The 106,270-nt window shown below is 40.0% G+C and overlaps 5 protein-coding genes across 6 annotated transcripts; 2 read left to right on the top strand and 3 right to left on the bottom strand.

Moving 5' to 3' along the window:
* The first annotated feature begins 5,394 nt into the window (after window positions 1-5,394).
* Window positions 5,395-11,201, top strand: ALG11 (ALG11 alpha-1,2-mannosyltransferase). The gene is made up of 4 exons (XM_075720434.1): window positions 5,395-5,447; window positions 6,531-6,764; window positions 7,475-8,406; window positions 10,930-11,201. The coding sequence occupies exons 1-4, from the start codon at window positions 5,410-5,412 to the stop codon at window positions 11,199-11,201; spliced, it is 1,476 nt and encodes a 491-aa protein (XP_075576549.1). The 5' UTR covers window positions 5,395-5,409.
* Window positions 11,202-12,774: 1,573 nt separating this feature from the next.
* Window positions 12,775-43,333, bottom strand: NEK5 (NIMA related kinase 5). The gene is made up of 22 exons (XM_075726177.1): window positions 43,217-43,333; window positions 40,284-40,380; window positions 39,150-39,247; window positions 37,154-37,237; window positions 36,976-37,046; window positions 32,506-32,592; window positions 31,332-31,386; window positions 29,630-29,830; window positions 29,462-29,534; window positions 27,764-27,900; window positions 23,631-23,830; window positions 22,255-22,321; window positions 21,786-21,905; window positions 20,459-20,542; window positions 20,250-20,354; window positions 18,470-18,550; window positions 17,576-17,644; window positions 16,633-16,777; window positions 16,309-16,440; window positions 15,077-15,214; window positions 13,433-13,547; window positions 12,775-13,027 (listed from the first exon to the last, which is right to left on the bottom strand). The coding sequence occupies exons 1-22, from the start codon at window positions 43,331-43,333 to the stop codon at window positions 12,775-12,777; spliced, it is 2,529 nt and encodes an 842-aa protein (XP_075582292.1).
* Window positions 43,334-45,911: 2,578 nt separating this feature from the next.
* NEK3 (NIMA related kinase 3) lies at window positions 45,912-58,643 on the bottom strand. Its single transcript, XM_009484464.2, has 15 exons — window positions 58,527-58,643; window positions 57,593-57,686; window positions 57,273-57,370; window positions 56,173-56,256; window positions 55,444-55,511; window positions 55,238-55,324; window positions 54,062-54,116; window positions 51,937-52,137; window positions 51,525-51,594; window positions 50,328-50,374; window positions 49,290-49,389; window positions 48,756-48,902; window positions 47,739-47,873; window positions 46,955-47,081; window positions 45,912-45,978 (listed from the first exon to the last, which is right to left on the bottom strand). Exons 1-15 carry the CDS (start codon window positions 58,641-58,643, stop codon window positions 45,912-45,914), a joined length of 1,497 nt encoding a protein of 498 aa, XP_009482739.2.
* Window positions 58,644-61,991: 3,348 nt separating this feature from the next.
* CKAP2 (cytoskeleton associated protein 2) lies at window positions 61,992-75,296 on the bottom strand. The gene is made up of 9 exons (XM_075727460.1): window positions 75,236-75,296; window positions 73,035-73,122; window positions 70,432-70,507; window positions 66,829-67,643; window positions 65,617-65,803; window positions 64,838-65,005; window positions 64,214-64,286; window positions 63,098-63,485; window positions 61,992-62,229 (listed from the first exon to the last, which is right to left on the bottom strand). Exons 1-9 carry the CDS (start codon window positions 75,294-75,296, stop codon window positions 61,992-61,994), a joined length of 2,094 nt encoding a protein of 697 aa, XP_075583575.1.
* A 351-nt stretch (window positions 75,297-75,647) lies between these two features.
* VPS36 (vacuolar protein sorting 36 homolog) lies at window positions 75,648-102,039 on the top strand. 2 transcript variants are annotated; one of them, XM_075719007.1, is made up of 14 exons: window positions 75,648-75,743; window positions 76,989-77,057; window positions 82,808-82,878; window positions 84,188-84,302; window positions 86,415-86,504; window positions 88,404-88,490; window positions 91,788-91,820; window positions 91,932-92,009; window positions 92,418-92,552; window positions 93,481-93,546; window positions 94,125-94,189; window positions 94,652-94,736; window positions 97,204-97,280; window positions 97,364-102,039. In XM_075719007.1, the coding sequence occupies exons 1-14, from the start codon at window positions 75,648-75,650 to the stop codon at window positions 97,455-97,457; spliced, it is 1,161 nt and encodes a 386-aa protein (XP_075575122.1). In that variant the 3' UTR covers window positions 97,458-102,039. The 2 variants fall into 2 exon arrangements, with proteins under 2 accessions (XP_075575122.1, XP_075575128.1); XM_075719013.1 differs by having other exon boundaries at window positions 75,648-75,716.
* The last annotated feature ends 4,231 nt before the right edge of the window (window positions 102,040-106,270 follow it).

Consider the following 106,270-nt stretch of genomic DNA (forward strand, 5'->3'; position numbering starts at 1 on the left):
GGGAGGTTAAAACACTGGGATAATCTACAGGATTAAACTCCAGCCGTGGAACTGATTTGTTTTTCTACATGGTCCTTGCCCAACTGGGACAATTTGTGTGAAAATAATCTTCTGTTAATCAAAAGCTATGGGTTCAACCTGCTTAAATTGCCTAGTGATACAAATAAACATGGTTTACAGGAGCTCTTGCAAAAATTCTGTGATCCAAGCTACTTAACTCTTCATTGCTTCTGCCAAAAAAAAGGGCAGCTTTTGCTCACAGATACATGGTGTGAGCACCCATGCCCTAAAACATCTAGCTCAGAAGTAAAGATGACAGTTATTTTTTTTTTTACTAGAATTGCTTATATTTAGCAACTTTAATATTACAACATGTCAGTAAAAACAACACCATAGTGTTTTGCCCTGGATATATTAGTGCCACAATTTGTTTCCAATACTGCTTTTTTGCTTCGCAGGTATTTAGCACACAACTGGTGCAACTTTATTTCTGCCTCCTGTTACTATGCAATGAAGAACAAATGTAATGTAACATTTAACAGCCTATCACAAGACACGTGCAAAAAGGAAAAACTTACTGTGTATATGAACGATCTAAGATTCCTTCTGCTAAAAACAGTCCCAGGCATTTTGGTAGCTAAGACAGCAGCCCTGAATGAGAGACTCAGTGCTACACAATGTATGTTTCTGAAAGAAAGTAACCAACTCTACAAGAAAGTGTAAAAGACCACATGACTGTCATACGAACATCCTTACACAATATTAATCCAGTTTCTTTGTGTTATTACTTGTCAGTGGTTTTGTCTTACCAAGTTACTCGTATATGGAGTACTCGGCAAGAATGAGAGTTACAAAAATATACTTTAAAACTGTCTCAAATGCCTTGCAGGCTTGCAGAGAACACACTGTGAGTGGATTCTGCTATTTGTTCTGAATACCCCTCACTTCAGAAGGCCTGTTTGCATGGATTTTCCTTCAGAGTAAGGACCTAAATAGGGAAAGCAATTAGAACAGGACAAAAATGCTTACAGAGGCAGCAAAAGATTAAAAACTTCATACATCTCTGGGAAGGTGAAAATAAAGCTGACTTCATGGCAAGACTAGTATAATTTTGTTGGCATGTCAGCCACATGGAATTTCTACAGACAAGATTTTTAATAGCATTCTCACTGCTGGAGTGGGAACACCACAGAGCACTCAGTGCTGCTCTTGCTGAAGTTATTGCCAATACCCTAAATGCATGCATACAATATCATCTGCTACATATGCATTAAGGTGGGTAAGTTGTTAAGTGGTGGCAACTCAATTAGTCTGTGCTGGACATTCGCATACTAAAGGTAACCACTGCAGTCTGTAAGGCTCTCAGCAACACAGTTCTCATAATGCTCAAGACAGAAGCTGAATACCCTGTGATTAAAGAAAAGTCAACAAAAGAACTTTGAAAGTATTAATACCTCTGTTTTTTAGTTACCACTAGAGGGACTAAGAAAAAATAAACCAACTAAGATGATCAAGGTACTGGAGCATCTCTCCTACGAGGAAAGGCTGAGAGAGCTGGGACTGTTCAGCCTGGAGAAGGCTTGGGTGGGATCTTACCAATGAATAGAGATACCTGAAGGGAGGGTGCAAAGAGGGCGGAGCCAGGCTCTTTTCAGTGGTGTCCAGTGACAGGACAAGAGGCAGTGGGCACAAACTGAAACACAGAAGGTTCCCTCTGAACATCAGGAAACACTTCTTTCACTGTGAAGGTGACGGAGCACTAGCACAGGTTGCCCAGAGATGTTGTGGAGTCTCCTTCCTTGGAGGTATTCAAAACTCATCTGGACATGGTGCTGGGCAACCAGCTCTAGATGACCCAGCTTGGGCAGAGGGGTTGGACAAGATGACCTCCAGAAGTCCCTGCCAACCTCAACCATTCTGTCATTCTGTGAACTATAAATTATTAGAACTAAAAAAACTATTTGATACTCCCACCATCACACAGATTTCTTCCTACAACAAACAAGTGAACACTGCCTCCAAAATAAAAATAGCCTTCCATGAAGACAGTCTGAGGTGACTACAAAACACATAGGAAGAACTGCAGAAGAAACATGGGCCATCAAACAAACCATCTTCTGAATGCAAAGTCAGCTCTGAGGAATTCATGCCAGGACTGGCAGAAGTTTCAAAATTATCATTTGAACTTGTGTGACAGTTTATGTCTGTAGCAACTCATGTAGGTTTTTTTTTTCGGGGGGTGGGTGGGGAGGAAGACACATCTAAACCAGGCAGAGAGTACAAGGAGATGCACTGCAGCTTTTCTTCACATCCTTTTCTATCTAATCTGGTTGTCTTGTGAAGAACTCTTCTTTTCCCCTGTTTAGGTAAGGATTGGGAAAAGTTATCCAGATCTAGAAAATCTGTTTGTTTATACAGATGCTTTATTACAATGTGCCTGAGCTACAACTTACAGGTCATATGCAGCCTGCAAGGACATCATATTTCTTAGCTTACTCCACTCAAGAAATGAGTGCACATGGTAAGGAAAGGGCCACAAAGCTTTAAAAAAAAAAGGAATATAAATCAGAGAGGTCTGCCCCTACCAAAACAATTCCTCTGGTCTATCTGTTGTTTGCTGTGGGAGTGAAAGCAAGACAAGAACAGTATCTATGAATTGCTCTCCCAAAAACAACTCCCCCAGTTTGCTGTCACCAGGAAGACTATGTGACTGTATATGCTGTGTAACACTAATGCTGGACAGTCAATCTGCATTCATGCAAAAGTTTCAATATTTCAGGGAATTGCCAGACCTACGTCTCACACTGGCTATGCTGTGAACATAGAGCATGTCTGGCTGTACAGCTAGTTCAATCAAGCCTGAGACTCACCCTGCCGGAAAGTTTATGCACTGCAAATACCATATGCTGCCATGAAGCAGCTGTTTCTGTTGTGACTGTGCAGATCAGTCTTTTTTTTCCAGCTGCCAAATGCACAGACATGCACATTTGTTAATAGGAGATTTGGGAAACTTCCAAGAAATCGATTAGGCAGTTTCAGGAAAAGCAAGATATTTTGCTGAGCCCAAGCTAAAACATTCTTCTGATGCTTAGGACTGAAACCCTGAAGACAGTGTAGGACTTGTGCTGGAAGCTTCATGGGTTAAATCCTGATTTCAGCACAGCTAACCTTGCAATGTGCCTTGACTGGAAAGAAAAAGTTGTACTCTTCTAGCCACATGAAGCCAAAAGCTTTTCCAAGTACTTTTGCTATATGATTTACCGAACAGAGAGCTGAATCTAAACCCAAAACACTGCATCTGCCATTAATGGCCCAGGCAACTCAAAAGCTGAGTATGGAGGTGTCTCCCTCATTAATTATTCTTCTTGCTTCCTGGAACTCTTCAGCGTTACGTAAGTCTCATCTTAATTAAGCCATGGCTAACATGTGACCCTTCAGCTTCATAAAGACACTCAATCTAAGATCCATACCTTCCAAGGGAGTGGCCATAAGCTCCTTTTCAAGTCAGTGGGGATACACACAAATTTCATCATCTAAAATAGACCGGACTTCTTGTTCCCTAGAAAAACTGTGCCTCTTCTCTGAAACCAGGCAATTATCTTCAAATGTTGACATTACAAGAGAGGTGTTTTGAGTTGAGAGATGTGAATCCAGCAAGGGTCTCTTCTGCAAACATCCCACATGCTTCTCAGGCAACTGCTCTGTTGGGGAAGAGGAAAAAGATTGAGAGAAACCAATGCCTGTGGCACCCTACTGAAGAGAGCTGTTGGTTCAGAAATGAAATGTTAGGGCATGTTTGCTGGACCTCCCAGCAGAACTCTTCCAATTTATCTGCTTACATAAAGGCAAAGATGCCCTGGTAAAATCTATAGTCAGTGGTATTTAGGACAGTGAAGATATTTAAATAAAAACACCAGTAAAATAACTAATAAAACTCTAACTTTGAGGGCCTGTCATTTCCAGTTCCATTCCCACATGGTGAGTCCTTGTAAGTGGAGGTAGGCAGGTCCATCAATCCAGGCAGGTCAGAATCAAATAACCATTACTTAAGCTGAACTCTTCTCACTCCCACTACAACAGAGACGTTGTCTCTCTGCTCTGGGCTATAGCAATGGCCAAATAAACTAATGATTCAGCATTTTCCAATCAGTGCTCTTCCAACAAAGACGACACAGGATGACCTTCATAAACATCCCTAACAGCTCTAAGACCTTAGAATGCACAGGCAGCTATGACATGAAAGAGATCATGCTGATCTCAAAGAGGGTGAAAGATCAGAGATTCTGGAAAGGTCCTGTTCAAAGAAACAGGGCTTGAAACGCCCTCAAATTTTGGACAACCTCAACTCTGCAAGAGACTGGAGACTGAGTTATCTTGATCAAGTTTGCCACATAAAGCATTTCATTATTTTTAAATGGAGAATGTGGTGGGGGAAAAAAGCACCTAGCAATGTGGCAGGCGATCAGAAATGTTTTGGCCTGTTCTGCCTAAGCCCCTCCTCACCTGCAGCCTGGTAGTTTCACTCAACACTTCCCAGCATCCGGATGAGCAGGATGAGTTTCTTACATTGGTCCAAGGGAAGCCACTTTAGAAATACAAAGTCTTGCTGTTTACTGACACGTCATTAATAGCATTTTAAAAACCAGCACTGTTCTTATCTCTACACTAATCCTCTGGTCTGCGCATTTAGTCCCCAGTCAAGACAAAGTAGGAGACAAAGTATACTAGACAGATACAGCCTGAACACCCTCCAGTGGAAATTGTCCCCAGTGAGCGCGTTCATGGGGATCCTTTTAGAGATGGCACCAGGCGCAAGGTATTTTGGACATCCTGTCCTCGCCCTCACAGAGTTAACTTGCACACATCAGCAGAGAGCAGACAGGTACCTCTCTATATGATTCACTACCAGCAGGAGATTAAGGCAGGGCTGGAAGACAGCACATCGAACACCACCCTCTTCTGGCCAAAGAGAGGGGCCAGTATTTACAGAGGCAAAATGTGCATGTGGTGGATGCAGGGGAAGAAACCCCCTGTCCCAGGGAGGCCTCTGCCTCCTCACACACCACACCGCCACCCCGTGCTGCGCCAGCGCCCGCGGGGCCCGGGCCTGGGCTCTGCCCAAAGGGACGGGCGGGAGGCGCTGACCCCTCAGGAGACCCGGTGCCCAGGAGGAGGAGGAGGAGGAGCAGGAGGAGGAGCAGGAAGAAGAGGGAGAGGAGGAGGAGGCGGCAGGAACGGCTACAGCGACGGCAGTGCCCCTCCCGCCCCCAGGTAGCCCCGCCTCTCTCCCCTCCCCTCCGTCTATCTCCCGCGCGAACCAATGAGAGGGACCCAACGCCCGGATGGTCCCGCCCCCGCCCAGCCAGGAGCCACCCCTTCCGGCGGAAACGCGTGGCGCCGTTATGCAAGATGGTGGCGGGAGGGTGGTGCCTTTGTGGGCTGATCAGGTACCGGGGCTGAGAGGGCCGTGTGTCGGGGCGGCGCGTCGCGTCCTGGCAGCGGAGAGGGAGGGGAGAAGGAGATACCGCACCTCTGTGGCCCCCTGCCAAGCCGCGGCCGCGCTCCCCCATCCCTCCCGAGCCTCCCCGGGCGTCACGGACCCGCCCCCTCCCCTCCTGAGGCGAGGAGGCCGCCGGGCAGGGCGAGGTGGGACGGGTCCCTGCCCGCCACCTCCTCCCTCTGCCTCCGGCCTCAGACGGGCTGATGTGCTTTTTCGGTTCTTCATCCCGAACATGAAAGTGTGTTCTTACCTGACGTGTCAGTCGTGACACGTGACTCGCTGTGGGCAACCCCTTTAATGTCGAGTAAACGATGTTTATTGTAACGCGTAGCGCAGCATCGGAATCCGGGCTCTGATGCCTGGCAAGCTCTGTAGGCCAAGAAGAGACTCTTGCGAGAAACCTCCCGTTCCTGGGTCAGGCGAGCTGTGCAGGGAGGCGGTGGTGAGCAAAGGGAATGCCCCTGTCAGCGTGCTGCAGACACCTGAGGAAGCAGGTTTCTCTAAACAGAGAAACTGCTCAGAGCTGTTCTGGGCAATTGGCATAGCTCTTCAAATCTCAGGGGAATGGAAAACGCAGGTTCTGGGTCATGCGCTGCAGGCTGGCCCCAGCAGTTCTGCACCCAAGCAGTTCACGCTAAGGCAGTCCAAACAGGAGCTTGGACTGAAGAAAAATTCTTACAAATCTATTTAGAAATCACTTCGCTAGTTGTGTTTTGCCAGGTTGCCAAGAGCTTGCAACCTTTATAGTGTATATAGCAGATGGAGATAGATATATGGCATGAATAAACAATAATAAATGATTGAGAGCTAACAGTAGGAAAAATGTCTTTGGCTGAACAGTGTAGAACAGTAGGGTTTTTTTTCCATAATTGTGGAAATGATACACAGATATTGATGATTTCTGAGATTAGAAGAACTCAAGAAATTTTTTAACTCCCTGAGGCTCTACCTGTGAGCCCTTCTCTCTCAATTTCATACCTAGTATTTACTTAAAGCAATTTTATATTTTAAAATTTCTGGCTTGTTTCAGATTGCTGTGCTCATTGTTAATCCCTGCATTATTTCTAAGTGGAATTTTGTGCATCTGCTTGGTGGTACTGCTGTGGGGAATACTTCTCTGGATACAACAAAGGAAAAAACAGTTGACCTCGGTGGGAAAAGATGGGAAGCGGCCATTGCTAGTTGCTTTTTTTCACCCATATTGCAATGCAGGTGGTGGAGGGGAAAGAGTCTTGTGGTGTGCCATAAGAACGCTCCAGAAAAAGTAAGCATACGATATTTGATAAACTTATATTTAATTCTCAGCTACTGATGGTATTATTTATGCACATCTTGGCATTTTACATACTTAAATGGGTATCATTAATCATCTGGTCCTGCATTTTTTTTTTAAGTCTGAGTTTCACTTGGTTGCATCATCTCTTTACCCAGATTTTCATCTGTCCTGCTGTGGCATCTCTCACTTCTTCTTTCTCTCTTTGGGAGAACCCCTCCTCCCTCATCAGTTTTCCAGTACTGGTATGGAACTTTGTATAGGCATAACTTGTCAGTAGATAACTGATAATCTCAATACTTGTCTCTTGGTGCAGGAGGCAAAACAAGTTTAAAGTGGATTTAAAATTGGCACATCCACTGGCTTGCGGAGTCTTCTGCATTTTACTCGTGCTGTGCACTAGACAGACATCTCCTAATGTAGCCCAAGGTGTTCTTAATTCTGTAGAATAATACTGAGCTCCTTTTATGTTTTACTCAAAAAAAGTATTCCCTGAGTCCTCAGCTGTATGTTTTTCTGCAGATCAGAAAAAAATGTGGAAGTATAAGGAAAAGTATAATTTAGTTAAAATCATTTCAGAACTAGGCCAGGCATTTCTTCTCACATACTTTTTGAGTAATTTTGAATAGATAATATTTTAGTTTCATGTTACAAAATTTGAAGAGGAGAATGTATAGAATTCTTTTTCTTTACTCTTGCAGGTACAGAAATATAACGTGTGTTGTTTACACTGGTGATCGAGATGCCACTGGAGAAGAAATAGTAGAAGGTGCTTTCAGAAGATTCAATATTAAATTAACTCATCCTGTGAAGTTTGTATTCCTAGAAAAACGCTACCTTGTGGAAGCTTCTCTTTACCCTCACTTCACTTTGCTGGGACAAAGTTTAGGATCAGTGTTTCTCGGCTGGGAAGCTCTTCTGAAGTGTGTTCCTGATATTTATATTGACTCAATGGGTTATGCCTTCACACTTCCCCTCTTTAAATATTTAGGAGGTTGTCGCGTTGGATGCTATGTCCATTATCCCACTATCAGCACCGATATGCTTTCTGTTGTTAGGAATCAGGATACCAGGTTTAACAATGCAGCCTTCATTACAAACAATCCTCTTTTCAGCAAATGTAAACTTGTCTACTACTACTTCTTTGCTTTCATGTACGGACTGGTTGGTTCCTGCAGTGATGTGATTATGGTTAATTCTTCTTGGACGCTAAATCACATCCTTTCTCTCTGGAGAGCTGGGGCTTGCACTAGCGTTGTGTATCCACCGTGTGATGTTCAGACCTTCCTGGATATTCCACTGGAAGAGGAAAAGAGCACTGCTGAATATTCCATTGTTTCCGTCAGCCAGTTCAGGCCTGAAAAAGATCATCCTTTGCAAATCAGAGCCTTTGCTAAATTACTGAAAGAGAAGAGACTAGGGCAGCAGCCATCGTTGAAGCTTATCTTAATTGGAGGCTGTCGTAACGGGCAAGATGAAGAACGTGTAAATAACCTTAAACATCTTTGTGAAGACCTGGGCGTTAGTAACGATGTGAAGTTCAGAATAAACATTCCCTTTGAGGAGCTAAAGAGACACCTGGCCGAGGCCACCATCGGCCTGCATACAATGTGGAATGAGCACTTCGGGATCGGTCAGTATCTTTCCTCGGTGTTCAGCCATTTCATAGAATCATAGAATCGTTTAGGTTGGAAAAGACCTTTAAGGTCATCCAGTCCAACCATTAACCTACACTACCAAGTCTACTCTAAGCCAATCAAGGGTAGACTAGACTAAACCATGTCCCAAAGTGCCACATCTACCCGTTTTTTGAACACTTCCAGGGATGGTGACTCCACCACCTCTCTGGGCAGCCTGTTCCAATTCTTGACCACCCTTTCCGTAAAGAAATTTTTCCTAATTTCCAGCCTAAGCCTCCCCTGGTGCAGCTTAAGACCATTTCCTCTCGTCCTATCACTAACTACTTGGGAGAAGAGATCAACACCCACCTCACTACAACCTCCTTTCAGGTAGTTGTAGAGAGCGATAAGGTCTCCCCTCAGCCATTTGTCGCAGCTGGGACACCATTGGGGAGGGCTTCAGTTCATGACTAAGGCTCCTCAGTGTAGGTGTCTGAGCAGAGAGGTCTGCATGCCAAGCAGGTGTCCAACTCCTGTTCTCGTCAGAGGTGATCTAGCTGAGGTAGAGCCTATGGGACCAATTCAGGTGACTAACCTCTAGGTGCTACTGTAGTGCAAGCTGAAGGGCTGTAGACATCGTAGACTATCAGTTATGGGCGTGCTGCAGTCACCCGAAGAGGCAGCTAGTGCCATCTGTGCTGCCCAAAATGTTCTGCCTGACCTCTGGCTGTTGCTCTGCGAGGTTGTGGGTCACCCGAGGGTCCTGTGTTAGGTTTGCCAGCCTCAGACAGATGCCTCCCATACCTAACGGAGCCTCAAAAGGCACCAGGTGCTTCTGTTGAAGCACCTTAGGTTGTGCCCTATTGGCTCCACTGACTGCAGGGGGAGCTTGGACACAGTTCATGCGCAGACACGCATGTGTAGAGGTTTTGAGCATGTTTAACCTGCCTCAGCTGCCGTTTGAAATATCTAGCATACGTCATGGGGCTCTAGCTGCTGTTTCAGAGGTGTGAGTCTCCTGCAGATCCTGTGTCTTATTTGGAAGCCCCGTGCGGATGCCACCAGGTAACCCTTGGTCATCTCATTGCACTAGGCACCTGTGCTAAGGCAATTAAATCAAGTCCTTAAGTCAGTCACCACAGCGTGGAGCAGAATACCAAAGAGGAGCTGGGACCTGGTTTGCAGTGTGCTAGCATACAGAATTGAGGTATCGGGCTCAGTTTATTGGGATTAGTTGAGTCCTGACTTTGAAAGGGAATCTAAGATTGCACATCTGCCATAAATCTACAGCAGAGCAAATTAGCAGCCAAGCGGATAGATGCCATACTTGGCTATAATGTGACTGAACTGCAGTTAATGACATCAGACTTCATTAGAGTACAAGTAGGAGTAGTAGTTTACAGTCTGTAGCAACCTGGTATAAAAAATTTACTCTGGTGTCTCCCAGAAGCAATTGCCGCAAAATGGAAATAATGGTTTCTTCTATTTTTTCCCTCATAGAACAGTTTAATTAAGTAAATAAAAAATTACTGTAAAAAAGTGATACAATCACAGTGTGATTTTGAATTTAAGCATGATTTCACCTTCCTCTCCAATGTTTTTTTTACCTGTAAAAAACATGTTCCAAAACTTTGGAGCATTATTTATAGTTGGCAGGTTGTGAGCTAGGGGAACTTTTTAAAAATCAAATCAGAACTGAGAAGAATCAGCAATTAAAGTGATTTCTGAGGTCTCTTCTAGAACCATGGAGGAGAGTTGAAGCTGACGTGTACATTCTGTGCTATTCCTATCCCACTGCTTTTGGCTGAGGAAAGCTTACTATCAGATTCCCATTTCATTAAAATTTCTTGTGTCAGAAATACAGATGGAGCAATAACAATTTTCTAGTTTGTCTTGCTGAGTTGTCAAAAGCTATAAAGATTTGTTAATCTGCAAAATACTGAACCTCTGAATATCATCAGATTGAAATGTGCATAGTCAGCTTTTCTCTCAGAGTATCTTTCTAAATGTTAAAAATCTTGTGTGAATGAGAAAATTAATACAGTTACATTCAGCTCTAATTTTTAATTATTTTCTGCAGTTGCCACCATACCATAAAACCAGTGTTGCAGTGTTCTGTTACAGAGCAGAACTGAACTATGCAGTGTTCTGCCACAGAGCTACTTTCCATGTTTATCTTTACATTTGTTTCAATATCTAGCTTTTTTTTTTCACTGCATATACTGGTGATACAATCTCTCTCAGGTAAATCAAGTATGTTAGAAGAACCACAACTTAATCAGTTATGTCTGATTTCTAATTTCAATTCTATGTGTTTAAGAGAAACTATAATTTTAGTCCTTAGGGCTGAAAAACTTAAATTTGTTTTTCTTATGAGACCATTTACTCTGTATTTTTCAAACTGATCTAGAATGGCAATCTATAGTAACTTGCAATTCTGGGTGAATTTTACTGTGGTTTTAACTTTCCAGTGCCTTATAGAAAGACAAAGTACGTGATGTGCACATTGATATCAGCATGTTTTGTATCTTTTACAGGAGTAGTTGAATGTATGGCAGCTGGCACAGTTATCCTGGCTCACAATTCCGGAGGCCCCAAATTAGATATTGTGGTACCCTATGAAGGACATATTACAGGCTTCCTAGCAGAAAACGAGGACAGTTATGCTGAGACGATGGCTTATATCCTGTCTTTGTCCCCTGAAAAAAGGTTAGAGATCAGAGAAAACGCTCGTCAGTCTGTGCACAGGTTTTCTGACCAGCATTTTGAAGAGACGTTCCTGTTATCTGTGGAGCCATTATTTAAATAAATGTATATTAATAAAAATGTATATGAATAAAATTAACTTTTTATATTTGACTGTGTCACCTGTAAATACATGTAATCTATGAGCCCTTGGTCCCCTTCAATAAAGAGATTTTTTTTTTCTTTCTGTCAGGGTATCTGCTTTATGTAATAGATTATTTTATGTGGAAAGAAATGCTTCTGAAAATTTTCTGTGTTGACTACATGATGGTACGGTGCACTGCAAAGCCTTCTGGATTCACAGAACCATCATAATTCCTTGGTAACAGAACTACATCTGGAAGTTCTTTCATTTATTGAATACTTTACTTTCAGTCTCCACCCATTTCATGACTCTTCACCCACAGTCACACTTTTCAAATTCAATGCTTTTGTTTGATAGCTTTTGTACCCAGAAGATTTTTTGTCCAGAATCTGTAGCACATTTTCAATTTGCTGTCCCCCATTGTGTGGCAAAATTCTATTATATGGAATTTTAACTGTGGTTTTGGAGATTTCATGAGCTACAGTGATTACTTTAGGTTAATCATATGGTAGTTTTGTTAGCTTGCTTTTTAATAAGTGCAATAATTGCACTTGTCTGTGATCCTTATATTAGCTATTTCCTCATGCCCTTTCACAGTATGACAACTTAATGGTATTTTTCCAACCCTATTTTATTGAAAAGTTTTCTGTTCCTAGGGAATAGAAGGGTCTAGATTAGAGGGCATAATTAAATGCTATACAATGTGAATGTTAAAGCCCTAAACTACTGCTTATTATAAAACTGAGAAAACAGTGAACAAAATGTTCAAAAATTGGACATCTGTTTTTGTATCAAAAATGGAAAAACATAGTCCTTTTTTTGAGCCATCAAAGCAGTGGTTTATATTTTAGCAAACTGAGAAAAGTGCAAAAAGCTACTGAAACCAGATTTCATAATGTGGTTTTCCCTCTAATTAAGCTTCACCTGGATTATTTGAAATTCTGTACATGAAGAAATACGGTTGGAAGAAGCTACTGTTCCATGTTTTATTAGGAAGTGGAGAATGCACAGTTCTCATGGTGCTAATAAACCCTTTTACTGCTACTATATAAATAAACTGCTGAGCAGTTGGTGATGCTGTGTAGGGTCAGTGCTGTGTAAATGAAACTATGGATTGTAAAGCTGTATTGGCAGTACACAGGGATTATGAAAAGCTGGAAGAGCTTCTTAAAACAAGGAGTTGATTGAGCTAGGGAAATAAAATACACTGACCATGAGATTTTCTGACATGATACAGAAATGGTTAAAGAGAAATTTGCTCAAGCAAGTGTTGTCAGAGATGTCCCAGGTAGTTTAGAATAATAAAGATGAAAGTGCATTTCAGTCTGGATCAGAATTTTTCAATGTTTAGACATCTGAAAAGTAGCCTGATTTTATTTTCCTTTCAAACAAAATAGCAACAATCTTCTATTAATTTTAACTGAGTGTTTAGCACTGTTTAAAAGCAGTTGATTTACTTGGCATTTAATGTCAGCTATCCTTAAATTTTGTTACTGATGTGGCTGAAATTTCAAGCAAGTTGAAGTTTTAAGACAGTAACTATGCTCGTGTTCTAGGTAGCTCTTGCTTCCTGCTTGCCTTTTTCATTATGTGTGTCACCACTAAACGAACCATGGCTAATTTCTAAATCGTCATCAGATTTTCCAAGTAGTTTGTGAGGTAAACTCATCTTTTCTTCATCTGTTTGACCTTTATTTATTGAAAGGGTGGGAGACTCTATGGTGCTTTCTGCTGGAGAAGTTGCCACTTTTTCCAGAGATTCCTCCAGCTCGTGTCTCAGTTCATCTTCAGAATCTTCAAAATTTCTGTGAAGTAAAACAAGATAACTATATTAATTAAATGTATTTTTGTTACAAGCCTTTCTCCTTTCAAGGCCTTTGAGATTTTTTTTAAAACTAATTAGAAAGAATACACAAGCTACACACATGATGTGAGCTGTTTCTTCTTTCTCCGTGAGATTGTTCACCTGTATTTATAAGGTAAGAGAACAGGAGTGGCAAAGCCATGTTAATACTTCTGCATAACATTTTTAATGGCAGTGTTGGCATGTGACAAATTACAGAATTAAAAGTTAAATTAGCAGACTCTGTAAAACAAGTTTTCTTCATTTATGAATTTAAAATAACAGAAGAAAAGGTTTAGGCAACGCAACCTGTCATTTCATGAAAGCTTCAATTGTATGGATTGTTCTTCTGATGTGCTTGACTTACGTGTCGTCATCATCTGATCTTGGCTCAAGTCTGCCTTCATCAACAGCAACAGCAGAGTATGTTTCTGACTCATCTGCCTTGTTTTCTTTTGGAAGCAACATAGTTAATCTTCCTTCTGGAAAGGAAGAGAAACATTCCTTTATTTGTATATAGCTATTTGTATATATATACAGCTAACTGTAAAAGTGTATGTAAAGTAATAGCAACTAAGTAAATGCTTGAATTTTTTTTGTTGTTGTTCAATTTACAACAATGTAAATACCATGCCTCTAGTCAGTGGTTTGTAACTTCCGCTCAGCGGAACCTAGTGTCTTTGTAGACCATAACCAAAAGACTATAAAAGTCAAGAAAGAAAGGCGATCTGTTGTTAGTAGGTTTATGTTCCCAATACAGGGATCTGCATTTTCAGTGGAAAACTTAGGGGAATATTGTTTGGGAAAGACTGAAAATTGCTGCTTGGATGTAGCTACAGTTCCCTAAAAATGCACGCTTTCAAGACTGAAAGGCAACCCTAACCTGAAGGTAGGAGAACAATGCTAAGAGTTGTTTTAGTATAAAGACTAAATTCTGCATGTGATCCAAAAGAAATCTGTCAGTTTGGGTAACACTGTGCTCCACAATGTCAGCTTGAGTAGCAGGGCAGAACTGGGTATAGAGAGAGTGCCATATTTTATTAAATGTAAATGATAAAGCCAGCAGCAGTTAGAATACCTGTGTGACCTTGTTCTTGCTTTGGTTTGATTTTTTTTAAGATGTGCAAGCTATAAAGCTCGTTCTAGGAATTTAGCTAGTACCGTTAGCTGGCTTAGCCTTCAGGATGGGGCAGTTTTAAAAGAGCTTGTAATACTATGAGAAAACCTGTATGTGAGGCATAATTAGCAGGAGAGTGCTGACTGCACAGTTGCAAATGAAAGATATTTCTCACAATCCATTACAAATACTGAAACTTGGCATGTACAATTTAGCTGACTTAAAAGTCCTGTCATCCAATTATACATTCAGTAGATTGTCAATTGTGCATAAAAACACAATGTCCAGTTACATTTACTGCCTCTTTCTATGGAAAATACTTGGCTTTTTTGCTAACAACTTTGATGCAAAGTAAATGTAATTTTTAAACCAGTCTGTACTTGAGGAAAGTGTGCTGCAGTATAAGTGAGTTTGAATCAGTTGCAGTGTCAGCTGTATCAGCATGGACTATGTTGTAAAGTAAGTCACCACTGTAGTTTAAGCCACCATGTACTACAGTTTACAGCTGTTCCTCAGACATACATGTATTTGTATAAATGTTTTTTACAGGGTTCTTCAACAATTGCAGGGGCTAGATCCACATTTGTGGTATCTACCAACTTGCTGGCAGCAGTAGCTTACCTCTGTCTACCCAAGAAATGAAAGAATTATATATGAAGTAATAGTCGGTAAGTAGGGCTTGCCCTTTTCCCTGCTATAGAAAACAGCAACGTCCTGAGAGGCCTTTCACTGCTACAGGACAGAGAGCAGTGGCTGCTGGGACAGGCTGCCCGTGTTTTTCTAGTTTGCCAACTGCTTCAAAATGCCAGTTCCCATCACAGATCCTCTGCCAATAGTAGAAGAAATAATACACTAAAGAAAAACTTGTAGAATTTAGAGTAACAAACATCCTACCTATTTCCCCTTCAAGCCGGATGAAGGAGTCCTTAGACAGCTCTGCTTTTGCTAAGATGTCCAGGAGTGTCCCTGGTGGTGTTTGTTTCCACTGCTTCCTGTTTTCTGGGATGTCTTCAGGCAGAATAGCATGGTCAGCTGAAGAACAGGAAGGTTCTCAGGTCACAAAAGCATGACTGTGGCTTGGCACTGTCTTGTCAGATTCAGACTTTCTAGTCTTGACACTTATTTCTTCGTTTTGTGTAATGCTGGAATCCTGTTTGGTGGTTTTTTTCCCTTGTGGAATACTGAATTTTTAATAAGTATTTGGTCTGATTGATACCATAGACAAAAAAAAATAGTTTGGGCTATTTGTCACTAAAAATTGTTAACACCAGTTTTAATAAAGTAAAAGCTCAAGTAACTGCTTATTAGGCCCAGAACAGGCAAGTGCAGCTTCATTGAGCAGTCCTTGGTCTCAAGCTCGTTGGCTTCTTGGGGGCTGAAAAAGCTTCAAAGGAGTTCCTGTTTCTCTTGTGCCCTATGCTCTTTCATCTAAGGCAGAATGAACAAGAAGTGGCATATTAACAATATTCTGCTTTGTCTTCACTGTCCATGCAAACTCTTCAGGTTGTTTCTGTGTATCTAGGGTGCTGGAAGCATGCTGGAATGCTGGAAGAGCCCCTCGTTTGCAGCAAGCAGTCACTGGAGATACCTGGCTGCCTGGGAACATATGCACTGGTACTGTGGGAAACAGCGATTAGCTGCTTCTGAAAAGGAGCATCGCCACAGCCACACCTGTGTGAGGATGCGCTTGTGACTGTGTAGCTACACTGGTGTGTGGAGTGGGAAACCAGAACTCCACCACATTCTGGGATGGTGTTGGCAACTGACTGCCTCAGTTCTTGTGTTTCATCAACTTGGGGCCCAAGAAAGTGGTGTGGATGAGTTGCACAGACTGGCATTTTTAGCCCTTGTTATCTAGGCCACGGAGTGATTCATAAAATGCAGCCCTCTTAATATGTATGAGCAGCACAACATGATTGCAATATTAGACAGAGGGGAAAATGATGACTGCATTCTATGATTCAACACATACAATAACCTCAATTATTATGAAGTCCTGCAATTAAAAGCCTGCCATATCATGTGAACGCTCTGGTATGGAATTGTTTTGGCAAAGGTCTGTAAGTAGTCTGGCTGAATTTTAGCAGCTCTCTACTTTCACTCACCAAAACCCAAAACTTTCTTACCAAGTTCATTTTCAGCCATGGTAGGACATACAGAAGTGACATCAGCATCAGCTAAAAAACTCAGCAGTGTCTGAGGGGCTCCAGCTTGCCAATGTTTTCTGTTTTCTTTAGTATCACCAATATCATTGGACTCTAAGGGGAAGAAAAAGAGGAGGCAAAGTTATTTCATTTTTTTAAAGTAGATTTCAGTGTGATTATAATATTATGTGATATAAAGAGAGAGCTCATCAGATAAACATGCTATAGCCTGGAGTTACTGAATTTACCTAACTCTTCAGTAATTTTCCGGATTAACATTCAGCATTGCACTTCCCCCAAAAATACCTGTTTGGTATCCAGATAGTTCTTCCAAAGCTTTGTCCATATGATCTTCATAAACTTCCACCAATTTCTCCTTAAGATTCTCACCATCCACAAAAGTTAAAGTCTCATTGAGTTTATCTAGTACCTGAAAAAACAATAGGTTACTCTAGAAAGAGAAAATAAATATGGGACAATAACTAATCACTTCTCATTTTACTGCGTTTGCCAGCCATTCTCAGGTATATACGGGCAAATTTTGTAACAAAAAGTGAAGCAGCAGAACTCAAAATTCTCACTGTGATTTGTGTATCAGAGGGCTTCATGGGGCTCTGCAGAGACGTGAAACAACAGAATGACAAAATAGTGCTTTATAAATTAAGAATATATACACTAGAAAGATACTATATTTTCAGTGTTGTTGTTACAAATACTTTAAAAATTCTAACATACTCATAAAAATCTTAATAGGTAGCTATTACATGTCAATCCTCTAGAAATGTCATTTTAATAAATGAAATCACATAATGTTGTCTGTAGTCTCACTTCCACTTTTTCTAAATAACAGCTGGTTCATCACAACAGTATTGTTGCTTTGAGATACAACACTAGTGAAAAGAAACAGAAATGTAGTAAAACAATTTACAAATCAAATTCGGCATTTGCAGACTAACTCAATTTTGAGATGAGTTCTTCCCCTCAGCCCACTTTACAAAATTTAAATATCTGCACTCCTTCATCTTTTACCATGTGAAAGATTGACCCAGATATCATCCAATTTTCTTCTACGCAATTATCCTCTTGAAGGTCAGATATATGCAATATGTCAACAAATCCTCAATAGGAAGCTTCATTACAACAAAGGTAGAGCATGATGGTAGTGGAAACAATGAAACCTTAGATCATGGAGCTACTGTCATGGTTTCAGATTACTAATGTAAATGCTTTGAATATAACTACAACGTACCTCTGCTTCTTGAATGCTGACTTCCTCAGGAACACATACATCTAAATTAATTTCAAACTTTACTCCTCCCTAAAGAAAATTCACACACTTCATTATTTTATTAAACAAAACCATTTAATTAAATGTACACAGTTTATATGAAGTACAAACTTCAAAATTATTCTTCTATTGAAAATAACTTTTATTTAACAATATTTTTACTCTATTTAATGAGATCAAAGTTGAACAAATTGGACAAAAATAGACTTCTCTAAGTATAGTTTATGGATATTTTCAAATGATTGTATCCTCTTTTGATTTTAAGGAGAGGTGTCTTTGATAATCATTTAATTCAAATCATTGCAATACAGAGCTGGTTCTTACAGCTCGTTCTCAAGTGGTATTAAAATTTGAATACTGTACTGCTTCTGTGCAGTATTTCACAAAAGACCTTTAGTACACTTCACAATGATCTTATGGTCAGAAACCTTCATGATACCTTATGTGCATTTCTGTTCAATTTCTATCCCCTTCTACAATTTAAAAAGCACTATAGATAATAATGTTTTATAACAAAATGATAAGAAATTAGCAGCCTGGCTTGACTTCACTTAAACTTTGAGTAAACATGACTACTAATAAACATACACTACTAATGCAATTTGATATAAAGATGAGTAGGTAGGGATTGATTACTGTCTGGGAATATCTAAAGGGAGACTCCCTCAAACGATACATGATGATACATTTATTTTCTTAGTGATTCCCTCTTCTCATAAACTTTTAACAAACAGTCAACACTCTTAATTGACTCTCAAATAACTTGGTTTCTAGAGCTACTGTGGTAACACAATCATTTGAAATGTACAGGTGTAGGAAGAAAATGGAAAAAAATACAACAATAAGGATGGATACCTTTGTGTTATGTTTCTTTTCTAAGATTTTTTGATCTTGCTTGTCCTGGAGTCTGACTTGTTTAAAGTTTTCTTCCATGTCCTGGAAGGAGAAAAAAAAAAACCTGCCAACTTTGGAACCAGAATATTTGTATACCCTGTAAAAAAAGACTCGTTTAAGTAGTAAACACAGTCACTGATTTCCTTGTATGTATATCTGTAAGGATATTCCATTCGTTGCCTTATTTAGACTTTGACATTATAATTCTGACTTATCTGGCAAAAAGAAAAATAGGAAACCTTGCGTAAAGTGCAAACCTCTGATTTTTCAAAAACCTATGTTTGGAGGATACAGTACTGTGTCAAGAAATAAATCATACTTTTTTTTTTTATGATCATATGCAAGATGACTCAGGCTGATTTCATTCTGGAAAATTTTGGAAGTGATGAAAATCAAGATTATAATGGAAACCTATGCCTGTAGAAGGTACAGCCATGTATCATAGTATCTTGTTTGCTTGTTTTAGGTAACACCTAAAAATTATTTAATTACCCTTTTTCATATTCCGATGTCCTATGTTAGAACCTGCCACATAAAAGCAAAGTAAATAACTGTATGCAGCTCCTTCAGTGATCTGCTGCAATCAGGGCACATCCTCAACCTCAGGTGAAACCACAACAGTTCAGATCTTACTTTTATTTAAATATCTATGCAGTTTCTCCAGTAGATGGAGTACCCATGAACTAAGGTGACACCAAGCAGGTGCAAAATCTAGTGTTTCTTTTTTGTTATCATGTATTTCCCATTAAATCACTGGGAATAGAATTTCTGTCCTATCGTGGCTCTGGCTGCCTACAACCTACTTTATCCTACCAAGTGATCTATGAATTTGTTTTAGTAAAAGCCAGATCCAGGATGATCAATGAAAATCATTGAAAAGAATCCTACTAATATTGGCAGGTTTGGCCCAAGTTCCAGCTGCAACAGGGCAGCAATGTCTGTCGCTGGTTTATGTGGAAGTCTGTCCCTTGCTACTGAACAAGTGCAGGAAGCCCTACACCACAAGAGGCAAATCTTGACTGAAGAATCCTAGTAGCTAGATCAGGCCTGTTTTCCCTTCAGAACAGACTGAGAATTTGCACACTGAAATTAATTTTCGTAAATTGAGGTTTTCATTCATTTCACTTGAGGAAAAGTGAACTTGTTGCTGCAGAACTCCATGTGGTCTGGAAACCTCATCTAATGTTCATAATGCCAATATTGCAAAGTAGAAGTGGAACAATTCTGAAACTCCATTCCAGTAGCTGCTTTGGTAGTATTTGATGAGAAGGAAGTGAAGGAGTCCTGTAGGTGGAAAGCTTTGGCTCTGCCTCTTCCTCCCACTTCTTCCAAATTTTTGTTTAAGTAAGGAGTCCACATGAAACTGGATTCTCACTTTCCACACAATGCTACTCTGGGGTCTCTTGAATTGCTGTATCTTCTGCACAGAATTCTCACAAAGATTTGCACTGTGAGTGGCTTCTTCACTCAGAAAGCAAGGAAAAGAAACATACCACAAAAAGAAATTAAGTAAAAGTACATCCTAATATTTACAGACGAAAAAGAATTACCGAAACAACTCAGCCAAAGAAACTTTCCGGGCTATTCATGAAGGAAACCTAAGGAGACTTTCACATACAGTGCAAGTTATCAGGTGAGATTTAAGCTTTACCTTTCTTCAGATTTGTCACAGAGAATGAATCAAGAACCATGCGGGACTTGCACAAAAAGTTCTGTTTAGACTAGACGATGGTACTGATACCTGAAGCGATTCTTCTCCTGTTCCAGCTGTATCCTTGGTTTCAGACTGATCCTCAGCTTTCCCTTGCCTCACAAGATAGGTTTTATCTTGTAATTTTTTATTCTCCTAGGGAACATTTTTATAAAATGTTCATTTCAATCTCTAATTAAGTGTACTAGCTTAAAAAAGAAAAAGGAAATACGACTATGTGTATGTTTGAGCTTTGTTACCTGGAGTACTCCCACTCTGAATCTGAATTCTTTTATATCACTGTGGTATTCTTCCCGAATTTTCTGCAATTGTTTCAGGTACTCCTATTAAAGAACAGTAAGTTAGAATACATATGTATAAGAAATACATACAGAAATAACACTAGCTAAACAAAATATTCTATGGATATCAAACTGTGTATATACAAGAAAAAGGGTTCAGTGTCCTTTACTGCCAATTTTAAAGATTGCTTGATACTTCCAATTACAGGATATTTTGGAGTTACAACTCTTCCAGACTTCAACGTTTTTTAAGTTTTCTAGACTGTTTCAGGCTAGATTTTCTGTAGAATTATATCTAAAACAGCTAATTCCAAGAATAACGTACAGATTGAGTAATGACTCTAAGGCTGCAATCCAAAAATAGAGGACTGCAAATTAGGAGGACAAAAATTTACGTATTATTTATTGTATTGCAACCTGGTCCCCAAAATGAAAAAAAAATGGTAATCTTTCCTTGGAGAAGCTTCAACATTCCTATGCTTTGAAGCAAAAACTTCAAATTTGGCCAAAAGATAATTTTTGTGTTAAGGACATCTCTGTTACTGTTTATATGAGAGTCTATCCCAATAGACAAATGGACAAATCTGTAAAATTTCTTTTTTTGGTGTATTTAGTACAGACTTTGTGGAACTAAGCAGCAACAGTCTCTGAAGAATGTGTACGTGATGAGTATGTTTTTACTCCGAAGTTTGACCATTATGTAAAAGTTAATATATTCATATTTATTCTGGCATTTTTTTATAAATCAAAAATAGAAAGATTAAATGTATTTACACGTGTTCATGTAAGAAAGAAGTATCAGTTTGTTTTCTCTGTCACTCAAAAGCAAAACCGGAGAAGTATATTGTTTCTGTATAAAATAATCTCCAAAAGTTATAACATAGCAGGGAAGTAGTATGCTTCACGTACTACTATATCACATTCTAAGTGTCATAGTATAACTTATGAACAATGAATACACATACATGAATAATGCATGTATGACTATCTTCTCTGATTTGTAAATGTGAGGATCTGTCATCCTCCAACATTAGTTTGTTCAGTGGTGTAACTCCTCTAATCTCAGTAGAAGTGAAATCAAAATCAAGGCCACGGTTTATGAAATTATTATGGACATCAGCTTTTGTGCAAGTCTTCACCAGTTTATGTAAGATGGAACCAGATGAAAACAGCTTATGTTTTCCCAGTGATCAGATGGAAAAGAATCAATTCTTATGTAAAGAATACTACTGTCAAGGAGTGTAAGAAGACAGCTTTAAGCAGCTAAGGAAGAAATTTCATTTACCTGTTCTTTCATTTCATTCTTTCTAGACATGTACTGCTGATGGTTTTTGAGATGCTCTTCCTTTATTTTCTGCTTCTGTATCTGGTCATGATATAGGTCAGCAGAGGATGGTCGCAGTCCCTATGGATGTACAAAAAAATCCCAGAGCAAAGGAATTTTTGTTTAGAATCCTTTCCTTCAGTGCTCATTCAATTCACTCTCCCTGTTCCACTGAAGAGTGCAGTAAGGCAAGGGTATATTTTTGGAGGAAAACGTTATAGTAGAATTTTACATTGCTACAGTTTTGTATCAGAAAATAAAACCTCAAGATGAGCATTGCAGAGCAGATCAATGAATTTGCTAGAGCAGAACTTTCGACCTGTCAGTGTGACAGCTTTCTAACTTACTGTTAGAAAGACATCAGTTCATCTTTTGGATTTTAATTCAGTTTCTTTTACAGATTTTATTCTGTGATTCAGTATTTACTTACCAGCTGTTTTTCCACTTTAATCTTGTACTGTTGGGCTTCAAAACGCCTTTGAAGATATTCTGCAGGCCTGAGAGAAGAAAGTGGTGTTCATATACTACATTTTATTTCACCGACTCTGCTATCTTCTGCACAAATAGTTGTCTATAGGTTCTATCACATATGACAAACAGAGCTCTCTTTGTACTACATGAATATATAAATATGGATAAAATAGGTATAAATATGGAACAACAGTAAAATAACAAAAAGAAAACATATCCACTTTGGGCATTCCCTTTCCTATTACCTCAGTTACATTAGCCTTATGAACAGTGCAGCAAGTCCTTTACCTTTTATTTGATCAATGGTATGTGAAAGTGTTAATGAAAATAAAATTGTTTTTCCCAATCCTCAAAGTGAGGGAAAATTGTCAGAATGGAGGTTGTATATTCCACAACTTTCTATTTCCTTTCTCCTCTGTGCCTAATTCTATCAGCCAACTTTGTATTTATGTAGTTTTATGGTTTCTAAACATTTACCTCTTTTTTTTTGTATAAAATAACCAGCAGTCACTTGTAAGCTCCCTGATTTCTTTCATCTCCTACCTTCAGAATCCACTTGTGCCCCAGGGAGCCAAACTGAATTGGCTTTGTCCTTAAATAAGACACTAGAAACTCAGCTCAGACAAGATGTTCTAAAGCTGGTGATCCTTAACTGAAACATTCTAAACACTGTCGTCATTGAATGAAAATTAATGGTTCAGTCAACCTTAAAGGAAGGATCTAAAAGTAGGCAGTATTAAAAAATCCTTACCTTCCTTTCTCAAGGTTTTCAAAGCTCATCCACACCTAAAATGGCCAGTCATGGAATGGACAGGCAATCTCTAAAGTAATAAAAAGGTTGTACCTCTACTTTGTAAGAGAAAGGCTTTGAAGTAAACAAACTGCTGAAGAAAGGGTCTTTACATCTGAAACCAAAATATAAGCTCTGCAGGAGAAAAAAACATTTTCATGGCCTGCCTCCCACTCTGTTCCCTCAAGTGGAGAACTACTTTTGGTCTTTATATTGTTCTGATCCTGGTGGGAAGTGAAGACAGTGTTTATCCTTGATATAATCAGAAAGTCTACAAAAAGCCTGTGTTTTAGTTCTTACCCAATAAAATGCTGAGACAACGAAATGTCAAACATCAGGACAATACATTCAGAAGGAACTTCTGGATAGACAGGAACAGGAATTATGTTGCTGTGCAATAAACTTATGTAAAAAAATGTATCAAGACCAAGCAGAGAAGGAATTAGACTGAATAAGCCATGTCCAGTGTTACCTAATCAGGAAGGCTGATAACTCAAAACATGCATGATATTTCACTACTAATAAATAGAGTGAGAAAAGTTTACCAGTCGGGTGGTGGGGGTGGAGGTGCAACTTGTCCTTTTGATTTATAGTATTCCTCAACTCTTTGGCTGATATGAGAAAGGTCATAATGTGCATTAGCTTTCCTCTGCAAGTTGTCAAGCTTATCATAGTAATGACCATAATGGCCATGTACTCTAATACTTTCTGGCCTTTCTGCCACCTTAAATCTGGAGCTCTGTGGCTGAAAACACAATAAAGGATGTTAATTTATCTGTTCGCATTTGTATCAGTACACGTTTGAATTAACTTCTGTCCTCCTCCCCAATCTGAGTTGCATGGTAATATAGGCTGCCTACAGTATAGCTAGTGTAAGTTTTCCAAATCCTTTCACATATAACCCAGAAACTTCCTAACTTCTCACAGCATATGTAACTTCCCATTGTCTTTTCCTTTTCCACTGTTCCACCAGCTCCTGTCATTAAGCAGCAGCCCATATTGTTGTGCAAGTGAATCAGCATGGGGCTTTGTACCCTGTCGTGTTGTTGCCCTAGACCCGCTTCATTGTTCTGAAGCCTAAAGCACTGAATTAATTCCAGGAGAATCTCATTTTGACATGTGAGAGCAAGGGGAATCTGAGGTAGTTCTGGGCAGTATACACATTAGCTGCTGCTTTCAGGGGAGCACTGTGCTACTTCATGTCACCAGCTCTTTGATTATGTGCCTGTGGGAGCTTGCCTTTCATTTCTCAAAGTCCTTACTGCAATGAAACATGCAGTATTTCTACTTTGTGACAAGACTGTCTTTTCCATTTCTTATAAGAACAATGGAGAGAAGGTGATGGTCTAGCTGCCACTGCATGATATAAAAGAAGTGTGGTAAGACATTCACAAACTCTTCCATGGCGGGAGACTAAAACCCACTATATAGCATCTAAGAAAAATGCTGAATTTGGCTTATTTTCTCACATAAATTAAAAATAATCTAAGTATCCCTTCCTTAGATGGTAAATACATTAACTAGTCTTCCTTGTTTTCCTTCTTAGAAACCTTTAAAATAGGCTCATCTACCTACGGTATAATCCAGATTACAGTAGAATACAAATTCTTAACTATATAAGAAGAAAATTTTACACTGACAATAATGTTCCCAAGGAAGAGGTAACCTCAAAATGTGTTTTTCTTGTCCCTCACTGAAATAAGTTTTACGGTATGGTATCCAGAAGCATGGCAATTCCAAGCAATAGGGAGAACAAATCAGGTCATCTAAATAAATGTAAGAGGATTGAGAACTGTGACCAGTGAAGCAGGTGCCCTGCTGACACAGGCCATGGAAGAGGCTGAGGTACTAAATGCCTTCTTCACTTCAGTCTTTACTAGCAAGACCAGCCTTCAGGAATCCCAGCCCCTGCGGCTAGGGGAAAAGTATGCAGCAAGGAAGATGTACCCTTGGTGGGAGAAAATCAGGTTAGAGAATACATAAGCAAACTGGACAAACATTAAGTCCATGGGCCCTGATGGGATGCATCCACGAATACTCATGGACCTGGCAGATGTCATTGCAAAGCCATTCTCTATTGTCTTTGAATGATCATGGCAGTGACTGGGAGAAGTGCCTGAGGACTGGAGGAAAGCGAATGTCACTCATATCTTCAAAAAGGGCAGGAAGAAGCTGCACAAGAAGGACATGGAACTGCTGGAGCGGGTCCAGAGGAGGGCCGCAAAAATGATCCGAGGGCCGGAGCACCTCTCCTATGAGGCCAGGCTGAGAGAGTTGGGGTTGTTCAGCCTGGAGAAGAGAAGGCTGTGAGGAGACCTTACTGCAGCCTTTCAGTACTTAAAGGGGGCCTATAGGAAGGATGGAGGCAATCTTTGTGACAGGACAATGAATAATGGATTTAAACTAAAGAAGAACAAATTTAGACTAGACATAAGAAAGAAATTTTTTACAATGAGGGTGGTGAAGCACTGGAACAGGTTGCCCAGAGAGGTGGTAGAGGTCCCATCCCTGGCAACATTCAAGGTCAGGTTGGATGGGGCTCTGAGCAACTGGATCTAGTTAAAGCTGTCCCTGCTCACTGCAGCGGGGTTGGGCTAGATGACCTCAAAAGGTCCCTTCCAACCCAAAGCATTCTATGATTCTATCATTCTATGATTCTATGATTCTATGAAGGAGGACCCAGGGAACTACAGGCTGGTCGGCCTCACATTAATGCCTAGCAAGGTGATGGAACAACTAATCCTGGAAACCATTTCCAGGCACATGAAGGATAAGAAAATCATCAGTACCAGTCAGCATGGACTCACCAAGGGTAAGTCATGCTTGATTGACTTGATAAGCTTCTATGATGACAAAACTGGGAGGACTGACACACCAGAAGTTGTGCTGCCGTCCAGGGGGATCACAACAAGCTGGAGAAATGGGCTGACAGGAACTTCATGGAGTTCAACAAGGGGAAGTGCAAAGTCCTGCACTGTGCACCAGTACATGCTGGGGGCTGTCCGGCTGGAAAACAGCTTGGTAGAAAAGGACCTGGGGGTCCTGCTGGACAGCAAGTTGACCATGAGCCAGCAACGGGCCCTTGCTGCAAAGAAGGTGAATGATATCCTGGGCTGCATTAGACAAAGTATTGCCAGCAGGTCAAGGGAGATGATCCTTCCTCTCCACTCAGCACTGGTGAGGCCACATCGTGAGTGCTGTGTCAAGAGAGACAGGGATATACTGGTGAGAGCCCAGTAAAAGGCTACAATGCTGATTAAGGGACTGGAGCACTTCTCATATGAGGAAAGGCTGAAAGAGTTCAGGCTGTTAAGCCTAGAGAAGTCTCAGGTGGGATCTAATCAATGTACATAGATACCTGAAGGGAGGGTGCAAAGAGAATGGAGCTAGGCTCTTTTCAGTGGTGCCCAGGGACAGGAGAAGAGGCAATAGGCACAAACGGAAACACAGGAGGTTCCCTCTGAACATGAGGAAACACTTCTTTCACTGTGAGGGTGGCGGAGCACTGGCACAGGTTGCCCAGAGAGGTTGTGGAGTCTCCCTCCTTGGAGATACTCAAAAACCACCTGGACATGGTGCTGGGCAAACAGCTCTAGGTAGCCCTCCTTAAGCAGGGTCCTGGACAAGGTGACCTCCAGATGCCCCTTCCAACCTCAACCGTTCTGTGATTCTGCAAATCCTGGAGCAACACGTTCAAAGTATGACACTATACAAGTATCCCTACAACCCCTGCAAACTGGTTGCTTCATTTGGATGCTGAAAGAATGTGGGAACTTTCCCAATGTTAATATTAGAGTATGTATCATAGATCAAAACACTGGACAAAATTCTGCCTTTGATTACAGCAGTGCACAGTGAAAGGAAACTTAACCTTCCTAACTTAATCCATCTCTGGGTTTGCATTGGATATGCACAAATGTGACTATGAGGAAAACTAAGTCCTATATTCTGCACAAGGCCAGTATTATCCATAGGTAGTGTAAGTGATTGCTTGAGGGCTGCTGTTCTTGGAACTCCACAATCCCCCACCATCAGTTAATCCACCATAACTGCACTGTGCAATTAGTGCTGGGAGCTCCCAGGTCCTGAATGTGCTTTGCTCACCAGCGCCCAAGGCAGTACTATGCTTTTGGAGATAAACATAAAGGTACAAAGTAATGCCAGGGAAAAGGCTGGAGACAGCATACAGCTGATACCCAGCCTGAGGAAAGAAGGAGGTGGAAAATGAGTACGGAACACAAGTGTTTGTGAAGAACTGGGGCTTTCTGCTGTAGGGTTTAGTTTGTTGTAATAGTAGACAAGTGCAGTGGGTGCCAGTGGTTTTGCCCGTGAATGGGCTCTCAGAAGGTCTGAAGTAAGAAGATCAGTGTATTTGCTTCTATAGCAAAAATGCAAACACAGAGTTTATTTGCCTTTGTGCAAATTTAAATGCAAAGCATGCCTGACTCCTTGTGTTACAAAGGACCATACTGAAGCAGCCTAAATTTGGTGTTTCCCGCTTAGGCTTTCTACAACCTCTTCTGAGGCTTCACGAGTGCTTCACTGTCTCTTCTGACTTAGTGTAGGCATTAAGCTGAATTTAATACATCTTATAAGGCCTTTTAAAGGGTCTTTTCTAAGAGCAGGAATTTGCCTTCTGAAGATGATTAAATATTACAGGAATGTGGATGCACAGTACCTGAAAAATAGGCTGTTGCCTTCTTGAAGGTGGTTTCCAATCATTTCTTGGAAATAATTCCTGTTTCTTGACAGGTACCACCATTCCAGATTCTGGAGAAAACTGGTCCTGGACTCTCCTTTTTTGAAGTTTATGTGCTTTTTAAGTATGAAAGATTAAAAGGTTACCTTCTGTGCACTCTACATGATTAATAATCATGTAGTTGCAGACCATCGTAAGGTGCATACACCTAACACTGACAGGTCAGGCTAACAAACATTCCTTACATCCTTTCATCATCATCACCATCATTGTCATCACCATACTTAACACCTCCTAGGCATTCTGCCTTTCACTCTTACAATGACATGCTTTTGAAAACATCATGATTTGTCACACTCATGTAAAGTGGATCTTATTGATTAGTTTTGCAAAGAAGCACAATGAATAAAAGAGAGACCTCTATAAACTAGAATTCTGATTTGATGCTAGTACCAAGAACAGAAAATAGGAGGTCTGATTCTTAGGCTCATATTTCATTGGAAGCTAGGCATCTACCTGCTTAGGCATTCCCATTCTAGACTTAGCCCTCAGTATTCTACAAATTGCTAGACAATCTTGTAGTACTTGTGAGATTTGGAAAGAAGGGCTGAAAAGTGAAAAATTTACTTTATCAGTTCCCCACGTAGGAAAAAATAAAAGTACATACCATTCCAGTTTGGCCAGTTAGTATTTTGCAAATACCTTAGCTGCAATAATGAAAAGTAGTGTCTTTTCTAGGATTAAGTAGTTTCTAAATGAATTTTCAAATTTTCCTGAGTAATGATTGTGAGAGTATCATGTCTGGGAGATAAAATATATTAAAATTATGAGTATATGACCATAGATATCTTTTAGAATGCCTAAGTGACTTAGATGTTCAGGTGCCTCTATCCAAATTGCATTAGAGACCTGAAGGCAGATAAATCTCATTGGAAGTCATTTCCAAAATAACATTTTTGGTGGGGAGGGAAGTCCATAGTGTAGTTAAGAAACTACATACGTTTATTTTCACAAATCTGTTTAAACTAATACTTCCAAACATAAATTTGAGGAATAATTATGATATACTGAAGAATACAGAATGAGGAAAAGGTTATGTTGCCAGAAACATGCCAGATGTTCAGGAGTTCATAGAGAAACCATTTAGTCTCATTCATGTTTTCTAAGAATGTGCATACACAATCTGATCTATCAATGAGCACTGAATCCAAATAGAGTTCATTGTCTCTCACAATTTAATCTGATTTATAATATTTTGTAAAATATATTTTTACTATTTTGTAAAATACCGTGGAGCACATTTTGCAAGATTTTTGCATTTTTGTGCCTAGCTTGGAAAAAACGAGAAAGGAGGTTTTTCATGTGACAGACCTAAACTGCACCTAGACCAAAGACTCTCAGTTTTGTAAATTCTATTCCTAAAAGAATTAAGATAAATGTTTCAGCACTTTCCTATGGCAGCTTTTCTAGCTGAAGGTTGCTAATGAGCTGGCCTTAAAGTTGTCTTTTCCTGAACAGGACAGCAATGCACTGTCTGGGGTGAATGTTTCATTTTTAGCTTTGTGTAAAACTCCAAATGTGCAATAAAGACTGCTGGAGAAAGTTATAGCCATCACGTATATCATAACTAACAAATGTTAGTGTAGAACTAATGTTAAAGAATATTATTATCATTACCTTGTATCAGTTTGGCTGCAGGCTGTGATGCTGAAGGCCTTGTGCTATGTATCACAGTGTGACTAAGCTCTTCCTGTGTTATCTATAAGAAAAAAGGTATCTGATAGAGCTATTCATACTACTTTGATACATATTTTTCTCTCAGCAAGCAGCAGTACAGGCACTTACCTCAGGGGGCAAATACCTGAGAATGAGCTTCTGCAAGAAGGGCTTCCTTAGAATAGAGTTGATAGATGGTCGATCTCTTGGAGATATTTTAAACAACTGAGAAATCAATATCCTCAGGTCATATGAATAGTTGGGAGACACTGGATGAAAATGTCCTCTACAGATCTTCAGCACCAGCTGGTGCAAACTATTGCCTTCAAACTTAATCAATGAAAACAGTAAAAAGAGGACAGTAAGTACTGCTGGTTGAAAATTATGGACTAGACACCCCAACTTGAAAAAAAAAGGTACTTGCTGACAGAAGCCCTGTGCTATACAATCTCTTCACAAATCTTTTCTTGCTATCCATAGTTTGCTGTAGGAAATTAGTATAACCAATTTCTGATTGTATTTTCTGGTTACATTCTACTTGTTTCAGTTGCATGACTCAGCAGGTCCAATAGCTTTTGTACCTGGAAGAGCTTTATTCATACTCTGCTGTCATACAGTAGCAATTTTTCCAGAATGAAACATGATTTATTTTGCCAAAAGCTGTTCAACAGAGACCTGCATACATACTGTCTTCACAGTGTTCATCTTCAAAACCTCACTCCACACAACTCAGCCTCTGAGTTCTGCACCCCCTCAGGAACCAAGGTATAATCTGATTTTTAACAACTGATGCTACTCAGATAACTCAGCCCTCTCAGTTCAGGAGATCTCTTAACAGGTCAGCATCAATATAGTTTTTAGGGCCTTATAAAGGCAAAACTAATTTTGAAAGCAACTTCTTTCTAAAATTACCATTTTATTTACTTGGCTATTTTGAAGGTGTTGTAAACAAAATTTGCCTTAACTTCAGCTGCATTTCTTGTGTACATCAGCATCTAGCCCCTGCCTTCAAGTTAAAAATGGGCAGCAATACAGAATAAAACAGCTAATATTCATAAGAAGTAATATTAATGTTTTCTCACTTTGTGAAATCTGGAGTTTTGCTCAGCAGTATCCCCTTGCTTTCAGCTCGGCACAATTGCTCTCCCTATCAGTGCTGCTCTGCCTTCTCCCACATCCAAGCCCAGCAAAAGGTCAGCTGCTGGGCCCAGGAATCAGATCCTTTTCCTGTTGTCAGGATTAGTCTCTGCTGTGTTCCCTTCTCTACATAACACTCACAGGCTGAGGATTATCTGAGGCTCAGATCAGGCTGAGGACAACACAGTTTCCTGAAGATGCTACCTCAGTTATCTTCTGACATGAATGTGCTTCCAAACAAAATGAAACCTGTAGGAAAATGCTTCTGGGGACTCAAACTGTTTGCTAGGGAAATGTGGGTTTCAAACTCTTTAGTAAGTATAGATTGGTATTTTCAAATAGAAATGAGTAAAATTATATGCCTAAAGCCTAACCTTGAGGTTTGGCTTTAATTCTTTAAATTGTTCACCTGCCTTTTGAAAAAGTTTTGTACTTATTAAAGAGTAAATGCACCTTGGGGCGGGGAGGAGGTGTGTATAAATTGTAGAAAGACAACATAATATATTGTATTTTAGTATGCACAAACCAGACACAATACAAAAAATTAAACACTGGCAGTCATTCTTTAATATCAGTAAGTAAATTGAAAATAATTCTAGCAGCTGACTATGAATACTATTATTACTACAGCTTTTGCAGGCTGCCCACTACCTGTTTAAATAATATGATATGGATCTGATTCTATGGTACTTACAGGATGCTTTAGTGCACATAGCTCATAAAGCACACAGCCAAGAGACCAAATATCTCTGTGAATAAAAAGTAATTACAAAATTTCAGGGAAAAGACTATGATATTTTCATACATGCAGGCAGTACCAATTCTCAGCTCTCAAATTTATTAACATTATTCCATCACAGATTAAATTGGTGCATCTTTTAATTTTTCTTAAGATGCACTGAAAAGAACAACCTGAAATTTCTTTCTAGTTGTGGTACCAATGTTTCTGTGGTACCTAAGTAGGTAGTACAATTATCATTGGAAAAGGCACAACATAAAGAATGTCTGCTTAATATTTGTAGCAGGACAAAGGGCAAAGCTATCTCTGGCTGACTTGATTGTTAAGGAGACAGTAAGGGAGTAAACTTGTGTGAACAGCACCTTAGAGCTGAGATGCCAGTCTGAGCTCCAGGATATTTGGTGTTGATCACATCCCACACACAGAGAAGGGTGTCAAGCTCACTCAGCTCCTGACTTTTCAGTGCTTCTCAACTTGTTATTTTGGTATTTTGTGTTAAGCCTGAGTGAGCCTTTACAATTCTCAGACCTATTTGTCTTTCCTGCAGGTGGCTACTGCAAAGTTCCAGAACTGCCAACCCAGCAGCTTTCATTTTAGTGTATTTTTATAAATCACAAATGAGTGTATCAAAAAGGCATAAACTTGGAATTGAAAAGATCCATTCTTGCATCGGTTATTACGCGCTGGAAACACAGAGAGAAATTTAGTATTTGATGGAGAACCAGATAAAGCAAAGGAAAAAACCCCTATTTTACATTTCACGTCACTACTAATAAGGAGTATTAAAAGAGAATGAGATTGAACTTTAAAGTGCAAGTAATTTTATAAAAAACAAAAAATATAATTATGCTAAGCCTCTAGATGAATCACAACAGATTCATGATTGCTGTGCTCTGGACACTGTGAGTCAAAATACAACTGACAGTGTTGTATAGTATAACATAGTTGTTGTATATGATTGATGCACTTAATTATTGTACACAGTAACACAAAACTTCACAAAGGGTGACATGTGAAATTCCTGGTGCCCTGCAGAAATACTGATTTAAACCATTACATTACTAAAGTAAGTTCTCTTGTAGCTGCATGCCCTCATGCACAAGCATATGAAAGAAAGACGGAGACTTACGTTTTATTGTTATACGGTCGATTTTCACAGATCTCGGGTGACAGATAATAGGGGGTCCCTACACAGGTATGGGCAAATTCCGTAGTGCTAATGAAACACAATGAAGAAAAAGGCTTACACACTGAAAAAGTTTACAAGCAATTGAATCATAGAATCATAGAATGCTTTGGGTTGGAAGGGACCTTTTGAGGTCATCTAGCCCAACCCCGCTGCAGTGAGCAGGGACAGCTTTAACCAGATCAGGTTGCTCAGAGCCCCGTCCAACCTGACCTTGAATGTTGCCAGGGATGGGGCCTCCACTACCTCTCTGGGCAACCTGTTCCAGTGCTTCACCACCCTCACTGTAAAAAATTTCTTCCTTATATCCACTCTTATATCCAACTGAACTAGAGGCTTCTTTGCCCCAGGTGAAAAGCCTGTGGGGGACATTATTTCTACTCTCCAAATAGTTGAATAATAGAACACCCCAAGAAAAACTAAAGCATTTCCCAGTTCCATGCAAAAATAACCAACTATTTTAATAGCGGAAAGTGTTTGCACTTAAATAGAAAGCACACAAGTTCTCTTTTCCCCACTTTTCCTCAACATTGTAATCAATATTTTCAAGGCATGTTTATCCTTAACACAGAATTATGAAAGCTGTCAAAGACACTGCAAAATATTAGTCATCTCCAACATACTCATTGAAGTAAGAATAGTGGAGGTGGTAGTCAGTCATGCAAGCCAGAAACAGTGGAAGGAGGAAGTACTGCCCAGAAACTAAAAGAGGAGTAAATGAATTCTAGTTCCATCTTTGGTGCTGACTTGTGAAGGTGTAGCCAAATAGCACCAGTTGGATTTATTTCACTTGCTTTTAGATATCTACTCTGTGGATGTCATCAAGAGTCACTGGGAAGTCAGCAGAGAGAAAAAGGTACTCACAGACTATGATTCCTCTCCCTCTATACCAGACGACAATAAAGTTGTAAGTTAAACTCTGTTGTGGCTTAACCCTAGTCAGCAATCAAGCACCACACAGCTGCTTGCTCACCCTCCCCTGCCCTGGTGGGGTCGGGGAGAGAATCAGAAGGGCAAAAGTAAGAAAACTCATGAGTTAAGAACAGTTTAATGATCAAAATAAAATAAAATAAAATAAAAATAATAAATTGTAATGAAAAGGAAAATGACAAAAAAGAGAGAGAAACAAAACCCAGGAAAACAAGCGATGCAACTGCTCACCACCCACTAGCTGATGCCCAGCCAGTCCCCAAGCAGCAATCACTGCCCCCCGGCCAACTTCCCCCAGTTTATACACTGAGCATGATGTCATATGGTATGGAATAGCCCATTGGCCAGTTTGGGTCAGCTGTCCTGGCTATGCTCCCTCCCAGCTTCTTGTGCACCGCCTTGCTGGCAGAGCATGGGAAGCTGAAAAGTCCTTGACTTAGTAGCCTTTGACACAGTCTCCCATAGAATTCTCCTTAGGAAGCAGGCAGCTCATGTCTTGGATGGTCGTAGTCTTCGCTGGGTAAAAAACTGGTTGGGTGGCCGAGCCCAGAGAGTTGTGGTGAATGGAGTTAAGTCCAGTTGGCGACCGGTCATGAGCAGTGTTCCGCAGGGCTCTGTTTTGGGGCCAGTCTTGTTTAATATCTTTATCAATGACCTGGATGAGGGGATTGAGTGCACCCTCAGTAAGTTTGCAGATGGCACCAAACTGGGTGGGAGTGTCAATCTGCTCGAGGGTAGGATGGCCCTGCAGAGGGACCTGGACAGGCTGGACTGATGGGCCGAGGCCAACTGGATGAGGTTTAACAAGGCCAAGAGCCGGGTCCTGCACTTCGGGCACAACAACCCCATGCAATGCTACAGGCTTGGGGAAGAGTGGCTGGAAAGCTGCCTGGCCGAAAAGGACCTGGGGGTGCTGGTTGACAGCCGGCTGAACATGAGCCAGCAGTGTGCCCAGGTGGCCAAGGCGGGCAACAGCATCCTGGCTTGTATCAGGAATAGTGTGGCCAGCAGGAGCAGGGAGGTGATTGTCCCCCTGTACTCGGCGCTGGTGAGGCCGCACCTGGAATACTGTGTCCAGTTTTGGGCCCCTCACTACAAGAAAGACATTGAGGTGCTGGAGCGTGTCCAGAGAAGGGCAACGAAGCTGGTGAAGGGTCTGGAGCACAGGCCTTATGAGGAGCGGCTGAGGGAACTGGGGCTGTTTAGCCTGGAGAAGAGGAGGCTGAGGGGAGACCTTATCGCTCTCTACAACTACCTGAAAGGAGGTTGTAGTGAGGTGGGTGTTGGTCTCTTCTCCCAAGTAGTTAGCGATAGAACAAGAGGAAATGGGCTCAAGCTGCACCAGGGGAGGTTTAGATTGGATATTAGGAAAAATTTCTTTACGGAAAGGGTAGTCAAGCATTGGAACAGGCTGCCCAGAGAGGTGGTGGAGTCACCATCCCTGGAAGTGTTCAAAAAACGGGTAGACGTGGCACTTCGGGACATGGTTTAGTCTAGTCTACCCTTAATTGGTTTAGTGTGGACTTGGTAGTCTAGGTTAACGGTTGGACTGGATGATCTTAAAGGTCTTTTCCAACCTAAACGATTCTATGATTCTACGATTCTATCTTAAAGGTCTTTTCCAACCTAAACGATTCTATAATTCGTAGTATAAGCACTGCTTAGCAACAACTAAAACATCAGTGTCTTATCACATTATTATCATGCTAAATACATAACACAGCACTATACCAGCTACTAGGAGGAAAATAAACTCCCAGCCAAAACCAGGACACGCTCTTTTATAAAGTATATGAAGTCTGGGTGCCAGAGGTGCCACAGACACCTAACTGCAAGTAAAAGTATTGGACACTATTTTGCATTTTGGAAAACGGAGATGAAAATGCCTTTGTATACCCCAGGGGAGGAGGAAAAGAGAGCCTGAGAAACTTAATTCACTTGTTATATGAGGAAAAGTACTATCATGCTCCAATTATTTTGTTGTATATGCCTATTAAATACTCTTTAAAATGTCCATACTTGGACATTCAAATTCTGAGGTTTACTTCCTATCTGCTGTGCACTATTCTGCTGTGTAGGAGCAATCCTTAAAGCAATTATCCCCAGAACACTTCTGAAGATAAGCACTTTCTGCATAAGTAGTTTGCATGTGGAGAGTTGAGGCACTGACAGTAGGTCTATGCTTCACAAAGGAACACACCACAAAGGTACAAGAGCTGGCAGAGACTGCAGCTCGAACAGCGACATGGCATATCCCTGGAGATGAGCAGGCTTGGATCAAGGCACTATCCAAACATGCTAATCCAATATATTCCAACTCTCAGCAAGACTTCCTAGCTCTGATGCGCCACTGAAATGGCAAGGTTATGTAGGTCTAAATCCAAAGCCAACCTGATGGGGCCTTGACAGAAATTACACGGGCTGTATGTCCATGTGAAGAATGCATAAAGGTACCTAATACATGTACACAATTAAGTACATCTAAAGAGAATGAGCAAAATGCTGATGTTGGTTAAAGTTATCTGTTCACTGATGCTGTGTAGACAGAAATGTGGTTAAACTTACAATGACTTAATTTAGGGATAGGAATAGTTTTAACAAGTGAGTTGCAGCAGGTGGAGTACAAAGCAACTGAGAAGGACTGATACTAGAGGGACAATCTGCAAAATGATCAGTAGAGGAAATTACCTTTCCACACAATACCTAATTACACTGTGGACCTTCTTTGCCACAGTATCCTGCCAAGGTCAAAGATAATCAAGCAGCTCAAAAAAAGATCAAATTCAAGCATTGTTCTGTTGTTAGCATGCCCCCTGGCATGTTTTGGACACACCAGAAAGCACTCTCCGCACTCTCCTAGCCGACACCTGGCCACGATGCAGGATAGGCCAACCTTGTCCCCAAGATCAGTAAAAACAAGGCCACCTTCTTTGGGAAAACAGAGTTTAACCATATGGATGCAAGCCATGCCATGGCATTTATTCTCAGGCCCAGAGAGTGGGTTCTGGCCCTTTTTTAAAAATTAATATAGGCACAGTCTTGGAGGACATACAAAGAAAAACTGTAAAAACTCTTTTCTTATACTCTTTCCTAAGTTTTTAAGGCTCTTCACTAAGTTTTTAATGCTCTTCACTTTCTTTTTTATGAGGCACCAGAAGTGATTACCAACAGCTGCAAGAGCAGGAGCTGTGCCTCCAGAATCTCTTTATGTCAGTTCCACAGAGAATAGGGAAAGACTGGGGCTTCCCCACCCTATGTCCTATACATAACAGAAGTCCAGTTACTAGGCTGGATACATCTGTGGTTTCGTGCAGGATGGCATGTTTTAGGATAACAGAAAAAAATGTAGTATCAGACCCTTTGTATCCCAGACCTCTTGAACAAGTACAATCCACAACAATTTGCACATTCAGGTAGCATTCTGAACATTCAGAAACAGTCCAGTTTGGTGTAGGTCACAGACTAATTAAAAAAGGTGCTTACCTGTTCAACTGTCTTGCTATGCCAAAGTCCCCAAGCTTTGCTACCTTTCCATTATTGGTAAGAAAAATATTCTGCAAATAAAACCAAAACTGGTATACGAAAATGAAACATGGCAGAGCTTCTTAAGCATATTTTTTACAGGACAAAATCACCCCCTCTCCAGTATCAGTTTTACTACCTGTGCTTTTACATCTCTGTGTAAAATCTTCTTGTCATGAATATGCTTCAAGCCCAAGGAGATCTGCACAAACCAACTCAGAATCTGCAGTGGAAGTTGAAGGGAACAGGTATCTATAAATTTGTGTGACTCTAATGTCCAGTGGGGCATCTTACTGAAATATATAAAATGAAGACAACAACAAAATCTAAAATATGTAGAGCACATACAATATAAAATATTAAGAAATAATATTTTTAAAATTAATGTCATAAACATCTCCTTTCATTTTTTTTAGTGCTATCACAAAACTAAATGGAAATAGATACCTGCTCCACTTTCCTTATCCCCATCAAGCTTTCACTGACTGCGACAGGACAAGTACTTGAACAAGGACTGAAGAAGCACGCCAAAGGACAGTAAGAATACTAGACCTTTATTTAGAAATGAGTGAGTTCAAATAACAGTTAAGACAGAACTGGGAAGTGTCGTCTTAATCTTCAGTGGTGAAAGTCATACCACCCCATTATAATATTTGTAGTCTTACCAAATGTGGCCCAGCAAAAAACTGAAACAAAGGGTGAAGGACTGAAATGTGATGAAAGAAGGGAGCTATGAAGAAACTTGCGTAATAAGAAAGCACACAGGTTTGTCCTTTATCCTTGACCCAGTACAACTCTTAAACATATATTTCACTTCAAATATACATGTGTTTTTTTGAACAAGGGCCTTTGGACTTAATTCAGAAACAAAAGTACAATGTGGTTATATGCTTCTCTATTTAGAAAAAGTGATGGTCATGAAAGACTTTGATTCCAGTAATAATCTTCTATTTAGTAATGCTTCACATTAAGCAGATAATTTCCTGAATAGGGCTGATGCCACAAATGAGACTTTCTTAGGCATACATTTGAAAATATAAAGATATTTTAACAATGTTATGTTAAATTGGGCGATTTGCTTTTCTTTCGTGATTGGTAGATGTATCTTTAGTTTCTATAATCCACTCTTCTATCTGTACTTCCTTTACCTTTCTTTAGATATGTGTTATTCTGTCCTGTTGTCAAGGGGTTTATGTGTGTTGGTTCTCTCTTTTGTGTTTTCATGATCTGTAGTTTTGTCCTCTCTTTATTTTCTCTCATGTTCTCTCTACAGCTAGTATGACTCCCAATAGGATGTTAAAATTCATTATTACTGAACCAGTAATTCACTTCCAACTGACTTCTACACAGAGTGTATTTCGACTAACAGGTTGGACACTATCTATCTAGTTTCTAGGTAAATTTACATTGTACCTGCAAAAGTGGAAGACTATGCCTGATTATATCAGGATTATTATAACCTCAGAGTTCAGTAGAAAGTCCAATATATAAGAGAAAATTTCCTTCAGAAAGCTAAGAGTTAGGAAAAAAAAAATGAGTAAGTAAGGAATAGTGGGAAATGCCGTTTCTGTGAATTGCAATACCTATCATACTCACCTATTTACAAAATAAAATAGATGTGAACATGGTCCAAAAGCAGCCAGATGTCTGGGCTTGTTTCTCTGTGCTGGTTTAACAATTGAAATGGCATCAGAGAATTCTTGACCCAAATGAAATGAATGAGAGATTTACCATTGACTTCAGTATAAAGCAGGATATGCCATGATGCAAATAGCATAAACAAATGAAGAGTTTGTATATAATATATCCCCCCATAATTCTAAAACACCGTTTAAAAGGAAGTCTTTAGGGCTTAGTAGGTATACTACTAATACAAAGAAAAAGTGCATCCACAATGGAAGGAGCAAGGGCGGGGGGCAGGGATAAAAATGTCATCAAAATACTGCTAATGAATTAGTTTAAGATCTTAAAGTAGTGTAAAAAGCAAACTCTAAACTCACATTAAAATTACCCAAGTTTCTTTAAAACGTTCAATTATTCAGACAGGCCAGAAAAGAAACAGTAGCTAGTACCAGATAATTCAAACCATGTGTTTTATATAATATGTCCTTCCCTCTAAAGATAACTTCTTTCACCTGGTCCTCGTCAAACAGCACTCCATGCTGCATATTTATCCGCTTCATTAAATCTCCACCATCACAATATTCCATCACAATATATAGCTTGTTCTCTTCTGAAAGGAAAAGTATAATTTTTCCTTTATTACTCGTTAATACAGCAATAAAATATTTTTATTTTATATGGTCCTTCTTTCAAATGGTAGTTAACCCTCTCCCTACTCCTCCATTTCAAAGAGTAACTGAGAAAAAATGGATACTTCCAGTGAAACCTGATGCAAAACTAAGACGTGAAAATATATTTAAATGAAGATTAACCAAAATATTAAATACATGAGAAAACCCTCAAGAGGCCACACTGATAGAAAGACTGATGTTCTTACAGGCAATGCTTAGCAGAATGCTTCACAGTTGGGATTGTTCCCCAATAATAACTAAGTATACAGTTAGGCTTAGGGAAAAGGTGAAAAGTAGACAGTGTCCAAACAGTAGAAATAAACAGCAGGGCTACTTAATACAGAAACTCACCCTATTCTTACCTCTCTGGGGTCCAGAAGACTACCAGATTTACATGTCCCTTAAAACATTTACAGTCCTGATCACAGAAAACAATTTGAACACAGGCTGTAACTATAGCATTCATTACATAAGGCATTGCTTATGACAGATGTTAGCAGGAAAAATAAATATAGGGAATTAGCTTTTATGGAGAACAGACTTCCTTCTATCTCTTTCGGTCCTGAAGAATCCTGTATCCTTGAGTGATACCTCAAAATATGGCTCAAGACAAAAGGCCAACAGGACCTATTTCTTGCTATACTCAAAAGCTCTATTCTCCTATTGAAACTCCTAGAAAACTCTCATTAAACCCTGGACTCCTACTGAAAATCAAAACTAGAGTTCAACGTAAGCAATGCAGACACCCCAGGAACTAGCATTCATGCCACAATACCTTAGGTCTCCTACACACACACAAAGAGGGCAACTGATAACTGAATTTGATACCTCATGTTCATTTTTAGCAGCTGGTACTGTCCCCACTGGTAAGTAAGGAGTTGGGGACATGCTTAAGGTTGGGCAATATTAGCAAGCTAGGTTTTGCTGCCGTCCACTCCTATAATCACAAATAAAACAAAAATGTTAAAAGTAAACCTTGCAAAGAAGCATAGAAGGTTACGATATTTGCATGCTTCATCTTGGCCAGAAGAATGACTTCTTTCTGAGAGGCTTCTTTTTCTTTCACAGGCATCTACAAAGAATTAAGAAACTATATGCTAGCAATGATATATTTAACTCTTTTAAAAAATAGTTACATTGTTATCAAACCATTCCCACAAATACAAAAAGACTGTGTACCAAGGTGATGCAGAAATGTTATAAAATATGATGTATATATAATGTAAAATATCAATTTGCAGTGCATGCTTGGAAATATATTGGAACGTTACTGAAGTCAAACCAAATTATGACATTTTACAAACAGGCAAATATATACATTTAAAGTGTTTACACAAATGCTATTGCTAAGCTAGCTGATGAATACAGTTAAACTCTAAAGTTATACTTCCCTTAAGTATCTGAAGAATAAGGGTCTAGATGATTCTGTATTCTTAATATGGGTGATCTCGAAAGAATAATGTAAGAAGTCCTTTGTTTTACTGGTGTTATGAGTTCTTGCAACATTTTGGGGAAACTCTTTGCCCTGTTACATTAAATGGGAAACTTCTATTTGGTTCATTGTGATCACATTTTCATCATCATTTTACTTCTTAAGAATTCATGTCTCTGCATATCCATCCATGAAAATGTCCTCTTGTATTTATAAAAGGTTTCTTACCCTCATTCTTAAGAAATAATTTTGAAATGTAACCCTCAAAGATTCAAAAATCATAAAGTGAATGAAACACACTCTACCACATCAAAAAAAAATTCTTATGACTTCAAAGCAGTAATTTTCTGTATCCAGCTCCTGATTTTTGAATGAGTGGGATCCACAATAATGTATTATTAATTTCCATTTTTCTATTTTGCGTACATCAAAATCTAAGATTAGCAATGCATGTTTTTTACTGGTCATGAACATAGAGAGAAACTTTTTTTTCTTACTACTAGAGTATCAATTTTTCTGGGTTTGGATCTGGAAGTTATACAGCTCTTTCTAGAACTGATGTATAAAAATTCATTCTTCTATTGTAATTCTCTAATATATTAGAAATTCACTAGTGTGGCCCTGAATAGCAAAAGACCTCTCAAAAGCATGTAGGTACTCATTGAAACTGACTGTTGAAACCCCCTGTACTGAAATCCCAGAGAGTTTAATTGCCTGTCTTTTGGGAACTAGATATAGAATCATAGAATCATAGAATTGTTTAGGTTGGAAAAGACCTTTAAGATCATCCAGTCCAACCATTAGCCTAACATTACCAAGTCCATCACTAAACCAATTAAGGGTAGAGTAGCAATTTCATGTTTCCTGGCTCGGTGGCTGATTATTTATAATGAAAGTAAAAACTAGGAATCATTAAGATTGGAAAGGACCTCTAAGATCATCAGTCCAACCATCAACCCAACACCACCATGCCCACTAAACCATGTCCCAAAGTGCCACATCTACCCGTTTTTTGAACACTTCCAGGGATGGTGACTCCACCACCTCTCTGGGCAGCCTGTTCCAATGCTTGACCACCCTTTCACTAAAGAAATTTTTCCTAATATCCAATCTAAACCTCCCCTGGTACAGCTTGAGCCCATTTCCTCTCGTCCTATCGCTAACTACTTGGGAGAAGAGACCAACACCCACCTCACTACAACCTCCTTTCAGGTAGTTGTAGAGAGCGATAAGGTCTCCCCTCAGCCTCCTCTTCTCCAGGCTAAACAGCCCCAGTTCCCTCAGCCGCTCCTCATAAGGCCTGTGCTCCAGACCTTTCACCAGCTTCGTTGCCCTTCTCTGGACACGCTCCAGCACCTCAATGTCTTTCTTGTAGTGAGGGGCCCAAAACTGGACACAGTATTCCAGGTGCGGCCTCACCAGCGCCGAGTACAGGGGGACAGTCACCTCCCTGCTCCTGCTGGCCACACTATTCCTGATACAAGCCAGGATGCTGTTGCCCGCCTTGGCCGCCTGGGCACACTGCTGGCTCATGTTCAGCCGGCTGTCAACCAGCACCCCCAGGTCCTTTTCGGCCAGGCAGCTTTCCAGCCACTCTTCCCCAAGCCTGTAGCGTTGCATGGGGTTGTTGTGCCCGAAGTGCAGGACCCGGCTCTTGGCCTTGTTGAACCTCATCCAGTTGGCCTCGGCCCATCAGTCCAGCCTGTCCAGGTCCCTCTGCAGGGCCATCCTACCCTCCAGCAGATTGACACTCCCACCCAGCTTGGTGTCATCTGCATATAGGAGTGGTATTCCTCTGACACCTGAGCCAGTCACCCTAACCTGCTTCTGCAGTCAACAGAAAGAAAGCACTTCTATGGCCTGATTCAGCTCATTCTAAAACAGAAGTCTAAAACACACAATCAAATGCTTTCTAAAAATATGTATTTCTCTTACTCTCCTAGAAAGGGAGTCTAAGCCAAGCAGCTGAGATGCTGACAGCTACAGAATGGAAATTTAAAATTAGATGAGATGAATCAAACTGCCATAAACATAAATGAGAATTCAAAAGACTCCATTGTGAATTACTTGTTTCTGAAAATATGGATGTGAAAAAAAGAAGGAAATGAAAAAAGTTTAGAGAAATGCATCACAAAATTGTGATTTGTTATTTCAGTGGCAATAGTTTCGTTGTAGCTGAATCATCTATTATAAAAGTTGAATTAGGTAGTGTCATGCATCGTAGGTAGAGAGAAGTCTTGAAGAGAACAAAAATGCAGTAAAAAGTAAACACTGTTATTATCAAAATAGGCATTTCATCTGTGCTTGTAAAATCACTAAATTAGCAAAGAGTACAGTCTTTGGAAAGTTTAACTACGTGTAATTGAGAGAGAACTACAAAGAGGATAAGGCATAACCCAAGTTCATACCCTAGCTAAATGCAATTAGCACAATCAGGTAAATAACTACCATTATCATCCAGGTTTTGTTGTTTTACCTTAGTTAAGTTGATCTCTTTGATAACACACTGCTCATTATCCACTTTTCCTTTTGCCAAGAATATTTTGCCAAAAGATCCTTCTCCAATTTTTTTAATGATTTCATATTTATCCATGATGTCTTCGTCTTAAAGCAGTGTCTATAATAAAAAGTCCCCAAATTAGTATTGCACGTAGTCAGTGCTATAGCATCTGAGTTTGTACTACTGAAATAGACACTACCTTTTAAGGCTGTCATTTTTATTACATTTTATCGCATTTTTATTACTGCTGATGATTCTTCCTAAAAATGTCATCTCCTGGAAGTCTGCAAATCATTGTGGATCTGAACTTTCAATAAGCAACAAGTTTATGAGTGTCTCATAAAGAAAAGCTGGAAGCTTAGTCGTGGTACATCCTAAAGTTAAAACATGAGAAGGCAGTAGAAAGTACTATGTAAGATCATAATATGATTTTGGAAAGTCTGAGTCATTATTTGCTGAAGTTAACAATACTGCAGGCTTGTTCTTTTAATGGAAAAAAAAATAAAATTATAATCTATTTCATCTTGATTTAGTTTAAACTAATGTGATCTAATGTTGTCAGCAGAAAGAAAAGCCACTGCATTTTGCAGGAGACCACATCCAAGTACAGTCGGGCATTAGCAGTCGTCTGGAAACCTCTGGCAGGAACGGTAACGTCCCTGGGTACTTGCAACCTATCCATACGCAAACTCACATAGCTAAATATGAGCAAACACTATGAAACTGTTCTTATTAGCTGGCTTGAGTTTTAGCAAGGGAGCCTCGCTAAGATGCGAGGCTTTCCCTGCCAAGAGGCCAGCCAAGCTCTGTGACAGGCTGCCTTGGGAGCCCGCGCGGGCTCCACGACAGGCAGTTTCCGAGGACCACTTCGACAGCGCAGGCAGAGTGACCTTCAGGCATTTAAAATTTAGGTATTTGGGTCAAAGCCAGCTCCTCTTCGTAGTCACTGGCGAGAAGCACCCACTCGGGTCAGCTGGGCCTCCCACACCGGTGTGACGATGGACCTGGCCCCCTCACCCACCAGGCTGCCCTCGGCCTGCGGTACCCCCAGGCCTCTCCCCGCCCAGGGCCTTGCCTCTGCGGGCACCTTAGTGGAAGCGGGGCGCTGGGGAGGGGAGGGCAGCAGGGCCAGACCTCGGGCAGAGTGGCGGCCTCGACCGCTACCACCCGCCGGGGGCGTGGGTGGAGGCGGCCAGCGCCTGCCTGGCCGCAGGGCCTGCAGGGAGCCACGGGTGGGCCGGTTCACAGCCCGCCGCTCGGGGCTGGGGGCAGGCGGCGCGGGGAGGGGAGGGGAGGCCGGCGGGGGTGCGGCTGTGCCCGCCGCGCTGCGGGGTCGCTCCCCGCCGCCCTTCCCGCCCCGGCTGTCGTGCCGTCGCCAGGGCGACGGGGCGCGGCGGGCGGGCAGCCCTAGCCGGGGCCTCCCTCCCCTGCGGCCCGGCCCAGCCCGGCTCGGCCTAGACCCGGCCCGGCCCGGCCCGGCCGGGGGACGCGATACCTGCCTGCGCCCGGCCGCCTTCGGAGCCCCGCGGCCAGGAGGAGGAGCCCTCCCCGGGCTCCTTGCCCCCCGGCGGGGTGTGGCGTTTGAAGGGGACGGCGAGGGCCCGCGGGGGAGCAGCAGGAGCCTGCTTTCCCTCACGGAAACGGCGCCTTCCTCCCACGACGAGCGTCTTTTGCTTTGGGTGGGCAGTAACAGGAGTAGGGTGGCCCAAAAGAAAACCTCGACTGCCTCAGGTTGACCAGCCGGGTTAGCTCGGCTGGTTAGAACACGGTGCCACGTTCTTGAATCCTTGGCAGAGCTTCCAGTACCAGCCTACATGCAAATCAGGAGGTGTGGTATGAAACGGCTCCATACCAAATCTACAGATTTCCTAAAGATTTTCATATCTATTATTCTCTAATAGTATTTATTACATGGGCACAGTCCGGAACAGCTTCCCCAGGTGAAGTCTGCTCTGAGAGTATTTCTGCTCTTCCTGGCCATGCTTCTGTAAAATGACCATTTAGTACCCAGTAGGCAGCACAGAGGCCAAACGTGACATTGCCCGTAACGCTTTCTGCAGCAGAAGAGTCTCTCCTTACCAAAATCAGAAAATTCGTCCTTATTTATGAAGAAATTAGCTTCCTTCCACACATGCAATGGCATATATAAAAACCTTTTCATGGAAGTAATTAAGGCAAAAGCTCAGCCTCAGGAGTTTTGAGAGGATTAATAATTGCATGAACTAAAGCCTCAAATATTTAACATAGCTAGATGGTTTCCATAATACACCCTTCAGACCAGATCAGTTATTCCTGCTATGTAATATTTCAGTATGTAGCCAGAAAGAAAAGCTTTACACGCTCTCGTAGCATTACACCATCTCTGAAATATGACAAGGGGGCAATTTGAGCAATGCTATTAGCACCCATGCTTTTGACTGAACATTTCTCCAAAGCTATTACCAACTCCAAATACATTTAGTATTTAGGCTTGTTTAGTCATTTGCAAGTGTTCTAGCTAAAGCAGTTTGTTACGCATTTTTTATCCTCAGTTTTGTGATACAGCAAACACGCACACTCAGAATTTTTTGACTAAAATAATTTTATTAATAACTACAACTATTAACAACAATGATTTGGATTATAAATATTGGTAAGCCTAACTTCAGTTATTATAGGTAAATTCAAGTTTTCAGTCGCTGTGTTGCAATACCATTTTCAGTTCCGACACCCAGTCTGGGTCATCTTCCTCAAAGTCCCTAAAAATAGATTTCAAAATGTTATTTTGCAAAGCAAAATGCAACTTCATAAATCTTTGCTGGTGCTTTTCCCCCCCCTAAAATTACCCTACAACTAGTAGAAATTCTGTTAAAAATATCAACATGACTTATTTCCTGCACCATTGTGATTAAGGAACAAATAGGGTGTCTCTTTTGAATTTACCCAAATAAGTTTTATCAAAAGCAAAACCAAATGCATATACTAAGAGACTGCAAATGTGTTGATATTAACAGCTTACAGTTGAACTGCAGTAATACATGCCTAAATACTTCATCTCCACGTGCCACAAAAATAAGCAATGACATAAACTGAGATTCTGAGATTCCAAGAAAACCCCCAAAACGTACATACATCTGTAAAATATGCTATTTGTGTTCAGAATGTGTTGATGCACACTCTGCTCTTTCAAAAACAGAAGTGGGTCACTAACATAAACAGAACACCGAAGTTAAAAAGTTTCTACAAATATGTCTCAATAAGTTGGTACCAAAGTGATTTTATTGCACTATGCATGAAAGAGTAGGAAGAATAATACACAAATAGAGCAAACATACCACTAGGCAAGTGGATTTGCCACTGGTTATCTGATTTCAGAGTTGGACTACAAAGATGTTTCATGCAAGAAGGTTTTGCACTTTACTGTAGATCTAATTTCATCTCATGCTTTCATTTTTGCAAAGTCATCAGCAAAAACAATCTGCTGATAACAAGCAACCTGTTTAATCTCAACACCATCAGTAACTACATTTATAGCAAAGAAAACCTGATATCGAATCAGATATCAGATATCAAATAAGATATCAAATGTTACTAAATTTTAGTATCATTATGTAAGAGAGGGATGGATTTAGATGCTGAGAAAAATACTGGTTTTTTTCAGGGGAATGTCTTTTTGGAAAAATCACTTTAAGGAACCAAAGAAAACAGAAATACAAGGATGTAATTTGGACGTACGTGTCATCTTCATCAGATCTAGGCTCCAGTCTCTCAGAATCTATGACAACAACCTCATGTTCACCATCTACTTCATCAGATGCTTCAGTTTCGTCAGCAAGTGGACCTCTAAATACATTTTCAGAAGCTTTGAAAGTATAAAAATGAAAATGTCACCAAAATCCTTTAATTTTAAAAATAAAATTATTAAGAATATAGATACGATATAGCGTTTCTAATTTGTCCCCAGTTCTTAGCAGACTCCAGTACAACCTGTTACCTATTTTAAGTGGGGAGATAAACTACTAACGCAACTGAAGTGCAGAACAAGTATTTATGACTGTGGCTGTGCACATCTATAGACTACAGCTACATTTTGCCCTGCCACCTTACCATTGCATCTTCTAAATAGGGCACTACTGACTTAGTGAAGGTGGATTTACCCAATGGGGCTACAGCTTATTTATTGCACCTCCCTAAGGCATGCACCAGGCTGCCTAGCAGGATGGAGACTGCATGGCTCTGCAGTCTCTGCATTTATGTCACAACCTCGTTCAGCTGTTGAGCTGCAAGTGAAAGTTCTTCATAAAGAGAGTGGAGATGTACAATCACTCATGAATTCTCGGCTTGGATTTTTGTGATCCCACATTTCATTTGGTAAACTTTAAAAAGAAACAAAACAGCCTGTTGTCTCATGAACTCAAGTGCACAAGCTCTATACACAGGGGCTATGTATGTTAGGAAAAAAAAATCTTTATTAAAAAACCTGTTTGCAAAAACATTTGCCTGCAAACCGGGGATTTACCTCGTTTATAAATTGTGTACGTTTTAAATGCTAAGCTGACATCTGCATTACTGAGAATGTTCATCAGGGTCTGAGGAGTTTCCTTGTTCCACTGCTTACGTGGTTTATTTTCACTGTAGTTTATAACACAGCCACCTAGGTATAAAATCATTGATAAATACTACTTAGACAAAATTGCATTAGCAGTGTGGATTAGAAAGATCACATTCAAGAGAGAAATACAGGAAGAAGAGAGTATAGATGTTTCCATCTGTAGCACTGCTGACCTCTCAACAGGCTGAGGTTGACACTATCAGCATTAAGAAGAAAGAAAATTACAGAAGGCCACAGTGGAGCCTTCCGCTAGCAGGGAGCCAGCAGAAACTGGCTGAGGGGTGTGAGGAGTCAGAGTCTCTCCAAGCTTATTTGGTGGCTCTGTAAATCTCACAAAACAGAGCCTGTGGCCATTTCTATGCCTTTTAATAGCAGAACACCTAAACACATGCATTCTTCTGTTCTGTTCCTTTGCCCTGCATATAATTATTGTATAACGTTCTTACCATGGGAATTTTCTGACTACTCATATCTTGATTATTTATTTCAAGAGCACCAATTCACATTTACTTAGAATACATATCCATAATCACATGAAATAATTATAACAATTGCATACAGTGTGGAGTATTTTAAAATGGAAATATTTTTCAGAAGAAACCCCACATTAAGTGTTCTAACTAAAAGTTGTTGATGTGGAAGACTCTCTGCCTCACATCTGAAGTACGTCATTAATAGTTCTTGTCATTGGCATTATCTGTATGTTAAATGACAACAGAAGTAGAGGTACGGATGTTATATGCTCCCAATAGTATGCTGTACTTGAAAGACAGGCAGCTGCATTCTGCATCAAATGAATTCCTCAAAATATTTTAAAATTATTTTTACATCATTTTAAATAGGCCCTGTAAAGTTTTGGCTTTCAAAATCTGTAAAGAACTACTGATATTACTTGAATTAAAACCACATTTAATTAAATCTTACTTTTAGCCTCTTCAGATGTAAAACTGGAAGAAAGCAAGGATGCATTTTCCAGGACATCCACTACAGTATTGGATATCCTCTTTTCCCATTGCCTCCTGTGGGGATGTGACAAATCAGTAACTCCTGGGAGGGCATCAGAAGCTTCTACTGTAATTGCAACAAAAAAAAAAAGGATGATAACCAGCATCTGACTTGATTCTTTGTCCATGCAAACTAGTTCTAAGCATACAGCACTTCACTAACAGTGAGGTTTGATTCTGTGGGTACAAGTCTGAACTTGGTAAGAGTTCCCCATATATTTACTCTATACCAAATGTTTTCAAACAGTTATTTTTTAACACTTCAGCCAAGACTTTTTTTTTTTTCTTTAAATCTCAGATGAGCAGTAAGAATCAATATAATTGCAGAAGTAACAGGCATGGTTTTCTGTAGGTGCAGACTTGTATGCTCTGCCTGTTTAAATGGCTGGATCATTGACATTTAGATATCACTACATAGAAGGAAATGCATCAGCCTTAAAACTATAAAACTTACCCTCTTCATCAGATTTCCTTTCTTCCTTTGTGCTTTCACTCAAATCGTTAGTAATATTTTTCCTTTCAAAGGGGCTATGCTTGCTTTCATCTTTACTTTGCTTTAAAAGAATAAAGACTGTATTAATCATTATCCTTGCTGCTGAGAAAAACAAAGGAGTAATATTAACATGGCATTAATTATTTTAGTTTTGCTATTAAATGGCTGGCCTAAAGATCTGAAAACTAAACCACTGACACCATGAAACCAGCTGCAATTGCACTGTATTGATTATTGCACTGCATTTCACACTCCATGCCCTTTTTTGACAGACAATCTCAGTTTTTGAAGCTAAGCACATATGTAGTTACTCGATCCAATTTGTGCTTTTATTTTTTTACATTTAAGAACAGTACCAATATAAAGATAAATTAGTCATATTCCCAGAGAAAACAAGATCACCCAAATATTAAGCTTCTCAGATTGGCAGGTCTATTAAAAGAAAAAAAAAAAAAAAAAGCCCTACTGGCAGCATGTTTTAAAAAATATACTCAATATGGCTGAGACAGGCTGTGCTATAATGTACCCATAAGGGACTTCTTGGCCACCTGTGACTTAATTCTCCTCACCTGAAACCTCAACATGGGCCCTAAAAACTAGTGAGAATTATGTCCAGACTAGACTGTTTCCACAGCAGCCTGTTCAAAATGTGTCCCTAAAGCAAAGAAAATGCATGAATTTTTGCAGTACTCCAAAACTTAGAAAAAACAGGAGAGGGTTTTTTGGTTTTGGGTTTGTTTGGGGTTTTTTGTTTGTTTGTTTGTTTTGACAGGGCTATGAGGAAATCCACTTTGGAACTAAACTAAATGTGGGAAGCATCAAAATGTTACAGTGGTGGGAAATGCACAGGAAAACTGCAATTTGAACACAGATGACAGCTGATCTAGTAGGCTGGTCTATGGTTTAGCATACTAATAATTTTCCATATGAACTTTTCTATAATACAGAACATTCTAAATTAATGAGATACAAATATTATATTTATATTTTAATACTTACCCTATTATTTTTCTTATTATTTGAGCTTCCACCAGCCATGACATTACCTGATACATTAAGGAACAGGTTCAAGAGTTAGTACCTTTAGCAAACATTTGCGGTAAAGTGGTGTTCCAGAGGTATGACAGCAAAGCCACTGAACCAAGGAATGAAAATTATGTGAAAGCTTCTTCACACTTCTTTCAACGTAGCTTATTCTCAACAGGGAGTCCCTCTACTATTCAGTTCCAAATGCGTACAAATTTTGGTGTAGCCAAATTTATGCAGAACTAAAAATCCAACATTGTCTCTAAAAATTAAATAATGAAAATAACTTGCCTTACCATATTCTGGGAAAGAAAGCACCATCATATTTAAAATATATGCAACAGCTAAAAGTTTTGCTTATTTTAAAATTGAAAGGTTTAATTCTAGCACAAGTCTTAAGACCTACAACGTATGTATTGCAGTTCTGCACTGTACTTCTCATGCTGGAATACAATTTACGCCCTTGTCCTGGTTTCAGCAGGGATAAAGTTAATTTTCTTCCTAGTAGTGACATAGTGCTGTGTTTTGCATTTAGCATACAAATAATGCTGATAACACAATGATGTTTTAGTTGTTGCTAAGTAGTGTTTATACTAGTCAAGGACTTTTCAGCTTCCCATGCTCTGCCAGGTGCAGAAGAAGCTGGGAGGGGGCACAGCCAGGACAGCTGATCCCAACTGGCCAAAGGGGTATCCCATACCATATGATGTCATGCTCATTATAGAAACTGGGGGGACCTGGCCGGGGGGCAGCAGTCACTGCTCAGGGACTGGCTGGGCATCGGTCGGTGGGTGGTGAGTAATTGCATTATGCCTCACTTGCTTTTTATATTCTTTTATCATTATTATTATTACTTTCTCTTCCTCTGCTGTGCTATTAAACTGCCTTTATGTCAACCCACGGGGTTTACTTGTTTTTTCCAATTCTCTCCCCCATCCCACTGAGGGGGGGAGGGTGAGCGAGCAGCTGTGTGGTGCTTTGTTGCCGACTGGGGTTAAACCACAACAACCCTTCAAGAATTTTTCCATACAAGTTCAATAATATTAGATTTTGAAATAATTAAAAGTAGATTTGAACATATAATACTAATGTTTTATAGCTATATTTAAGATCTCACAATTCCTAGTCATTTTGTCATTCCTTACATCAAGAAAAACATTGCTGACTTACCCTTTGGTCTTGCTGCATTCCCTTCATGTTTCTTGGTTTCCTTTAACACCTGCTCAAACTCATTTGTCATCTGGAATGTGTATGAAGAGATGCAAGTACTGTACCATTTTAAACTTTCACAAATTGTTGTATATTTGTTAAAAACAGACTTACTATACAAAAGCACTGTTACAGCTAACAGTATCTAATTTTAGCAGCATCATGTCAATATTCAACTTTTATTTTCAAAACAAACCCTTCTAAAACCTCAGTTTTCTCAGAAGTCTACAACTGTATTTATAGCTTTTAGAGTAGGACTTACACAACAGTACATTTCATATTGTTATACACTGACAAACTACAAAAGAAACTGATTTATTATCTAAAGTGTAGATACTATTGTTTAAATCTGGAGACAAAGAATATACCATACCTCAGAAGGCAAATGATTTTTTATAAGCTTGGTTAAGCAGCCTCTTGCAAGAATAGTACTGGCTGATGGACGATTCTGGGGATTTCTCTTAAACATCTGTTTTATTAAGTAATGGAGTTCATAGGAATAGTGAGATGGTAGTGGATTGTAGGACCCTTTGCATATCTTAAGGATGAGATGTTTCCAGCTATTGGCTTGAAACTGCATTAAAAATAAATGAATGTTAGAGCACAGAGTTTGAACATAAAGAAGCTGACATAATTTAAAAGCAACTTTAACATTTATTACATACAAATGCATGGTATGTATTATGTATGCTCCCTATTACCATACTGATTCAGCTCCCAGTTTGACAGTTTCAGGGCTCTAATTCAGAGGTGTGGAATAATGACCCCAAGTGGGCACACCAGTAACTTTCCTTTACATTTTGTGGGGCTATTACATAGGCATTTAATTATGTTAACAATGACAGAAATATAATTTGCTGAGAATGAAAACATCACAGTTTGCATACAAAGTTTGACTAAAAACAGATCATAATGGGTATTGCAAACAATAACCTGTACAACTGGAAACCAAGTGGGAGTTACTCCTATAAATTTAGGATTGTTCAAATTTTATTTTTGTAGGAACATAGCATTGAGAAAATTTGGATCATCTTAGTGTCCTTTACTTCATATACTTGAGATCAGAATCAAACTGCAAGAGTAAAACTGTAAGCCAGGAAAGATGCAGACTTTGATTTAAAAAAAACTCCAAAGAGTAATCATCAAAAGTAGCCTCTCAAGGCACAAATATCCTCTTGCAAATCTACATGAAATGGCTGAAGTTGTTACTTTTCTCAACTAACTGTTAACCAATCTTCAGTCAGGATTTACTGCTTCCAAGTCCAAGTCATCGGAGACTGCAGCGTCAGCAGGAACAGCCATAATCCACAGATGGAAACAGCCTGAGCTAAAATGGCTGAGCACTTCTATCTCCATGCAAAACCAGCTTTCTTTGGGTACACACCACTGGCTTGGCTGCAGAGTGCCAAGCATCTGCGGCGTGCAGCATCCTTTTACATCACCTCTGATAGATTATGCAAGAACATGTGTGACCATCACATAAAAACAGATACATAACACTTCACTGCCACTAAAAAGGGAAGAATGCTCCACTCCTTGGCATGCCAGCTCTGAGTACTGCCTGAATAGCTGTGACACTGACAAAGCCTTGCCACAGACCTACTTAGGCTAACACACGCCTGTGCACAGACTTCTTTATCACTCAGTCACGTGCAGTATAGACTTCTAAACTCCTGTACTGCTAGGAGTTGCAGCTGCATTAGCACAATGAAATTAAATGGCTGCTTATAAAAAACTAAGACAAAATGCCCTTAAATTAGGATGATCTCGTTTTCTTGCAAAACAAGCATATCCTGATAAGGGCTCTTGTGTTAGCCATGTGCCTGTATATAGAAGCCAGAGGAAGTTAACACATAGGAAGCATAACATCAACACTGTAAAAGACATGTCCCAGAAATAACAGAGGACAGAACCATCCATCAAGGTTCCCACTGTCCCAATAGGACAGTGCTCGGACTTTGATTTGAAGAATAAGCAAACAGGTGTATCACTGACACGAGGTACAAAACTGCTTATCACTTACTATATTTTACTATACTTGCATACAATATATGCTCTTTAGCAAAGATTTTGAGTGTCCTTGCCTCCATCTTTAGTGATCATCTTGATCCTGTAAAACACAATGCTCATTTCAACATCCCTACAGATACCTGGAACCAGACTGGCACTTGCTGGACTCTTTAATAAGCCCCAGATCACCTCACTGATACTGAGGAAAATGAACCAAGAAGGAAAAAAAAAAAAATTTTTTTCTAACCATTTAGAAAATTGAGTGTTTCACAGAAGGGTCCAATAGGTCCAAGAGCTGTTGAAAAAACAGAAGGCATATAGTGGAGGAGGGGTGGGAAGGGTGGAGCAATACTTCCCTCTTTCAGAAGCAGCAGCAAACACGTCAGTCAAATAAATAATTGGCTGTGAATCCATCAAACAACAGCTAACTGCTAATTTAATTTTAATGAATTCTGAAACTTTTCTCATAGCAATAAAGCTATACTTACTGGATGTCTAAGAGTGCACAGCTCATATAGAATACATCCCAGAGACCATATATCACTGTAGATATAGAGAAAGATGAGACGTTTTGAGCCAAAAATTACAATTTAATATCCTGCCTAGAAAAAGTTACATTCATTATGTGTACATAACTGAATTGAAAAACCAAAAATAAATGTAAGGAACCATAAAAGACAATACAATTATGAGTTTAACCTCTTCAGTGGAAATGATCTTGCTTATTTTATCCCACCCTGATGTGAAAAAGGATGACTGTTGTACAGCTGTAGTTGGCTTTTTATTCCCAGAACGTCTCCTAAGCAATTTGCTGCAACAATATTTACCCTTCCACACTTCAAAGCCTTTGTATTCCATGACCCTTAACATAAGATGGCAGACACACAATCCTAATTCTGAGAGTTGGAATTCTGGCCTTGCCAATGAGAATTCTCCCACTGAGAAAAAAACCATCATCTTCCCCCCAAAGTGAGTACTGCCACCTGCAGAAAGAAATAACTGATGTATTTCTTTCAAGAGGAGCAGAAAAAAATTAAGCACTACAAGGTTTCTTCCCTTCTGTTGAAAATGAGTTACTTGGTTCAGGTACAACTAGGGTCACAGAACAGATCTGGGGGAAGAGATATAAAATGACTTAGTATTTTAGAGTCTGGGAGGAAGCTGTAAACACCATACTGTCAAGATGCTCTTGGAAGTTCTTGCATAAGGACCAGAATAACTGCGCTCTATAAATTTAAGTCATCAGTTCTGTAGCCATTATCCCTACATTATCAGGACTGGCAAGAAAAGCTTAAAAAATAAGATCAGCCAAAAAAGGTAAGACCAGCTGAAAGACACAAACACATACATACTTATGTGCATGCATTCATACATATGTGTGTGTATGTTTGTATGCATGTATTTACTCTCCCAAATGCAGAGAGAGGTCTGCACACCAGTTTTCAAACTTTTAAGACAAAAGATATTATGTGCTCAGTTACCTAAGTAAAGAGGGATTTAGGCCTTTTCATCTTAAAAAACATGTAATTACTTCTTTCTAAATATTTCTCAGCTCCATATCTTCTCCAAACCAAATATGGATAAGCCACAAAGCCAGATTGAGACAACAATAAAAAGACATACATCAGTCAGGCATTATTTGTGACCACTGAAAATACGAATACCTTTTGTTGTTGTATGGCATGCTTTCCCATATTTCTGGAGGTACGTAATAAGGAGTTCCCACATACGTGCAAGCATATGACATTGGACTATTGAAATGACAAAGAAGAAATGTCAGATGAAAACTAATTATTTAAGAGATCTGTACTATTTATCAATGGTAAAATAATACTTTATACCACTGAGATCAGTGGAGATATCCACATACTGTGCAAGAAGGCGCGCAGATCCAAAATCTCCCAATTTGACTTTTCCATTTTGAGTGAGGAAGACGTTCTGCATTTCAAGAGAAGGACAGATTTACACACTTAAATATTCTTCTAGGAAACATTTCCGTAGTTTGTATATACAGAAAACACAGTGACAATCACTTCTGATATTTTATCTTTATATTTCCTTTTACTTGCTTCTCCTAATACTTCTATCAAAAAAAAAAAGTTAAGAACTATGTTGTGTTTAAAGGGAGATGGAAAGGTTATATGGGCCTAAAGCCCCAGCATCAGTAGCAGAGGAAGAATCAGAGCTTAGAAATGCTTTAATCTTTATGCTGTACTCAAACTACTAATGTCACACTTCCTTCTGAATTTCTATCTCTCTGCTAGAAACAAGTAAAAAAAAAAAAAAAGAGGCAAGATATTTACAAACTGCATACTCCATACACGTTTTATACTTCTGTTATTGTTCTAAATTATGAGCAGTCTCTCACAAGCGATTGGCGCTATCAGCAGTGTGGATATGAAGGGTATAGCTATACTTAGATGATGTTTATGCCCACAATATTACATCATCCCATACACTCAACAATTTCATTTACCTAATATTCTTAACCCTAAATGAAAAGCACAGCATGTAGCAGTAACAGGAAATTATGAGAGGGAGTTGAACTTTTGCATGCAGTAGAGAGTTTATTAATGGCAACAAAACTTGCTCTGTTCACCTTGGATTTGATATCCCTGTGCAACACACGTTTATCATGAATATGCTTCACACCCAGGCACATCTGCACAAACCAGTGAAGGATCTGAAAAGAGCAACTAAGTGTTATAACAGCTTAATGCTGTATATAATGAATCATTTACTAACAGATTAAAAAAAAAAAAATCAAGAAAGAAAAAAAAGCATGTTAGGAATATCTGGGAGTTAAAAGTAACTCTAGCATAATGGCCTCCAGTCAGCCTGAAAGACTGAATTCCTTACAATAAAGTATATTTTAACATGCCAGAAGGAATGTTTGCTACCTTTGTCTAGAAAACCCTAATAATACATAACAATAGTGAAGCTAGGGAGTCACTACATGGCACTTTACCTGATGGTCATTTTATAAGTGTGTCAATTACAATTTCATAGTAAATTACCAAATTAAAAAGCAAAAAAACCCACACTGAGTTAACATACTGTTTCTAAAAGGAAATATATTATTCTTAAAAGTACAAAATAAAGTTCTTGGAGGTGCTTGGCCAATCTAAATATTAGATTAGGTGAGGATTCTGGTCTTTTCATTTTAACTAAGGTGATGAATCTAACTGGCAGGAAGTAGTCTGGACCTTCTTCTAAGTATTTTTATAGCCTCTGTGATAAAAAGAGTTAATGCCTGCTGAATGGTTTAAACATTTAATTGCTACATAAAGTGCAAGCATTTAGTCTCTGGCTAGTTTCATTTATCTTACCAGAGTGCTTTATTTACTTTTCATTTGCAGTACCTCTTACTGTGTTTGAAATTCTTGCTGAGGTTTGTGTTAAATTCTTACTTAATTGCATAGATTTATGCATGCAAACCTGACTCTGTTTTTCACACTGCCTGCACAATCATCAGATACAGACAGCAATTTATTTTTTTATTCCTTTCAGTCCAATTCTCATCTCGTTCTGCTGGAAATTATCAAAGAAATAATGCTTCTACCTATAAGTGTCTTTGTTTCATTTAACGTACTTCAAGGTGTTTATGTATCTATAATTTGGTTTATGTGATGCAGGGTGCTTCAGTTTACATGAAACAGGACTCCTAGGTCCTTGGTTCAAAACAATGACTTTTCTTACCGTATCTTCAGGGAACAACTTTCCTCTTTGGTGTTTAATCTTTTGCATTAGATCCCCATCATCACAATATTCCATCACTATATACAGATGTCCATCAGCTAAATTTTAGATAATTTAAGAATAATTAGTATTTTCATTAGCAGGGTAAGTATATTATTTTTACTATAAAGCTCTGACTACATGCTATGTATTATATATTACAATAAACATGCGTATCGTTTATAACATGTATTACAAACAACCAAACAAAAAAGTAATCTTGATCCCTCAGGAGTATGCAACTTTAAACAAATAAAGATATTTTAAGTTTTTGTATTTACCTTCAAATGATTCTTTATAGGCAACGATATTTGGATGTTTCATTTTAGCCAAAAGAACTGCTTCCTTCCTAGAGTTCTCTGCATCAGATGAAGACTGAAAATGTAAATATGCTTATATAAATGTCACACTAATGGATTTTCATATATACACATAACGCACCTCACTTTCCGAAAGGAAAATATTTTAAAGAATTGTTCTTCATTTATTTTAAGTCATTCAGAAACTTGAAAACCCCATCATTTTTTAATCTATGTTTTCTTACCAGCTGAAGACTTTGGGGTTTGGGGGGGTTTGTTTTGGGGTTTTGTTTGGGTTTTTTTTTTTTTTTAATTTGAGAGGATATTTGCCTACTTAAGTTAATAACTTTTTCTATTTTAAAAATGCAGAACTATGTTACAAAGCAGCACACGCTGACTTTGCAACAGCTGACAGTCTACACTGCATGAACTCGGTATAAAGCCAAGTGCCCAGGTATGAACTGAGCTTCAGCCTTGATAAAGCCAGTGTCTCCCATTTTGTGATTTTTTGGTTACCTAAGTGCAGAGAAGGTAACCTTAGTATCTGATTACCAGCAATAATATGAGGCTGATTTTCTCGTTAGGTATTGCAGATGAAATCTGCGTTCTAGTGAAATCAACAGGAATCCAGACAAACGGCATCAGGGGAGCAGGGGTTTCCTGCTGAGTGTGTTCCTGTGTGCTACACTTCCCAAAATGTAACCACACACTTTCTGAAACAGATCAGATTTTGCTACTTTACTTACTATCAACAACATAGACTCAGACATAGTTATATAGTAGCAATACCATGCAACTGTCTAACACACAAAACTCTCAGCAAAAGTGTTCAGTGTTTCAAAAATATATCCAGAATTACAATTTTTTTAAACATTTTTTTAAGTGGTGGGTGAGGTGATGTATGTGTCACACTTACCATAGGTAGTCTTATTTCCTTCATTGCATACTTCTGGCCACTGATTCTATGATGAACTAGGAGAGCTCTGCCAAAGGATCCCTCTCCTAGTACTTTCAACACTTTGTATTCTTCCATGCTTTATAAGCCTACATCCAACACTTCTCTTCAAACACTCTTTTTCACAGGATAATCTTCTAAACTTTGCCATGACTTTGATTCATTTTTTAAAATCTGTTGTTAATATAAGCTGCAGGAGAAGAAAAAAAACCCAACAACACAAAATAACGAGAACAGGGGATAAATGTGGGTACCTACAACTATTCAGCATTACCATAAATACAGTTCCAACCACTGTTACTATGATTTTGCTGCAGATGAGGCCTTCAGAAAGTTCCACTCAAAGTATCATACAGTGTGTCTCTGCAATTCTTTTATTTTGAATGCTAAAGCTCTTTGAAAATGCAAATTATAGCCCTACAACTTAGCATCTTCTTTTTGTTATTTGCACTTCTGCAGGTACTTTCATAATGCTAAACAAAACTCACAGGCACAATAATACAAACCCTAAGCTTCAAGCTTCCAGTGACAATTCTCACCTAAAACAGCATAAGCAGGATCAAACTGGAAAAAGTTACTGGTGTTCATGGGCAAAGACCTCAATGACTGGCAGATATAAAATAGAATAGAATAGAATAGAATAGAATAGAATAGAATAGAATAGAATAGAATAGAATAGAATAGAATAGAATAGTTCAGTTGGAAGGGATCTACAATGATCATCTAGTCCAACTGCCTGACCACTTCAGGGCTGACCAAAAGTTAAAGCATGTTATTAAGGGCATTGTCCAAATGCCTCTTAAACACAGACAGGCTTGGGGCATCAACCACCTCTCTAGAAAGCCTGTTTCAGTGCTTGACCACCCTCTCAGTAAGGAAATGCTTCCTAATGTCCAGTCTAAACCTCTCCTGGCACAGCTTTGAACCATTCTCACCCGTCCTATCGCTGGATTTACAGGCTATGTGCTTCCTTCAAAATGTTGGTAGTTTTAAGTTAGTTATCCGCGACTCAAGCATCACTTTATGTATATACCTGTGCGCACACGGTGTTTTAAATGGGCTGATGAGTTGCTTTTAGGAGTCTCAGGGCTTAATTGTTTCTGAAAGGGTAAAATGCCGATTTACTCCGAGGCTGAAAAATAAACACGTTGATTAACTTACTTGAAAACTCTGACAGCACTTAAGTAATGACTAAAGATGGTGTTTTTCAGGGGAGCGGCCACGCTCAGTGTGTGCTTCATTTTAGTAATAGTTACGCCTGGTAGCTACGGTTGTTTCCCTGAAGAGGCCGGGCTTTCAACGCGTTGTAGGCGGTACTCACCTCAGAGGAACGGCGGGAACTGCCGAGGCCTCCGCCCGGCGCCTGAGGAAAGGCCCTGGGGTAGGCCCGGTGTTGGCTCCACGGCCGAGCAGGGCAGCACATCCAGCCTCCCCAAACTCGGTCGGGAAGGAGGACGGCGCTGCCTCGGAGGCCGGGCGGGATCGGGGCCGCGGGCGGGGCGGCCGCCCCGCCCGCGGCCCCGATCCCGCCCGGCCTCCGAGGCAGCGCCGCCTACAGTAATGGCGGCCCAGCCCTCCATGGAGGCTTTCCCCCCCAGTATTTATTAACAATAAACACTACCCCTCCATGCCCAGCACCTCAGTAGGAGGCCTGTTCATACCGCAGGAGTCCCTTTAGACAAAAGCCAAGGCACAAAACCCTGTTAACAATTCCTCTACTGTAGCGAGAGGCTGATTTGTGGCAGAGCTTAGCATGAGCGACTGAAGTAAATGAAGCCCTTAGGCCACGTGAATTGTACTTTAACCTTGGTTTCTTTATCTGTGGAAATGTAACCCACAGGTAAGGACATGGAAGTAAAACTTGAACTAGAGGATATTCTGTAACTACAGAAAATGTCTCAAGACACAGTCTTTGCTGCTTGCAAAGCATAATAGCTTTGGGTAGTTCTGTTGGCACCATTTTGTTTTCCGTGCTGGGAAAAGCATTTCCACTTCACAGACTTCCTGGTTAAAAGAAAAAAAAGGAAAAAAAAAAACCCACTAGAAATCACCCTGAGCCTGCCTCTGACAAAGCAGAACCAGCATGACACAGGTGCCCTGGATCAGTACATGATCCACAAGATGCAGCAGAGTTGAATCCTCCACAGCAGAGAACCAAAGCGCTTGCCTAGACCATGTTCTGACTGGGACACGGTCCATCCTGTGTTACTCCTTGTAGTACTGAAAGTGGGTGTTAGGACTTGCTTGTCAGTGATCAGGAGGGTTCTCTGAAGAAAACGTAGAATCACAGAGTCGTTTAGGTTGGAATAGACCTTTAAGATCATCCAGCCCAACCATTAACCTACACTACCAAGTCCATACTAAACCAATCAAGGGTAGACTAGACTAAACCATGTCCCAAAGTGCCACATCTACCTGTTTTTTTGAACACTTAATGTAGCACAGTAGTACACGTAAAGTTTGATTTCTTGGTAGACGCAAAGAGCATGTCCCTTCTGCAAACAGAAGATTCTAGCTAGCATAAGGACCAAGGTCTGTTTAACACTGAAATCTGAATGCTCAGCTACGGTTTAAGTTACAGATCATGTAAACTCTGCATATTGAAGATATGGAAACTCTTAGCTTCTGCTGAATATGAAAAATTTCATGATTTTCTGCTCTGACAGTTTACTTCCAAGAGCAGACTGAAATTATTTTCAGTATTCCAGTCTCAGACCTATAGCGATATTCTACAATTAATTTCCAGCCTAACTCCTATAAATAAAGAACAAACACAACTCAGTTCATTAGTTTAATAAGTCTACCATATTACAGACTAATGCAAACCAACATGAGAACAGTCACATAGTAATTAGTGTATCAGACCTCATCTAAGGGATATTAATTGACCATGAATAATCCCAGTAACTAAAGGGATTAAACTCAATTTTATTGAAATACCCCCTAAAAATGGATTTAGTGTACACCTTACTAGCTGGTTTCAGTATTCAAAACTAAATGCTGCTGTAGTAGACATTGCCCTATTGGAATGCCTATGTTATTTTTGTTTCTTAAACTAGAAGTTAGATTGTGCAATTCCAAAGAATGTATAGGAATTGCAACAGAAAAACAGTACTTATTAGCAATATACTACAATCAAACTGTTATATGAAGTGTTAAACCTAGTCCTTAATTCAATAGTTAATGAATCATATTTAACATGAAGACACTGATAAGTACCGAAACAGACAATATCTACCACAATTTTGAAAAGGCAGAAACTTATAAATTCAGAAGTCTAGTGACTCAGGCAGTCAAATTTCATCTTAAGCCATCCATGCATGTTTTAGATAGCTCCTCTCTCAAAGCTGCTAAAAACAAACACACCCCCAACTCTTCTTAAAAGGGATCCAATCTTTAATCCCTGTGTAGCATTAATGCTAATTTTTACTCTTCTACTTCAGCACTTGTTTCTTTGAGCGCATTGCTCTGTTTGTGGATAAATGCAGTGGCTTTTGATTCCAATTCTCCCAGCTGTTCAAGTGAAGAGACACATGGATCTTGATCTTTAACAGTATCCAACAGCTTGCACATCTTCTCCCGAATGCGTTGAGAATATCGCAAAGGGGTTACAATTGCCAGGTCTTTAGCACTGGTGTCGTTTGCCTCATGGTCCATCGTCGCACTTAGGAAAATTAAAAAAAAAAAAATCACTAAACATAGGCACACCATCATACAAGTTACCTCTGTAGCATCTAGCAGGAACAGCAAGTTGTGATTCCTGTTCAAGTCTTTCCCATTCCCATAGCCAAAGGAAAAGGGAAACAGGCCCTTTCCCATTCATACAGTTAAAACCAGATGTACAACTCTTTTCTTGGGCAAAATATTTTAATCTGGAGAACCTCCTGAAAAGAGTTTCCAAGGGAAGATTCTCCCCCACTACATCAGAGGGAAACTGTTCTTCCTGCTGTGAGGGACAGCAGGCAGCTGCTAGGAGTCCAGCTTCATCAGATGCCAAAGCTGAGCACAGCTTTCCTATGTCTGCTATCTTAGAAGAAACTTTGAGACCAAAAAGAATGTAAATGTTACCTGTTTTGTCCTGAGATTACTACCCAGATTTTTGCCTCAAGATAATCTTTACAGGACAGTTACATTTTGTTCACTTCTGTCCTACAACATACAACCACACCTACATTGGAAAAGGGGAGGGCTGGAGACACCTACTTTTCTCTTTACCTGGCTTAGTGTAGAACTGCTACTGCCATGTGGGCTGTGGGAGGGGATCCTAAACCTGGCATTTATCTCTCTGCCACAAAAAGGTTTGATTACTCTGTAGTGAGGGATTCACAAAGCAAGAGAGTTTGAATAAATAGAGGGATCTTTCAAAAAAGACTTCCTTCTGAAGGAAGAGGAAGCGATCCTAAAAAACGAGGGTTCCGAGAGCTTTTAACTAGGTGTTCACAAATGCAGTGCCTCCCTGTTTCAACAGGACACAAACATTACTGTTGCCCCAGGCACTGCAAACTTTCCATAGTTACCTGAAGTAATCTTACCTTTCCAAGTTTGGTGTGGTAGATGGATTGTATGTCATTAAATAAGATGTGTCATTCTTATCAGGAGAATTAACTGCTCTTACTGTATCTTTCACCCCATTCTCATTCTGCTCTTCCTTTTCACATTTTCCCTTCTTTTTTGCACGTTCTTTAGTCTTATGCTTTTTATTCTTTTTTGGCAAGATCTCTTCTCTTGGTTTCAAATCTAAATCCATTTCTTTTTGGGTAACTTCACTGCTAGTCTCTGCCTTATTTTCATCACTCTCTGCTTTTTGGTCATCCTCAGAGCCAAGATCCTTGAAGGCCTCCTGAACCTGCTCTACAGATGAATTTGGTTCCTTGCTGACTTCCACTACATCACTTAAATGAGCTTCTGTCACAGTTCCCCCTAAAATTGAAATATTGAAGAAAGTACAGTTGTGATTAGTTACAATTAAAGAGAAGTTAATGTTTAAGAGAAATCTCTGAAATCTTAAAGCCTTAGATGAGAATGAAAGTTAAGTACGTGCTGAGTCTGAGCCACAGCAATTTAAGTTACTAACAACTTTAGTCACCTTCAAGAACCCGCAACCTGAAAACTCAGGCTAAGTACATCTTGGGAAGTCATTCTCTTCCTTCCCAAGCACAGCAGCTCTGAACAAGTATCACAGTCAGTTTCTGGGATCAAATACTTGTCAGGTTATGTTATATCGAAGATGAATGTATATGGCTAGCTTGCTTCCAAAATTGGAATATTTACCATCTTTAATTGACGCTATGCCATAACACAACCGTGCATCTGCTAGTGAAGGAGTTTGTGTCAGGGGCAACTGATTTTTAGCTCACAAGAATGTTTTTATTTACTCTTTACCAGGCTAAAATAGCTGGACAACATTGCTTTGATAGAATTTAAGTAGTAAGTTTGAATACAAAAGCATCTCCACTACTCGTTTTAATATGCCCACAATTGAGAAGTATTAGTTTAGTCAAGGTTGTTTTCAAAGACAACTGAGTACAAAATGATCACAGAGAAGTTTCCCTGACATAGAATTTAATATAGGCACAAATAGTTTAAACAGTTAGCTTGTGTTGCCCGTCAAGCCAGACATTTAACTAGAATAGAGTACTCAGACTTACCATCCTCAGACTTAAAAAGGCTTTCGGTATTTTTCATAGTATCTATTAGTGTGTGTCGTAGTTCATCTTTAGGCTGGAAAAAAGTTGTATTGTTTTAGAAAAACAATTCCAAAATTAATCATGGTTTCAGCTTATTTGGTATAACAGTTACAGGGAAAGCGGTACAGACCATGTGATGTTCATGTTACAAACCCTTTATTTAATGCTGTTCAGACATAAGTCAGAACACAAGCAAATCCTCTATTTTCTGCATTTTGTGCACTACGCCTGTATTCGATGCCCTGAAATCTTGCTGATATTAAAGCGCAGGAATTCAGTCCATCAATAAATGTAAAATTAAGTTCTGTTTTGGGTTTCTAGCGATACTAGAAGTCTCAGTCCTTAATTTCTTCTAGGCAAAACATCATATGGTATTTTGATGATCCTAAACCTTTCTTCTTTAAAGTAGTAAATATCTACAGTGGTTACAGAGCAAACCAAATCCAATTTTTTATGTTCAAGTAGGTCACGTGGCTCTCCTTCACTATAAAAGGATTTATTAAAATCAGAAGTAGTTGTATTTTATATACCATACTTCCATGCCTTTTTATTTGTTTAACTCAAACTTCAAGGCAAGCTGCTCACCATTGCTCCTGCCAAAATGGCCTCCTCATAGACAGCAATAAGCTTTTCAAGAGGGCCCATCTGTTCAAGACGCATACAGCAGATCCAATATTTTGCAAGCTTTTTAGCCCCAGGAATGTTGTGTGTCAGATCTTCCAACATGGCACGTACTTCATCACCTTGACATCCCTGAAGTCAACACAAGAGCAGAGATTTAAATGCACTGAAAACTTCAGGTGCTGTATTTTAGCTGGTTTTGAACTAGAAAGCAAGTATTTTTTCTTTCTTTGGAGAGGAATCCTGCAAGTTGAAGATGGCAAGTATTTCCAAGACTGAACTATGAACTTGAGCAGAAGAATTGTCATTCACCTATTCTTCCAAATGAGAATTATTTATACAGTATTGTAAGTAGGAGGGATAGTAGAATGCATAGACATCTTCAGAACTACTTAAAACAGACTTTTCAGAAGTCCAGGCAAGTTTCTGCAAATGCAAACTTGTTTTAGATTAATTACTTCATAGCTAGTCTTATTATATTATAGCTTTCTAGTCTCATTACATTATAGCTTTTCTACTTTTATTATGTTACGATTATTGCCTAATCTTATTGGCTAGTTCAGTAAGTTAGGGAAGCTTAAGTGAGAACTAATTTCTTCAGGTGTCAGCAAAAAGCTATGATATTGCTTAACCTGGGGAGCAATTAGTCCCCTGCATCTGATTCACAGGTCCAGCGCACCTATAGTACTTGCATGTTGTAGGGACCTATATGATTAGAACTCAGAGGGCAAGGGACTGAATACCTGTTCGGTTAACTGCAGACATTCTGTGAGAGTCTTGTTGACCTTTTCGCTATGTAAAACATGCTCTGAAGAATCACCAGAAGAGAATTCTTGTTCTTCACTTTTAGACTGGGATCCCAGAAACACAGATATAGGAGGTCTCCTCATCACTTTTCCTCTAGATGCCCTCCATTCATCCAGGCGAGCTCTGCATTTAAAATATTATTAGCTGAAGTGACAGATGTTTTATCTTTTTTACATTGACTGACACTAACTAGGGTAAGTCATACAAAGATGTACTTCCGAGATAGTTCTCTCCCTTTAATCCTAAAAGGAACACAGCTGCCATTTAGACCTGCATGGAAATTTCAGAACCATGTTATCACTATCTGCTTTAGGCATCTATCAGGTCAGAACACTTTAATCTCTCCCTTTCCAGCAGCAACAAGAGACTTAGGCTACAGACTCTTTTTTTCTTTTTTTCCAAGAGAGGGTAAAAACTGTTTGTGATTTATTCATCTGTGCCACCTCTCTTCTCTAATCCCACTTCAAACCAAAAAATTAGAAACTATCTCTAAAGGCACAAAGCATGGAGAGCAGCCCAAAACAACCTTATCACACAGCTTAAGATCTGAAACTGATGTACAAGTATAATTCAGTCTTTGTATATATTTCATTTCAACCCAAACCCCCCCAACCACCAATTTTTAGTAAATGTGACTTTCTACAAGCTCTACCAAGAATACCAAACAACTTTTAGATTATTAATCTTCACCCCATCATCTAAGCTGCAAAATATGTCATTGACAAGTGCTCTCCTTCAGTCCATAAACATGTTAACTTCTGTATACATCCTGCATCAGTCAGCTTTTTTTTTTTCCCTCTTAAAGCAGTGGCACACATGTGCAGTTTGCTTACAGGATTATCTGTCATGCTTAAGGCTGTCACACCAGTTAGCCTAAAAACCAGAGAACTTGAGCAATATACATTTTCTATTTATAATCACACAGGACAAGCTGTAAGCCTGAAGAGCTGCTGCAATTATTCTGAATCCTGATTTCTCAGTATTAAGTCTACAGTTTTAGTCAACTACCCTTGGGCATCAAGTTCAAACACTCAGTTCTCTTATTTGCCAGCACATCTACAGCAAGAAATAGGTCAAAATAGATGTTCTTGGAAAGAAGGTTTAAATACCTTCCAAGATCAAGCTATGACAGTGAATAATTCAGTTACCTTCTCTCTTCTGCTGACTCTTTTTGCAGAACAGATTTTCTGTTGCCATTAGTTTTAGAATCCCATCCTGATTTTGTACCAGGAACAACAGAAATTGGTTTTGCTGCAGCTTCTGGTCTTGCATCTTCACAAAGATCTGCACATTTCTTCACTTGTAGTTTTCTGCCGTCAGAAATGTTAGAAGCAGCCTTCGGTGGCTGTGGTCCCCTTCCACCAATCATTTTTTGGACTTTCTTTGGTGCTACAGCAGATGTCAGTTGCCATTTCTTCAGACTGGACTGTGAGTTAGTAGCAGCTTTGTCAGATGGTTTGCTCTGGAATGGGAGGACACCATTTGGTTTTACAGAATTAGGGCAGTTTGTGACTTTGATGGTCTTCAGAACTATACTGCTGCTCATGGACAAAGAACTTGCTACTGGTTTGGTGGCAAAAGGAAGAAGCTTCTTGTCTGGCAAAGAACTCTTTTCCCCCTCGCTTTTTGGTGCTTTTCGGAAGGAGTTTATCTTGGATTGGATAACTTTGCCACGATATGTACCAAGCACTGGCTTCTTTGGTAGGCTGACACTTGAATTTTGTTTTTCTGCAATCAATTGCTTCTCTTTTATGCTTTTTATTTGCAAGAAGGACTTGCTAAGTGACACATGCTGAGATTTTATTTCAGCAACTTCATCCTTGGAAGCATGATCTTCAGGATTATAGTTTGTGCTTGATATGGAGTTTGTCAGTGTGATTGTGGAAGAGTTTAAAATAACATTTTTTCCTGACGTTCCGCTTGATTGGTCCCATGACAGTTTATTAGCATTCTCTTTATTTTCCTGAAATCAAAAGCATATCCATGGAGATGTTAGAAGTACATTCATGCTGCATGTTACTTGTTCCGAAGAGGGTTTCATAGAATCATAGAATGCTTTGGGTTGGAAGGGACCTTTTGAGATCATCTAGCCCAACCCCCCTGCAGTGAGCAGGGACAGCTTTAACCAGATCAGGTTGCTCAGAGCCCCATCCAACCTCACCTTGAATGTTGCCAGGGATGGGTCCTCCACTACCTCTCTGGGCAACCTGTTCCAGTACTTGACCACCTTCATTGTAAAAAATTTCTTTCTCATGTCTAGTCTAAATCTATTCTTCTTTAGTTTAAATCCGTTATTCCTTGTCCTGTCACAACAGGCCTCACTAAAAAGATTCTCCCCATCTTTCCTGTAGGCCCCCTTTAAGTACTGGAAGGTGGCAATAAGGTCTCCTCACAGCCTTCTCTTCTCCAGGCTTCTCCCAACTCTCTCAGCCTGGCCTCATAGGAGAGGTGTTCCAGCCCTCGGATCATTTTGGTGGCCTTCTTCTGGACCCGCTCCAACAGGTCCATGTCCTTCTTGTGCTGAGAGCCCCAGAGCTGGATGCAGTACTCCAGGTGAGGTCTCACCAGAGCAGAGTAGAGAGGCAGAATCACCTCCCTCGACCTGCTAGCCACACTTCTTTTGATGCATCCCAGGATACAGTTGGCTTTCTGGGCTGCAAGCGCACATTGCCAGCTCATGTCCAGCTTTTCATCTACCAGTACCCCCAAGTCCTTCTCTGCAGGGCTGCTCTTAATCTCTTCATCCCCCAACCTGTACTGATATCGGGGGTTGCCCCATCCCAGGTGCAGGACCTTGCACTTGGCCTTGTTGAACCTCATGAGGTTCACACAGGCCCGCCTCTCCAGCTTGTCCAGGTCCCTCTGGATGACATCTCGTCCTCCTGGTGTGTCAACCGCACCACTCAGCTTGGTGACATCTGCAAACTTGCTGAGGTTGCACTCTATCCCACTGTCTATGTCATTGATGAAGATGTTAAATAGCACCGGTCCCAGTACGGACCCCTGAGGGACCCCACTTGTCACCAGTCTCCACATTTCACTCACTTCCAGGACTAAAGTGATTAACAGTAAATGCTACTTTTAAGTTTCTATGAAAGTAACGTATATATACTGAGGAGAATATTTGTCAACTGTTATTGCAGAATTCACATAAAAATATCAAATAAGGATTATTTAAACTCTGCCTTGGAAACAAGGCCTAACCTGAGGGTTACACTCCTTTTACAGAAACAACTCTTTAAAGTAACTGCTGGCTTGTAACTGCCAAAATCACCTTCTAAGAAGAGCCATAAATTAGAAACTTGCTTTGGGTTGTATATAGTCAAAAGCAGTATCTCAGTTTGCATACCCCATCACTTAATGGCAGCACCATTCCTCTGATTAGTGTGGATAGCCTACTAACACAAGATAGTGAGTAAAGCCTTTAATTAGGGCATTAGGACATGCTACCAGAAGAGGGGGAATTTTTCTTATTAATGAGCTATAGGATGCCGTAGGTAAGAATAGACACATGAGTTTTATATGGCCTTACTAATTCCTGAAACTCTCAATCATATGTTCTCAGGATAACCCTAGCCCAAAGGCCATGAGAAGTGGGACCTAGCCTCTTCCTCCACAGATGCTCTACAGCAACTAATTCAGCACTGTCCAAGCAGCAGCTTACAGAAGAGTGAAAGATCCAAAGGCAGGAAAAAAAAACATGTGAATGACACATGGAAGTCTGCAGAAGCTGATACTCTTCTTCTTTAAGGAAGATGCCCTTGAATTGTAAGAAAACTACACTGCGTCTCATTTCCTGATCCGCCATTCAGGCTTAGAAGTTAGATTTGACCAAGGCAATAACTAGACCTTGAGTACAAGGGCTGCTGTTTAAGGAAGCTACGTAGTTTAACTCAACTTTAAAATCACATGAGACATTAAGACAGACCAAAATATCTCCCTTCAGGAAATTTCTAAAAAACCCCTTTGTTTTCACTTTTGGAGTAGTTCCCCTCAACACTCAATTTTGAAATTTTAAGGTTTTCACTTTCATCCTCAAATAACCCCAGGTCTCTCGAATCTTTCAGAACCCAAACTCAAAACCATCTAATATGAACACAGGTTTTGTGTCAATGTTTTTCCTCACCTTTCACTGAGAACAGGTCTGGAGAAGAAGCTGTATTTTGCTATTTCTAAGCAGCACAGCCATGTGCATCTTAATTCTGGAAGAGTGACACAAAATGGTATAGGGAAAACATTCCCTTGAACTCTGATTAGGTATTAGCATCTAATTCTGATCACATTAGATTTGCCAGCATCATATTCAACAGTTAGTTTTTTTAGTAGTTTGGTTTTCTTCCAAGTAACAGTAGAATAATAGAAGAAGTATCTACTCTGACAGAAGACCCTGCTCAGATTTTAAATAACTTCTCTGAAGACTGAAAATATATCCAAAAAGTTCTGAGAGTCTCAAGAAAAGTTGCTAAATTTTAATCATTATTTCAGCAATAAATTGTATCCTCTTTAACCCCCTATCCAGTCAGGTACAAACTGAATATCAGTATGAACCATTACATACAGCAACAGCTCCCTAAAAAGCATATATCAAGCAGTCACTGAACATCACTGAATGAAGTTTTAACAAACTGCATCTCTGCACCTGCAAACTTCTCATGCTCTGGAAGTCGTATAACTTAAATACAGTTTGAGTGGAATGTTGCAGCCACAGAAACAGAATGCCATTGGTATTCGAGTACCAGTCAAAAACTTACCATTCCTGGCTTTGGAGATGTTGAGAGCTGTGTTTTGTCTTGCAGTTTATTGCTAGTTGCTCTCCTAGTTCTGCTACTGCTTAAAAAAAAAGAAGACATCTTAAATCATCCTGCAACATAACAAAAGACTGTATTTTTAGAGTAAGTTCATATGGTCCAGGTGGCAGTCTGCAGGCTGAATTCACACTGAAGCACTTCTGTTCAGCTTGTACTCTTCCTCCAGAAAAAATAAACGGCTAAGCAACCACTGATCAGGGCCCTGGCTGCAAAATATCCCTTCTTGCACCATGAAGAGCTGGCTAACAGAGGGGAAAAACAGAGAACAGACCCTATTTACTGCATGTGCCATTCTCATGTTTAAGGATGAGCACCAACCTCTCTGGCCTGATGCATCTGCTACAGAAGGTCAAGTTTCTAAATGCTGCAGTTGAGGCAGAAGAGGGAGCAGCACAAGGAGTTGAAGCTCAGCTACTGCAGTCTTCAGAGGCCAAGCCATTTGAGGCGAGTCTGAACATAGTTCCTACCACACTGACAGGTTCCAAAACCTGTAGTCAGGCACCAGAGCTGGCACCAGACTATCCAGTGAGTAACAAAACCACCAAGACCAGTACTGTCTCCTAGCAACTATGAAAATGTATTGACAGCTCAGAAGAAAAATATCTCAATTTAAAGTTACAAATCCAAATTCTTCCTCAAAATGCCTCATGATGCATTCACATATGAAACATGTGTCACTACTGCATGTGACTGAAAATTAACATTCCAGTTAGAGCAACTGATATCTTTGAATCAGATGATCTCCTGGAAGCTAGCTGAGTTGAAAATTAAGACAAATATACATTAGTGACTTTGAAATGCTGGAGAAAGCGGTCTGCATCACACTGTCAGAGAACAGATGTTAAGGGAACCGATGAGAAGTCAACAGTGCAGAACAGTGATAGCTTCACAAAAGGGAAATATCTGCAAAATAAACGCATTAGTCATACCCACATACATGATGGCTCTAAACAATGAGTTAACTGAAGACTATGAAAAGCCCTGGAATTTAACAGCCAGAGAAGAAACTGAAAGCAAGGAAAAGTAAAGTAGATCAAGTGCTAAACTGAGAGTATTGCTACAATGAAAGCAGTTGGCACTGATTTTCAAACCCAAGATAGTTTTCTACAACATGAAAGCACTTGCCTCTTCCTGCTACGCAGAGCAAATCTTTGGCAGATTATATTTACCCTTCTGTGCTGTTGAATGTACAACCATGCTACCTCAAGTATACAAAATGTTAAAAAAGACTTCCCATTTAGATGGGAACAAATTTCAGACAAAATTACCATTTGCAAAAACATTTAAATAAGTGACAAATCTATACCATGAAATAATGTTAGAGCTAGAACCCTCTGTACTCCTTCACACCACTGTCTTCTCCAGAGAAACTTCTGTTGCTTATTGAAAGGTGTCCTGGTTTCAGCTGGGATAGAGCTAGTTTTCCTCCTAATAATTGGTATAGTGCTGTGTTTTGGATTTAGCACGAGAATAATGTTGATAACACACTGATGTTTTAGTTGTTGCTGAGCAGTGCTTACACTAAGTCAAGGACTTTTCATCTTCTCATACTGCCCTGACAGCAAGGAGGCTGGAGATGCACAAGAAGCTGGGAGGGGACACAGCCACAACAGCTGACCCCAACTGACCAAACAGATACTCCATACCATATGACATCATGCTCAGTATATAAACTGGGGGGAGTTGGCCAGCAGTGGGGGCACAGCCACTGCTTGGGAGCTGGCTGGGCATTGGTGGTAAGCAATTGCATTGTGCATCACTTGTTTTGTATATTCTTTTATCATTATTATTATTATTTTCCCTTGCTTTTCTGTCCTATTAAATTGTCTTTATCTCAACCCACGAGTTTTACCTTTTTTCCAATTCTCTCACCCATCCCACTGCAGGGGGCAGTGAGCAAACAGCTGTGTGGTGTTTAGCTGCCTGCCAGGTTAAACCACAACAGAAGGTCTTATTTGAAATGTCCAGACTTTAGACGACAGCAGGAAGATTTAAATACAAGTGAATAAAAAGAACTACTACTAATTGGTGGTAGGTGCCCACATCCTGTTTACAGAACAGTATGCCTACCTGCTGGCCATCACACAGGCTGGGTTTTATTACAGTATATTTGCTTTTAGCAGAAAATAGTGAATTAGTAACTATAAAAATACAATGAAGCTAGATCAAGTGGATTGTGAACACATGCAGCATAGCCTGAATAGAAAGTGGGGAAAAAAAAACATTATTTGCAAAAGGAACATTATAGAGGCAAAGAGCAATGTGGCATCTGAAATAAGAGCTCCACCATGAAGGTATCCTGTCCTGTTGCAGTCTTTAAAGAAGCAGATAACACACTTCATGAATTGCATCTGTTATGCATTTGCTTAACAAAAACTTTTAGTATTTGCTGACAACAAAAGGACTTCAGAAAATCCATATGGTCACTAGTCTCATTGCATGGTCTCACCTTTTGGTTGAGGTTCTCTGCAAGAACTGCTATTTACATCTTTCCCACCAACCATGGACCTTTTCTAAAGGAATGTAAGCCATAACAGCAACACTACCTGATTGATGCCTGGTTTTCTTGAATGGGCACACCAGAAAAGGTCTTTTTTCTTGATAGATATTCTTCAACTTTTTGTCGTCTTTGTTCTAGTGGGTTTAAAAAAAGAAGACATTAAATTTTAACTAAAACAGTAATGCCAGGCAAACTTTGCCTCTTAGAAAAAAGGAAGTGCAATTAGAAAAGCATCAAGACATTCTAAAACATAGACACTGTAGATTAAGAAAGTCTTTAGTTTAATATTCACAACTTACGATGTTTTACACATTCTCTCATTTCTTGAGAAAGGCTATATTCCAGGGGCAGATAACTAATTTCACAGCTATACAAGATGGCTGTTTTGCTGCACTAAGCTGAAACAAACACAATTTTGTGATCTGAAGAAATCAGGCTCTTTCTTTTACCTTCCGCATACCTGTCCAGTATTTCACATACTTACTGTTGGTTCAGCAAGCACACTTTTCACTTGTGACAGTAGCGAGGTAAGTATAGCACACATGAAAAACACCACGCACGTGAACCCAACTGACCATCTGTAGAATTCTTTGCTTCTCTCCCCTTGTCATCTGGACATCTGCACAAACGTTGGACCAATGGGAGTGTTAATAACAACACAAAATGATCCTGAAAAGGTCCTAAGCCAGCTGTCACTGTCTTAATACAGAAAGTCATTCCAGAACAGGGTACTATTTCCCATGTTTTTGCTGGTTGACTGCACAACAGAGACTTACATCCTTTATAGGACTACACTGTTGATCTTTTTCAGAGACCTTTCCTTATTCGCATAGGGAGGTAGCGACCTTGGCTTGCTGGAAGCAGCTGGGATAAGATGGTCCTGCCACGCAAAGCAAGCTCAAGCATCCACACAGCCAGTCTGGACAGTTAAGACTCCAAGTCTTACAACTGTTTCACATACAGTGGGATGCAAGAGCAAGTAGTTAAAGCATTATCTTTGACTCAGAACAACAATTCCTTTATGGCATTCAGGAACTTACGGCATTGTGCCATCCTCCATCATAGCTGTCTATTCATTCAGCACACTCATTCAGCAGTGGAAGTCTTCAATGAACTCTTATATAAAACCCAACTTCTGCCTCTCCTAGGCAGGCATGAGTCCCCATTTGAATGCTTGCATGTGTTCTTTATCTTTCATATTTTTTCTTGCCCATTTTTCTTGATTCACACTTCAGAAAGCTCTGCAAGGTCCATCAACATGTCCCCTCAATGCTGAGATACTTCTGTATTACTGAAATTCATACAGTAGAAATTTGCTAAAACATTATTGCCTTTGAGGACGTGAATGTTAATCCTGAAAAGAGGCACTTAATTGTGCACCCTCTGTGGTAAAAAGATGTCATCCTATAGGATGGGGTAATTACCCTCAGAAGCTCCTCCTAATATGGGAGAGCTGAAAAAGGCAAGTTCTTTCTCATGCACTGACACAGCAAAGCCTGAAACACACAGCCAGCAGAGTGGATGAGACTTAGGCTTGTGGCAAAACTGCGTTTCACTTAGAATATAGTGCTTTTTTAAGCACGGCTATCCAAGCCCACACTGAATGAAGCCCAAGAGGCAGCATACATCACCTGCTTCTGAAGAGGCGTACACCAGCTAGTATGTACTAGGCAGAGGTGTGTCTGCCAAGAGATGCTGCAGCACAGCAGCGAGCTCAGCGTGCATCCTAGAGCCTCCCAGGCACCATCTGCTTCAGCAACTCAGGCCTCACTGACTCCAAACAACAAAGGCCCATCAAAGCAATCCAGCTCGCTTCACTTGCGGAAGCCAAACCGGTCAGGAAGTAATAAAGAGAAGAGTGCAGGTCTAGATCGGAGCATTTGCTTCTTTCAATAGAATGCTCTGAAGCTAAGGCGTGCCTTTTATGATAAAGAAAGGTTTTTATTCCGGAAGCCTTGCCTGGGCGGGTGGAGAGCACCGGGCCCAGCCTTGCGAGGGGAGGATGAAGCCTCATCGACCCGCTCGCACCGGTCAAAGGCTCTAAGGCCACGATAGCGAGCACTGCTGCCAAGACCTGGCCCGTCTCCGACCCCACCTGAGGCGCTTGCCCTCGTCGCCCGCTTCCCAGAAAGAGCGACCAGCTCCCTTCTCCCACCGGCAGCTCCTCCCTTATCCACCTCGGCCTTACCCGCCGCTACGCGGGGCGGTAACGACGGAGAGCGGTTCGCCCCCTCGGGGCTGCCTCACCTCGGTACGCCGGCTCGGACCTGCGGCTGGCCGGGAGCTGGGGAGGGGAGCGCGCCGCCATGGCCGCCCGCGATAGAACGGCGGTTACGAGGGCTGGCGCGCGGCGCCGCCGCCGTTTGAATCACCCGCCGCCCAGCACCCCCCTGATTGGCCCGGCCACGGGTCTTGAACTGGCCAATGGCGAGCGGGGAGGGCCGTGACGGCTGCGCCTGCTGCGGCGGGCGGGCCGGCAGGGGGCGGGCGGTGGAGCGAGGGGCGGTGGGAAGATGGCGGCCGCTGCTCGGGTCGCCGCTAGAGGGCGCGGGGCGGCCGCGGATGGGCCCTGCTCGGCCGGCGGCTGCGGGCGGCGGGCGGCGGCTGAGGCCTGGTCTGCCGGCGGCGGCGAGGGAGGGCAAGGGGCTGCGCGCCCGCCATGGACAGGTTCGCGTGGACCAGCGGGCTGCTGGAGCTGGGGGAGACGCTGGTGGTTCAGCAGCGCGGCGTGCGCCTCTGCGACGGGGAGGAGAAGGTGACGGGAGCCGGCCCTGCGCGGGGGCCTGGCGGGGCCTGGGGCAGGGGAGGCGGGGAAAGGGCACGGCCGTGGCCCCCAGCCAAGGCGGGCGGCAGCGGATGTGACTGTGGGTGGGACAGGGGGTGCGAGGGGGCCTGGCTGGTGGGGGGAGACATGAGGGGTGCGAAGGGGCCTGGGCTGCAGGAGGAGCATCGGTCAGAGGCCTGGGAGGACGAGTACGTTTTGCTCCAGGGTCTGGCAGGGTTTGGTTCTGTGAGGTGATTGTGAGGGAGAAGATCCAGGCTTGGTGGGGGAAAGGCCCTGGACGGTGTGTGCCACACGGAGGGAGGGTTGGCATCCGCACAGGGTGTGTGTAGCTGGTGTCACTGTCGTGAAACGATGTCCTGTGCTCGGGCTGTCACGTCCTGTGCCGGGGCTGAGCACTCCCCCGTGTTGCTCAGCCCAGCAAGCTGTGCCCTTTGGCTTTGATGCCATCCATGTACAGGGCATGCCATACAATTCGCACCTGGGTCATCCTTGTAGCTGTAAAATGCTCTTCAGCTCTCGTCGTAAGGGTGCTCTCTTGCCCTCTGCTCTCATCTGAGCCTAGTCAATTATTGTTTTGCATCGTGGCTGGAGTAACTCTTGGTCTCTCCTCATGTTTCCTCACCAGAGTAGGTGCATACCCTCATAAAAAGCTGTAAAAACATGCCTCCAGTTTTACAAGTAGGAAGCAATTTATACACAGATATACACAGATTTTTCCAAATACTCATGGCTGGCTGATTAATAACTTTTCAGCGATAAAATGGATAGAAGTAATACTTCTGTATGATAGGCCAGAAGATTTCAGACTGTGCGTAGCATCTTCTTATTGGGTTGCTTTGCTTTTTTGCATAGCTTTTACTTTCTTTGGCAGCAAATAGTGTTCCAAAGCCAACAGCCCTGTTTAAAATATAATATTTAGGAATGCTTGTATATCTTGCACAGCATATGGAGGGAGGATCCTTCAGGATTTCCTGGGGGAAAGTTTATACAGTTGAAAAAGGAAGTTTGTGTATATCCATCTAATCCCTTTATACTAGTTTTCTCCATTGTTTCCTAAACTTCATTTATTGTGTTTTCTGAAAAAAGAGAGTGTTCTCAAAATATTGTCTTGTTGAATCTGATTGCTGTGTTGTGGTAATGTGTAATGTTTCCAAGATCAGTATTTATGCAACTTACTGGTTAAATTTGTTGATCTGTTTTATTTTTCCTGTCCAGGTGAAATTTGATAGTGGAGTATTACTGCTTAGCACACACAGACTAATCTGGAGGGATCAGAAGAATCATGTAAGTCCCACTTTTGTCTCTTTCATGTCATTCAATTGTAAATTCCATAATAAACAACAGGTAGCTTGCAACTAAAAGATTGTACACAGAGAGGAGATTTTTCTTTCCTTTGTGTGTGGTTTTTTTTTTTACAAGTATAGTCCATTTTTTGGCTCGCAGTAGAAAGAAAATTATGTACAGGAATGTTCTTTCACCCAGTTCTGCTTTAATAAAATAATCATGCAGAGATGAGGAGGGATGGGAATGAGTCATATAAATTTTCCTTTTCTACAGCACAAAAATAGAGGAGAAAAGAGTCTGGTATCATGCACTAAAAACCATTGTTTTGAGACTGAAGTTGAATGTGTCAGGCAAATCATAATTTGAACTCCTCTCCCATGCTCCTTGTCTAGCAAGACCCTTTCTTCCTCATTGCTTTCAAGTCCAAGTTTCCCTGTCTTCTGCTCCCAGCATATAGTCCCAGACCATGATTTAATAATAGGATGTGTTTGGTAGCACTATTATTTTGTATGAGTCTTAGCATCCCAGCTGCCTGTTCTCATGCTGAACCATCCCTTCAATAAGCCAGAACGTTTGTCTGGACTGCTGTGGAGAATTAACTAAGAGGTTAAGTGGCAGTGGCAGAACTACAGTGTAATACTGCTGCTGAAAGCTTTGTATCATCAAGCCACAGCCTGAGATTGCAGGGTAGAAATGAGTGAGAGACTACAAACACAGACAAAGCTCTAAGCACAGACAGTGACAATGTGCACCACTTTGCAGCTGCAATTGAAGAAGTCCTCCTCAGAACCAGGTTGGATTATGCTTGTTTTGGACACAATCTTTTAGAAATTTAGCCCTGGAGCCAAAGTTTAGACAGCATGTTCAGATGACAACTCTTCAAAGGCATATTATATTCCACTGGACTAGTTTTGTGCAAGGATAGCTGAAGCACCTCTTGCACCCAAAGGCCATTCCCTACCAAATATCACATCCTTGCTCCAAAGCAGGGAGCTGCTAAGGGCCTTCTAAAGGTAAGGTCACCAAGGCTGTTCTTAATTTGGCAAAGCAATGTATTTTTTCCTTAGGGATTGTTTGCAGGAACAGCAGAACTATTTTTAGTACAAATTTTTCAAAATGTTTTGAGAGCTGGTCCCCAAGGTGGGGTTACTGTTAAAGAAGTCAAGGGTTGATTGTCCAGATCATGAACTATTCTGTGTAAATTAACTTTCTTTTTGGCACAGTCAGCATGAGATAATTTAGTTGTGCTAAACTATCTGTGTAATTCATCTCTTATTTCTTCATCATCATCTCTTCTTGGCAGGTGGGCAGGTGCTGCAATGTGCACTGCTTCTAATCTTCTCACTTGGATGTTTTACTTGCTTGGAGTAACGTTAAGTGTTACGGCTTCAGCAAGCCTAACAACTGTCAATATCCCCATTGTCTCCTTCCCACCAAAAGGATGACATTCATCTCTTGTCCCTGACTTTCCCTGCTCCTAGGCTATGTGATTCCTTGTATCAAGATCACTGAATTTGCTAAATCAGCAGAGAAGAAACTTGGAGAATAAGAAAAGCAATTCTTTTTTAACAAAGTAATTTAACTCAGCAAAGATTCTGGCAAATTCCAGGCTTGATTAAGAGAATGGGCAGAAACGTAAGGCCAGGAAATGGGCAAAAATTACCCAGTTCTGATCTAATACAGACCGATTCTGTCTCAGCAGAGCCAGGTTTGTTTTTTAATTTTAAATCTGAGGTACACAAATAACTCTTGTTAGTGCGTAAATGAAGCTGATTCTTTCTTGAGCTCTTAGGATTGAAACATGAGCAGCACAATGCCCTTTTATTTTCATGGTGAGTTGTTGGCTAAGCTCAGCTGTGATATAACATCAGCCTTAGAAACCTTAGCTAGTGTACCTACAATAGACTTGTAGAGACGGTCCCCTTTTATTGTGTCAGCAAACTTTAGGAATAAATGGGGCACTTGTCATCTGGTTAACATAGCAAACCTTTTTACAAAACCAGACAGCTGTGTCTTATAGCTGCTGTTGTTACACACCATCTGCAGTTGAACAATATAGAAAATACAGTGATTTCCAATGGAAAAAAAATATGTAATTCTTTTGTTACATAGCTAGATTTGTAAAACATGTTAAATCATAAAATCATGCATAATGTGAGCATGAGACATTAGAAAAAAAAATATCCAAACATAGTCACAGCATTTTTAACACATCTTTCTTTTTGTATCCCTTCCTCTTGCTTCTCTCACCAGGAAGGGGTCTAAGTCCTTGTGTTTACAATAAGTTCATAACTTTCTAACTGTGAACTAAATTAATCATTTTGACAGTGTACATACTATATATAGTTGGACTCTTTTGTCATTTCCAAAACCTTTTTTTTTTAACAGGGCACTGGTGAGGCCGCACCTGGAATATTGTGCCCAGTTTTGGGCCCCTCAATACAAGAAAGACATTGAGGTGCTGGAGCGTGTCCGGAGAAGGGCAACGAAGCTGGTGAAGGGTCTGGAGCACAGGCCTTATGAGGAGCGGCTGAGGGAACTGGGATTGTTTAGCCTGGAGAAGAGGAGGCTGAGGGGTGACCTTATCGCTCTCTACAACTACCTGAAAGGAGGTTGTAGTGAGGTGGGTGTTGGTCTCTTCTCCCAAGTAGTTAGCGATAGGACAAGAGGAAATGGGCTCAAGCTGCACCAGGGGAGGTTTAGATTGGATATTAGGAAAAATTTCTTTACGGAAAGGGTGGTCAAGCATTGGAACAGGCTGCCCAGAGAGGTGGTGGAGTCACCATCCCTGGAAGTGTTCAAAAAACGGGTAGATGTGGCACTTTGGGACATGGTTTAGTCTAGTCTACCCTTAATTGTTTTAGTGTGGACTTGGTAATGTTAGGTTAATGGTTGGACTGGATGATCTTAAAGGTCTTTTCCAACATAAACGATTCTATGATTCTGTGATCATTTTGCCTGTATTTAAAGTGTCCAGAGCTATGTGGGTGTTTTACAAACAGTAACCTGTTCTATATAAGAGCTGTTGAATCTGAACCCATAGAAGAATCTAAATAGCTAGTGTTAAGAGTTATTAAGTTTATTAAGAGAACAAGAAGTACAAACATATTTTTTCCCAATGAGAGATTTACTCATTAGTTGGAGTTCCTGCATGTATACTTCCCTAATCTCCAATTTAATGAGTATTTAATCGTTTCATGCAAAGAGGAACAATATTGGTAGTAGAGATTGAAAAGGCTCCATAACAGTGTTCATTGTAACCTGGTGTTAGGCACACCCTCATGACAGATGGAAGGAAGTTCCAAGAGGGAATGTAACCTGTGTTTTCTGTATTCTGGGTGACTGTGTTGATCACCAAGCTATTGTGCAGAAGACAACATTCACCGAAGGAAACTCACCAAAACAAGACCAGGCACCTAATTAGATGCTTTGAATTGCTCCCTTGAGCAATTTCTGTCTCAAATGCATATAGAAAGAGTAGGTTAGTCTGGGTAGGTTAGTCTCCCACAGATGGATATAGTCTTGTTTCTTGCTCTGCTTTGTTTGGCTAAAGCACAGTCCAATAAATGTGTGTTGAGGTGCATCAATGTCTGGATTAAGTCCTTGCGTGTGGGATAGATGGAGAAATTCCTATTCCACTCAGAGGATAGCCTAGTTTTTTAGATGTTCAACACTTAAACTGGTGCTTTTGGGTATTGTTTTACCTCCCAAAGTAATATCAATGCAAAAATGTTAAGAACCTATGACCATTGTGCACATACAGGGATACGCTGCAGTAGTGTGGAAATTTTAGTGTTTAAATTTTGAACTTAGATGCTAAAGATTTGTTAAATTCCTGAGTCCTTCTGTGAATCTAGCTTGAGGTGTCTAAAGTCAACACACTGACACTTCAGTTTGGTTTTTTTGAAGAACCATAGAATCGTTTAGGTTGGAAAAGACCTTTAAGATCATCCAGTCCAACTATTTACCTAACATTACCAAGTCCACCACTAAACCAGTTTAGGGCAGAGTAGCAATTTCGTGTTTCCTAGCTTGGTGGCTGGATTATTTTTAATGAAAGTAAAAACTAGGAATCATTAAGATTGGAAAGGACCTCTAACATCATCAGTCCAACCATCAACCCAACACCACCATGCCCACTAAACCATGTCCCAAAGTGCCACATCTACCTGTTTTTTGAACACTTCCAGGGATGGTGACTCTACCACCTCTCTGGGCAGCCTGTTCCAATGCTTGACTACCCTTTCCGTAAAGAAATTTTTCCTAATATCCAATCTAAACCTCCCCTGGTGCAGCTTGAGCCCATTTCCTCTTGTCCTATCGCTAACTACTTGGGAGAAGAGACCAACACCCACCTCACTACAACCTCCTTTCAGGTAGTTGTAGAGAGCGATAAGGTCTCCCCTCAGCCTCCTCTTCTCCAGGCTAAACAATCCCAGTTCCCTCAGCCGCTCCTCATAAGGCCTGTGCTCCAGACCCTTCACCAGCTTCGTTGCCCTTCTCTGGACACGCTCCAGCACCTCAATGTCTTTCTTGTAGTGAGGGGCCCAAAACTGGACACAGTATTCCAGGTGCGGCCTCACCAGCGCTGAGTACAGGGGGACAGTCACCTCCCTGCTCCTGCTGGCCACACTATTCCTGATACAAGCCAGGATGCTGTTGGCCTTCTTGGCCACTTGGGCACACTGCTGGCTCATATTCAGCCGGCTGTCAACCAGCACCCCCAGGTCCTTTTCGGCCAGGCAGCTTTCCAGCCACTCTTCCCTAAGCCTGTAGCGTTGCATGGGGTTGTTGTGCCCGAAGTGCAGGACCCAGCACTTGGCCTTGTTGAACCTCATCCAGTTGGCCTCGGCCCATCGGTCCAGCCTGTCCAGGTCCCTCTGCAGGGCCATCCTACCCTCGAGCAGATTGACACTCCCACCCAGTTTGGTGCCATCTGCAAACTTACTGAGGGTGCACTCAATCCCCTCATCCAGATCGTTGATAAAGATATTAAACAAGACTGGCCCCAAAACAGAGCCCTGGGGAACACCGCCTTAACTCCATTCACCACAACTCTCTGGGCTCGGCCACCCAACCAGTTTTTTACCCAGCGAAGACTACGCCCATCCAAGCCATGAGCTGCCAGATTCCTAAGGAGAATGCTGTGGGAGACGGTGTCAAAGGCTTTACTGAAGTCCAGATAGATGACCTCCACAGCCTTTCCCTCATCCACTAGGCAAGTCACCAGGTCATAGAAGGAGATCAGGTTGGTCAAGCAGGACCTGACTTTCATGAACCCATGCTGTCTGGGCCTGATCCCCTGGTTGACCTGCACATACCTGTTGAGCATACTCAATATGAACCACTCCATAATCTTTCCCAGCACCGAGGTCAGGCTGACAGGCTTGTAGTTCCCTGGATCCTCTTTCTGGCCCTTCTTGTAGATGGGCGTCACATAGGCAAGCCTCCAGTCATCAGGGACCTCCCGTGTTAACCAGGACTGCTAATAGATGATGGAGAGTGGCTTGGCAAGCTCCTCCTTTTGATTATCTAGAACTCAGTTTCAACTTTTTATTAAGTTTTCTAATTATATTTCCCTTCAATAGATTGTTTCTCTTGTTACCATCATATTTCATGTGGAGTGTCTCAGGCAGCACCTGTAGAAATCTGTACTGTTTGTGAAATGGAGAAAGAGAACACTTGGTTTTAGAGAACTAGTAGTCAGGAAATGGCTTTAATTTCACTTGTGTTTGCATTGATTGTTCCAGGAGTGCTGCATTGCTGTACCTCTGTCTCAGATCGTCTTTATTGAAGAGCAAGCAGCTGGGATAGGAAAAAGGTAAGATGATAGTCATTGTCTTTTTTAGATGGATAGTTTGCCCATGCATGTTATGTGAGGTACCCAAGATTATATATTAACTCATGGTATGTTCCACTTGCAATCCAAGTTTCCAGATTGACAGCCACAAAGACCTGCTTTCCTCACTTGAGATCAAATGTGTGAGAGAGTCATGACAAAGCAGTGTTGGATGTGATTTGTTAAATAACTGTCTTGTAATCACTAAACAAACGTGTTCTAGCTTGCCATTTTCATTTGATTAGTCATAAACGACAACAGTGATTTTGCTGAATCTAAATTTGAAAGCGAATTTTAGTCTTTAGTGCCACAGAACTGGTTGGGGATAGAAACTCTGCCAGATCCCGTATTATATAACTTTTCATGACCATATGATTGATTTTGAGCATGGAAATGCTAGCGATGGTTAGAAGGAACTCAGGTGTTTCCACTCACTTGAATAACTGATTCAGTATGGTATGTGTATAAAGAAGTTTCACAAGAAAAAGAGAAAAAAATACTAACTGGAGAAATATATATGTAGTTGACATCTCCTTGCAGCCTACAGTCAGATGGGTAAGGTGATATGCTGGGGGTATCCAGAAGAAATCAGGTAGTTCACTGATCCTGGAGAAGTCAAGTAAATAAAGACGCATGAAAAAAGTGTCAGTAAAATGAAATGGGAATAGCAGACTTGCAGTCATGCCGTGATAGCAGTCTGTTATGTTCCTAAAATAATGCTATCTCAAGGTTTGTTTTGGTGGTAGGTGTCATTTTGGACTGTTATTTCCATGCATGTTACCTTTGAATGTTGTTTTTGGACAAATTCACACACAGTGTTCACAAGTGACATATACAAGTGGGATAGATTAAACATAATATTGAGACCTTTTGTTTTCCTGTGACAAAGACAGTGTATTTTGGCAGTAGTTATTGCAAGCCAAAAGCCAAATCAAATGACTACTTGATGATTAGTTTTTATCTTAACTAAAAGATTTTTCAGAAATTATTGCTTGAAATGTTAAAAGTTGTTAAATTTATTTCTTAAGAATTGATGGTGGGTACATTTTAAATTTGTGAGACGTTGCTGTTTTAGAAGTTATAGTAGTTTTTATGCAAGACCTACTATAATATTGAGTCAAAATACTTAAAGGTTGATGCACAAACGTAAAGCATTATTTGATGTACTTTAGCTCTTATGTGAGTTAAAGTTATTAGAGGTTTTGATTAAATGGTTAACTTTGATTGTAGAAATAATTTTTTTAGATACTACAGAAAGCTGCCCTTTCTGTTTCCTTTAACTTTTTCTTAGTGCCAAAATAGTAGTTCATCTTCACCCTGCTTCTTCAAACAAAGAGCCTGGTCCATTCCAAAGCAGCAAATATTCCTACATCAAACTTTCTTTCAAAGAACATGGGCAGATTGAGGTAAGTTTCGTACCATGCAAGCCCAGCACATCAGATCTTTGGACGTGCTTTTCTCCTCTCGCTGCGAGTGATAATTTTCCATGATCTTTCCATGTTTACTTTTGAGATGGAGCTTTTTCAATACATCCTTTTTGAAGATAAACACTGTGAGCTTTCAGGGTTCCATACTTTGGTTAAATAATGCAAACAGAGCTCCCAAAATGTCAAGAGGCATTATTAGGCTTTGTCCTTATTTTAGTAGTTTTAATATAATCTTTTGCTTCCTTTTTTAATCTTCTGAATTGAACACAGGATTTTCCAGAATGACATCTCTGAAATCTGTTAAATGTTTTAACAGAGTAAAAGATGTTTCTTTGTAGCTAACCCTCTACTGAACAGGAATCAAGCAACTTATCACCTCTCTAATTTTATTGCTGAACACTTTTTGTTGTGTCAGAGCTTTGTTTCATTTTATATTTTATAAATCTCTTTTTTTTTTACCTACACCAAATCTCAAAGGCTTTGAGCATTCTAAAAAATGTAATATATTTTTAAAAGAAGGCTTAGTCTAAAAAACAAAGAAATTGCACTCTGTAAAGAAATTTCACAGTGTAAGATCCTCACTTGAAGAGACTGAGAACTTTAACTTTGAACAATGAAAAAAGCCGTACCTGTTCACTGCAGAAAATCAGATTTTGAACTTAAATTAGTTATAAACGTCTTACAAGTGTATGTGCTTGATCAGACTCACTTTCATTTCTTTGTGAACAGTTTTCAGATTAGGACGATTTATGCCTAGTTACAATTGTATAGGTGTTTTGCCTAATCGTAACCGTATTTATTTTAATGCTAATGTTTGTGTCTGAAAATCAAACTTACTATGCTTACTGGTTACCTAGCACATCAGTTGCACTCCAGATCTTTTCTTTGTGACTTCAGAATGCTTTCCTGTGAACTCTGAGCAACCATAAGAATGGAATAGATTTTTCTTTCTGGGTTTTGGTCAGTGGGATACACTTAGTGTTAACTAACTAATGCCACCTCCTGGTACTAGCAATAAACAAATAAGTGTAATTGATGTGTGTGGTTGTCTTCATATTGTTGAATTAACAGATCAATAGCAGTGTGCCCAAGTGGCCAAGAAGGCCAACAGCATCCTGGCTTGTATCAGGAATAGTGTGGCCAGCAGGAGCAGGGAGGTGATTGTCCCCCTGTACTCGGTGCTGGTGAGGCCGCACCTGGAATACTGTGTCCAGTTTTGGGCCCCTCAATACAAGAAAGACATTGAGGTGCTGGAGCGTGTCCAGAGAAGGGCAACGAAGCTGGTGAAGGGTCTGGAGCATAGGCCTTATAAGGAGTGGCTGAGGGAACTGAGATTGTTCAGCCTGGAGAAGAGGAGGCTGAGGGGAGACCTTATCACTCTCTACAACTACCTGAAAGGAGGTTGTAGTGAGGTGGGTGTTGGTCTCTTCTCCCAAGTAGTTAGCGATAGGACAAGAGGAAATGGGCTCAAGCTGCACCAGGGGAGGTTTAGATTGGATATTAGGAAAAATTTCTTTACGGAAAGGGTAGTCAAGCATTGGAACAGGCTGCCCAGAGAGGTGGTGGGGTCACCATCCCTGGAAGTGTTCAAAAAACGGGTAGATGTGGCACTTTGGGACATTGTTTAGTCTAGTCTACCCTTGATTGGTTTAGTGTGGACTTGGTAGTGTAGGTAATGGTTGGACTGGATGATCTTGAAGGTCTTTTCCAACCTAAATGATTCTATGATTCTATGATAATAGTAATTGGATTGTTCAACTTCTTTTCAAAAAGCATGCCTTTGAGCAAACCTCAACAGTTTTAACTTTAACATATTTTGGAACATTTTTAATATCTGAAAAAAATGTTTTACAGTAGAAGTACTCATGTGAGTTTAACTAGTAACTATATGGCTCCTCCTCTAATGTGTATATGTTTGAAGATTGGACATTAAGGATTTCCAGATAATGAATGTTGTACTGTGGATGTGTAGGTGTTACCATGCTTTGTCTTCAGTGAAGTTTATTTCATCTACCAACAAGATGCTAAAAATACCCAGAAGTACTCTGCACAGTTCATGCAATGTCTGTTGTCACTCTTTGATGTTTGCAGTTCTATAGACGACTGTCAGAAGAAATCATACAAAGGAGATGGGAGAACATGCCTACTGGTCAGACCATTCAAGCTAACAAAGATCCACAGGTACGTGCAGAGCTTCTGAGCAGAATCTGTGTGTAATCTTTTGTTTCCATTTCTTGCTGCCCCCATATACTGCATCTGGCATGCCTCTCTAACCAACACCATGGGCACATGTGGGAATTCAGCTTTACTTTGCATATTTCTTCACTGGCATAAATTAGTTTCTCCTTTGCAGTTTTCATCTGATTTAGAACACCATGGCCTTTCTTCCTTGAGTGTGTTAGACTTGAATAGTTGATAATGAGCTCCATTTTTTTTACGTAGTCCCACACATGAGACCCTGCCTGCAGTACTGTGCCCAGCTCTGGAGCCCTCAGCACAAGAAGGACATGGACCTGTTGGAGCGGGTCCAGAGAAGGCCACAAAAATGATCCGAGGGCTGGAGCCCCTCTGCTATGAGGCCAGGCTGAGAGAGTTGGGGTTGTTCAGCCTGGAGAGGAGAAGGCTGTGGGGAGACCTTATTGTGGCCTTTCAGTATCTAAAGGGGGCTAGTAAGAAAGATGGAGAGAGACTTTTTACCAGGTCCTGTAGTAACAGCACAAGGAATAATGGTTTTAAACTGAAAGACAGTAGGTTTAGACTGGACATACGGAAGAAGTGTTACGATGAGGGTAGTGAGATGCTGTAACAGGTTGCCCCAGGAAGTTGTGGTTGCCCCATCACTGGAAGGTCAGGTTGGAGGTGGCTTTGAGTGACCTGAACTAGTTGAAGATGTCCCTGCCCATGGCAGGGGGGTTGGACTAGATGATCTTCAAAGGTCCCTTCCAACTCAAACCATTCTGTGACTCTGTGACACATGGAGTTATGTAAATATTATATATATTTGCATATAATTTTATTCAGCATTGAGAGATCTAATGAAGCTGAAAGAGTTTTGGTCTTACTTGTGATTCCTTTTCTGTTTTATTTTTTTGTGGCTGGAAGTCAAATATATAACATGTAACTTTTATGCAACTCTTTGGAACCTATATATGCTTGATTTAAATGTATATTCTAAACAGAAAGTTGTTATGGAGAATCTCTTTGTCTTATGTTAGATTGCCTTCTTTGCATACTTCTAGGTTATAAACTCTGATAAACATGTAGATGTTGTTTCTGTATATGAATATGTTGAATATATGAATATATTGAACATACAGTACTATATGAATGAAATAGGATGATCTAAAGATTGTTCAACGTCAAATCACATTAAGTCCTCCTTTGTAAATGTAGTACATATAAACATAGTTGCATTTGGACTCATGGGGAAGCCTGTACCCTGTGTCAAGAATTACTTAATGAGAATGCCTTACCTCCTGTTCTTATTCTTCAGTCATAGCAAATCATTAACACCAGTGCTAAGCTTTGCACTCAGAGATTTGAGGGCTGGCACCACTGCCACTTAGGTACCAGCCTTTCTAAAACACGTTTGGCATCAAATGAAAGGTTCACCATCACCTCCATTCTGATACTTCTCAGCAAGGTAAATTAGACTGCACTTAGCATTGTGTTTCTGTGGCTATGTTTCTTCAAGCTAGATTTCTTGAGATAATCATGTTTAGATACACTCATGCGTTTCCACAGCTCTAGTATAGATATTCACATGGACTTGGGAAGCTTTAATTGAGATGAGCTGGAATGCTCAGTCTGGATCAGGCTATTAAGCATCTTGATATTAATAGCTTCAATATAATTTATTGTCTATCTACTACAGCAAATTCATAGATGCTTTGCAGTTATTGTTTATTTTTTACACTGGTTTAAAAAATACTTTCAAGAAATGTATGAAATATTGTATGCATGATACCAGCTCTTTGGGGGAACATTTCCTGTCTTCTAATGTAAGATTTTTTCACAGCAAGGCGGATGAGAAAACTTAGCATTTCCTATTTTGATTCCTTTAATTATGTTCTTTTGCAGGCAGGAAGAATAAGGGCTGTAGGAATTGTAGGGATCGAAAGGAAATTAGAGGAAAAAAGAAAAGAGACTGACAAAAACATTTCCGAGGTAAATACTACTGAAGTTTCAAGGTCAACCACCTGTCTGAGCCATTTATATTCATTCACACTTTCTTTTAGGGGCAGCTGAGACTATTTATTGTTCTTGTTGAGAAGTCTGATTGATTAAGAGTGTATCATTTACAGTGACTTACTTTGTTTAACTGGCTTTTCAATATATGTAAAGGTACTTCATTTAAACAGTTCCTTTCAAGAAGACTGTTCTTTGAAACAAACAGTGTGTATTTATGAAACTAATTTTGGTAGAATTAGAAATCTGAGTTCAGTGACTTTCCATCAGGGGAAGCACAACACAAAGGCATCTGCAGAAAGAGACTTTGGGGTTTTTTCCTTCTTTTTTTTTTACAGCTAATTTTGGTTTCAATTGAAAATTTCATATCAATTAAGAAGAATATGCCAATCTAAGTGTCTGCACAAAACTGTGGTGAAGTTAGGTTTTCATCTTATAAATACTCAGTTTTTAAATGTTAGATTTAGGCTTGTAATTACAGTAAAATGTTCTGCGGTCCAGGCACTCGCCATATGTTACAAGTATCTTTGCGGAATGCCTTGGCTAGATGGAGACCATGCTTTTCCCCAGAAACAGCACAATAGTTGAACTCCAGATATCAATACTGATGGACAAAAGAGGCAATTAATTTCTGCATGTATACCTGGGAGCGATATCTTCAAAAATAGTCTGGTTCTGTCTTGGTAGTAGAGATTAATACAGAAGTACTCATAAACTACATGCAACAGATTCATTCTTGTGGCAAAGCTTTATGGGATTCAGTGTGCCACAATAAAAAAGGCATTCACTGCTCTGATACATAGGAAAAGTATAGTCCCTTTGCAGGCCGCATGCTGTTTAAGATACTGGTAGCATTAAACTTCGTCCTTTCTGTTTATGAGGAACATAATGAATGAAGTTCTGTGTGTAGTTCAGAAGATATTGTGGTTACATGCATGTGTATATAGTTCAAAAGGTATTGTCTGGTTATTTTTTCCTTTAGTAGCTTTGTCAGAGAGTAAAGAAATCCATTTATATGTGTTGTATGAACAGAGGAAAACCGTGACTTGTAAAATCCTGCCTTCCTCCAGCTTTAAATGTTATAAATGACTTAATTTAAAAAATGGTGCCCTGGCTTCCAGGAAAAGGCTTCCTGCATCTGCTGTTCACTGCTGATAAGAATCCAGTTCTTTAGCCTTTTGTTTATCTGAGGAAGTTCCTGTTAGGTGTGTGCACATTCCCCTTTGTTTCCAGGCCTGCCCTCGGTGAGTCAGGCAGAGGAGGAGTTAGACCCAGCATGCTGTTTATTTAGCTAAATCAAGGGTTCTTTTGATGAATGATGTTTTCATGCAGGTTATAGAGATTAGAAATAAGCTGGGAAAAGCCTTGTTAGAAAACTTTTTGTTGATATCATATACAAGTACGGTAGAAGGACTTTGATTTACACTAGAGATTGGGAAATCTATTGTAAATTACTGAATTTGGCAGATTAGGAAGTAAGAAGAAATATTCCAAAGAGAAGCCTTTGTTCTTATAGTGGTAGATTATTATTATACGGTGGTATATTTTCTTTTCTTCCCTGGGACCTAGCTTTGTCCCACTTAATTTTGGATACCTAACTTAAGGTACCAGTGTTAAGAGGCTAGACTTGTCCAGTCTGTAATGAAACACTGGCACCATTAGGAGGGATTCAGATGAAAAACAAACCCTGTCCCTTTCTGGAGACATCTCTTTCTCTTCTTTGCATGTTGAATCTCAGACCAATAAGCTTCTAAGTAAGGTGCCTAAATGTAGATAGGAACAACTGGGTCTTCCTGTGCAAATTCTGCTAAAATGTGTCTTTCTAGTGGGGGATTAGTCAGAATAAGCTAGGAATTGCATAGAAGCAATGGCTAGAAGCTGTAGGCAAGATATATCTCTGGTCATTTGACATACTCTAACTGAACAACTTCCTTTACTTGTGGCTGGAGGGGTTGGGTGCTGCTGTCAGGCAAGCTTTAGCTGAAAAGGTTCAGGAATTTTTCTCACACCAGTTGTTCAAAAAAGGTTATTTGCAAAGGTTGACCACCTGGGCACATTGTCATGTATTTGAGAGAAGTGGGTGAGAAGGCTGAATGTGTGTTGCTGAGGATGGGAGAAATGAGAGTTGCTTTTTAATATAGTTGCATTAGTATAGTTCATAACTTTTTTTTTTAACATGAATTTTTTAATGCTAGTTGGTTATCATTACTAAAACTTTTGAATTTCAATATACCCTCAGCTTTTTTTAACGTATGTTTTATTTAAGCCTAAAAACACCCTTTTTGGGTTGTTGTAGAATTGTTGTATTTGAGACTATAGCAGTTTACTAAGCTTAATAGACTTGATATAATTGTGGTCCTATGATGGATGTCCAGTTTAACATTTTTTTTTTTTTGTGGAAACAGAATAAAATTTTTCTTAGACTAGAAAAAAATCGTTTTGTACAAATAATTTTTCCCTTGCTCTAGCAGGTATTTTGGTTTTTAGATCCAACAACTAGAGTTTTCAGAGGATGCTTTTTATCCGGTTTTTATCTTAATTTATTTAAATCTGATCATTTGTCTCGTGGACCTTATTTCGTTAATTTTTTTAAACTGTTTTTTGGTTATTATGGTAGCACCGCTGTTCCTATGTATGCAATACTTAACAGACGTTGACACACATTTTCAGAGGTTTTGTCTCTTCAGTTAAGCATACATGTGAAAGCATATACCCTCTTCCTTACTCATTTGAAATGACTGTTTCTTACTAAATTAGTAACATCTACTGATTAAAGTAAAATTGTCTTGTCAGGAGGAGTACTTCTGTAGCTTTACAGCTGGCTTGCTGCTGGCCAGAAACAATAGATCTCCTTGACTGAGGGTTAAGCGTTGAAAGAAAACCTACCATCACTACCAAGAAACCTTCCCCCAGCTTTTAATAGAGCATAATAAACTTGGACAGTTTAATCTTTTCTGGGCCTCAGTGTCTCATTGTTCATTCCTATCATATGGACTTCATACATCATATTGAATTAGTGTTCACATACTAGAAAAGTGTGTGATTGATTCTTTTCTTCATTCTTTGTTGTTTATGGATTGTATAATTTTGATTTAAGACCTGATATAAAACAGATATGTCAACAATTACATGTAATATCTCACATTGTAACATACTAATCTAAAGGGATAACAGCTGTTACGAATAGCTTGGATAGGTGGACAAAGGCAGCTCACTGTAGCCGTGAAGCTGAATGCTGTAATTATACTGATCTGCAGTGTCTCCTTTTCATTTCAGGCTTTTGAGGATCTTAGCAAACTAATGGAGAAGGTATGGCATGTATCACTTATCCAAGTAGACTTATGCTTGTTTTCTCAGTTTTAAGCATGCTTTTTTTCCGTTGAGCTGAAAGTTGACTTATCTATGTGTCTTTCTTGATAGGCTAAGGAAATGGTGGAGTTATCCAAGTCAATAGCTAATAAGATTAAAGAAAAACAAGGTGACATCACTGAGGATGAGGTAAATGAATTTTGTTTTTAAAGTCAACAGAAATGTTCCTATGCAAAGCAAAAGCTATCCATTTAATAGATGTAATGTTAATAAAGAACACTTCATGGTTGGGATTTTTGTGTTTTAATTCTACATAAAGTAAAAGTGAGTTACTTGTTTAGTGTTAGCTTTTCTTTCGACCCTTTCTTAAAAGTAAACTTTTTACTGCATTTGTGTAGATTTTTGTATTTTTGACCTCTGATGGTCAAAAATAAATGCTATTAAGTCTTGCCTTCTCTTTGCTAGTAATTGACTTTATTGGTAGTAAACTGAATGGATTTATTCACCAAAACTGTCTTATAGTATAAAATGAAAGACTTTTAAAAACCAGAATCGTTCGCTAGCTGATGTACTTTTAAAATTTATTTATTTGTTTAGACTATTAGGTTCAAGTCCTATCTACTGAGTATGGGGATAGCTAATCCAGTTACTCGGGAAACATATGGATCTGGTACACATTACCACATGCAACTGGCGAAGCAACTAGCTGGAATACTGCAGACACCATTAGAGGTAAAGTACCTAATTTCACACCAGCATTTTCCGTGCGTTGCTGAATTTTGTGTTTCGGCTGCAGTACTGTGCCTCTTTAAAGTCTCAGATTTTGCAGGGCAGCCTCAAATTCAATGTTTATGGAAGAAATATATACCCTTTTTCTGAATAAGAAAGTTTAAATAAAAGTAGGAATTTTTTTTTTGGAGTAATGGCATCTCAACTTCTAATTTGCAAAATATCAGTGATATTTAGAAAATCATGGTAGCATTCTTTCTTCTATTTCAACAGCCCTGTATTCATCCCTTGCTGCAGAATATTACTTTTTTAAAGAAAGAGTGAAACAACACTGACTTTCAAAATATAAGTAGTCAGTCTTTAAGCTGCTTAAAAATTACATATTTTGCAAATATAGCACAGAGTTGTTGCATACATTACCCCCCTTAGTAATATCTCATATTTTAATTTATCTGAAGCTATTACAGAATTCAGGATTCTCACCAAAAAGTTAGATATCATGTTGCAACTTATAAGGCTATGTGTCTATGAAAAAGCATACATATTATAGTGGGTTTGTGAAAGCTATGTGCTACCTACTATGATCAGAATGGAAAACTGAGTGTGTCTGAAAAGCAAAAATGGTAGTTTCATTGATAGATTTAATATAGCAAAATTCCTTGTTCCTGTGATTTATTCTCTGCTTTAAAATCAAAGTAATTCACAGTCTTTGGATGTAGTATCAGTGTTTTGCATTTTAAAATGATTAGAGAAAGATATAACAACTTAACTGTCACGCTAGAAATACATGGTATTGCCTGGGTAGTTTTTTTTCATTAAGACCCATCATTTAGCTCCTCTGTTTCACCTGTTTAATCAGCCAAATACAAGTTGAGATGCTGTGTTTACTAGATTAATGCTATTTCTCTTACCAGTCTTGTGCTTAACACAGGAGCAAGGAGGGATCATGTCACTTACCGAAGTGTACTGTCTGGTAAATCGTGCACGAGGATTAGAGGTGAGAAACTGGTTTTATTAAACATTTTATAAAATGTACTTCAGTGATAAGGTAATTAAAGAAAAAGGGTAAAAAATGTTCCCTACCAGTTGTTCACTCTACCTGTCTAACAACATGAAGTAATCAGCCCTTTATTAAAATTAGGGGGTTTTACCTTTTTCCTTTCTCCTTCTTCCATGTAATGTTTATGTATCCTCTATAAGTTGTCATAATGTATAGTGCTTTTTATAATACCATATGAAAGGGAAAATCCATCCTTATCTGGAAGGAAAACTGAAAGGACAGAGAATACTAAAGAACAGTGAATGGGTTTTTTTTGGTTTTTGTTTTGTTTTGTTTTACAAACTACATCAATTCTTTCTGTAAACAGGGCAAGAAGGATTATTATAGAACACATAGTGAGGGAACAAAAAAGAGCATAGAAGCCAAGAAAACAGACTGGACAATAGAAAGGAAGAAAATTAACAGTATTGTGTAGCCTGGTATATTTTATAGCTGTAGTTATTAAAACTGTTTTGGTGTTCTGCTGTATACTTGAAATGCAAGCTGTGAATAAATGTGTTTTACCATTTTAATAGTTGCTGTCACCAGAAGATTTAGTAAATGCTTGTAAGATGCTGGAGTCACTGAAGTTACCACTAAGGTAAGAGCTTTACAGATGTATTTATAAAACATGGCACTTGCAAGTCAGACCATGGTGCTTGGATGACTTAATATTTTACCTACAGTAGATTTTTTTTGGTTTTTTAAACAAAGTCATCCTTTGCTTAAAGGCTGCTGCTGTATGCACGAATGTCCACTCTACATTTAAATATGAATTTTTAACCATGGTTCACTTTGCTAGGAAGACAATATTCTTTTCACTTCCAATATAGTTTTTTTTTTCAGACTGGGAAAAGTGTTTAACTAAGCCCAGTATGCCCTGCTCTTTTCAGTCTCTTCAGATTTTGAAGATGCTTTTAATATTAAGTTCATTTTACGGAGCTTCCCCCCCCCCCCCCCTTTTCCCTTTTGTAATGTGGTTATAGGTGTGGATGCATTAGAAACGTGACCATAGGTGATGTGCACAGGTTTTTCAGTTACTTTGACTCTCTTTTGATTTTAGGCTTCGGATATTTGATAGTGGTGTGATGGTGATTGAACTCCAGTCTCATAATGAAGAGGAAATGGTAGCTTCTGCTTTAGAGACAGTAAGTGTACTTCATTTCCTTCAGTGTTCTGAACAAGCTGGGGAAATTTAAACACATTAGGTATAAAAACTTGAGGTACAGGATTTCCTTCTGAGGTTTTGACATACAAAATATTCCACTTCCAAATCTTCTAACAGTAATACTTAAATAGCACTTTTCATCTTCAAATGCTGGGCAGGCAATAATCTTAGTCATTGCTTTCTCCTTAAGGAATAAATCACTGTTTCATCTCTCTTCAAACTTCGTTAACCTTCAACCTTCCTCCAAATCTTTTGTGCTGTAGGATGAAATTCATGGTATGTATTAAGCATTTAATTTAACAGACATGGACTTCAGACACTGTACACAATGTGCTTGAAGGCAGTGAAAGTAGCTCTCAAATGTTGATGTAGGCAGTTGTTTGGTTTGGGTGTACTTCATAAAATAGCACATTGTATGTGTAACATCTTGTACTGAGTTTGCTGCTGTGAAGAGCACTCAGTTGGAGAGTAGTGCATATAGAATTAAGCTAGCTTCATCAGAAAAAAAAACAGTATAAATTGCTCAGTGTGGTAAACCTTCATGGTCTTAATACCTGTGGACTCTTTAAAGTCCTGCTATCCCATTATTTGGTGCATTTTCCAGTGTCTTTTTCAGTGGGATGTAATTTTTTTTTTCATAAAGTTGAGTGAAGGCTGATTCAGTGTATCCAAAGTTAAACATCAAAGTCAAAGAGGACTTTGACTTGGGCAGTCAAGAAAAAGTAGAGCTGTCACAGGTACCTTCTCACTTGATACACGAGTTACTTCAGTACATTTTGCATGATTGTTAGTGTATAGCTTTCTCTCATCTAAAAGATTCCACCCTAAATTATCAAAACTAAAATGCTTAAATCTTTCAATATATGTTAATACTTTCAGTTTATTTTCTTATATTTACAGAAAAATACCTAGTCCATTTTAGGGGTTTTTTTTCTGATTATCTTTGGTCTCTAATTAATTTGTTGCCTTCAGTAAGAGTGCTTATCTCTTTGAAAGGAAAGGAAAAACCTTTTCTTGATAACAAATGAGGTCAACTGCAAAAAGCAACAGATGGTGGATTTATTACTGAAGTGCCTTTATTCTTTTCTTTCATAATATGAGACTTTGACTCCATAGAAAAATGTAAGGGAGAGGCTTTGAATGAGGAAGGCTAGCCCATAAGGGAAAGGGAAGATGAGATCAGACTTGTGGCCAAAAGCACCCTGTACTTCATGTATAATGTATAGTAACATGAAACTTCTGAGAAGTGAAAGGAAGTCAGAGGGTTTCAGACAGGAGCAAGATGTGGTTTTGAATGGCTGGTGAAGACAGGAAATGACATGGAAGTCAAAGGAACCCGGAGTCACCCTTGATGAGAGCAGTGGTTTGGGAAGGAAAGATAATTAATCACCCATGTGCATATTAGATTGTATAGCTGACTTCCATTACTCATATTTCATGACTTAGCTTCATAAAATCTCAAGTTAGGACTAATTTAATCTGAGTTTCTGTAAAAAGACTACTGCTGAGAATGACGCAGAATAAACCCCTCCCCACCCAGTTATGTGGGAAGCAGGAAATGGCAACTACATCTGGATTTACAAGTTTGCCTAAATCTGAAAAAATGGAGAAATGGAAGAAATATGAATTTGTAGGGTAATAAAGCATGTTTATCTGGGAAATTCAATGTGGTAATAAGTCTGGACTTCATACCTAGTATTTTAAGCATCCGCATGTCCAACCTACGTGAGAAGTTTTCATTTTAGCATGTATTAACTAGTGTGGTTGAGACAATGGGGCCAAAGTTTTGAATCCCAAGACTGAACCTATCTTCTGTGTCAACTGAATGTGATGGTGGCTTTTACTGATCCCTCTAGTATGCTGTTATATAGAGTGGAGTACTAAGGTTTGGGGATTTTTCTATAGGCCGTGGGGATATTTTAAATCACATTAAACTCAAATTTTCCACTTCCATCTGAGATTACTTAAATTTCTAAATCAATGACCTGCCCTGAACAGGTCTTTTATGTCCTCATTTAAGCTTCACTGTTCACAGAATTACTTAGTATAGTTGGGCTGTACACATACTGATTGTGACAGTATACTGCTGTCTGAGCTATTCTAATTTTTCTGCTCATTTTGTCCCAAGGCGTTTTTTGAAAAAAAAATCCAAAGGAGAGGGTATCATGTGATTTTTTTTGTTTTGTTTTTTGTTACAGATTTAACTCTTTTCTAAGTTCCTTTTTTTTATACTTGGCAATTTTCCCAGGACACAGAAGAGGTATTTTTAAGGGGAAATACTCACACTTATTTGTACTTTTTTTAAATGCAAACAAACTAGTTGTCTTCACAAGGGATTTGCTACCAATTTATCACCTCACAAGGCTAGACCTGATTCAGCAGCTGAGAGAACTTAATTGTTCTTTTAATGCCATAGTTTGTTTATTTGTGTGTTTGGTTTTTGACAGGTATCTGAAAAGGGTTCTCTCACAGCTGACGAGTTTGCTAAGCTGGTGGGGATGTCTGTTCTCTTAGCCAAAGAAAGGTAAGTAATAATTGCTGTGTTTAATACCTTTGTTACCATGTTGTCCTCAAGTAATACAGCATGTCTTCTTTTGCTTTCTTTAGGCTGCTTCTTGCTGAAAAGATGGGCCATCTTTGCAGAGATGATTCAGTGGAAGGCTTGAGATTCTACCCAAATCTCTTTCTGACACAAAGCTAATGTAGTTTGTGTACAATTTGTTATGTAACAGCTGAACAAGAGATCAGAGGGCAGAACCCCTCCAACAACTGACTTTAAAATTTTTATTTTGTTAGTCAATCGCAACAGTGATGAACATTGCAATGCTTTACAGTTCTCAGGTATTTCAAGTGCTGAATCCTCTTATGTGGAACTGAAAGGAAATAGGAATCACTAAGTCAGAAGCGTGTTAATTGTCTCAAGCCGGCTAGCTCAAGTTTTATTTGATGTGCTCTGTAGTTTCTCATTTCAAGAGAAGTCAGATGAAGATTCCACGCAAGTGAAAGTGGAGACAATATCCCTGTAGTCTGCCACGAGGGTCGGCACCCAGAAGACAGGTTACTGCATAGTCCAATTTCAGTTTGTTTATGTCTAGAGCAACAAAGCAGACAGATGTATCCGTAGTGATAAGAAGAGTGACTTTGGTGTGTACCGAGGTATAAGGAACCTCATGTAGAATAACCCCTTCTCCCTGAAATGATGAACAGTTTTCTAAGAGAGGATCCTGGGGTTCTTGTACTTTGAGACAGAACCTGCTGCAGGAGAGTAACATATGTTATGTGAATCTAGAAAACACGGGGTTTATTTTGTCATGTCTTATGCTAATAACTCAGATGGAAGCATTGTCAGCACAGGCTTCCTCCCTTCTCTTTCCTTGCATCTTCCTTCCTGTCTCATTATGTTGCACTTTGGGTGCCCTTTCTCTGTCCTCTCTTTACATAGCAGAGTGTAGTAGCCTCCTGTCACTCTACCAGACTCTGTGCTTTAAGGTGCTTGTTTTTTGTCTTGTACTTCTAGTACAAGTACTTTGTTTCATCAGCCTATTACCCGTTTTGGAGAGACTGTTTGCTTGTATCTCGTATGCTAAATTAATATGCTTTCAATATTGAAGGGAGGAAGAGAACTATCACCCTGTGTTTAATAGTCACGAGGTATCATATTGTTTGGTATTCCTTACCCTGTGTTCACACTGAATGCAATTTGCTAGTCTCAGTTTTTGTAACTCCAGTGGAGTTGTTACATTACTTGAAGATCTCTTGTCATGGTAATAATGGTAAGTGGATGTTTACAATCCACATCACTTAAATTTTTGGCGTTTGAAGTGACCAGTTGTAATAAATAACAAAATTAATTCAAGGTATGGGCAAGGACAACATATAGGTAACTGCATTGTGGTTGTAGTGGGCAAATTGACATTACAAAAAAGGAAAAAAAGGCTTTTAAGAGCCTGAAAATCTTTTCAGAACTGTTTCAGTGTTACCATAGGTTAGACAAGGATTAAGAGCCTGCCAAGAAGGAGTTCAGTGCAGAGATCCCTACAGTGATGATGCTTTTGGTTTGTAGGACGCTCATTTAAATCCGGGGAATTGTGTCCTCTTATCCTTGTTATGAGTAAACTTTTATGCAGTGCTTTTTTTAGGGCAGTGTTCCTCTGCTTCATGAAGGTGCTAAAACTAATGTATTTGACATAGCTGAAGGAACTGGTTCCACACTATTCTTACTGGGTTAACCATCTAGTATCCTCTCTTTAGGAGCCATACGGCTTTGCTGCTTTTCTTCATCCTCCCCACAACCCACAGAAGAGATCTATGTGAGGTACACCAAGCATCATGCATTTAAGGAGGGACTGAAAAGTAAGAAATTCAGAAGCAAAAAGCTGGTTTGTGACAACTGTTTCGTTTGCCCAATACCCAAACCTGTCAAGGGAGACCAGTGGTTTATGGGCCTGAACCTCTCCCCACAAGGGGGCATGTCATCTGCAGAAAGAACAAAACCAGAAAGGAAATGCCAAGTGTAAACTCCCAGCCTCCAACCCTGAGCATTTCATTATCCTAATTAAGCAATAACAACACAGCCTGTTTAGAATGATGGTACTTTCTCCAGATTTTCTTTCCCAAGATTTTTCCTTGACTTCTTTTTTTTCTAGAGAGAAGAAATATATAGGGTAAATTGTATAGTTGGTTTAGAATCTAAACATACATAAGAAAATGACTACTAGAAAGTAATAAAAATTAAAAGATTTCCTTAAATAGACTGTTCTGTCGGGTTTTTTTCTTCCTAAATGTTTTGGGCACCTCTAAAATCTTTACACATCAAAATCTTGTAGTTCCACGGGGCAGGTTTTTAAAGCACATCGTATTTTTTCTGTCTCATTTGGTACCTAAACCGGTACAAGATAGTTTTGATTTAAAATTAAAAGGCAGAATTAAATGTAATTAGAATGCCCTCTTTCTGTTGCTGAGTAGCCTGTGACCCATCCCAGCCAGAATCGGAAAATGATAGATGTCTGTGCAAGCAGCAGTTTCATGAGAGAACTAGTCTGAGTCCAAGCCAAGCATATATCCTGTGCTAGCATTGGAAGGGCGTTTGACACATCAGAATGTGTTTTCCCATCTGAAAGACAACAGAAATCATATATCTGGTACGATACTGAGAGCCAGCTGTTGGGCAAACAAAGGGAGTGACATGTTTATGGGTGTGTGTGGTATCATGGTAGTACATCACACTGTCCTAAACTGTCAAATTGCCTAGTCCTGTTTCTGTTGGTACTACCAGCAAAAAAATCTATTGACTGTATTGAAGCAGGATTATAGGAGAGAGGGAAATATAGGGGTTGCCATTCTCACAGATCATTCCAGTTTAATACAGAAGGTGCCTATATGAACCTTTCAGGTTTTGATTATTCCTAGAATATTTCTATCATGATACATGAATATTATCTCATTTTGCCAGGGCTGCCCAATTATACAGTCCTTTGAACAGAGGTTTGTAACAGAGGTCTGTTCAAGAAGTGCTTGGTTTTTTTATGGAGCAGTCTTAAATGATGACTATGTTTTTCATTTGAAAACATGGGCCTTTTTATACCTCTGACAGGAAAAGAACGCTGCTCAGGAATCTGTACATCTTTTCCATTTCTCCTTTGCCTTTGCTTTCAGGAAAAGTATACTCAGCCTATAGAAACATGGATCTAATCTGAACCATATTTCTGAAGTGCAAACATTTTTCTCTGAAAGATATATATGTATGTATGTGTATTTGGAAGTCTTCAAGAAGTGTATCTAATAATCACTACTGGCTGCATATTGATTAGCTAAACTCTTCGATGCTTAGTTCTTCTAACAGGACTTTTACAGTTTGTCCAAAGGGTCTGACTGCGCTTCTTGTAAAATTAGTGGAAGTATTGTCACTGAATTAATGAGGAGAGTAGCAGGAGACAGTGGGAGCCTGTTGCTGACAGTAGAAGTTCCTGCTTCCTCAAGCCTGGGAGGCTCTCATTTGCAACTGGACAGTTCTTTCAAAATACACACTGAAAGGCAGGAATGGCTGATTCAAAATTACTTGTGGATTTGATATGAAATCATTGTTTTCTTTGGGAGGAACCCCCTCTCCAATGTTGTTTTTTCCGAGCTAGATTCACAAATCTGACAATTATGTTGCTTCTCCTATTCTGGCAGTTCCCATTTCATCCTAATTCTCAGTGCTGCTTCAGGCATTCACGTGAAAGGCAAGACACTCTAGTTCCAGGTCATCTGCTGCTGGGAAGACTTCAGCTATCATTTTGTTCTCCTTAGAATGAGCTGCAAGTACTCATGCTAAGAGGATATTCTGGGCTTGTCTGTTGGCAACATTCATCTTTATTTTAAGGAAATGCTTAAATACTTTTTGGAGCACAGGCCCAAGTGTCATACCTACCAGGTAGTTGTCCTGGCCAGCAGGCTTGAGTCATTTTTCTTTGTGGTTTAGAATTAAAGTATTATTAAAATATTAAAAAACCCACCAAAACACAAAAACTTCAGGAGTGAGGAAACCTCAGTTTCAGAAAACCCCACAGCCTGCTAGTTAGCACACTCTTGTGAGACGTAGACCTGATAGAAACCACCCTGCTTCATATCCCTGCTCCAAACCAAAGACCAGGTAGGATCTCGGGTCTCCTGTTTTCCCACTGGATTGTGAATACCGTGACCTCAGATTCCCACTGATGAAAGAGCACATTAAACCCTGCCCTGCCATGCTCACAGCAACCATGGACAGCAAGTTCAAGGTAAAAGGGGCTGGTACTGCTGGAATAGTCACAGCACTTTTGGGAATCCAGTCCTGCTCTGAGCATAAGCCTCAGACTATTTAGATGTTTTGCATTGTTTTGTTCAAAGTATTTTATGTACTTGGAGGATTTCACTTAGCTGATGATGAATTATCATCAAAATGATCTCAGGGATTAAGTAAAGGAGGGGATTGATAGAATCTAAATGCTGTTTCACTGTATTTTTGAAGTAGACTGTCAAACAAATTGGTGCTCCTGCGTCCCTTGCTTCATACATGCAGAACACTCAGAAACTCAAAGACAGGACTTGTTATTTTCTTTTAACCAAAAAATTTGCAGGAGGATACATGCTGTGTGAAGTATTCCCTTTTTGCAAATAACAATAAAGGCAGCACAGTTGCACAGAACAAATTTGTGTCTGTTGCTGGTATGGCATTTGTACTGTGGCTATTTAACGATTCACTTCATGTAAGGAGAATTCTTTTCAAATGTTGCCTAAATATAACAGTATTTGACACGGTATACGAGAAACGTCTGTTCTTTCAGCCAGACTCAGCAGTTGCGTGTGTGCGGCATAATTCCCTTGAGTTTCACTTCACATCGGATGGAGAATTTGAGGTGTGTCCTTAAATTGTAAAGATACTCTGATCCACCCATTAAATGAGAATGGCAAAGCTCCCACTAACTTCAGACCCAACCTTTGTTATAATTAATTATCAAACGTTGAGTAGTTAACAGCTCTGAAAATGGGCGTATTGGCTATGGCTGAGCTCTGACAGCAAGAAGGAAGAGCTTAAAAGATGTTCTGGAATAAGATCACAAAATGTTTCGGTCTCTTCAGTAGAAATACCGATCTAGGCACAACTGTTGCAAAGTGACTACTTCTGATCTTTCTGCATTCCTGTTGTTTTTTCCACAGTGTTTTGGGATAGCCTGAGATACGGATAATTTTTTTTTTTTTCCACTGGGACTCTAATCTGTTTATAGGTTACAAGGCCAGAAGAGACTACTACAACCATCTCACTTGACCTCTTGGGTAACAGAGCTGTAGGACTTCCTTTATTTAATTTGTGTTTGAAGTAGAACTCCTCTTTTAGGAACAACAGGATTGCAACTTCTGGGAAATCCCAGCACAGCTCTTGGCAAATTATTCCAATGCCTATTACCTGTTGTAAAAATGTTTTCAGTGTATGTAATCGGGGTTGGTTAGCTTCAGCTTCTAGCCACTGGACCTTATATTTAATAAGTCCTCTATTAAGGGTGAGTTCCCTTCACGCCAGGTGTCCTGGAATGTAACTTAAACACATAAATCATTTGGAGTCCTTCTGCCCACCACATTGTCCTACTTTCTACTCTTTCCAAGGTTTTCTATAGTTACCTAATAACCCACCTTAAATTTTAAACATCAGCACTGGACCAAGCAAAGCTAATGCAAAAAAAAAAAAAAAAAAAAAAAAATTGCAGAGGTAATTTGTTTCCCCGGTTTTTATACTCCCAGCCATCACCTATAGACTGCATGCCCATGCTATTAAACACGTACTTGAACCTGTGCTCCTGCTCAGTTCACTCCCCATCCACATAGCTCAGATGCGAATATGACTTAGATGTCAGACTTCTGCTGGACTCTCATTCCCGCAGGTATCTTAAGAAAGAGGGAAAGTGGGGTTTGAGGGTGGTCTCCTGTAAAACTGCACTAGGCTAAGTGCACTGCAGCCTGGTTTCCTGGTGGGTGTCCAAAGCTAGACTTTTCCTAAGCACAGTATAAAAACTATGAGCCTGAATGAGAGTGGGGTTAGTAACCAACAGTGTAGATGGAAAGGCTCAGGGCTTCCTGTGATGAAGCCTGCTCTGCTGCTTCCCCGGCAGCTTACAGATTCTTTCTTGCAGATTTGCTTCCTCAGGGGTTGTCCTTCGTGCTATGGTTGTGCAATTACTTCTCATAGTGACAGATGAATTTCACTTGACTGTCTCTTTATTTTGATAAGTTATCAATGGTAACTACTCTCTCTCCAATTTTCCTGTAAGTTTTCTGTTTCCTCATAGCAACTTGATTGAGGTCATATATCTTACACTTGGTCGTAATACTTTCAGGTGGGATAGTGGCAAAAGACTTGTAAAAGTAAGGTGACGTCTTTCTCTGCTCAAAACCTGCGGGCAGCAGCACGAACTGACTGATGTGGCAGTGGGAGCTCAAGATTACCTAACAACTCAGTATGATCTCCAGATCTTTGGAAAGTAATGAGTAGCCAGGAGGGAGCTGCACATCCTATAAAGCATGTCCTGCAGTCTTTGTTCCTCAATATGTAATTTCATGGAAGCTATATTAAAATATGTATCGTTTGCTAAAGCCCAGCTTACTCAGAGATTGCTCAGTGGTCATGACCTGTCTTCAGGACTTGCCATTCTCCCAGTTTGTGTGCTATCTGAAAACTTCAGCAGTGATGATGTTACATCCTCTTTTAGATCTCTGATAAAAGTTTTAAATTGCTAAAGCCTAATCCATGCTTAAATCTTTAGGTAAATACGTCCTGCATGAAGATGACACATTAAAAGGACATTTTGAGACCAATTAGTCAACATTCAATCCTTTTAATGCATGCGGTGCTAATTTTGCGGAAATTGTGGAAATGTCAGGGGTTACCAAACCAAATATTCTACGGAAATATAAAGTATTATTAAATGATAACATTACTGCCTTTACTCACCAAACTTGTAACTTTGTCTAAAATACATTTTCCACCAACCTTTGTCAACTGGCATTGGTGATGGCACTCTGCTTTTTTATTATAAGCTTTTCCACCCCTGTGTCTGGAATCAGGGTAAGGCTGACAGGTCTGTATCAGCCGGGGCTGCTCTCACTTTGCAAACCAACCAAACCAATAAAACCCCACACGAGTATTCATCCAGTGGTCTGAAACCTCCACAGCATCTCCAGCCTAACTGACTGGAAAAATAATATTACAAATTGTTGGATGCAAGTTTATCCAGAGCTGCTGATTTTAAGTTGTTTAACTGGAGCTGCTCTTACTTTATGTTCTCAGGCTTGCATTGGTACAGAAAGTATTTTGTTACCATCCTGAATACGGCTCTATCATCTGTTTTCTACCCCAAAACAGAAATATTTATTGAATATCTGTGTTTCTTTTGCATTCCAATTGACAAGTCCATTTTTTCACACAGCAGTAGATCAGCAGAATAGCTACCATTCTTCTGTTTCAAATATATATTAAAATCAGAAAAATCTTTCTCACTCGACATTGCTGGCTGCAGATCTCATCTTCTTTTAAGTTCTTTACCAGTTTTAGGCTTCTGATTTCTACCAAGTCCTGACAATTTTACCTTTTTTCTACTTATTTTTATTAATTTAAATGTCTTCTGTAGTTCAATTATTAGTATTCCATATAGTATTATAGTATATATATTAGTATTATAGAGAGAGACATTTTCTTGAACAATGCAGAGGTATCATTTCCAAACGGACATGTTTCAGTTTCTCCCCGTTTCCAGCTTTCTGAAGTTTCCCCCAAATATTTATATTACTGTTTTGGCCCTTACCTTTTTCATCCGTAACAGATGACTAGCTTGTAACCCAGCCAGCACTACTTCGGGGGTTTCACACTTAATTGTTCTTTGCCAGGGCACATGAGGGCAAATAGGGATTTTTCTTGCTTGCACGCTTCTCTTTCTGAGTCAGGATATTATTACTGCTCCCGTTAGGAAGCTTGAGGTCATTTTAATATCAGCAAGAGGAGACTTTTAGCATATTTTGCACAGATAGAAATCACACTCAGTGTCGCCTCTCTCCCCCCTACGCAGAGCAGAGGGGGAATTCGGTAGCCAGCTATGCTGCTCTCACACCTGGTGGTCTGTAGACAATATGTGCTACTACACGATCTTGGTTTTATGCCAACGGAAAAAAAAGACATTTTCTTCCCAACCCAACTGTGCTGGCAGGGGGGAGAGAGCCACAAACCAACACACCACCTTATGCCCACTGAAAACCACCAACACAGCCAATCTGGTGGTGGTACCCTTCACAAAAATACCCTGAATTTGGTTTGGGTAAAATCAGGCAGACCATTTTCAGCTTGTGGCTGGAGTCGACATGGCTGCTCTGGCCTGGCTAAGCAGGGGACAGCTGCCCGCAGCCGCTGACACCACCCAACACCACATGTGCAAGTGTTTTTTGCACAGCTGCCAGCAGCTGGAAAACAGGTGATCCTGTTTTAACAGGCCAGGATGCTTTTCCCTGCCTGACCTTCCTGTCACGGCTGCCTTTAACATTTCAGCCACGCAGGCCACCTCAGCACAGCGGCTAGCTGGGGTCTGCGCTCAGGTGGGATCCGTCTGCACGCTCCCCGCTTCTTTATCACACTGGCAGCTGGCGCTACAGATCAGCAATTAAAGGTCACTCTCCCTGTATCCTTCGGTGTCTAGATTCATTTTGTTCTCAACATTATGGTTGTGGGCTAAATGAGTATTCGTCTGCTCCTTCTTCCTCCTGTCCCTTCTGTTATTAGTTTCTCACTCTCCAGGGAGACCAACTTTAATGGCAAGGAACCCGGCATTTCATCCGCCGCTAGCCAGATGTCTCAGAGACCAGCTCCGTTGAAGTATTTTAATGAAAAATATGTTCCTGATGAAATTTGGACGGCATGTTAACAAAGACAGATCTTAGTCCTTAGCATCACAGCAGGTGTGTTATGCGCAAACATAATCCGGTGTGCTTCAAAGGGTTTAATAATGTAGCCTG

This window comes from Pelecanus crispus, chromosome 1 (genome assembly GCF_030463565.1).
Source record: "Pelecanus crispus isolate bPelCri1 chromosome 1, bPelCri1.pri, whole genome shotgun sequence".
Classification (NCBI taxonomy): Eukaryota; Metazoa; Chordata; class Aves; order Pelecaniformes; family Pelecanidae; genus Pelecanus; species Pelecanus crispus.

What these genes read in the sequence shown, in the direction of transcription:
- NEK5 (XM_075726177.1), bottom strand. Translation starts at nt 43,333, where the DNA reads ATGGATAAATATGAAATCATTAAAAAAATTGGAGAAGGATCTTTTGGC. An exon ending in TGCAGCCAAACTGATACAAG is followed by an intron (nt 27,901 to 29,461) that starts GTAATGATAATA and finishes ATACTTAAAAAG; the next exon opens with CACATAAACTTCAAAAAAGG. An exon ending in TCAGAGTGGGAGTACTCCAG is followed by an intron (nt 20,355 to 20,458) that starts GTAACAAAGCTC and finishes AATGTTCCCTAG; the next exon opens with GAGAATAAAAAATTACAAGA.
- VPS36 (XM_075719007.1), top strand. Translation starts at nt 75,648, where the DNA reads ATGGACAGGTTCGCGTGGACCAGCGGGCTGCTGGAGCTGGGGGAGACG. An exon ending in AAGAACATGGGCAGATTGAG is followed by an intron (nt 84,303 to 86,414) that starts GTAAGTTTCGTA and finishes TGATGTTTGCAG; the next exon opens with TTCTATAGACGACTGTCAGA. An exon ending in ATCGTGCACGAGGATTAGAG is followed by an intron (nt 93,547 to 94,124) that starts GTGAGAAACTGG and finishes CCATTTTAATAG; the next exon opens with TTGCTGTCACCAGAAGATTT.
- NEK3 (XM_009484464.2), bottom strand. Translation starts at nt 58,643, where the DNA reads ATGGAAGAATACAAAGTGTTGAAAGTACTAGGAGAGGGATCCTTTGGC. An exon ending in AGTTGTTCCCTGAAGATACG is followed by an intron (nt 56,257 to 57,272) that starts GTAAGAAAAGTC and finishes TGCTCTTTTCAG; the next exon opens with ATCCTTCACTGGTTTGTGCA. An exon ending in GTACACAATTTATAAACGAG is followed by an intron (nt 47,082 to 47,738) that starts GTAAATCCCCGG and finishes ATACTTTCAAAG; the next exon opens with CTTCTGAAAATGTATTTAGA.
- ALG11 (XM_075720434.1), top strand. Translation starts at nt 5,410, where the DNA reads ATGGTGGCGGGAGGGTGGTGCCTTTGTGGGCTGATCAG. An exon ending in TGCCTTTGTGGGCTGATCAG is followed by an intron (nt 5,448 to 6,530) that starts GTACCGGGGCTG and finishes GGCTTGTTTCAG; the next exon opens with ATTGCTGTGCTCATTGTTAA. An exon ending in ATAAGAACGCTCCAGAAAAA is followed by an intron (nt 6,765 to 7,474) that starts GTAAGCATACGA and finishes TTACTCTTGCAG; the next exon opens with GTACAGAAATATAACGTGTG.
- CKAP2 (XM_075727460.1), bottom strand. Translation starts at nt 75,296, where the DNA reads ATGGCGGCGCGCTCCCCTCCCCAGCTCCCGGCCAGCCGCAGGTCCGAG. An exon ending in GTCCGAGCCGGCGTACCGAG is followed by an intron (nt 73,123 to 75,235) that starts GTGAGGCAGCCC and finishes TAAACCCACTAG; the next exon opens with AACAAAGACGACAAAAAGTT. An exon ending in CCATTTTGGCAGGAGCAATG is followed by an intron (nt 64,287 to 64,837) that starts GTGAGCAGCTTG and finishes ACTTTTTTCCAG; the next exon opens with CCTAAAGATGAACTACGACA.